The 136,772-nt window shown below is 53.4% G+C and overlaps 5 protein-coding genes and 1 long non-coding RNA gene across 7 annotated transcripts; 4 read left to right on the top strand and 2 right to left on the bottom strand.

The window, feature by feature from the left end:
* Positions 1–27,025: 27,025 nt before the first annotated feature.
* Positions 27,026–40,802, bottom strand: SYT3 (synaptotagmin 3). Its single transcript, XM_004440322.3, has 10 exons — positions 40,737–40,802; positions 39,053–39,218; positions 36,827–37,352; positions 33,933–34,320; positions 33,560–33,778; positions 31,025–31,145; positions 30,469–30,640; positions 30,245–30,377; positions 28,185–28,253; positions 27,026–27,545 (listed from the first exon to the last, which is right to left on the bottom strand). Exons 2-9 carry the CDS (start codon positions 39,201–39,203, stop codon positions 28,188–28,190), a joined length of 1,776 nt encoding a protein of 591 aa, XP_004440379.2. The 5' UTR covers positions 39,204–39,218; positions 40,737–40,802; the 3' UTR covers positions 27,026–27,545; positions 28,185–28,187.
* Positions 40,803–47,252: 6,450 nt separating this feature from the next.
* Positions 47,253–56,597, top strand: C33H19orf81 (chromosome 33 C19orf81 homolog). Of its 2 annotated transcripts, XM_087422275.1 has the most exons (6): positions 47,253–47,358; positions 47,943–48,008; positions 53,551–53,623; positions 53,726–53,846; positions 55,082–55,221; positions 56,227–56,597. In XM_087422275.1, the coding sequence occupies exons 1-6, from the start codon at positions 47,313–47,315 to the stop codon at positions 56,420–56,422; spliced, it is 642 nt and encodes a 213-aa protein (XP_087278401.1). In that variant the 5' UTR covers positions 47,253–47,312; the 3' UTR covers positions 56,423–56,597. The 2 variants fall into 2 exon arrangements, with proteins under 2 accessions (XP_087278401.1, XP_087278400.1); XM_087422274.1 differs by lacking the exon at positions 47,253–47,358 and having other exon boundaries at positions 47,931–48,012.
* Positions 56,598–58,912: 2,315 nt separating this feature from the next.
* Positions 58,913–103,804, bottom strand: SHANK1 (SH3 and multiple ankyrin repeat domains 1). Its single transcript, XM_087421307.1, is given in 25 exon segments — positions 58,913–59,903; positions 61,826–64,403; positions 64,406–64,912; positions 66,524–66,620; positions 75,413–75,531; positions 75,928–75,996; positions 76,183–76,206; positions 76,752–76,832; positions 77,106–77,241; positions 77,738–77,862; positions 78,073–78,155; positions 85,936–86,011; positions 86,190–86,303; positions 89,568–89,761; positions 90,695–91,022; positions 91,307–91,373; positions 91,595–91,672; positions 96,172–96,288; positions 96,723–96,890; positions 98,556–98,707; positions 98,795–98,903; positions 100,009–100,080; positions 100,576–100,779; positions 100,977–101,274; positions 103,735–103,804. Coding segments are annotated over 24 exon segments (6,468 nt in total). The 5' UTR covers positions 101,232–101,274; positions 103,735–103,804; the 3' UTR covers positions 58,913–59,188.
* Positions 83,933–88,850, top strand: LOC147912819 (uncharacterized). Its single transcript, XR_015549459.1, has 3 exons — positions 83,933–83,997; positions 87,311–87,461; positions 88,767–88,850. It is a non-coding gene; the product is annotated as an uncharacterized LOC147912819 (long non-coding RNA).
* A 3,926-nt stretch (positions 103,805–107,730) lies between the features above and the next one.
* Positions 107,731–109,885, top strand: CLEC11A (C-type lectin domain containing 11A). Its single transcript, XM_004440324.3, has 4 exons — positions 107,731–107,929; positions 108,177–108,366; positions 108,646–108,837; positions 109,194–109,885. Exons 1-4 carry the CDS (start codon positions 107,783–107,785, stop codon positions 109,637–109,639), a joined length of 975 nt encoding a protein of 324 aa, XP_004440381.1. The 5' UTR covers positions 107,731–107,782; the 3' UTR covers positions 109,640–109,885.
* A 25,030-nt stretch (positions 109,886–134,915) lies between these two features.
* On the top strand, positions 134,916–135,964 carry GPR32 (G protein-coupled receptor 32). The gene is given in 2 exon segments (XM_004440437.2): positions 134,916–135,225; positions 135,228–135,964. Coding segments are annotated over 2 exon segments (1,047 nt in total).
* Positions 135,965–136,772: the final 808 nt, after the last annotated feature.

The following is a 136,772-nucleotide window of genomic DNA, read 5'->3' as shown; positions in this document are numbered from 1 at the left end:
GGGAAAGCGGGCCAGACAGACGTCTGTAATGAGCCAGAGTGAGAGACAGATGCTGAGTTCACAAGACGAGGGAGGTCACGTTTGGGCGCAGAGAAGCAGCTGTGGGTGGGGCTTGGTTAACGTGGAGACGTGAGAGCTACAGAGAGGGGAAACCAAGGAACAGAGAGGAGGGCCGGAGAGCGACAGGTGGCTTGTGCAGCTTTGGACTCCCACCTGGGCTCTGCTAAGGTCTGGTTTAGGAGGAGTGTGAACACCCGAGCGCAGCACAGCGTAGGCCCAAGGTCAATGGTAACACTGGGGAAACAATAGTAATAGCAGCCAGCGTGGCCTGCGTGCGTGTGTGCGTGCACCGTCAGACTCTGTGCTGAGCACTTCAGAAACGTCTTGATTCTGAACAACCACCCTGAGCTGACTCCTAGGGCTGTGGGCGCTGGTGGGCACAGCAGAGCAGGTCTTGGAGGCCCCTGTTGTGCTCAGAGTTAACCCTTTAGTTACTAGAGGGCCCTGGGGAGACGCCAGAGGCGGGATGTAGGGGAGAATTTCAATGTCTTACCAGCCTGTGATCCTCCCTGGTCCTGGTCTGAAGCCCTGCCCGTAGGGTATGACTGTCCCCGTGTGACGGAGGAGAAATGAGCTGCCATGAGCTGCCGTTAGCTACCGGTGTTCACTGAGTGCCTGCGCTGTTCAGGGCCCTGAGAATCAGCTGGAGAACAGGACAGAGGGGGTCCCTGCTCTCCGGGAGACTACTTTCCAAAAGAGAGCTAACCCGAGGGCCCGTTTCAGAGAAATCAAAGAAGGTGCTAGGGAGGAGGGGGCTGGCGGGGCGGAAGGTGATGGGGGAGGCCTCCTAACTGATGGGGAGGAGGCAGCCCTGTGGGAGCAGGCAAGAGCCCTCAGGCAGAGGGGTCTGGGGAGCAGAGGCCCTGGGAGGGCAGCAAGCTTGGCCTGTTTGGGAGAGGAAGTCAGACAGGTGGCAGAAGCATGGCGAGAGCCAGGGAGAGTGGACGAAGGTGATGACAGAGCCCCAGGGTTAGCTCAAACACAAAAGCAAACCTCAGCATTACCCGCTGGCCCCTAAACTTTGCCCTAAAGCTTAACTCAAGCGGCAGGCCTGAGCAACCTGACCCCTGACCCCCGTTTTTCATTCGTGTTTTTAACACTGATTGGGGCCTGTGATGTAAGATGGGGTGGCAGTGACCTGGGGACCCTCCGTAGTAACGGAGACTCAAGATGTATGTTTACTGTTTCAGAAAACCAAACGTAAATTATACCTTTCCTTTGGCGTGGTGTTTCAGAGGGTAACCCAAACATCAAATTTCTCTGCTTCAGGCTGTAAAAAAAAAATTTTTTTTTATCTATTCAGTGTGTTACCTGCTTGTCTCACCCTGATTAGAAGTTCTGATGGGTAGTTAGGTATATCTTTGATAAATAAGCTATGGGCAGGCAAAGGAAGGAAATTGTCACTTAATGTAATTGGTTTGCTCAGAAAACTGTTTCAAAGTGGGATCCATGGGGGACAAAGGTACCACCCCCACCACACCCCCCAGTGTCCATGTGTTTCGTTCAATACACTTACACTGGGCAACCGTGGGACTTCACCTTTGCTGGTAGGTCATCAAGTTCATCTCTGATGGTGGAGAGTTCTAGAAAGGCGGGAACATCACAGTGGTTGCTAAGCTAGGCCCTAGACCCTACCCCCAATTCTGACCTTCAAGTGCCTCTAACCCAAACCCTAACTCTAACTCTTAGGAGAGATGACAACAGATGAAAAAGGAACATGGAATTGGTTGCTCAACTTTCAAAGCAGAGTAACATCCCTGTTGTCTGCTTGTCCAGGTTCCAAAACATCTGTATTTGTGCTGAGTCAGTGTGGCTGATCATATTTCTCAAAGATGGCGGAGATCCCCACCCCACATGCTCTGACACGCCTCCACGGGCACTTCCCTTGGAAGTGGGAGGGCTTTTGTGCCTTTTTCGACCAATGAGTTGGCAGAAGTGAGGCCATGTGACTTCCAAGGCTGGGTCATAAAAGAGCTGCAGCTTCTGCTTTCCTCCACAGAATATTCGCTCTGAGCCTTCGGTGGCTCTGTAAGCTGACTGACTGCCCTGAGGCTGCCACGCTGGGAGGAAGCTCCTGACACCACCCAAAGGGGGAAAGATGCCTGGCTAGCACGCAGCTGCTTTAGCTGCCCGTCTGGTACAGCTCCAGCCACAGTCTCACTGTGTCCACGTAGAGACCCAGACCCAGCCCTGCCCAGCGGAGTCCTTCCCAAATTCTTGACTCACCGAAACCTTAAGAGATAATACGATGATTTTGTTGTTTTAAGCCACTCAGTATTGGGGGTGATAGATGACTACAGCAATAGGTGACTACAACAGTCAGCGACACAGAACACCAGCACTCTGGTTGTTTCCTAGACAGGATGGTCTCAGACCATCTGCTTCCATCGGTGGTTGAAAGTTTGGCTGAAATAAGCACGTGTACCACCCTGGGCTTGGTTTCTAGATGTTATTCCCCCAAAAAAGAACCAGACTCCTTGGAAAAGTAACTGCTTCTCGATTTCGGGCGGGGCAAGCACAAAGTAAGCCTGGGGTATCTTTTGTGCTCAAAAGGCAAGGAAGTGCTTGAAGACTAATGGGGTCACATTAAAAGGACACAGGAGCCAGCTTGAAGGGGCTCCTACTGGCAAAAGTTGGGACAGTTTCAACATCGAAATGAATGACTGTAATGTTATTTTGTGTGTGTGTATGTGTAACACATACACATATATGTATGTATATATGTGTATGTGTGTGTGTATATATATACACAGATGCATCATATATAGATGTGATATGATGATATGTACATATGATAGAATGATAATCATCTTGTGAACCCCCAAATTCATTCCTGCCAGGATCGTCAGGATATTCACATGTCACTGGAATCTGACCCTACAGGTGACTCATCTCTTTGTAATGGAGAGAGATAGTAGGCACCATCTGAACTTAGCATCACTAATTGTGGGACACTCTGACATACGTGCCTCCTGATGGAACGCAACATGAAGAACGCAGCATCATTTACGATTCTTGTAGCATCATGTATGAAGTTTTCTTGCCAAGAATGTTTAAATTGAATCGAATGAAGCCTCAAGACCCCCGGTTCCCAAACCATATGCCAAGGCACCCTGGGGGAACCACAGCGAATTCACAGTGGGCCACACAGTGCTGCGCTGTAAATGTTTAACAACCAGTTCTCTGGGAAAAAGTTGTCACTGAACACTGTGACCTCAATGTTCAGATGAGAAGAGATGCACGGTTCTTTCTTCTTCCTTCTTGGAAAGCTGGCACTGGCTGGCTCAGCACACACCTGGTTACAGGATATGTAAAATTTTCAAGTGAAATGTGATACTTGGTATCAATTAGACACCATGTGACCCACTAGCTCTGAAGTGGTTCACGGTTTCAACATTAGACTTGTGTCACATTTTTTGGGATGATCTATCTTTGTGAAACTGAATTTTTGGCAGTTCAGTGATTTAAAGCAAGCACTGCCTTGAACATCTTTGTGGAACAAGTAATGAGTGTGGGGGTGTCCAACCTGATCCTCAAGTCTGAGAGGCTGTACAGGGCCTGACAGGTGCACACATCCCATTAGTAAGAAATTAGTGTCGTCTAAGAGTGAAATAAAATATTTTTATTTCAATTTACTTGCATTACTTTTTCAACTAGGGGTAAGTTGTTAGGACATAAATACTCCTTAAGTTGTGTGGACCTAACTACTTAATAAATGGAATGGCTAGGTGTTTCTTTTGGACGTAGGTGTACAATGAAAGAATCGCTGACACACTAAAGGCACTGTGAAGTGACAACATCTGGGAACCCCTACTCCAGACCTAATTTCCATTTTACAGAAAATAGGATAGAGGAACAAGCTAAAAGACACCATGAAGAAACAATCAGACAAATCCGGAATGTGGGGCATACTACAAGATGATCAGCCTGGTCTCTTCACAAAGTCAGTTATCACAGGGGAAAAACAAGGTTGGAGTAGTTGCTCTAGATTAAAAGAGATTCAAGAGATATAACAACCAAATGCAATGAATGAACCTTGCTTGGATCCTGGTTTGAAACATTTTTTATAAGCCTTAAAAGACAATCTCTGGGGGCCAGTCTTGAGGCATAGTGGTTAAGTTCGGCATGTTCCACGTCAGTGGCCTGGGTTCTTGGGTTTGGATCCTGGGTGTGGACCCACACCACTCATTAGCCGTGCTGTGGTGGTGACCCACATACAACATAGAGGAAGATTGGCACAGATGTTAGCTCAGGGCGAATCTTCCTCAGCAAAAAAAAAAAAAAAAAAAAGACAGTCTCTGGGCAATTGGGAAAATGTGAATTTGGACTTGATCTTAAAAACATTAGGGAATTCATCTTGATTTTCTTAGGTGTGATAATGAGATGATATAGTGATTATGTAGGAGAATGTTCTTATTCTCAGGAGATTCATGCTGCAGTATTTACATCTGCAACTTACTTTCAAATAGTTTGGCATTTGAAATGTTAACATTTGTTGAATGTAAATTCTAGGTATATGGATGCTAATTAAATTTTTTTTCCAATTTTCTGTATATTTGACATTTTTCATAGAAAATTGGGGGGGATTTGGCTGAGAGAAGTAACATTTAGGGCAGGTTGTCACTTGCAATCAACCCTCTCCCCTTCCTGCATAAACTATTTCTCTCTCTCTGCATCAGCACTTAAGATTGCACTGGTATCGCTCATCTTAAAAAATAATCGTGAGCCAGCCCTGATGACCTGGTGTTAAAGTTTGGCGTGCTCTACTTTGGTGGCCAGGGTCCAGTTCCTGGTCACAGAGCCACACCACCCATCTGTCAGTCACCATGCTGTGGTGGTGGCTCACATAGAAGAACTAGAAGGACTTACAACCAAAATATACAACTATGTACTGGGGCTTTGGGGAGGGAAAAAAAGAGAGAGAGAGAGGAAGATTGGCAACAGATGTTAGCTCAGGATGAATCTTTCCCAGAAAATCATCATCATCATCATCATCATCATCATCATCATCATCATCATCATCATCATCATCATCGTCATGCCCCAATCCCCTCCTTTGACACCACATCTCCCTGCAGTGTGCTGCATTCTTTGCCCTTTTCTGCAAAACTTCTGAAACAGTCGGGAACACTCCCTATCTCCACTTCCTCATGTCCTAGTCTCTCCTCAAAGACCAGCTGGGCTTCTGCCCCCCACTTGACTCAGCTGCCCTTGTCAAGGTCACTAGTGACCTCCATGGTGCAGATCCCGGGGCTGCTTGTCGCCCCCCATACTGTTCCTCCGCTTTGCAGCCCTTCCCCAGTACCTCCTTGACACCACCTCTTCTCTTGGCTTTAGTGACTCCAAGCTCTCCTCGATTTCCTCCTCCCTCACTGACGTTGTCCGATTCTCCACCTTCCTTCCTTGGCCTCTCAGTGTGGGAGGAGAGCCGCAGGAGCCAGGCCCTCTTCGCACTCTGCTCTCTCTCCCCTAGGTGACCCAACCCAGTTCCCCAGCTGTAAACCCACAGTCAGCGGAGGACCCCCCAGTGCGTGTCTCCAGCCCTGCCCTCTGCAACAGCTCCCCCTGCAAGCACACAGAGGACCACTTGACATCTCCACTTCCCAAATGCAGCACGTCCAAACCAGAGGCCTCCACTCCGCCCCACCCACACACGCCTGCCATGCCTCCCATCTTCCTTATCTCAGCAAATGTACCACCCTCCATTCAGTTGTCCAGGAAAGAAGGTAGAAATTGTCCTCACTGGTGCTCTTCTCCTCATCCCTAAATCCAGTCCTGGGGCTCGCCCTCCAAAATATATTGCACACAGTCCCTTCTTTCCACCCCTTCTGCCACTACAGTAGCAAAAGCCTCCACCCTCTCTCCCATGGCCGGCTGAAGGCCTCCTCAGTGGCCTTATTGCTGCCACTCTTGCCTCCCTACGATCCATTCTCCACACAGCAGCCAGAGCAATCCTGTAAAATGTAACTCAGATCATATTATCCCTCAAGTTAAGATACTCTGAGGACTTCCCACTTTACTTCAAGTTAAATCTGCCGTGCTTATTGTGGACTTAAGGCCCTGCGTGGTCTGGGCCCCCATACCACTCCAACCTCATCTCCTGCCTCTCTCCCCATCACTCACTACACTCCAGCTTCTTCCACTGCAGTGACTTCATGCCTACCTCAGGGCCTTTGCACTGGCTAGTCTATGCCTGGAACACTCTTCTCCCAGATCTTCATGTGGCTGGCTCCTTCTTGTTTTCAGGTCTCAGTTCAAATATCACCTCCTCAAAGAGGCCTTCCTTGTCCAACCGATTTGAAGGCACCCTCCTACCCATTCCTGGCTACTCTCTATAACACTACTTTGTTCTATTTTCTTCATAGCGTTTATCCATAACTGAAATTTTTTTTATTTGTTTGTTTACCTACTACTCACTGCCTTCCCTCACTAGAAGGCAGACTCTTTGAGAACAGAGACGTGGTCTCTTCTCAGTGATCACTACATTTCCAGAGTCTAGAAAGTGTACAGGAAAATTGTGTATTTGCATTAAATTTGCTGAATACAATACGTAATCCATCCAGTCTTCTACGTACTTCAAAAGCTCTTCTTGAAACAAAGTCACCCCTCAGCACAACAAACCATTAACTGTTTTTGCTGGGTCTATTATACATTAGACAGGCGCTTGAGAGATTTCTACCCCTCCCAACAATCCCCCCAGGAAGGTGCTATTATCCTCCCCATTTTACAGAGGAGAAGACCCAAGTTCAAAGAGGCGAGTATGTACACAAGATGACACAGCACTTACAGATTTGGATTCCAGACCAGCTGTATGTGACTCCAAAGCATGTGCTCTTTCTCCTCTGCCACACTGTTGGGGACATAACTGAGTCACAATTTCTTTTCATTATAAATGTAACACGTCGGGAACTCCTGCTTATGGCCCCCGTGGAGTGACTGGTACCAGACGTGCCCTCCTGCGAGGAACAACTATAAAACTGGACAAAATACATGAGGCCACTGTTTACAGGCATTGAACAAAGCGGAAGAAGACTGTGATCCTATAACCTCTGCTATAACCCAGTAATTTCACTCTTAGTTATTTACTCAAGAGAAATGAAAACGTGTATCCTCACTGTCCACACAAAGACTTGGGTGAGACAGTTGGGAGTATCTTTATTAATAATAACACAAAACTAGAAACAACCCTAACTTTCATCAACAATGGAATAGATAAACCAATTGTAGCGTATTCATAAAATGGAATACTATTTAGCAACAAAAAGAATAAACTATTGATACATTTAACAATGTGGATGAATCTCATTGACATTATGTTAAGCAAGAAAAAAACAGGCCCCAAAGAGTACATATTGTATGATTCTACTTATATAAAGTTCAAGATAAGGTAAAATTAATTTTTACTAATAGAAATCAGAGTAGTGGTTGCCTATGGGGTTGGGGATTAATTGGAAAGGGGCACAAGGAAATTTTCTGAGTTTTGTTATCTTGAATGAGGTGTTGGTTACATGTGTGTAGATTTGTCAAACTCCATGAATTGTAACCTTAATATCTATGCATTTCACTCTATGTAAATTGTACCTAAAAGTAATTCATTGGCCTCTACCCCATATAATTTACAAAAATTAATTCTAGATGGATTATATATATAAATCTAAGAGGCAAAACAATACAGCTTTTAAAAGAAAGCATAGGGGAACATTTTCATGTACTTGGAGTAGGACAGATCTCTTAAAAAAGATCGAAGTTAAACAAAGGAAAAAAATTGGTAAATTAGACTCGATTAAGAACCTCTGTTCATCAAAAGACACCAACAAGAAAGTGAAAAGGCAAGCCACAGACAGGGGTAGATTCCTGTCCAGAATATGTAAAGAATTCCTTCTAATCATCAACTTAAAAAGCAAATTCCCCTGTTATTTTATCCCCAGAATGAGTTTATTCAGGAATAGCCAAAAGAATCTCAATTCAGGATGTGCATGCTGTGGCAAATCCAGGAAACAAAGGAAAGGAGCTGCTTTTATAGAGAAAAGGGGGAGTAGGGAGGGGCAGTTCTAAATGAAAGTCCATTGGGGGAAAGTAACAGTTCAGTGCAGCCACAGCTTCTCATTGGCTGAGCTACTGCGTTTCTCATTGGCTGGGCTGTTGCCAGGTGGGGAGAGAAATCTTCCTTCAGTAGTAAAGTACTTTTACTTTCTCTGAAGATGCAGGCGTCTGTCTCTTCCTGTTTAGTGTAATTGATGATGTGTGATAGGGCATGAGAGCTCCCCCTACAGACCTTCCCGACTCCAATTTAGTTGAGGTTCCTCTTATTTATTTCACATAACCAGTAAGGAAACAGACAAACCATCAGAAAACCAGGCAAACTGTCTTACATCGCTGGTGGGAGCACAGATTGGTATAACCACTCTGGAAAACAGCTTGCAGTATCCTCTAATCTGAGCATCTGCCACCCTATGACTCCTGGGTATCTCTTCACCAGAAATGCATACACATGTTCACCCACGTACGAGGACTTTCATGGTAACACTGTTCATAAAAGCCAGAACCTGAAAGCCATCCAAATGTGCGTGGACAATAGAATGGATGAGTAAATTGTGGTATATTTACAAATGGTGTCCCCCACAGCAACGAGACTGAATGGCCCACAACCAGATGCAACAACATGGATGGGTCTCACAACGACCCACCCAGAATGAATGAAAAAAGAAGGCAATCGCAAAAGAGGCAGAACTCATCCAGGGGCTTTGAGGCTAGGATGGTGAGCATCCTTTGAGGGAGGGTGGTGCCTGGAGGGGAACATGAAAGGGCTTCTGGGAGGCTAGGGATGTTCTCTCTCTTGATCTGGCTGCTGACTCCATGGACGTGCTCCCTTTATAGAAATTGACTGAGCTGGACACTTACAACGTGTGTATTTTTCTCTGTGTTTATTTTTTTAAAGGTTTACTTTTTAAAGTAAAGTAATTCACGGGGCCGGCCCAGTGGCGCAAGTGGTTAAGTGCGCACGTTCCGCTGCAGCGGCCCGGGGTTCGCCGGTTCGGATCCCGGGCGCACATTGACGCACTGCTTGGCAAGCCATGCTGTGGTGGCGTCCCATAAAAAGTGGAGGAAGATGGGCATGGATGTTAGCTCAGGGCAGTCTTCCTCAGCAAAAAGAGGAGGATTGGCAGATGTTAGCTCAGGGCTGATCTTCCTCACAAAAAAATAAACAAATAAATAAAGTAGTGCATGATTGGATTAGTTTTCTATTGCTGCTCTAATAAAGTACCACAAATTTTGTGGCTTAAAACAACACAGATTTATTATCTTGCAGCTCTGGAGGTCAGAAGTCCAAAATCAGTCTCACTGGGCTAAAATCAGGGTGTGTTCCTTCTGGAGGCTCCAGGCGAGAATCTGTTCCCCAGCCTTTTCCAGCTTCTGGAGGCCGCCTGCGATCCTTGGCTCGTGGCCTCGCATCACCCTCACCTCTGCTTCCATTGTCCTATTGCCCTCACGACCCTGGTTCTCCTGTCTCCCTCTTGTAAGGACCCTTGTGATTATGTTGGGCCCCCCTGGGTAATCCAGGATCACCTCCCCATCTCAAGATCCTTAACTTAGTCACATCTTCAAAGTGCCTTCTGCCGTGTAAATCAACACATTCACAGGCTCCAGGCAGTAGGACGCGGGCATCTTTATTCTGTCACCACAGTGGTCATGAAAGAACAGGTGGGAAACAGAGAAAAGTGGAAAAAAATTTCCATACTCTCACTTTCCAAATAGAGTTGCTCTTTAACAGTTTGGTGCATTTCCACTCAGTCTTGAAAAGCATAGTTACATTCATACTTCATATAAAATGTGTGCATTCTGCTTTTGCTCACTGAACATTATCTCGCCAACATTTCCATGCTAATATGTATTCTCCCAAATGTCATTTTAAATGGCTGTGTAATATTCTATGGAGTGGATATAGCATAGTTAACTTAACCATTCCCTTCTAGTCAGACACCCTGGTAATTTCATTTAAAAAAACTATTATAAATAATGTCATGATGAACCTCTTGGTATATAAGTCTCTCTTTGACTTGCAGGTGGATTCCAGGCTTTAAGAGCATAAATATTTTTCCTGCACTTGACATCTACTGCCAAATCGCTTTCCAGAAGGGTGGTAGCAATTTACATTCTGACACCGCGTACGGGCACGAATGTCTGCTTTGCTGCACTCTCCCAGCATTCAGTAGAAGCTTAAAACATTTGTTGCTCATTTGATGGCCAGAAAAAAGAATCACTGCGCTGTTTTATGCTATGCCCTTGGGCTTTATTGAAAGGAATGAAAAGAAATGGTTAATGTAAAAATCATTTCAGGTTTTGCTGCCAAGTCTTGTTAATGACCTGGTAATTCGACTCCTAGGAACTTATATTAAGGAAATAATCAGAGAGCCAGCCCTGATGGCCTGGCGGTTAATGTTTGGCGCACTCTGCTTTGGTGGCCCGGAGTGGGTTCCTGGGCGTGGACCTACACCACCCGTCTGTCAGTCACCATGCTGTGGCTGCCGCTCACAGAGAAGAACTAGGAGGACTTACAACTAGAATATGCAACTATGTACTGGGGCTTTCGGAGGAAAAAAAGAGAGAGAGGAAGATTGGCAACAGATGTTAGCTCAGGGTGACTCTTTCCCAGAAAAAAAAAATACCGATTTCTTTATGAAATGAAACACAGGGGCTGGCCCAGTGGTGTAGTGGTTAAGTTCATACGCTCCACTTTGGTGACCCGGGTCTTGTGGGCCCGAATCCTGGGCACAGACCTACACACTGCTCATCAAGCCATGCTGTGGTGGCGTCCCACATACAAAATAGAGGAAGATGGGCACCGATGTTAGCTCAGGGCCAATCTTCCTCAGCAAAAAAAAAAAAAAAAGAAAGAAAGAAAGAATCAGAGAAGTAGACAAAAATATACACACAAAGATGTGTATCATTTGTAATAGCCAAATTTGGAAACAACTGAAACGTTAATAGAGTATGTATGATCTTGGGGATGTCGCTGTACCCGTCCTGTTGCTTTCATTTCTAATCACTCTGGCCCTACCTATTTATTAATAACTCATTCATTCATCTCATATATGGACTAAGCTCTGTGCTGGCGGCTGGGGGTACAGTGACGAACGCAACAGTGGGGACAAAAAAGTTGCCCTCATGAAGCTTACGATGTCGTCTAGTAGACTGATCTCTCACTGAAGGGTCTCTTCACCTCAGTTTTCCCATCTTTAAAATAGGGGAGTTGAATTAGATACCATGTGTGCCCTTCCAGATCCAGCTTCTAAGTCTCTAGTTAATCTCCTTGCTTATTATTCCCCTCACTAGACTGAAAGCTCCTTGAGGGAGTGCACTGCGGATCCGTTTTCTCGTCAGCCCAGCGTGTCTTTCCTCCTCTTTCTGGTAGGGGCTGTCATTTTCCTGTGGGAACATCCCCTGTGCTACTTTCATTCTATGCCACTTCACCAGCTATCCCATCCTAGGCATTAGGAGAAGGTGTGGGACCCGGGCCTGGAGTCTCCTGACCAATGCGAATCAATCCTGGGACCTTTCCTGGTTACCAGGGAGAAGGTGCCGGCTGGATCCTGGGGTTGGTTAGCTCGTAGAAATGTAGCCTGGAGCTGCCAGTGACCATGCTGCTGCACGGAGGGCTGCTGCCCACGTTTGGGCAATCTGTGCTCTGCACAAATTCAGCCTGTGCTCCTCTAGCCAAACCTTGTGTCCTGGATACAAGACCGTGCCAGCCAGATGGGAGGGATGCCTTTTTGAAATTTATCCACCCAGAGTCAGTGGCTTTTTGTAATTTGTCCATCCCAGGGGCATCTTTGTTTGTTTTGTTTTGTAATTTTCCCTGAAGGCACCTGTTGACTGTGCCGTATAGAGAACAGGCTGCCTGAGAATGACGGCAACACGGAGGAAAGCGGAGGGGAGAAACGGAGAGACATGTTCCTGACAGCAATGTTCGGCTGCCTGATCCAGCCATTCCTGATGCCGACCCCAGTCCTGAACTTTTAAGTTACATGAACCAAGAAACATGCACTCTCTCTCCATTTTTTTTTTTGCTTAAACCAGTTTTCCCTGGGGTTCTGTTACTTGCGAGTGTAACACAATTGACCGACGCTGTGAGGGACTGCCAGCTGACTCCATCGTCTCATACTGCCCAGCACACTCTCATTTCCGCTCTATGGGCTGTCACTTGACTTAACTCTAAAATGAAGAGTTGAATCAGCAGTGCTCCCTATTTCAGTGCCGATTGCATATGTGTGATTTTAGAGGAATCTGGTTACAGGAAGTGGGGAAGGCAGAATTTATTGACCCTATTCCGCTGCTGGGATGATGGCAACTGGGAGCAATTAAGTGATTTGTTCAAAGTCACATAAAACAAGTAGGGAGAGCTGCTGGGACTCGGACCTTGGGCCATCTGGCTCCAAGTCCTGGGCTCCGCTGACGGGTGGGGCAGCTGGGATCTGTATGGAGGAAGCGACTTTAAAATCACAGGGAACGGCTAGAGGGGTTATTAGTGAAGCCTCTTCTCGTTTCCACTTGGTGCTTTTCCCTCTGCGTTGTGCTGCCTCATGGCTGATGGTAGCCATGAAAGCATTTGGGAAAAAAAGTCAATATATATTTGCCCCATAGGACTGGCGAGAACGAAGTTGACCAGTGTATTGTGTGATGAGGATGTGGGAAGGCAGGCCCTCTGCCCCATGGCTTGCAGAAGCGAAAACCGGTATGCACTGCGTGCACGCTGTTGTCATGCCTTCATCATACGTGTGGAGTACTTCCCTGCCCCTTAACTCTGTGCCTGGTGACATGAGTTGCTTTGGCCAATGACATGTGGGTGGAAACAACAGTTTGTCAATTCTGAGTCTAGGACTGAGGCGGCCCAGCGCGTTGCTGTTAGTCCTCTGCGTCTCTGCTCTGGCCACGAGAAGCTTTCCGTGGTAGCCGACCCTCCCTTGGCCTGGGCCCCAGAGTGAGACACTTGGAGCAGCCTGAGCCAGCCAGACCTGCAGCCCACAGCAGAGCAGCGTTAGCCAAGCCAGGCTGGATCAGCCGGCACCTAAGCAATAACGCATGATTATTACTTGAAGTTGCTGAGTTTTTGGTATTTGCGACGTAGCAATAGTTGAAAATTATCAGAAATGTTCATTAAAATTAAAATGAATACACCCACATGACCTGATTCTTCTGCCTCTCCTAACTGACCCCAAGGAACCCACACATGCCCAAGGAAACCTGTATAAAGATGTTCACGGCAATGTTGTTTGTAAAAGCAAAGAAACCAAAAACAACCCAAATGTCCAGCCACAGGAGAACGAATAAAGAAACACGAGCGTTCTGGAATGCCTTTGCAGCTCTTGAAAGAAATGGTACAGAGCTATTTAAATAAATCTGGAAAAGTTTCCAAGACATATTGTCAAGCTAAAAAAGCAAGCTGCAGAACAATATGTACGGTAGGATCCCATTTATGTTAAAACACACTCACAGGCTTGCTCAAAACAATACTACTCATTTACTATACAATACTATGCATGCACTACGTTACTAGATGGATATGCACACTTTTAGGCAAAGATCTGGAAGGACCCACATAAACTGATGACAACAGTTAGTTCCAGGGGAAGAGACCTAGGTTGGAGAGAGCTGATCGAAGGGGACTTTAGCTTCATCTGAAACACCGTTTTAAGAAATCAAGGATAATAGGGGCCGGCCCAGTGGCATAGTGGTTAAGTTTGAATGCTCTGCTTCGGCGGCCCAGAGTTCACAGGTTCAGATCCCGGGTGTGGACCTATGCACCGCTCATCAAGCCATGCTGTGGTGGTGTCCCACATACAAAATAGAGGAGGATGGGCACAGATGTTAGCTCAGGGCCATTCTTCCTCAGCAAAAAAAAAAAAAAAAAAAAGTAAGGACAATCTATCCATACATTACTTGTAAAATTGAAAAATAATTTTCTAAAGAGGAAGAAATATATATGATTATATATGCATGCATACTATGCTATAAACCGAAGGTTCTCTTTTAAGCGTCTTTTAGAGCAGACAGGCCTGAATTCAAATCCCGCCTGTGCCCCCAGCTCCCTGTGTGACACAAGTCACTCCATCACTCTGAGCTTCTGTTGTAGTCATTTTTTTTTTTTTTGGTGAGGAAGATTGGCCCTGAGCTAACATCTGTGCCCATCTTCCTCTATTTTGCATGTGGGACGCTGCCACAGCATGGCTTGATGAGTGGTGCATGGGTCGCACCAGGGATCCGAACCTGAGAACACCAGGCCACAGAAGCAGAGCATATGTACTTAACCACTACGTCACCAGGCCGGACCCTGAGCCTCTGTTTTCTCATACATAAAACAGGATGCTCATTTGTATTTAATAGGGTTGTCATAAAAAGTAAATAAGAATGTACATGAAGTTCCAAGAGTAGCGTTTGATAGGTAACGTGTGTTCAGTTTATTCCCTCCCCTTCCATTTCCCTGCCCCTCCTCACCCTGACTTTGCTTCTAACCTCCGAGTCAGACTGTGGTGACCACTCTGTGGGTGCCCCCTCAGCATTTATCCCTCTGTGGTAGGCGGAATAATGGCTCCCCAAAGATGCCTTAATCCCCAGAACCTGTAAATGCATCTGGTTGGATGGTAAAGGGGAATTAAGGCTGTTGATGGAATTAAATCAGCCGACTCCACAATGGGGAGAGCAGCCTGGATTATCAAGGTGGGCCCCGGATAATCGCAAGCTTGTATTTCCTCCGTGGGGGGAGAGCCTGTCTGAGGATGAAGCCAATCAGAGGACATCAGGGCTCAGAAATGCAGAGACGCACATCACGTAAGCCTGGACTCGTGCTTGAAGCTTGGGGCCAGCCACGACTTTTCATTTATATGAGGCAATGAACTCCCCCCGCCTTTTCTTCAGCCAATTTGAATTGGAGTTTTGTCCTGTGCAAGTGAAATAATCCTTTGAGAATCTGGGCTAGAAACACTTTCCCTAGAGAAAAGCACAGGCAGACAAACCTCTGTATACAATTTCAGGGAAACTTCTGACCCCCCTTGAGGTCAGGGCCCAGGTTATGAAGCCCAGCTCTGTTCCAAACCTATCGCCAGCGGGAGTGGGGTTTAAGCTCGGCGCGCTCTGCTGCGGTGGTCCGGGGTTGGCGGGTTTGGATCCCGGGCGCAGACCTGCACCGCTTATCAAGCCATGCTGTGGTGGTGACCCACACATAAAATAGAGAAAGATGGGCACAGATGTTAGCTCAGAGCCAGCCTTCCTCAAGCAAAACGAGGAGGATTGGCAACAGGTATTAGCTCAAGGCCAATCTTCCTCACCAAAAAAGAAAGAGACATCGAAGAGAAAGAGAGAAGAGAGCATGTCTCCTGGGGGTCCAGGATCCCTCCCTCCGTTCCTGGAGGGGAGCTTTGACGTGGGTCATAGACAAATGACTGGACCAAGGAATTAAAGGTGGGAGCTCTCTGTGGAAGGGGCAAAAGGCTCTTTGGGATCACAGCACTCTTAGCTTCTTTGAGGGAAATCTCTCAGCCCCTCTTTTGGGATCTACTGGAGGGAGGATATAAACTGGGGTAGGGGGAGATTCAGTATCTCTAGAATCTCCTTCCCGGGTTGTTTTTCTCTCTCTCTCTCTCTTCACATACTTGGCACAACTAAAGATCAGAGGGGTACAGTGAATTGCCCAAGATACACAGCAAATGTGTGAAGAAGGTTTTGAATTCTGGCCTGGTTAGCTCTTTTTACACAGAAAGAGTCCTTCCGTGGCTTCCCTCTCCGTTTAGAATAAGAAAGAAACATCTCACTATGGCTACAAGGCCCTGTACAACTTGGCCCCTGCCTCTACGCCCCTACTTTGAGCCCCTCTCCCTCTCATTCGTTATGCTCCGTCCAGCTATTCTGGCTTTCTTTCTGCCCCTCAAACATGCTCCCCTCTCTTCTTTCTGCCTGGAAGCAATACTGGACCACCGAAGAGGCAGACCAAATGCACGTTCAAGATCCAGCAAAGTATGTGCTCTCCGAATTTTTTTGGGAACACATTTAATATTGCAGAGAAGCCAGCATGGAGTCCCTTGAATTTGTTTTATTATTTAGCATTTTTTAAATGAACACTGGCCTATAATTTTCTTTCCTCACGCTCTCCGTGTCAGGTTTGGCACCACAGTTAGGCTAGCCTCATAAAATGAGCTGGAGAGTGATCACTCTCACAGCCTCTGGAAGAGTTTGCATGATATTGGAATTATTTCTTCCTTAAATGTTTAGCAGAACTTGGCAGTGACAATGTCCAAACCCAGCATTTTCTTTGTGGTTAATTTTTTTTTCTCAGTCACTGATTCCATTTGTTTAAATGGTTTTAGGGCTAATTAAATGCTATATTTCTTCTTGAGTCATTTTTGGTAGCTTATAGTTTTCTAGGGATTGGTCCATTTCACCTATATTTTCAAATTTTTTGGTATAAAATTGTTTTCAATATCCAATTTTTACCTTGTTAATTTCTGCAACACCTGGACCCTTTTTAATTCCTGATATTGGCTGTTTGTACCTTTTCTCTTTTTGTCTTTGACCAGCATCACTGGAGGTCTGACAATTTTACTAGACTTTTCAAGGAACCAACTTATGGTTTAGCTGGTCGTCCCTACTGTATGTTTGCTTTGTATTTATTTTTTTCCCTCTTTATTGCAACTTTTTCCTTTTGCTTTTTTTGGGCTTATTCTGTTATTCTTTTTCTAACTCCTTGAGATGGATGCATTTAATGCTAAAAATTCCCTCTAAGAACTTCTTTATTGCATCACACAAGTTTTAGTATATAGTAGTTTTGTCATCATACAGATCAAAATGTTTTCTAATTTCCATATGACTTCTTCATTGACCCGGGGGGGCTATTTCAAAGAGCATCTCTTAATTCGTAAGTGAGGATTTTTAAAGTTATATTTTTGTAATGAATTTATAACTTAATTTTCTTGTGGTAAAGAACACAGTCTGTTTGATTTCAAGTATTCAAAATTTGTTGATACTTGCTTTATGGCCCAGAATATGGTAAATTGTTCTAAACATGCTATCTGTGCTTGAGTGGAATGTGTGTTCTGAAGCTAGCAGTTACAGTGTTCTATACATGTCCATGAGGTCAAATTTTTGTTTTTCAAATATTATAATATTTGAAATGATTTTTTTTCTGTTGGTGCTATCATTTATTAGAAAAGTAGGTTCAAATCGTCCACTATGATTGCTGATTTATCTAGTTTTCTTCAAAGTTTTGTCAATTTTTACTTTATGTATTTTGAGGCTATGTTGTTAGGTGCATACAAATTTAAAACTTTCAAAACTTTCTGGTGAATTAAACCTTTTATCATTAAAATACCTCTTTATCTTTAGTAATTTTTTTGCCTTAAATTATATTTCATCTAATACTCATAGCTACACCAGCTGTATTTTGATATTTGTACAATATATCTCCTTCCATTGTTTTACTTTCAGCTTTTCTAGATTCTTATGTCCTAAATGTATTTTGTAAATATCCATAGTTGGATTTTTAAAAAGTCCAGTCTGCCAATATTTTAATAGGAATATTTGGTCCATGTACATGTAATAAAATTACAATGATATCTGCGTTGAAATTTACCATCTTATACTTTTGCACTTTCTATTTGTTCTACCTGCTCTATTTTTCTTCTCCTCTCATTTCTTTCCTTTCAAATTCATTAATTTTTATCATTTCATTATCCTAGGTACTAGTTTTTTTTTTTTTGAGGAAGATCAGCCCTGTGCTAACACCTGCCAATCCTCCTCTCTCTCTCTCTTTTTTTTTTTTTTTGCTGAGGAAGACTGGTCCTGGGCTAACATCTGTGCCCATCTTCCTCCACTTTATATGGGACGCCAGCACAGCATGGCTTGCCAAGCAGTGCATCGGTGCACTCCCAGGATCCGAACCAGCGAACCCCGGGCTGCTGCAGCAGAGCGCACGCACTTAACCACTTAACAGGCCAGCCCCTGTACTAGTTTTTAAATAATAAATTCTATTTATTTTACTGCTCATCCTAGAAACCAAAACTTGCAAACTAACAACTAAGCTTAAAATTAATCAACACCTTTACCTACCTCTTAGACAATACAAGGACTTTAGAATACTCTAACACCATATAACCCCTCCTAACACATGTGTTTTTATTGTTATGTGTTTACATTTTGTCATTCTTCAATATACAAGGTATCATGATTATTGTTGTTACTGTTTTACGCAGCCAAAATTTGTTCGGATTTGTTCACATAGTTATCACTTTCTTTGCTTTTTATTTCATCTTGCATCTCAGATATCCCACCTGTGATCACTTTTTTTTTTCTTGCCTAAATTATATTCTTTAGAATATATTTTGCCAAGGATCTGCTGCTAGTGGTAAACTCTCATTTTTTTAATCAAAAAATGTATTTTGATCTCATTCGTGAAATTTGTTTTTCACTGAGTATAAAATTGGCACTTCTTGGGGCCTGGCGCAGTGGCACAGTGGTTAAGTTTGCTCACTCTGCTTCGGCAGCCCGGGGTTCATGGGTTCTGATCCCGGGCATGGACCTAACGGCTCATCAAGCCACGCTGTGGTGGCGTCCCATATACAAAGTAGAGGAAGATTGCCACAGATGTTAGCTCAGGAACAATCTTCCTTAAGCAAAAAGAGGAAGATTGGCAACAGATGTTAGCTCAGGGCCAATCTTCCTCACCAAAAATAAATAAATAAATAAATAAACAAACAAATAAATAAATAAAATTGGCAGTTATCTTCTATCAGCACACTGATCTTATCCTGGCTTCCACTGATATTGTTGAGAAGTTGGTTGTTATCTAACTATTGATCTTTTGAAGGACATGTTTCCTCTGGCTGCTATTGAGATCTCTTTGCCTTTGGTTTTATTCAAACATAGAATAATGTTCCTAGGTGTGGATTTCTTTATATTTATCCTACTTTTGATTCATTGGGCTTCTTGAATCTTTTGGTTTCTCATCAATTTTGGAAAATTTGAAAAATCCACGATTATTTCTTTAAATATTCCTTTTGCCACATCCTCACTCTCCTCTCTTTTGGAGACTCACAATAAATACAGATAAGACCCTCTCACTCCTTCCATGTCTCTTCACTTCTATATGTTTCCTGCCCTGTCTCTTCATGGTACCTTGTGTATCATTTCTTTTAACCCATGTTCCAGTTCACTATATCTCTATTCAGCTGTTGCTTTTAATTTTAAACCTCTTCACGAAGTTTTAAGTTTCCACTACTTTTGTCATTTTCAAAGCATCTAGATAATTTTTTATAGTTTTTGGCCCCTGCAAAAAAAAATTGCAATCATATTTTATATAAACAAAGCATACGGTTTGTATGTTTGTCTGATAATTCCAATATCACAAGTATTTAGTGAGTCTGTGTCTAGTGTCTCTCATTGCTGCTGATTTTTGCTCCTGCCACTTTGTCTACTTGGTTATATCTCACCGTGTGCTACTCACTTTCCCTGAAAATACATTTACAGGAATGATTTGAGGCCTTTAATAAAGGTTCTTTTCCCCAGAGAAATCTTGTGTATGCTATCGTGAAGAGTTTAGAAACACTCCCAGTCTAAGACTAAACTAAATTCACACCCAAGGTCTTTTGGGCCACGTGTGCAATGGACTGCAAATTCTCAAGTGAGGGTCAATTTGCTTCTGGTTTTCCTTCCCCTGAAGGGATAGCCACTGCTCTCCCATTCCGTGTGGACTCCCCATCTTGCGTGGACCCTCAGCCTTTTTTATTCCCTTCGTGTAAGAAACCGTCAAAGTGAAAGTTCAAATTTGCCAGGATCGTAAAATTCCCTGGGGGCAGAAGTCCTCGGACGACTTGGCTGCGTTCCTGTTTCCGTCTGTGTATGGCCTGATCAATCTTGAGAGACCTTCAACGCTTTTAAGACTTAAAGAAAAAAGTTTCACCCAGCATTTGTAGTCGTTTTGGTGGGAGGGTTGATCTGAGTAACCCAGCCTGCTATCAACAACGCCAATTCCTCTGTCCTCTTAGCTTTGCTCAATCTTCCTTCTCAGCACCTAACACTACTTAACATTACATATTACTTGTCCACCAACTAGGCTGAAATCTTCCCGGGTGCACGGCCTTTGTTTTGTCTGCTGCTGCTTCCCCAGCACCCAGAATAGTGTCCGGCACATAGTGAGTCCTCAGTAGTTGTGGAATGAATGAATGAATGAAAACAGAGCGATTTTGCAGCCTTTTTGTGCTCTGGCTACCATGGGGACGACTGGGGGATTCGGAAACACGGTCACAACTGTAGAAGCTGTGTGGACACCTTTCAAAACGCAATCCCGAATCAAGGTCACAGGTCATCAGAGTGGCATCAGGGGGGAGGCTCGAGCCTCCCTGGTTTCGGGTACTTCCCAGGATCAGCTCATAGGCTGGGTCGTGGGTCTCAGTTGGCATGAGTGGGTTAGTGAGTCCCTTTTACTGTCTCTGCGACTTTGTTCCCTTCTCCACTTTTGTCTGTCATCCTTCCTCTCACCAGGTCCCAGGTGACTCTGACTCTCACTTCCTTCCTCCCGTCTCTCTGTTCATCTCCGTGACTTGGTTTCCCGGTGTTCCTCTCTTCCTCTGTTGTGTCTCGGTCACATCCTCCTTCTGTCTCCACCCTCCTCCACGAGACACAGTTCCAGCTGTTTTGGATCGCCACACCCCTGCTCCCCAGCCTTGTCTCCAGGACGTCTGCCCCGCCAGCCTCCATCTCCGTCACCAGTCCCTCGTCCCTGCCCCATGTCCCTTCTCGTCTCAATGCCTTTTACGTTTCTACATCTGTCTCTGTCACCTGCATCACTGTCCCTCCTATGTCACCATCCCCTCTGCCTCGATTTCTTCCTCCGTCCCTGAGTCACTGGACGTGCTCTGGTCCTGCCACCGCCATCGCCCTCCGTCCTAAGTCTGTGCATCGTTGCTCTTCCCCTGACCCTGTCTCCTCCCTCTCTGTCCCCCACTCTGCTCCTTTCCTCTATTTCTGTCACAGTCTCCTCTCTGCCTCTGAGCCTTCCAGCGCTGTCCCCTCCGTCTCTCTCTTTGTCCCCTCTGTATGCCGGTCCGCTCCATATCTGACACTGTTTCCTGTATCTCTAGTGCTATTACTTTTATCTCCGCCCCTCTGTATGCAGTTGCTCTTTGCCTCTGTCACTGCTGTCCCCAACTTCGTCCCTGGCACCTTCTCCTCTGTTTTTGTCACTGTTCCCTATATCACTCTCCGTTATCTCTGCCTTCTCTCTGTCGCTGCCCTCTGTGTCTCTGTCGCCCCCGAGTCTCTGTCTTCTGTCTCTGTAGTTGTCACCTTCTCTTTATCTGCCACTGTCCCCTTATCTCTTTCCCCTCCATGGCTGTCTCCGTGGTCTTTGTCCCTTCTGTTGCTGTCATCTCTCTTCATGGTTCTCTCTGTGTCTCTATTATTGTCCTCGGGGTCTCTCTCCCTTCTTTCTTAGACCCCTGGTCTCCGTCCAGGACCCCCGGGGTCTTCCTTCTCAGTCCCCTCGGGGTCTGCTCATCTCCATCTCCGTCTCCATCTCCTCTGCAACTTTCCCCCTGTCTGCTTCACTGTCTTGTCTCTGACACTCTCCCTCTGCCTCTGACCATCCTCTTCGTCATGGTTGATTCCACTTATGACACAGCCCCCTCTGTGGGCTTCTCTGTCGCTGTCCTCACTACCTCCGCCCGGGTCCCCTGTGACCACAGGCTCTTCTTCTGTCCCCTCCATCTCTATAACAACCCCCCTCCATCCTTCCTGATCACGGTCGCTGTCTCTCTGGCCTCAGGGCCCTTCCCCTCGCGCCTCTCGCCCTTTCCCGCCCTTTATCGCTCCCTCGCGCTAAAAAAAAAAACAACAAAAAACTGAAACATGAGCGCATGCGCACCGACCGTTGCACTGGAGACAGTGCGCGCGACCCGCCTGCGGGCTCGCGGGAGCTCACGCGAACTCGCGCGCGAGCTCACGCGCTCCCCCGGACCGCTAGGCAACTGGTGACGTCACGGAGACTTTGCCCCGCCTTATTGGCTGCCTTCAACCTGCACGCGCTGGCTGGAGGAGGTGGCCAAGCGTTGCCAAGCGCCAGGTGGCGCTCAGCGCCTGAGCTCGCGCACCCTGCAGACCCTGTGGAGACTCGTGTCGTCATGGCAACCCTGCCCTAGCTAATTGGATACCTGCGCTATTTGGTTGGATCCGCTAATCTGATTGGATGCCTGACGAGTGAATGCCTGTATCTGATTGGATGCCAGGGAATTTTGACCTTCCCTTCTTCTCAGCATTTCTCTCTCCTGGCCAGGTTTCTCCCACAAGCACTGTCAGTGTGGAGATGGAAAGGGACCTGAGTCGCCAGGGGGCGTGAGGGGCGTTACACAGGGCACTGGAACTCTGCCTGAGTCAGCTGACCAGATTGGCTCGCTCTCAGATACCGGCTCCCCACAGCCCGCCAGAGGGCGCCACAGTGCGCTGGGCCCGTGGAGGCCTTGGTGACAGGTGACGTCGCTGGCGAGCCACTCTTGATTGGCTACATCTCTCTGCAATCGCGAAGTCATAAGGGAGGCCTGGAGAATTGTATCTTAGGAGGAAAGAGAGAAACCGTGTGCCCAGGAATGATGAATGACCTTGGTCTCAAATACTTAAATATGCAAAGGGCATTCACCTTTATTATCTCTTCTAATCTCCATAATCACCCCCAGACGTGCAAATTATTATTAGAGTGGATACCAAGTGCAGCTATGGACCCCTGTAATGGACACCTGTTGTTTTTGCCTGACTAACGCGTTATCCACGATTTTTTTTTAAATTAATGGACTTTTTTTTTTAGCAGTTTTAGTTTACAGAAAAAATTGAGCAAAAACTACAGAGTTCCCATACACCCTAAAGGGTATATGTTATAGTGGAACCCCATACCCTAATTCTGTACACCTTAATACACCCACCCAATTCCCCCTATTATTAACATCTTGCATTAGTGTGGTACATTTGTTACAACTGAAGGACAATACTGTATGATTCCACTTATATGAGGTCCCTAGAGCAGTCAAATTCATACAGACAGAAAGCAGAATGGTGGTTGCCAGGGGCTGGAAGGAGGGGGGAATGTAGATTCGTTGTTTAATGGATATAAAGTTTCCATTTTGCAAGATGAAAAGAGTTCAGAAGATTGGTTGCACAACGATGTGAATGTTTTTAACACTACTGAACTGTACACTTAAAAAGGGTTAAGATGATACATTTTGTTACGTGTATTTTACCACAATGAACAAATTTTAAATGCACCAATTTTAAATGTACTCTTCAATGAGTTTTGACAATTGTGTACAGTGTGTGACCACCTCCACGATCAAGATACAGAAGAGTTCCATGATCCCAAAGGTTCATTCATGCCTGTGTGTAATCAATCCCCTATCCCCACTCCCTCGGCCCCAGGCAACCTTGATCTGATCTCTGTCCCTATAGATTAGTGCTCCCTTGTATACAATTTCACATAAATGGACTCATACAGCTTGCCCTCTTTTGTGTCTGGCTTCTTGCACAAAACATACTGTTTTTGAGATTTATCGGTGGTGTTACATATACCAGTAGGTAGTTCTTTTTACTACTGAGTAGTATTCCATCCTGTGGACACACTACACTATCTATTCCTGTTGATGGACATTTCAGTAGTTTCCAATTTTCCAGCTTGGGGCTGTTATGAACAAGGTTGTTGTGAATGTTTGCATGGACATATGTTTTGTGGAAATTAATAGAAGAAACCTTAACTAAATTGGAGTTAGGAAGGCCTGTAGGGGGAGCTCTCACACCCTATGACACATCGTAAATTACACCAACCATGAAGAGACATACTCCTGCATCTTCCACAGGAAGTAAAACTGCTTTACTACTGAAGGAAGATTTCTCTCCCCACCTGGCAACAGTCCAGCCCATGAGAAATGCCACAGCTCAGCCAATGAGAATCGCAGCAGCTCAGCCAATGAAAAACAACACAGCTCAGCCAATGAGAAATGCTGCAGCTCAGCCAATGAGAAATGCCACAGCTCAGCCAATGAGAAGCAGTTGCCACCTTAAACTGTTACTTTCCCCCAATGGAACAGCGCCTCCTTACTCCCCCTTTTCTCTATAAAAGCAGCTCCCTGCCTTTGTTTTCTGAATTTGCCTATGTTTGCCAGAGCATGCACATCCTGAGTTGTAATTCTTTTGGCTAGTCCCGAATAGAATAAACTCATTTTGAGGCTTTTCAAGGTGACACTTTTTATTTCTCATGGGTAAATACTTAGGCGTGGGAGGGCTGAGTCACTTGGTAAATTTCTATTTAACTTTGTAAGACACTGATAAACTGTTTTTCAAGGTGGCTGTAGTGGGTTGAATGGTGGCCCCCAAAAGATATGTGCATGTCCTAACCCCCCAGAACCTGTGAATGTGACCTTATCTGGAAAAAAAGATCTTTGCAGGTGTCATTAAGGATCTCCAGATAAGATCATCTAGGATTTACAGTGGTCCCTAAATCCAATGACAGATGTCCTCATATAAGAAAGGCAGAAAAAAAAAAAAAAGACGTAGAAATGATTGTAACCAACTTATGCCTATTCAAAGCAAACCGGTGATAAAATATTGCCCGGTTTACATTTCCCTGCACTGAAAAATCTTGCTCCCTTCTGGAACAGCTGATACGTATATATTAGGTCGGTTAATATTAAAGTGATTATGAAGATTCCTAATGCATAAATATATTCTAATAATATATGATAATTATTAGCAATTATAATAATTACTATCAATAGCTAACATTTGGGTCGTGTTACTATATACCAAATACTGTGCTAAGTGTCTCATGTACATTATTTCATTTAATCTGCATGACACTCTTACGAAGGAACCATTTTCATTTTCTTTATCTTACGGTTACAGAAGTTGGGGCGTAGAGAGATTATATACTTTGCCCCAAATCACAGAGCTAATCCATGGGGAGGAGGAACTTGAATCTAGGCTGTCTGACTTCAAATCTTGCTTAACAGATAAACTCTCACTGAAGATAGTGGCATCCTCAAAGATTGCAAAGATTGCATAGAGTATGACATTAATTGAAAGGATAAGTTTCTTTGGCATGATAGATTGTCTTCTTATGGGTACTTTCAGAATATTTATTAGGTTAAAATTAACTCACAATTCTTGTGGATGCTAACAGGCTGCCCTGTTTACCTTTAAGCTGAACTTTACAAATGGTCTTGTGCTTTTATAACCTTGATATTTATTAGCTGTTGAAAACAGCTGCTCGCTCCTTGAGATACGAGTTAAATGTACCCCTAGTTAGAGTGAAATTTTTAAAAAAATCAATGTTATATGCACATAAAGAGAGAGAGAAAGGCAGAGGGAGACTTGAGACAGAGATGGGAGTGATACATCTACAAAGCCAAGGATTCAGGCAGCGGCCAGGAGCCAGGAGAGAGGTGTGGGATGGATTCTCTTCCAGCACCTGAGAAGGAATCAACCCTGCTGACACCTTGACTTCAGACTTCCAGCCTCCAGAACTATGAGAGAATAAATTTCCCTTGTTTTCAGCCAGCCAGTTTGTGGTATTTTGTCACAGCAGCCCTCACAAACTAATACGGTGATTGTACCATTTTTCATGGTAGAATTTTTTGAAATGGTGTTTACCGGCAAGTGGGTGTGAATTAACGCCAAGTAGCCAAGAGTGGGATGTAGTGGACATCTACTACTTTGAAGGACTGCCCTCTGCCCACTGCCATGTGACTCTTTTGGGGCTATCAAGGGACCCCTATGTTCTCTACTAAAGAACATTATGATTTCAGGGGATGAATTCACAGCTCGGCAAGAAGGGATGAGGTCCTGAGGGGGTCTGAGCCAATCCTGGGTGAGATGAGTGGGGAGGTGGAGTCAGGGACGGGAGGGGGCAGGCCCAAGAGCAACTTGCCAACTGGACACAACCAGTGGCCTGAGGTGGTCATGCACGGCCAGAGCAGGACCAATCAGAATCCTTTTCCTGAATATTATGGAGGCAGAGAGAGAGAGAGAGAGAAAGAGAATACCCCAATCTTGTTCCTCTGAAATGATCTGCTCTGAAAGCGACTACAGCTTTGTAATTTCTGTTAATTTCTTGCAGTTGCAACGGGTCCTGTTAATTTCCTACCCATCAATCATTCCCCTCTCCGGGATGCATTACTGGCAAAACCCACACCCCACGATGGAGACTAGAAGTGACAGATGCTCACTTTCCCAGACTGCTTTGCAACTCGAGGTGGCCACAGAGCCCAGTTCTGGCAAACAAGAAATAACGAGAACTTTTCTGGGGAGGAACAAGACAAACACATAAGAGGAGGCCCCTGTCCGCATTTCCTGCTTTACATGCCTCCGTGTGAGAACATGACGTATGGTGCTGCTACAGACAGTTTGTATTCTTGAGAGGAAGGCAAAATGAATCTCAGAGACGCCAACCCAGTGCCTGATGTGTCGAGCAGCTGAACCAACCCTGGGACTGTGTGTCTTTGAAAGATTTGTTATATGAGCAAAAGAAATCTCTATTATTTCAGTTCTTTCCATTGGGAATTCTGTTTTATGCATCACAATAGAGGCAGCATTATAAACCTGGAGCTCCAAATGGCCATCTTATCACCATCGCAAAGACCTGCTTGAGGATGAAGCCAGTAAAGAGCCAACTAGAGTCACTTGAACACCGGGATCCAACCATGCCTGAAGTCCTTGTGTATGCTCAGACTCACCATGTAAGAGGTCTTTCAATTCTGCTTGTGGCTTATGGTAGTTTGGGCTGCATTTTGTGTCCTATAATCACAACGGTCTTGGCTCATATAACGTTTAGAAACTAAGGCTCAGAGAGATCAATTAAGTTGCCAAAGGTCACCCAGCCAATCAATGACACATCTGTCTGATACTCAGAGTCAGTATGTTCCAACCCAGATTCCCGGTCCCAGGGAGGACAGGAGCCCCAGGTGGAGTGAGACCCATCGTGTGTATTTATTCTGGCATTGATAGCAGCAGCAGTGGGGGATCGGCCAGACACAGGGTGTGGCGAACAGAAGGGGTGGCCACAGTTGTGTGTGTCTGGGGGAACACGGAGGATTGGTCCATTGACATTCACGGTGAGAACGAGGGTCAGGACACCAAGTCTTGGACAAACAGCAAAGAGACAGACAGACAGATGGAGGGTTTTGGGGGCAGGGGTCCCCCAGACATGCACGGCCCCTCACCTGGAAGGGAGCCCCGGGGAAGGGAAGACAGACACAGTGGAGACTGAATGCCCCCCACCCTGAAACAGGGCGCTGGGCCCGCCTGCCCCCCCCCTCACGCCTCCAGGGCTAGAAGGACGGGCAGGCCCAGGGCGGCCCGCACCACGCAGCGCGGACGTTATGGCTTCGAGGAGATGAATTCACGGTCCGGGCAGGAAGGGATGGGGTCCTGAGGGGGCCTGGTCCCATCCTGGGCTGAGGCCAGACCTGCAGGACCCGGCAGGGAGGAGATGTCAGCGATGGCGGAGCACAGGGCCAGGATCCCGCTGTAGCTGCATCACCGCCCCGGGGACAGGAGTCCTGGTCCCGTGCCCCTCCCCCCTCGGACCCGGGAGTCCATCCCCCAGCCCCTCCTCCCTCGGACCCGGGAGTCCAGACCCCGGCCCCTCCCCCCTCGGACCCGGGAGTCCGGGCCCCCAGCCCCTCCCCCCTCGGACCCGGGAGTCCAGCCGCCGGCCCCTCCCCCCTCGGGCCTGGGAGTCCACCCCCTGGCCCCTCCTCCCCCGGACCCAGGAGTCCAGCCTCCGGCCCCTCCTCCCCCGGACCCGGGAGTCCATCTCCCAGCCCCTCCCTCCTCGGACCCGGGGGTCCATCCCCCAGCCCCTCCTCCCCCGGACCCGGGAGTCCAGCCTCCGGCCCCTCCTCCCCCGGACCCGGGAGTCCGGGCCCCCAGCCCCTCCCTCCTCGGACCCGGGGGTCCATCCCCCAGCCCCTCCTCCCCCGGACCCGGGAGTCCAGCCTCCGGCCCCTCCTCCCCCGGACCCGGGAGTCCGGGCCCCCAGCCCCTCCCTCCTCGGACCCGGGGGTCCATCCCCCAGCCCCTCCCCCGTGGCCTGGGTTCCTTACCCCTCACTCTGAGTTCTCTTTCTCTGACAATCCTTTGCTGCCTTTTGTGAAGCTGGTCAAAGTCTTTTCCTGAAGGGGGAAGTCCAGAAGGTTCAGGAGTGGGGGACAGAAGCAAAACAATGGCTAATAATCACCACAATAAGGCTTCAATTTTGTTTTCACCATTTACGGGGCTCTTTGGCAATCAGCTCTGAAGCGATGGGGCAAGCGGTATTACAGTCCTATTCTACAGATCAGGAAACTGAGGCACAGAGAAGCAGTCACTGGGAATGAGGACAGATGAGGCGGCCAGGGTGAGGGGGGCAGACCCTGCAGGGCCTCAGAGGGGTTGAGACTCTGTCCTGGGGGCGCTGGGGAGCCACAGAAGGGCTGTGAGCAGGGCAGGGGCAGCTCTGGGAGTAGAAAGACCCTCCGGGCCACATAGAACTAGTGGCTGAAAGCCAGGGTCGAGGCCAGGCTCAGCCAGGGTTCAACTCCTCTGCGAGCTCCCAGCATTGCCCAGCACGAGCATGGCACACGGGAAGCTTCCGGAAGCGTTTGCGCAATGAATGAGCGAATGAATTAGGAGGAGAGCGACGGATGGTAGGAGGGAGTAGCTGCCATCTGTCCATCTAAAGTAGAGTCACCGTCTTCAAAACTCAAATCTGAGCTCTATGCTCAGCCGCTTAAATCCTTCCCCACCCCCGGAAAAAAGTCCAAAGCAGGGCGGGACTAGAGGGGGGCGGGGGAGAACTGAACCCTGGGTGCAGAATTCGAGCCCAAACCCAGCAATCAAGATAAAGACTATTGTAATGCAATATTCTAAAAATAAAAATTAATGCAAAAACATCCACGATGGGCAAAATATAAACTTTTAATAAAAGCCAGTCCCCTTGCCATATCAGAGCCTGAGACAAAAGGAAAAAATATGCATCCCGATTTTCCTGTATTTTTTTATGGTTAATTTTTTTCTGGAATGTTAAAATAATTGAAAAAATATTGAAACAAAGGAAGAGTAAGTGTATTGAAATTCACATAATTTTAAGTTTAAGTGTTTTATTTATACCCTGACCAGAATTTAGTATCATTTTATTTTTTTTTGCTTTAATGACAGCAAAGTCATCAATAATATTTTCAAAATCGACTCCTTGGCTTTTCTTGGTTTCAAATGAGAGAATGGCCACGTTTGAAAGTTTCTCTTGATCATGTGATGATCTTAAATGAGTTTTAATTTTAAAAAATTGTCCAGCTGGTTCTCGCGTGACCCACAAGGCCTCGCGTGATCTACCGGCCCGCTTCACTCTGGGCGCCAGCCTCGCCCGCCCGCACGGGCCTCCGCGCTGCATGGGGGAACGCGCAGTGCCCTCTCCTTGCAACCGTCTCCCTCCAACCTTCACTTAAGCCCAGTCCTTCTCAACCTCCAGGCCTCTGCTCAAATGTCACCTCCTCCGAGAGGCCCTCCCCCGGCCCCCTAGGCTAAAGAGCAGCCCCCATCCCCCATCTCGACTTCCAAACCTTTCGGATCACAACCCACAGGACAAAAAAAAAAAAAAAAAAAGGCAGTATGATCCTTACAGTGGGTGCTGTACTGTGAAACTTTGTCCTATTTTGACTTTTTTCCTTTTCATTAAAAAAAATTGTTGATCTGCATCCAGTGAACCACAATTCACTAATTTTTCATAGCCTGCTTTAAAAAAAAAAACATCTGCTCCATCTTATCACTCAGTTTTTCCTCTTATTTTGGACTTGGCATCACAGGAAATAATAACAACAGTAGGTGACCATTTGCTGAGCCCTTACTAAGAGGCAGACCCCCCATCCTGCATTAACTCACTGAATCCTCACATCTATCCGAACGGTAGATGCTATTAATAGGCCCTTTTCCCAGCAGAGGAAAGGGAGGCACAGAGAGGGTAAGTAACTTGCTCTAAGTCACACAGCTAAAGTTGGCAGAGCAGGGATTCGAACCCATCCCGTCTGACTGCGCAGCCCATAAAGACGTGACGCGTTGCGTGAGCGAAGGGGGCGAAGAGGCCAGCGCGCGAATGGCGGGGCCGGTGGCACTGGGTGGCCCCACTCACCTCCACCAGCTGATGCCAGTGCTCCACGGGCTTGCGGGGGTTGGCCAGCATCTCGGCCCAGTGCTCGCGGCCGTGGGGGTCGGCGGCGTCGGGGCCCACGCGGCACACGCCGATCACCTCGTTGTGCCCGATGCTGGGGGTGGGGTGGGGGTGAGCGCCCGGGGAGGGAGGGGCAGGCCCGGCCCCGCCCCCTGCCCTCGCGCCCCCGGGCCGCGCCCCCTCACCAATCGTAGTCCACCACGGCGATGCTGAGCCCCACGTTCTCCACGCTCTCGGGGGCCACGTCGAACACGAGCGCCTCGTTGTACGTGGGGTTCAGCGTGTTCTTCTTGATGGAGGTTTTCCGCTTCTTCAGACGCCGCCCCTCGCTGATCAGAGAGGCCTTCACGTACGGGTCTGGGGGGGGCATGGAGAGCGTGAAGGAGACTTCCTCCCTCAGACCCAGGGGTCCAGGCCCCCAGCCCCTCCTCCTCCCTCAGACCCGGGGGTCCGGGCCCCCAGCCCCTCCTCCTCCCTCAGACCCGGGGGTCCGGGCCCCCAGTCCCCCCTCCTCCCTCAGACCCGGGGGGCCGGGCCCCCAGTCCCCCCTCCTCCCTCAGACCCGGGGGGCCGGGCCCCCAGTCCCCTCTCCTCCCCCAGACCCGGGGGTCCGGGCCCCCAGCCCCCCCTCCTCCCCCAGACCCGGGGGTCCGAGCTCCCAGCCCCTCCTCCTCCCCCAGACCCGGGGGGCTGGGCCCCCAGCCCCTCCTCCCTCAGGTCCCAGCGCCTCCCAGCACCCACCCGAGAAGCCAGTGAGGTCCATCGCTTTGAGGTTGGAGGCTTTGATGATGGTCACGGTGAGGCGCCCGGCCGTGGGGAGGTAGCAGAGTGAGAAGTTGAGCTCCCCAAGATCTGCCTTTTCCTGCGGTTGGGGACAGGGGTTCAGTGATGCCCTGCCACCGTCTCCCCCTGTCTCCCCCTGACTTGCTCTCCCATCTGCAGCCTCCAGCTCTCCTCCCTGGTGCCCAGGGCTCAGGTTTCTTAGGCACTTAACAATCTGACTCTGGGCCAAACCTGGTCACTCCCGGGCCACGGCTGCCCGCCACTGTCACAGCCTATTTGTTCTGCAGGGAAGATGGGAAGAGCATGAGTGGGGGGAGAGAGCGGGAGAGGGACAGAGAGAGAAGGGAGAGACAGAGAGAGGAACACAGTGAGAAAGAGACGGAGACAGAGATCCAGACACTGAGAGACACAGAAAGACAGACCCACAGAGTTCTAAAGTAAGAAAGATTCAGAGGGGGGCACATAGAGACCCAGAGAGAGTGACAGAGGCCCAGGACAAGAGAGAGGGAAGAGACTCCAGAGAGGGGAGGATGAGACCTGGGGGGAGAGGCGTAGACCCAGAGGGAGGGCAGAGACCTGGGAGGGGGCAGATCCCTGGGGGGAAGGGGACAGAGTCCCCAAGGAACAGGATTCAGAGAGGGGGACAGTGACTTGGGGGGGTATGGAGACCCAGAGAGAGTGACAGAGACCCCAAATGAGAGCGGAGGCTCGTAGACCCAGAGAGAGAGAGAAACTTATGCAGAGAGAGGGTCAGAGATCCAGGGAGAGCGAGACAGAGACTGAGAAGAGACACACAGAGAGGCCAGTCTTAGGGCAGGAGACACATCAAGGCCAGGAATGAGGCTACAAGAGGGACAGGCCCTTCCATGCCGACACACAGACAGACCTGACCCATCTCGGTCCCTTGCCTCCCAACCACACTGACTGAGGCCCAGCTCCCTGGACTCCCCACTCACTTGCCTTGGGGCTTTTGTCCAGGCTGTTCCCTCTGCTCAGAATACCCTTCCTCCCCGTCTCCTCCCAGCTGTCAAGCCTCAGCTTAGCTGTCACCTCCTCCCACAAGCTCCCAGATCCCCTGCAGCCTCGAGCAGACACCCCGCCGTGTGTCCCCATAACGCTGGCCCTGACAGCACACTGTGTGGCAACCTAAACCAGGAGCTTCTGAGGACTGTCTGGGGTCCCCGGGTCCTGATCCTGGAAAAAAACACCCAGCTGTTCAAGGAATGAGTGAATAAAAGAATGAGTGAGGACTTGGAGTAATAATGAGGGCAGGGGAAAATGAGAAGTGACGGAAACAAGGAAACAAAGCTGGATGCAGGGAGGGGCCCTCGGTGGGGCTGCTTTGGGCAATGGCAGGGAGCGGGGGTTGGTGGGACAGACGGGGGCCCTGGGGATGGGGACCCTGGAACTAGGCTCTTGGTTCTCAGAGGCTGGGCTTGGGGACTGAGCAAGCAGGCTGGGGAGAGCCCAGGGAGGGGACCGTAGGAAGAGCCCGAGGCACTTGCTTCAATGATGTCATCATACATATGGGGAAACTGAGGCTCAGAGAAGGGAGGGACCTTGAGCATAGCCAACAGGTGTGCAAAGCCGGCCCACTCCTGATACAGGGAGAGGGCTCACCCCCCCCAAAAAACACACACAGCTACCCCAGAGAGTTAGAATGTTGGGAAACCCACAGAGAGGAATTGAGGGGTGGAGGAGTCGGGGGTCTGAGGTTTGGGGGCATAGAAAGAGTCAGGACGCCCAACAAAGACCTAGGAGCTGGGCTCCGGGAGGGACTGGACACACAGGAGAATGAGGTTCCAGAGGGCGGGGGTTGTAAGAAATGAGGAACCGGGCCAGTGGGTGTAGAGTTGTGAACCCTACAATCTGGATGCTGGCGGAATTGAGGGTGTCAGGATACTGGGGATCCCAGAAAGTCTGAGGCCTGGGGAATCAGGCTATGAGGATTCACGTGGAGACCAGGAAGAAACAGAGGCTTAGGTTAAATCAGAGAGTTTGGAGGTCAGGGGTTTGAAACGTACAACGTTCGGAGATCAGAGGGGGTGGGGGTTCCAGAAGTCTGGGAATTGGAAAATCAGGAGATGGGAAGGGGCAGGAAGTCAGAAAAACAAAAGCCGGGAACTCTGGGGTCAAAAGTTGGGGGGCCTGGAATCTGGGGTCAGAGGGCAGAAGTCATGGGGTCACAGCTTGAAGGTTTGATAAAGCTGGTGGGGGGATAGGTGGGCGTCTGTTTTCGCAATTATTACCATCAGATGTCAAGGGGGGTCAGAAGCTGGGAAATCTGAGGCCCAGGCACTGTTAATATTTGACAAAATGGGGGGGTTTGGGGGTCCATTATATCATTCTCGGCATGTATCTTTGTGATATTTCCCAATAAAATAAATTTTAAAAGAAAAGTCTGGGTCAATGAGTTAGGAGGTTATAAAATCCGAGGGCAAGGAGGCTGTGAACTAAGGGGTCCCCGGGAAGGGGGCCGCAGGGGGCACTGACCGAGCCGCCCTCCACGATGTCCCTCCACAGCGGGCGGTCCGGGGGCTGCTCGGCCAGCTCCAGGAGGTTCTCCAGCACCACCTGGCCGATGAGGTCGTGCCGCGAGAAGCGGTCGAAGTCATAGACGCTGAAGTGCAGTTTGCGCTGGGCCAGCTCAGCCAGGGGCACGGAGAACTGGAAGGTCTCATTGAACACGGGGTTCAGAGTCTTCCTGTGCACCTGGAGGGTGGGAGGGGGACAGACACCATGCCCACCCGCCCTCCTCCCCGGACCTAGGAGTCTGGATCCCCTTCCCCTCCTCCCTCAGACCCAGGGGTCCAGACCCCCAGCCCCTCCTCCCTCCGACCCGGGAGTCCAGCGCTCTGCTCCGGACCTTGGTCTGAAACTTCTTCTTGCGGTCAGGCAGCAGGTAGATCTTGACGTAGGGGTCTGAGAAGCCGTTGGAGTCCTTGGCCGGGAGGTCCAGGGCCTGCAGGATCCGCACCACCAGCTGGTCGGAGCCGTAGAGGTACCGCAGGGCGAAGCTGATACGGCCGCAGGGCGCCCCCGCGCCGGCCTCTCCGGAGCCCGGGGCCCCGCCGCCCCGCCGGCCCCCGGGCCCAGTCCCCTGGTACAGCTCCGGCTTGATCTGCCCGATGAGCTTGGCCTTTTCCTCCCCGCCCGGCAGGGGTAAGGGGAGGGCGGGCGGCCTCTCCTCACTGCCCGGGTCCGGCTGGGGGGTCAGGGTCTGCTGGGTGAGGGGCCGGGGCAGGGCCGGGTACCTGTGGGCGGGGGAGACCAAGGGGAGGGGTCAGTGGCTCTGAGCTTTGACTGCATCTGAAGCCCTGGAGACCTCTCCCTGCCCCTTCCCCCAAACCCACAGCCAGGTGGCCACAAATCGCCACCTTTGCTCACCGTGACCTTGAGCCAGCCACCTGCACTCTCCAAGCCTGAGTTTACCCATCTGTACCGGGGGAGGGGGTTATCCCCTTCTCTAAGCTAGCTGCAGCCCAGACCTGCGTATGCACCAGCCTCCAGAAGCCTCCTCCTGGACCTCAAGCTGACAGGGACCCTTGGGGTCCCACACAGCCCAGACCCCCTGAATCTTCACCTGCACTTCTCCAAATCTCCCCAAGCCGTCTTAGCCCCAGGCTCATCCTCTCCCACCTGACCATCGCTCCTTCTGGCCTGTTCTTTCTCTCTCAACTTCCTTCTCTGGCCGTCTGTAAGTGTTTGTGGAACTCTCCGGAAGCCCAAAGCTCCATCCTCGACCATCTTTGCTGTCTTCTCTTCTCACTCACATGCCTTCCCTGGACGAGCTCGTCTGTGCCCGGGTTTCCACAACCATCAACAGCCTGATGTCTGCTAAACGCGTCCCCTGAGCTCCAGCTGGTTCAGGCCCCGGCCTCGGTGGTCCCCCAGACCCCGCACACCCTTCACGTCCCCGCTGGGCTCAGCACCTTCTCCCCAACCCGCTCCTCCTCCCAATTCCCCACGATCCACCCAGATCTGCAGGTCAGACACCAGGGCCACCTCACCTCCTCTCTCCCCTCAAATCCTTTCCCTCTTGTCTCCTGAATTTCCCCATCCTTGTGGCCCCTGCATGGACCATCAAACCTGGGGTGAAGTCCATGTGATGGGGTCCCTAGTGAGGGCGGAGCTTGGCAGCCATGACTGGACAAGGCCGCCCCACATGTGCTGAGAGGCAGGCACAGGGCTGAGGGAAGTAGGGGGGCACCTAGCTGTGGAAAGGGATGCCCTGGGGAGACTCCTTCACCTACGGGTCAGCTGGCCACTCCCTGCTCCCAGAGTGACTTTGAGCAGGTCATTAACACCCTTTGAGCCTCAGTTTCTTCATCTGTGTAATGGGGAAGGGGAGACTCAGACCTGTATATCCATCAGCCTCTGGAAGCCATCCCCGGAGACCTCAAACTACATTTCCCATGAGCCCCTGGGCCCCTAGCCCCTGGATGAGAACTACTTGGGGCCCAAGACAATCCCTCTGGGAGGGAGTTTCCCCCTGGATGCTGCCCTGAGCTCCTCACACTCAACAAGACCTGGATAAGCTCAGAGTCTCCCTCAAAGCCACTCCTCTTCTTAGATCCTCTGACAGCCCCCCATGCACCCAATCACCAGGCCAGACCCCTGGGTGTTGTCCTTACCTCCCCCCATGCCCTCCTACCCACAGCCCTCAGTCCCCAGTCCCATCCCTCCTGCCCCCCGACTCTCTCCACCTCATCTCCCCCTCCCTATCCCCATGACCTCAGCCCAGCCTCATCCTCTCCTGCCTGGACTCGTGGCCTCCAGCCTGTCCTCCCGTCTGTCCCTTATGTGGCCCCAGAGAGGTCTTTCTACACCGAGAGCTGACCCTGCTCCTCTTCTGCTCACAGCCCTCTGTGGCTCCCCAGCGCCCTAGGACAAAGCCCCAGTCCCTCAGGCCGGCATTCAAGGCCCCCTCTGGTCTGGACCCACCCACATCGGCAGCCACATTTCCCAGATACGCTTTCTCACACTTTCTCTCAAACCGTAGTGACTGCTGGCAGTTCCCACAATACACTATGACCTCCTTCCTCTCTTGCCTTTGCACAGCCTGGTCCTTCCTCCTGGAACGCCCAGCTCACACCCCGACCTCTCTGCCTGGCTCATTCTTCCTCACCCTGCAGCCTCGGCTGAGACACCTGACCTCCAGGAAGTCCCCAGCCTCCTCCTAGGCCAGGATCAGCGACTCTCCGGGACCCCTCCAGTCACAGTCCCCTAAGCTGTTTTATAGCAGCACTGGCCTGGCTGGGCCAGGACAGCCGATTTGGGGACCCACTTCCCCTGGATTGTGAGTGACATGAGGGCAGGGTCTGTGTGCCGTGCTCACCTCCATCTTTCCAACACCCAGCTCAGGTCTAGCTCATATTAGCTGCTTAATATACATGTGCAGAATGAGGAATAATGAATGAATGAACTCCAGGTCCCACCACCAATCCTGGCTTAGGGGAAAGAGGACTTGCTTTGTGCCTCAGGGACTCAGGGCCTAATCTTCATTCTCCTTCACTTTCCTTACCCTGGAGTCCTGTCCCTAGCCTCATCCTTCCTCTGGATCCAAGAGTCCAGACCTCTAACTGCCTTCTCCCTCAGACCCAGGAGTCTGGGGTTCCAGCCTCCTCTTTCCCCAGGATCCCGGAGTCCACACTCCAAGTTCCCTCCCACCCCAGCACTCAGGAGAGTCAAAGATGGGAAAGAGACACAGAGGAAGAACAGAAGTTCAGAGTGGACCCCCAGCCCAGCAGCCTGTCTCACCTGGTGGTGGGTGCCAGGCTTGTGACCTGCTGATGCGACTGGGCACTGGGCAAGCCCCCACCACTGGGGGGCAGCAGGAGCAGCCCAGAGCCTGTCCCGCCTTCAGAGGGCAGCTCAGGGGATGTCTGGCTGGGTTTGACCCCAGCGGCTACTGCGGCTGCTGCGGCCTCTGGATACGAGTCCATGTCCAAGTAGGAGGGCTCGGGGGTGTCCGAGCCCCCGAGGCTGCCTGGCTCCAGCAGCTCAGCGAAGGGCGGATGGTGGGTGGTGTGGGCATGATGGTGTGGGCCCCCCAGCAGAGGATGGCCACCCAGGCCAGCCCCCAGGTGGTGCCCACTGCCGCCTACCAGGCCTGCCAGCCCGACCCCAGGGCCTAGGTCTTTGCGGAGGGGGCCACCGCCCACCGCCGAGCCTCCCTTGTCCCGCCAGGGCACCCAGCACAACTTCCAGGACACGAAGAGGGAGACGCCCAGAAGGACAATGCCACAGAACGTCACGATGACCGACAGCAGGCTCACGGAGATGTCTGCAGAGAGAGAGAACAGAGGTCAGGGGTCAGTGTGGGGTCAGAGTTCATCCTCCCACTGCTGTCCCCAAAGAGCTAAACTTCAGTATTTGTCATGCATTGTCATAAGCACCTTACATATAGTACTTAGTTTCAACTCTACGACCCTGCAAGTTCAGTATTTCTATAGAACCATTTTAAAGAAGAGGAAACTGAGGCACAGAGAGGTTGAGTGACTTGTAGAAGGCTGCACAGGTAGGAAATGACAGATCTGGGATTTGAACCGGCACTCTTAGATTTTATTCTCTTAATCGCTAGCCCACACTGCCTCTCTATAAGAGGATACCCCATCTGAAGTAGGACCAAGTTCCCCTAAAAAGTTCAGAGATGATAAGGAAAAAGGAAACTGCACTGCACAGTTCGGCTGGTCAGGGTTCCAATCCCAGCTTGCTGTGTGGCCTTGGGAAGATATCTTAACCACTCTGAGCCTTACATCCCCCATTTGCCAAATAGGAAAAGCCAGTCCTGCCTCTCATAGTGGTTTTAAGGAATGCAGGAGGTAAATAGCATGCATAGCTGCGGAATAGAACAGCAAACATTTATTGAGTGGTTACTATGTTACAGACATCTAAGTGCTTTACAGACATTAGCTCACTTAGGCCTGACAGGCACCCTGGGAGGCTGGCAAGTTATTATGCCTGTTTTCCACAAAAGGAAACTGAGGTCAGTAGACACAAAGTTGCCTGTGCAGAGTCCCACAGCTGGTCCGTGGTGGGGTCTGGATTCCCGTCTGCAGTGCCCGGCTCCAGAGCCCACGATCATCACCATTATGCTACCACATCTCAGTATTTCCCAATACATGGTAGTTCAAACGTGACTTTTATTAGAACTGTAAATCTTATAGCTGCTGCCACATATCCAACACCACAGCAAACACATCAGGAATGCCTACTGTGTGTTGATGTGTCTTTCAGAGAAACACAAGGACACTCCAGTTCTTGGACCGCAGGTTTCTGGCTCATTCTGTAATTGGTACCAGGAGTGGGGATTTTCAAGGAAATGGGAGTTTGTTTTGAGATTGTCTCCTGGGTCTCAGTGAGGGAGAGCACAGAGGGGATTCCTACCCTGTAAAGACCGTGGAGTATGGGGGCAGAGGGGGTGCGGGTCACTGAGCCATTGCAGCAAGGGCAGCAGAGTGGAATGGCTGTGTCCTGTCTCCTTGGGGGATGGTCGGTGGGGAGGGGCGCCCTCCAGTCCTGAAATGCTTGGTCAGTGGTCCATGGTGTTAATCCTCATGGCACTATGGAATCTAAGGATGATTTATCCCATTTTACAGATGAGGAAACTGAGGCCCAGAAGAAGAGTCACTTGCCTAAAGCCATCAGTGAGTAAGGGGGGGAGGTGGGATTTGAACCTAGACAAGTCAGTCTGACTTGAGAACCTGAGTTTTTAAGCACTATGCAAGATGCACAAGGATATCTATAGAGGGTATGTGGCAGCAGTGGTGGGTGACCCCAAAAGGTCAAGGGTCAAATGGACCACATAGCTCCTTCTCTTTAGATCAGCGATTTGGGGAATCAGCAGCAGGCAGGATGGAGGCAAGACTCTAAGAGGGACCGGCCCCACAAGGCACAGAGAGCTGAGCAGGTCTGCTCTGAATCTCCGAAAATCCTGGCTGTCATGGAGGCAGGGGGCTGGCCGAGACGGCTGGGGGTGCTGACCTGCATCTGGGCCCCGGGGATAGCCTCGGATCCGCAGGTCGTTGAACTCCTGGCACCTGTCACTGGTGTCAGCATCTCGGACCCGCGCACAGAGGTCCGAGACCAGGATGAGTGCCCGCCGGCAGAGGTCATCCTCGTAGTCTCCTGACATGGTGGCCGGCGGGTCCTGTGCTCGGGAGGGGCCGGGCAAGGGTGCAGATGGGGAAGGGGATGGGGGGAGATGGGTGCAGAGATAAGAGGAGGGGAGAGAAAGAGAGAAAAGGAAGGATAGGCGAGGGGACAGAGATTGGGGGCAGATGACACGGGTAAGAACAGTAAGGAGGGATGGACGAGGGAAAAGAAGTTAAGGGCAGGTGGGCAGGCAAGAAGAGGGTAATGGGCTGAACAGCCAAGGGGACAGAGATTGGTGTGAATGGACAAGAGGACAGAGAATTGAGACAAATGGACAAGGAGGAAGAGACTGGGAGGGCCTGTCAAGGGGCAGAGATTAAGGATGCACAGACAAAGGGACGGACAGACAAGGAGACAAAAATTAGGGGGATACACAGATGAAGAGACAAAATTTAGGGATGGATAGACAAAGGGACAGCCATTCATCATTCATGCATTCAACAAATATCCAGTGAGCGCCAACTGCACGCTAGGCAGTGTAGACCCAGCGGGGAACGAACCCCACGTGCCCCCTGACTTCCTGGTGTCACAAGGCAATGAGAGGAGACCAAGAGTAAACAAGTCAACAAACACACAAACGAACAAGACACTCTCAGACTGTGAGAAGTGCTCTAAAAGAAATAGTTAGAGGATGTGCCACAAAGGGTTGGGGAGGTGGGCGGTCAGGGGGGGGTCTCTGAGACCTGATGGACCAGACAGAACTGGCCATGGGCAGTGGGGCTGGAGCGGGGAAAAGCATTCAAAGCAGCAGGAACAGCATGAACAGTGGCCCGGGGTGGGAAAGGGCTTGGCTGGTCCAAGGAACAGGAAGGAGGCCAGATGGGAGCAGACAGGGAGTGGACCAGGAGAGAGGGATGGATGGGGGTAGAGAGATAAGAGATGGTTACGTGTGGTGGTGGCTGGGGAGGGATGGAGATGCAGGATGCAGAGACAGGGACCAAATTGAGGGAGAGACAGATGAGGGGAGGGGACACAGAGAGAATGGGGAGGGCAAACTGGGGCCCAGAAGAGAGGAACAGATGAACAGACAGGCAGGGGGAAAGTCAAGGACTGAGACTTGGGATGAACAAGCCAGAAAGAATGGGCTGGTGTGTAATTCATGGGAGTGTGCGAGATGGGCGGACAGAGGGGCAGTGATAAGTGCCAGGCAAGAGTGTGGACAGAAATATCTTTGAGAAAGAAATAGTAGGCAGGAGAATGGATGGCATGCAGAAATAAAGGACAGACAGACAGGAAATGGCCAGAGTTCACAGATGGACAAAAGGATACAGGGGAGGGCTGGGCAGACAGACAGGGGTGCAGAAGGAAGGTTGGATGAGGGGGTATAAAAGAGAGGGGACCAAGAAAAAGAAGTGGATGTGAGGAGAAGGGGAATTAGCGACACACGGTTTGGAGCCAGACATCAGAGATCGACTGGAAGGAGAGTGCAGGGGAAATTAGGGCTCACAGATGGACAGGTGTCGCGGGGTGCCGCAGAAGGCCAGGACTCCGCGACAGGCATGGTCAGACTCACCTGCGCTTATCCTTGCCGAGTCCTGGGTGGCAGCCGAGGCGGCGGCTGGTGGCAGCCCATGGGGGTTGAAGGGCGGACAAGGGGCTGCGGACCGGTCCTCACGCGCCAGGCGATGAGAGGGGGGTGCCGGATCTGGGGGCCGTGGCCGGGAGAAACAGCTCAGTCCGAGCCTCACATCTTGTCCTACTCGGGCCAGCTGCTCGACCCCAGGCGACTCCCGGGAGGTCCAGCCACCCCCTCCCACCTCTGGGCCCCCAGCTCGGGTAGAGCTTACAGACTACAATTCCCGGCAGGTCTTGCGCTCCCGGTGCTGCGGCTTCATAGACCCGGCGGCGCAGAGTCTGCTGGGAGTTGAAGTCCTGAATGCCTCTCCCCGCTGCAGAGAGGATGGGAATTTTTTTTGGGGGGGGGTGATAAGATGCCGGGGTCCCAAGGCGCTGCAGGGGAGAGGAATGATGTCTGGGACCTCGAGAGGCAGCGGAGTCCTAAGTCCTGAGGGGCCATGGAGTGGGTCAACGATCCCCACGCCCAGGGGACCCGTGGACGAGGTTGGGGTACACCCAGGTGTTTCGGGACCCCCCACTTCCAGGGCCAGGCGCCCCTCCCCCGGGGCGGCCGGGAGCGCTGCAGCACTCGCACTCCCGGGCCGGAGATGCGCGTGCCTCTGCCCCTACCCCGCCCCCACGCTCGGGGCCGCCCCCCAGGATCGGGCTGGGGCGGGGGCTGCGGCCGGGGGAGGGGAGGAGCGGACTCACCCCGAGCCGCCGCCGCCGCCGCAGCCCCGCGCGCCCGCCGCGGTGCCCGCTCGGCTCCTCCCCCGCCCCGCGCAGGTCCGCGCTCCTCCCCCCGCACCCCCGCCTTCCTCGCTCCGAACCTGCGGCTGGAGAGGCGAGATCGCGCGGCCGCAGCCACGAAGGAGGACGCTTTCCCGGGACCCAGGCGTCAGAGACCCAGCGCGCTTCCAGTGGAGGATCCAGATATCCGGGGTCACGACCCTCTGCTTCCCCGGGATCCAGGGCCCCCAGCCCCTCCTCTCTCAGACGGAGAAGTCCGGGACCCCAGTCACCTCTTGTCCCAGGACCCAGGGTGCTGAGCTCCCACCCCCCTGCAATCTCAGAGCCAGGAATCCTCCCCTCCCCGCCCCCTCCAACTCCGGGGCCCAGGAGTCCCGCCCCCCAACCCCCTCCTCCGCAGGACCCGGGACTTCGCATCCTTCCATCCGAGGAGCTCTGAGGGCTGGCCGTGGGAGGGGGCGGAGCCTCAGAGTTAGCGGCACGGAGAATCTCAGCCTGGTGGGAGGTATGCAGGGACCCGGGTTTGAATCCCGCCTGGGCCGGCTCTCACGCTCTGTGGTGTGAGCCCCAGCTTCCTCATCAACAAAATATAGACAATAAACCTATCTCCTAAGGGATCCAGAGGTTTGAAAAACCAGTCAATATGGATAAAGCGTTGGCACCGTGTAGGTGCTTAATGAATATGTCTCTAAAGCAGCAAGTAACAGTTACCGGTGTATTAATAGAAGTTAATGATAATTGCCACCGACTCTGATCTGGGCGCTAAGTGCTTTGAAAGCCTTTTCTCATTTAATCTTCACGTTGGCCCTGTGAGGTGCGTGCAATTATGTTATTCCCATTTCACAGAGGAGACAGCTGAGGCCCGTGGAGGTTCATCCCTTGGAGAAGGTCCAGCGCTATATAGCCACAGCAGCTGCCCGCAGGGGTGGCTTGAAGGCCTCCCCCATCTTCCTCAGTGCTGCCCCGTCTTGCCGCGCCAGTGGTGCCCGTGTAAATGTAATCTCTGAGTAAAAAATTGCTTGCTTCTTCTGTAAACACAACTTTAAAACAAGCCCCCTAGGCTCTCCCTTGAACTAGATGATCCGCTCGAGGGCTGCCTATATGTACATTTTGAAGTCACTGTCACACTGTAGAATCCCCCAGAAATGCCTCCCTAGTTCACCCTGAATCCTATCCTCAGCGCTTCTTGCATTCTCCCAGATGGACCTGCATTTGCACCCAGGGAAGTGTGCATAGGAAGCACGCCCACAGATGTTTGCAAGCAGGTTGAGGCATCCCCAAGCCCACTCTCACAGCCAGACCCTCGCACCCAGCGGGGGCCCGCCCAGGGTCCACAGGCAGCCCCGTTCCATAGGGAGAGACACCCAGAGGGAAGTACGCAGCGAGGCACACACTCAGAGATGTGTACACAGATGGGCTCGCCAGACTCCCGTGGCACGTTTCCACAGAGACATTCAGGCATTGAGGAGCAGCTGTAGTGCTCCGGTCCTGTGTGTGTGTGTGTGTGTGTGTGTGTGTGTGTGTGTGACTTTGAAGGCTGAGTGCCAGCGTTCAAACCCCAGCTCTGCTCTCTCATTGTGTGTGACCTTGGCTGAATTACTTATATTCTCAATGCCTCAGTTTCCCCATCTGTAAATGGGGATAATTTTTTAAAAACCCAGATTCCACTTCATTAAGTTATTTTGAGGACTAAATTCATGCGAGGTGCTTAGAAAAAATCGTTCGTGTCTAGTGTTGTCATAATTAGTAATTACATGCATTTGCTTGTGTCCTCTCTGAGTGCATTTTGCAAGTGAGGAAGTTGAGGCTCGGGTGGGGAAGTGCCCTGCCCGAGGTCACACAGCTGGGAAGTGTCAGAGTTGAGATTCAAAGCCATGTGGGTCTGAATCTAGACCCCTTACCTTCAGCCACTACATTGTTTGCATCTGGGAAGTTTGAGGACCACGCCTGTTGTCGCTACTGGGAGTGTAGAAGAGAATGGAGCACAGGACAGGGGACCAGGAGACAGAGAGTCCTCCACATTCATTCAATTCAATCCATGCAGCCATTTCATAGATACTTACCTAGCATCTCCTGTGTGCCAGGCACTGTTCTAGGCACCAGGGATTCAGCTGGGAACAAAGCCAAAAAAAAATCTCAGCATTGGGAGGGCTCTGGGTCTAGTGGAGGAGACAGATAATCAAATAACTGTGCATACGAGGATCAATGCTATGAAGGGAAGTCCAGGGTGCTGTGTGTCTGAGAAGGAGGTCACAGAAGTCTTCCCTAAGCAAGGGATGTTAGAGCTGAGCTGAGAATGGTGAGAAGGCACAAGCCAGGTGAAGATGGGGAGGGGAAGGGAACTGCTCCAGGGGGAAGGAATGGCCTCTGCGAGGCCTGGGGGCAGGAGGGAGTTTGGCACATCGAGGAGGACTGCTGAGCACATAAGCTCCATGTGGGTAGTCCTTTCTTTTATTTACTGCTGTGTTCCCGCTGCCTAACATGGTGCCTGGCGCACAGTAGGCATTCGATAAGTATTGGTTGGTTGGACGAATGAATGAACAAGTGGATGGAGAAACAGAGGAATGCATTGATGGATGGATTGATGGATGGATGGATGGATGGATGGATGGATGATGGATGGATAGGCAGGTGGGTGGGTGGGTGGATGGATGGATGGATAGGTGGGTGGGTGGGTGGGTGGATGGATGGATGGATGGATGGATGGATGGATAGGTGGGTGGGTGGATGGATGGATGGATGGATGGATGGATGGATGAGTGGATGGATGGATGGATGGATGGATGGATGGATGGATGGATGGATAGATGGATTGGTGGATGGTTGGATGAGTGGATGGTTGGATGGATGAATGGATGGATGGATGCATGAGGGAATGGATGAGTTTGCACAAATACCTACAGATTCACACACAAATGTGCCTGGAAATAAATGCAGACACACACTAAGAGATATACACACATGTGTGTAAACATAGATTCACCTCTTCTCCTGGTGCTCCCCCTGGAGAGAACACACACTGAGAAGAGAGGTAGGCCAGGGTGGCAAGGCCTGTGTAGACGAGGATGCAGGGATGTAAACCCTCTGACCAGGGCTACAACTAGCTCCACACCCACTGCAGTGCTGACATAATTTCTGGAATAGGAGGAAAATGCTGATTCAGGGAGTTGTGTCCCAGGCTGCGTGCCAGGCCATGGTGTAGGACAGAGATGGCCCGAGAGAGATGGGGTAGTGGCAGAGGGCGGCAGGTGGGGCTAAGGCAGAGAGAGACAGGAGGCGAGAGAGAGAGAGAGAGAGAGAGAGAGAGAGACAGAGAAACAGAGAGATGGGGAAATAGAGCAAAGAGACACAGGAGACAGACAGACACACCCACAGGAAAGAGAGAGAGACACACAGAAATGTATAGAGACACAGAGAATGAGAGACAAAGAAAGTCAGAGACACATGACATAGAAAGTCAAATTCAGACACAGAGAGAGATAAGGCTGGGTTCCAGAGAGAGACAGGCAGAGGGAGAGGAAGAAAAATAAGACACAGAGAAAAACAGAGACACAGAAAGATGGGAACATAGAGACCAGACTCTGGAGGGAAGAAGAGAGAGAGACAGAGACAGAGGGACAGACAGACACACACACACACAGAGATGCAGAGAGAAACACAGAGACACCCAAAGAGGCAAGAGCTAGATGCAGAGATGGAGACGTGGGGAAGGGAATGACCTTTAACTGAGGGCCACATCTCTGCCAGGCTCGAGTCTGAGGGCTTTGCTGTATCTTGCTTTGTTTAAGCACCAAGGGCCCTCGAAGGCAGCATTATTGGCAAGAGATGAGGAAACCGAGGCTCAGAAAGGGGAAGACATTTGCCCAAGGTTGCACAGCCTGGACATGGCATTCGATGCTGGTCTGCTTGACTCCAGAGTCCGTGTTCTCTTCTTCACCCTATGTTGCCTCAGGAGGACCAAAAGGGACAGGGCAGACAGGGTTGGGGGATGCTGAGTGTGGGTCACAGTGACAGAGGGAAATAGTCACTCGGTTATTCACTCAACAGACACATTCTGCACTTCCCTGAGCAGGGTGATGCTGGAGAGCCAGCGATGAGTCAGGAGCTGCTGGTCTGGCGGGGGAGGCAGACACAGACAGGCCCAAATGCCTGAGCAAGACAGATGGAATGGACCTTGTTCAGAGGTCTGGAAAAGGAGCAGATAAAGAATGTGCAGAGGAAGGAGACAGAAAACACAACTGGTAGGAGGAGGAGTCAGAGAAGGCTTCCTGGAGGAGGGGGAATCTGGGCTTTTTATTAAAGGATGAGGGCACTTGGGCATGGGGAGGCTGGAAGAGCATTCCAGGCAGAAGGCACAGCAAGGAGAGTGGAGACTGGAGTGAGATGGGAGGGATTAATGAAATAAAATAATAAAAGGTGATTGGAGAATGTTTGCAGGGGTGAGGTGGGAGAGGAGGGTGGACCAGATTATGCAGATCTCAAACACCTGGCTGAGGGGCTGAAAGTTGTCCAGGGGTGCTGGGGAGCCATGGGAGGGCTGTGAGCAGGGGAGGGGCAGGGTCAGCTCTGGGTGCAGAAAGACTTCTCTGGAACCCTGTGGGGGGAGGAATGAGGGGTAGAGACTGGAGGATGGGAGGGCAAGAAGGAGGCTGGGGTGTGGGTCCAGCAGGAAAGGACCTTGAAGCTTGAGTGGGTGTTGGGGGTGTGGAAGGATAGAGCCTGGACACTGATGGGCTGTGGGGCTAGGTGTGCCTGTGGTCATGGGAATGGAAGACGTCCCCTGTCCTATAGGGATGGACTGGACAACTGGAAATGGAGGACAGCCTGATGGGGGAGAAGGAGACAGGAGGATGCTGAAAGGGTGTCAGGGCCACAGAAGAACTGAGTCTGGAACTGAGTCTATTTAAGCTTGCACTCTTTTAATTGCCAGTAACAGAAACTCAAATGACCTAAGCATAAGAGGGAATTAATTGGGCAGATGAGGGCTTCAGGCATGGCTGGATCCAGGTGTCCCAATCATCATCAGGAATCTGACTGTCTGTATCTTTGGTCTCTGCTTTCCTCATGTTGTCTTTGCTCTCAGGCAGGTTCTCTCCCCATATGGTGATGTGATGGCCTCCAGCAGCTCCAACCTAGGCTCTGACCAGCCTAGCGACCTCAGTGGAAAAAGAAAGATGCTCTTCCATAACAGGTGCAGCAAAAGTTCAAGGGTTGATTCTGTATCCTAGATTGCTTTTTAAGCTCACCCTTGAACAAATCACTCAGAAAATCAAGGGGCTGCTTCCTAGAAAGCAGGGAACTGATGCTTATAAAGCAGGAATAACAAACAGTCAAGGCAGAGACTCTCTGGAAGTGGAGAGAAGAGGACTAGAGATACAGGGAACAGAGACAGAGACGGGGAGGGCAGACAGAATAACTAAGAAAGTACAGCCTTCTCTCTTACAGTCTGCTGAGAGCTCTGCAGACACAAAGAAAGGGATGTCTAATGGGCAGCCATGTGACTAGACCCCTTTATTCCGGTGCTTGGGCCCCAGGAGCCCCCAGCCCCTCCTCCCTCAGACCCAGGGTCCGGGCCCCCAGCCCCTCCCCCTTCCTCTGGAGGTACCATGGCAACCAAGCCCCCCTGCCCACCTTCCCCTCCCCCACTTAGAATCCAGTTTCTGTTTGAATCTTGCCTGTGTCTAACCAGTTCCTGCGTGACACAGGGATGAGCGGAGGGCAAGTGGGAACAGAAGGGGGATGACAGAGGGGAGGGGAGCCAAGGAGCTGGGCAGAGGCAGCTATGAGAGAAGAGAGATGGGGGGAGATGGAAAAAGGAGACTGGGGGGAGATGGGGGGAGATGGGGGGAGAGGTAGGGAGACAGAGAGAGGCTGATAGGGTTAGAGAGGGGCCAAAAATTATGAAGAGGGGCAGGGCTCGGGGGCTGGGGAGATGTCGGGGAGAGTGATGGAGAAGGAGACTGGGGAGATGGAACGCGAGAGGGGAGAGAAGTGGGGAGGAAGGGGGCAGAGAAACCAAGGGAAAGAGTGGAGGAGAGATGGGGAGAGAGATGGGGAGAAATCAGGGGAAAGAGACGGGGAGAGAGGGAGGGGAGGGGGGGCAGAGAGATGGGGAGAGAGTGAGGAAGAGAGAGGGGGAGATGGGGGTGAGGGGAGAGACTCCAGGAGACAGGGAGAGACGGAGGAGGAGACAGGCCAGTGGAAAGGAAGGCTTTGGGGCATGCAGGGGCTCCCTGAGGTTAGGGGGACCCGGATGACTATGTGGCCTCAGCCTTCCGGTTCTTCCATATTCTTCTCCCGGGGCTTCCAAGAGGAGAACGAGGAGGCAGCTGTGGGGAGAAGGAACTGGGGTGGGTGGCCCAGTCAGAGCCGTTCTCCCCACCCTCCTGAGACATCCCCCACCCGCCTTCCCAGGATGCAGCAAGAGGGGGAGCCCCTGTGCTCCTCGACCAAGGGCACCCTCAGCATGAACAGGGAGGCAGGTACTGAGCTGTGTGCACGTGTGTGTATGTTTGTGTGTGTGTGTGTGTGTGTGTGTGTATTTCCTTCATCCATGCATTGTGCGGGAGCCCTGGCTTGCAGTGTGGCCTGAAGCGAGTCACTGGCCTTCCAAAGAGAGGGCCACCCCAGACTCTTAACGTCGACCAGATTCCCGGACAGTACCCTTTGGACCTCAAAACTACATTTCCCATGAGCCTCTGCAGTTCCCCGGCCAATGTTCCGGACCCAGAACTACATTTCCCATGAACCTCTGGGGCCTTAACTACTGTTCTGAGGCCGTTATCCCCCTAGAACCCCACCCCCTGGTCCCTCACCTTCTCCTTGTCGCCTGCTCTGAGCTCAGCATCTTCCCCCAAAGCCAGTCCTCCTCCCTGCTTCCCATCTTCAAATAAACCCACTGCCAACCCGTCCCAGCCCAATTAGGGGGGCTAGACCTCAGGTGCTGCCCCCCTAATTCCCTCCTCACAGCCATAAGTCTCCAGCCCCGTCTTCCTGCCCCCTGACTCGCTCTGCCCCGTGTCTACTTCTCCATGTGACCCCTGGTCTCCAGTTTCTGCCCTCCAGCCCATCTCCCACAGAGCTCCAAAGGGGTTTTTCTGACACCCGGCGCTGATTCTCTCTCTCCCTTGCTCACAGCTCTCCCTTGTTCCCCATCACTCCCTGGGGAGAGTCCCAGCTCCCAGCCCGGTGTTCAAGGCCCCTGTGGTCTGACACCAGCTGACAACTTCAGGCTCTAATTCCAGAGCTACTTGCACTCTGCTTTAGCACAGTTCATTCATTCATTCATTCATTCAACATTTATCGAGTAATATCTTGGTGGGGATGCATTTGGCCTGCAGGTAATAGAAAATTGGACTTCGTGTAGAGTAAAGAATAGGAAAGTCGTTATCTTACCCAAAAAGAAGCCCAGTGGTGGGGGAAGATTTGGGTTTGGTTGAGTCAGCAGCTCAATGATATCATTGAGAACCTAGTTTCTATTTCCCTGCTTTTTGGTCCAGGATATGTCCCCCTTTGCACACCAGCTTGCTTACCTCATGGTCACAAGAGGGCTGCCACAGTTCCAGGCATCACTTCCGAGGTCTTCATTTTAAGAACCCCCAAATGATCTCTCCTCACATCTCACTGGTCAGCACTCAGCCACTTGCCCACTCCTGTCTCAATCCCTGTCAAAAGAAATGAGATTATCACGATGATTTTAGTCAGTGGTCCTCTACTCTGGCTACACATCAGGTGGGAGGATTTAAAAAACAAAAATACGATGGTACCTAACCCCACCTCAGATCCAATTTAACCAGAATCTCTAGGACGGGGGCCCTAGCATCTATAGTTTTTGAATGCTTGCCTGGTGATTATGATGAACAGTAAATGTTGGAAGACGTTTGTTTAAACTGGATATATCCGAGGGAACTGGAGACTGGTGAGCCCCCCTGAGTTGCACGGGTGAGGAATGGACCCTCCTTAAATGGGGGAAGGAGGATGGGAGTGGCTGAGGGGGGTCTCCTTTCTCGTGTCTGCTCTAAGGACCTCCTCTGTGCCAAATGCTATACCAGGCATAACAAACACCCTGGTGGCAGAACAGACACCATTTCTCTGTCCTCAGTCTCTTTTAGTGTCTTTGAAGCCCTCTTTCTTTTGGGGACCCCACCCCTCACCATCTCCACCCTAGACTGAGGCACCCACCTGATCAATAGAATTTATGTAGAGCTCCAAAAAAAATGGAGTGGAATTGAGTTGACCAGTTGGCCGGTTTTGTAGACCAACATTTGCTCATTTCGGTTTCGCTGTTTTCCTTGTGGTGTTTTGGGACCAATAACATTTGTAGCTTGTCAGGTTGCAACCTTTGGCCCAGGCCATTAGAAAGCCCATGGGTCCCAAGCATTTTGCCCATAGTGCCTAATGAGTGAAATGACCCAGCCTGCTCTCCTGCAGAATGGGCAGACACGAACCACGCCATCTCAGAAATAATTAATAACCTCCGATTGCCATGAGGGCACCTTAGTCTTAGGGGTGAAGAGGATTCTGGGAAGTTTCTGCAGACGACGGTATTCTCCTTTGCTTAAAGGTCTAGCGCATGGTGGTCCCTCTGCAGGAAACATCCTTTTCCCAGCCACTTCTTTATAGGTCTCACTGTAGACATCACCTCCTCTAAGAAGCCTTCCCTGATTGCCCCCAGACAGGGCTTCTCTTCCTGCCTTGTGACACTGCTGTTGTATCCGGTATTACTCTTTCCAGTGACCACCTCCCCCCAAGACTAGGAGACCTCGGAGGGCAGGGCGGGGTCTCACGCATCTCTTGTTCTCCAGCATCCCCCAGGGAACACGGGAGGCCTTGGAGATGCCCGTTTAAGTTTGAAATGGTTGCGTTTACTCAATTATTCAATAAGTGGCTGTTTTTTAGTTTATATTTTTATTAAGTTAGACATAGACATTGAAACGAATATATCAAACTCCCTGTTGTAGTTTAGAAATATTTATTTCTAATGTCACATTTCATGAGAAACCGTTTTCTTCACAGTTTTTCACATGCATCTTTTGAACACACTTTTCGAGGGTATGTAATCTTATTTCCAAGTTATTTTAAATGTAAAGAATTTTTTTCTATGATGGAAAATTTCAAACATACACAAAAATAGAGAGAACGGCATAATGAATCGACATGTCCCAATACCTAACTTCAACAACTATCAATGTTTTGCTAATCTTGTTTCATCTGGGTCCCTCCCCCCCCCCACATTTTTGGGGGGATATTCTATAGGACAAATCTGTTTCAAAGAAAATCCGAGACGTAATTCCTTTTCACACTTAAGTACTTCAGCATGTGTCTAATTGCTAAGGATTTTTAAAAACACACCTACCATGCCATAATTACACCTGGCAAAATTAACAATTATTCTGGAATATCATCTCATACCTGGTACATGTTTAAATTTCCCTAATTATTTCAAAAGTTTGTTTTTTACAGTTGGTTTGTTTGAATTAGGACCCAAAGGCTACACATTGCACTTGGTAGTTATATTCTTTTAGTCTTTATTCAATAAATCCTGAGCATGAACCAGCTATGTGCCTGGTGCTTTGCTAGATGCCGAGGGCAGAAGACAGGTCCCTGCCCTCGTGTTGCTCACGGGATGTTGGGGAGACGTCAGCAAGGTCTGAACAGGTGTGGTCTTGGAGGTCACAGAGAAAACTTTGGACTTAAGGTATCCTAAAGACAATGAGATGTCCTGGGAGGGTTTTGAGGAAGAGGGGAGATATGATCAGATCTATATTTCAAAATGCTATTCTGTTTGGGTGACTAGAGAGAGAGAGGAGTCAGGAGGCTGTTGTCTAAACAAGAGTGGGGCGAGAGGCAGCAGACTGGGGAGACTGAGAACAGACTCTGGATCCAGATGCCTAGATTTTTATCCTGAGTCTATCATTTTGGGCTGTGTGACTTTGGGCAAGTCCCTTAACCTCTCTGTGCTTCCGTTTCATCATTTGTTAAACTACGCTATCTCAGAAGGTTGTCATGAGGATGCAATGGAAAGTCCTTTAAAAAGTGCTTGGCTTTTTAAAAGGGACTGTAAACACGAAGTTATTATTTTTTGGTAAGTGGACAGACTTGAGAAGGAGATCACTGTGTTGGATGGATGGAGGGGAAGCCAGGGCGGCTGCAGAAAAATGAGAGGTCAATGGGGTGACCAGATGCAGGGCAGGCGCTTCTCAGAGGGGGTCTTATTAAAATGCAGATTCTGGTCCTGTAGGTCTGGAATGGACCTTGTTTCAAAGACGGTACTGCTCCCCAGACGGCACATTGAAGAGCAAGTCCAATGCAGGGAGGACTTTATCCTGAAGGCCAGAGGGAGCCTCTGGTGGTCTGTAAGCAGGGGTCACCAAGACGAAAAGAACATCCCAGATGTCCTGCGGAAACATATGGGAGGGCAGAGCCAGGGACCGGAGAGATGTACTTACTATGGTACAAGCAGAGCTGTGTCGTTGTCCTGAAGTCAAAGACCAGGAGCATAGCTGTGATGTGGCTCTGGGCTGGAGACAGCCTGTACTGGCTCGCGAGAGCTGATGGTTGAATTTTGCAAGCTGGTTGTTAACATTGTGTGTAGCGTGAAATTGGCAGTGGTGAGAATATTGACACCGTGGAAACTGGCAAATGCTACACGTGTGTGTGAGAAAGAGCGAGACAGAGAGACAGAGAGGGAGGGAGTTAGACATTTACCAGTACCCCACCGACTTGATTGACTTATAATGAGGGAGACTCACTGTCAAGTCTCCACACGGCATGTCTGAGGAGAGGTTGTTAGTGAGGGCTCACAGGAGCGGGGCTGTGTGAGGTGACCTTGGGAATATTCGGGGAAGCGGGCTGCGCTCTGGACCGGATGCTGGCCGGACGTGGAGGCACGCCCATGAATGGAGCTGACACGATGGTTGAGAGAGCCGCAGCATCAGCTCTCAGCCAAGAGGGGGATGGTTCATGTTTTGTTGTGTTGAGACGCAACTCTGGAGTGGTCCTTTGTTTATCTCGGTCCATCACGGTCACAGAGTGGCCTTGGCCAATGTAGGTTGTTCTGTGAAACTGTTTATGTCCTGGGAGGGCCAGGCCAGCTCCTGTAACAAAGAGACCCCCAAACACAGTGGCATTCAGAAGACAGTTTATTTCCCTCTCCTGTAACGGGAGGCCGGTGGTCTGGATCGGTGGGACATCTCAGCCCCATGAGATGATGGAGGGACCCAGGTCCCCTCCATATTTTTGCTTCACCATCTCTAGCAAGTTGGAAGCTGGTTTCTTGATACCTCTGCATTCCAATCCATGGGAAGGAGCAACGCGTCTAAGACAAACAATCTTCTTTTAAGCAAATGACTCCGAAGTCGCCCCCTCACTCCTGCTAACACTGCTGGGGAGAACTTGATCATGCGGCCTCACCTAGTTGCAAAGGAGGCTGGGAACTGTTGTCTCTAGCTGGGGGGCTGTGTGCTGGGTAAAACTCTGGGGCTGTAGATGGAGGGGAAAATGGATTATATGGGACAACTGGCAGCTGGCTGGCTATAAGAGAGACCAGTTAGCTGAGGGTGGGGTTGTCTAGAAAGGCCCAGATGTGAGAGCTGTTATCAGTCAGGTTCCAATCAGGAAGCTGGTTCTGAGTGTTGGAAAAACCCACCAACTGGATTCAAATGCTGTTGCTGGAGCGAAGGGACACTGCTGTCACGAAGAAGCGAGGCTAGGGTGACTGCGACAGGAAGCAAGAAGGGGCCAGTCCCCTCCTGTTCCTCCTGCCCTGCAGGCTCCCTCTAGCGCCCCCTTTAGGCAGAGCCTAATAGGAACCCAGCTGTCAAAGCTGAAATGGGGTTGATAGCCTCCCCACATCCTGGTATCATAGAGCTGTGTGGAGTTTGGACCCGAGAGACAATAGCTTAATAACTGGCGTAAGAGCTATTCTGGGGGTGGCATGGAAAGCACTTGGTGGTGCCATTTAAGCGGAATAATGTCTGAGGAGTGCTCAGGGCAGCTGACACTCAGTTCTCTGTCCCCAGGAGCCCTCCTTGTGGACCTAGAGACCCCAGAGGAGATGCGGGCTCACACCCTGGGCAGGCCCCTCAAATCCTCGTGAGTGACGCCCGGCCCCGTGACTTCTGACCTCAGATCCCCCGAGTGCCATGGCCGAGCCCCCTGACCTGGGAGGGCCCTGCCCGCTCGCTGTCTCCGCAGGAAGCAGTACTTGCGCCAGGTCATTGCAGAATACGAGGCGCTGGACCGGGAGCTGCCGTGTATCCGGAAGTTCCCCACGCCGCCCGCCGCCCAGCCCCTCTGCCTGTGCATGGAGACCTCGGTGAGTGCCCCCCCGCTGCCCCCTTGGCTTTGGACGGGGTGGTGGAAAGGGCAGAGGCTCAGAATCGAGGTGGAAAGCGTTTGAATCCAGGCTCTGTGGCTCACCAGCTGTGGGCCTGGCACCAGAACAGGTTGCTGGAAATTGATTGCAAATTTATCAAAGGATGAATTGTCAAATTTCTCACTGCTGATCCCAGAGGGGAGACCGAGGGGGAGAGAGAGGGGGAGATTGAAAGGTAGAGAGAGAGGAGACTGAGGGCAAAGAGAATCCTGCTAACCGACCTACTACGAAATTCTGTAAAGTTTGCAAATACAGCAAAAACTCATAAGACAAAGCCCATGTTTTTGACAGATTAGCGAATTGGTCGTTCAGTGTATGAATCCTTTGGCAATCCCTGCTCTCAGTCAGAGGAGGTATCTGTTAGGGTCTCACTCATGTGAGAATTAAATGAGAATTGATGTGGCGCTTACTGTATACCAGGCACAGGCCTCAGAGGTGCTCCCTCAGCTGATCTGTGAATTTACCCCCATACGGGGATTGCTGTCCTGTTTTAGGGATCAATACCTACCCCATTGCTCCTCTTCTTTGTGGCTTTGAACAAGGGACCCCACCTTCCCCCACACCCCCAAGGGTGGCCTTCCTAGAGGTGACCAATTTCACTATTTCATTCTGGTTCCTCAGCAATTTTATATGTTATGACAACTGTATGTCACCTCTGACATGGTCATCTCATGCTGAAAATGTGGCTAGTGATCAATATCTGTTTCTGAATGTTAAACAGATTGACAAGAAGTCAAAAACCCCTATGATCCTTATTTTTTGACAACTGAACATTCCTTAAAAATGCTAATATGAATATAAAAGAAAAAATGTATGACTTAAATCCTCACGGAAGTCCTCAAGAGCTGGCAAAAGCTTGCCGTCCAAGGCAGACTGCTAGAAAAGTTTTCGGTAGCTTGGTGAATCATTCAGCCAACTGTTCATTGACTTTTTGACAAATGGGCTTGGTGGCACTGGTTTTTTGGAGAATGACCTTGAATGACAGTAGATGCTTTTCTATCTGAGAGATGCCTGTTTTCCCTGCTCTGACAAGAGCGACAGGACCCTGGGATCAAGTGTAATCCTTGTCCCTCAAATGCCACCTGGGACTCTGGCGGGTTCTGCAGGTGGGGTCTAGGGTGGAGACTTCTGAACCCGGGTGCTCCGGGCTGAGGCTCTCTCTCCGACTCCCCCAGCCCGAGGAGGACCTCACCCACCTGGAGGTGCTGGAGGCGCTGGAGGCCGAGTTACCCGGGGCCATGGAGAGCGGGCGCGTGAGCAGCATCCGCTTTGAGAACATGAACGTCATCTGTGGGACTGCGGGCCGCCGGGACCGGTGAGCCCGCGGCGGGGGCGGGGCCTGGAGGGACCGGGAGGGGCGGGGCGGCGGGGAGCCAGGGGCGTGGCCTAGAGGAACTGGGAAGGGCGGGTCATCGGCGAGCAGGGGGCGGGGCATGGAGGGACTGATGAGTGGGCGGGGCCTGAAGGGACTGGGAGGGGCGGGGCGGTGGTGAGCCGGGGGCGGGGCCTGGAAGGACCGAAAAGTGGGCGTGGCCTGGAGGGACCGGGAGGGGCGGGGCATCAGTGAGCACGATTAGGAGGCGGGGCCGGGAGTGAAGGCAGTGACGGGTGGGGCCTAGTGAGCGCGGGGGCGGGGGCGGAGTCGCGGCGAAGGAGCTGAGTGGGCGGGGCCGGTATATAAAGGCAGGAGGGGGCGGGGCCTGGGGCGGGGGCGGGGCGATGGGGCTGAACGGGAACCGGGAAGGGGCGGAGCCGAGAGTGGGCGCGGTGAGGGGGGCAGGGCCCGGTGAGATCACAGAGAAGGCAGGACCTGGAGTGGTGACGGGATGGGAAAGACCGAGGTGTGGGGGCGGAGCCCGGGAAGGCAACACGAGGGGGCGGAGCCTGGACTGAGCACATTGTAGGGGCCGGGCCAGAAGTGACGCGGTGGGCAGGGGCTTGGAGTGTCTAGTCGGGGGCGGGGCCGGGAGGGACCTAGACCAGGGGACAGGCCTGAGAGCCACACTGAAGGGCGGGGCCTGGAGCTGCGGGGTGAGAGTCGGGCCCCTGAGCGGCGGTTTGAAAAGATGAAGCCTCGACAAACCTCCATCAGGCGACAGAACCAGGCTGAGAGGGAAGACGGGGCCTCAGAATGACCCATGTGAGGGTCGAAGTCCACGTTGACCTCGGCGCGAGGGCACGGCTGGAGAGCTTAGGGACGCAGTGACGGGTTAAGGGACCAGGCAGGGACTCTTGGACAATCCAAGGCGGGCCCGGGACCACCAGCGATCCCCCCGCCGTCTCGCCCCGCCCCTCTCCTCTTGGCCCCGCCCCCTCGCAGGTGGCTCATCTCGGTCACGGACTTCCAGACTCGCTCGCGCCTGCTGCGCTCGGGGCTCCGCCTCCGCGGGCTCGCGCACCCGCTCGTGCGCCACGACGAGCTGCTGCGGGGCGACTACCGCCTGCACCTGCGCCGCTCCCTGGTCCGACGGCGCATGCTCGAGGCCCTGGGGGCGGAGCCGACCGAGGAAGACTGACGCGTGGGGGCCGGCCCCTGCTGCGCCTGCGCACCGCCCAGCTGGCTCCGGCTCCCCTCCCGGAACCCCGGAGGGAAGGGGGCGTTGCCTCCCCAGGAAGGAGGCGGGGCCGGCTCGAGGGGGTGGATACTGTGAGTTTAATTATAAAGAATGACCTGGTACAAAAGCCATTTCTCTCTGCAAAATCTTGGTGGGGAGACAGGGGGAGGGAGGTGATGGGGGGTAGGGACGAACCCCCATGATATAATCCCGCCTCCCTAATTTTCCCCCAGTTCCTGCAAATGGACGCCTGGGTCCCAATCCCTTGAGGGATGAACTGAGGCCCGCGGGAGGGAAGACCCGGGCTCCGGGGCTTTCAACGCGTGCCGATCCCGGTCTCAGCGAGAACCAGACGTCCTCATCCGCCCCCCTCCTCTTCCTCCTCCCACCCCCCTTGGAAGACAATTCTCGGGCTTTTATTTCAGGTTTTTTTCTGGATTTTTTTTTGTGTGTGTTCTAGGATTCTTTTTTTTTTTTTTGTATTTTCTTTTGTTATTGTTCCTCTTTTTGCTTTGTCTCTCCTCACCGCCCCGCGCTGCCCCCCCATCCTGTCCCTTCCCCTCCCCACCCGACTGCTCCTCCCCCCCCCACCCCCTTCACCCTCCCCAACCCCGCGGCACCCATCCAGAATGAACAAGCCCTTGATAGACAGGCGCCGCGCAGGCCCCCTGCGGACGGGGGGCATCCGACAAGGGAGAGGGGGCGGGTAGGGGCCCAGCGCGACCTCCGCCCCCCTCTTCGCCACCCCTCCCCCCTCCCACACCCTCCCACAAGGTTCCCCGCAGATCCCTGACGTGGTGAGGGGAGAGGGCTGCAAGCACCCTCCCCCCCATGGACGGAGCGCCCCCCCCTCGAGGGTAGGGGGCGGCAGAGGGGGAATGGGCTTGGGAGAAGGAGGGGGAGCTCCCTTCTTTGGCAGCTGAACATGGGGGGACCTGAGGGCGATGCCCTCCCCCCTTTACCCACAGTAGGGGAGGGGGCTTCGCAGGGGAAGGGGTGGCTTACAATTCCCCAGCCCCAGGAATACGGGGGGGGGGGGGGGGGGGGGATACCGTGCGGGAAGGAACAGCCATGCTGGAGGGAGCAGGAATTTCTTGAAGACGCAGAAAGGTTAGGAGCACAGGGGGGATCTTCGTGCAAAACGGATGGACAGATGGCCCAGAAGGATTGGGAAGAGAGAGAGGAGGGAGGATGTGAGCAAGGAAGTGTGGAAGGATGATGAGCAAGAAGGGAGCGTGCATAGGGTCTCCTCTCGCCAGAAAGAGAAAAGAGCGTGAGGGGAGAGAGAACAGGCAGAGTGGAAATCTCTGCAGAGCTGTTCCTTCACAGGACAAAAAATAAAGGTGCGGAAAGAGAAACGATAACGTGGCCCAAGAGCGTGTGGAATGAGACGAGTGTGCAAAAGGGAAGAGGTGGTAACATTCCACCAAGGGAGATGGAGAAGTCACCCGGGAGCTGACAAGAACAAGCAGAAATTCAAGAACGAGTGTGCAGCAAAGCCACGGTGTGCAAGAACATGGTTAAGGGAAAGAAAACGGCTTCAAGAGAGCTGGGGAGGACGTGTGTGCAAGAGAGTGTGCAAGAGGGTTCACAAGAGTCGAGAATGGAGCTGACGAAGATTTGGAAAAGAAGGGTACAAGGGAGTGGGAGCTGGCAAAGGGGAGAGCGGCAGTATTTGAGTGAGAAACGGTTCCTGGGAGGTAGGTGTGCAAGATGTGCGATAAGTGACAGTGCGAGAGGGGGCGGGGCAAGGAGGGGCGTGGGACTGTCACCGAGAGGGAGGGGGGGTAGAGTAAGAATGTGGAGGTCAAGGATAAGAAGGGAAAGTGCTTAAAGACGGAAGCAAGAGTGTGAGAGAGGGGTGCGGGGCAGCAAGTGTGCAAGGGCTGGAGAAAGAGAAGCGTGTTGCAGAGAATAAATACGTGTGCACAGAGTCCGTGAGTGGGTGAGGGAAGGGGTGTCCCAAGTGTGTCTGCACCAAGGGTCCAGAGATTTTCAGAAGTGAGGTGTGTCATGGAAGGCGCCAAGGAATGAGTGTGCAAGCAAGAGTTTGAGACAGCAAGAGCCTGGAGTGTGGGCAGAGAAATGCAATGCGTACGAGAGAAACAGCGTGTCAGAGCTGAGAGGGCCTCCCGACCTGGAAGCGAAGGCCGAGTGTGCAAGACAGCCAGAGGGCAAATTTGTGCAAAATTGTAGCCCGGGGGGGAGAGAGGCGAGCAGGCGTGCAAAGGAGCGTGCAAGAGGCGAGGGGCTGCTGTGTGTGCTGGGGAGAGGGGAAGGCGGGAGAGCGAGGGGCCTGGAGAGGGGGGAAAGGTTGTCGAGGGGCGGCACATGGTGGAATCTGAGGGTACCCCCTTCCCCTGCGGCCTGGGGAACGACCCCCATCCACTCAGGCTCAGGGCTGACCCTCTATGGCTCTGGCTGTCCCCCCTCCCCAGAATCGACCCTTCCCTCCTTCGCCATCCCTCTCTGTGACTTCTTCCATCCCCCCCTCCGCTCCCCGCTTCACACACACACAATCTGGTGTCAGCTGCCCCCTCCTGTGAGGTGCAAATGTCTGGCCGGGATCAGGCCACCTGGTGACCCCCGGCCTTGGGAGACGAGGGCAGGGCGCAGTTTCAGCAGAGTCCCTGGCCCAGGGGAGAGAAGGACAAGGTCAGGGGTCAGAGGTCAAGAGGCCAGCAGGCTCCAGGGTCCTTGGACGGGCTGGTCCGTCCAGGCCAGCCATCACCTCTCCAGGAAAAATTTGAGAGCCCGGTCGATGTTCATGCGGTGGCCCACCCTGGTCACACCCAGATCGACATAATCCTCCTTGGTCAAGGCGGGCAGGTGGGAGCCGTCGATCTCGTGGTCCAGGAAGCGGGCCCGGTGCTCCGCCAAGCCCAGCCACTCGAGCCAATCAGCCACGTCGAACTTGGTCCAGAAGCCCAGAGGTTTAGCGCCGAACGGCTTGTCCGGGGGCAGCGAAAGCAGGCGGGTCGGTGAGAGGGACCGGGAGGCCCCTGACAAGGCTCCACCAAGCCCCCCGGACATCCCGGGGTGCGGCGGCACAAAGACAGGGGCGAAGGGGTCGGCCGAGCCTCCTGCCCCTCCGGTGGGGGAGCCGCGGATGTCAAAGAGGCCCGGATAGAGGGGTCCGGAAGGCAGGATGGGCAGGGACGAGGGCCGGGGCGCAGGGCTGACCTTGTGTTCAGAGGCCGGCAGCAGCGAGGGGCTGGGGGCCCGGCGGAGCAGAGGCGGCCGCATCTCGAACTCCACGCCCTGGAGGTGGCGGGTGGACGTGGAGGAGGCGGCCGAGGGTGAGGTGGCCCCCGGGGCCGCAGCGGCTGACGGGGAGACCCCGGTTCCCGTGGGGAGTGGTGGCAAGGGCGGTTTGGGCCAGTTCTGGAACAGGCTGCTGACGGGTTTGGAGAGGATCGAGGACTGGGAGTCTTCGGAGAGTCTGGAATGTGACAAGGGGGCGGGGTGGGGAGAGGTTTGGGGGCAAGGGCGGGATGACAAAGAGGCAGAGGTCAAGATATAGGGAGAGAGGAAGAGAGACGGGGGTCGGGGGAGAGATGGAGGAGAGAGATGGGAAGAGATAGGAGGAGCGAGGGGGGTCAGATGGATGTGAGGACAGAAATGAAGGGAGAAAAAATGAGAGGACAGGGAGAGGGTGACAGTCAAGAGAGATGAAAGAAAAAGAAACATTAAGTGATAATAATATTAATCGCCACCACTTACTGATGCTCACGTGTGCCAGGCATTGTTCCAAGTGCTTTACATGATCGCATCTCAATTTAATCCCCACGACAGCCCTGATGCAGGTTACTATTATTATCATCAGCAGCAGCACAGAGAGGTTAAGTAACTTGCCTAAGGACACACAGCCAGGAAGTGGCAGAGCCCAGTTAAATAGCACCAAAGTCTGAGCTCTTAACCACTACTCTATACTGCCTGTCGGGTTATGGCCAGTCATAGCAGAGTGGAAGACACGGAGACGGTGAGAGAGGAACAAAAAGAGAGTGAGCATTCCAGGGAGAGAGATGGAAGGGGACAGGGAACAAAGAGAGAGAGAGAGAGATGAGGAGAGGGAGATGAAAAAGAGAAGAAACAAGGGGAGAAAAAGGTTCCCCTCATCCCTTTAGCTCCCTCCAGAACAGTCCTGCCTCAGGGCCTTTGGACTGACTGTTCCCTCTGCCTAGCTGACTCTTCCCCCATGTACCCTCCTCCAGTCTCTGCTCACCTTGCTGGTTATTTGAGAGACCTTCTCTAACCATCCCATTATTGCATTTTCCCCCCTAGGATGACTGCAATTATTTTGTTTCCTGTCTGGCCCTCACCCCTACCTCATTAGACCATGAGATCTCTGAGGGCAGCGTTTTGCCTGCCTCGTCCACTGTGGGGTCCCTCTCACCCAGAAGGGCACGCAGCATATAGCAGGTGATCAATTAATAACTGGTGCATCTGTGGACTAAGTTAAGTCTCCTCTCCTCTCCCCGGAATACTTAGGAATAATCAAGGAGTTGCCTTAAGATCTCAAAGGCCTGATAAAACCGCATTTGAAGATCAACCACAAGAACTTGAGACCCTCAAACAGAATTAGAACGAGCTCTGCAGATGAAGGGGATGAAAAAAGCTCTCCCCACTCTCTGCGTGTCTGAATCAGGAATGTGAGTCTGCTTTCTTTAAGACTAAAAGATCTTGAATGAGCTCGAACTTCGCAGCGATCCCAGCTCGCTGGCTGCTTTGAGAAACTTCTGTGTCTTCCCCTATTTCCCTATCTATACTCCCTGGGCTTTTGTCAGAGGCCTCTCCCCTCCTCCATGTCATACAACGGCCCACATTTAATCCTCTCCAAAACCCTTTCAGGTGGGTCCTATGCTGTCCCCCTTCTACAGAGAGGTGGATTCCTTTGCCTAAGGCCGCCCAGTTAGAAAGTGCAGGGCTGGGACGGGGCCCCAAGAAGCCCGGCTCCAGAACCAGGCTCATAACCTCTGTGCCCTAGAGCATCTCGTCTTCAGCCACAGTGGGTTCAAGGGACTCGGAGATTCCAGGGACTGTCAGAACTGACACCCCACCAAGGAGACAGACATCAGCAAGCTGTGCTTCAGGCTCCTTTGTTAATAACTCTTTTTCTTCATCATGGGGTGTGGGTTGCCATGGTGATGGGAAGACACCACCAAAGCTACTGAGATAACGGGAAGTTTAAAGTATCTTCAAAACCATGCTTCCTGGAGAACAAACTTCTGCAAGCCAGCCTGGTGTCTGTTTTCTTTCTGCCACCTGGCACCCTAAAGGGACACAGCTATGGGGAAGGCGGATGCTGGTACCCACAGCACCCGCGCCTCTGGCCTCCACTGCCAACCGCCAGCCCCTGCTCACCTCTGCCGCTGCAGGGAAGAGGTCCTCTCGGGGACGTAGGTGGGTCCCCCGTGGTGGCTGTCCCCGCTTGCCCCGCTGCCTCCCCGGGCCCATGGCAGAGCGCCCCCAGCTGCCGAGGAACCCCCAAACTGCTGAAGCTTGGAGCTGAGTTCACTGATGATGCTGGCTTTTACTGTGGCCAAGGCTGAGGCCTGAGGCTGGGCCAGGGGCCCGGGCAGGGGTGGTGGCGGTGGGCCTGGGCCTTCCTCCCAGGGCAGCAGCTTCCGAGGCAGGGAGGACGCCGACGGCAAGGGCACCGGTGGGCCTTCTGGCTCGACAGCCACCGGACCCCCGGCCACACCCACCGTCGAGGGTCCCGAGCAACCACTCAGGGCCAGCAACCCATCAGTTCCAGCCCCTGTCACGGAGACGGTGGGACTGGTGGGAGTGACAGGGTCTCGGAGTCCCCCGCTGGGGCTGGGCCGCAGGCCTCCGCTGGCCCCCAGCGCCCGGCCCCGGAGCTTAGAAGGAGTCATGAGCTGCGGGGGATAGGGGGGGCCGGGAGGACCGCTCCCTCCGAAGGCCTGGCCGTCCAGGTAGGCCACATACGTGTCCAGAAGCTCCGGCCCACTGGCCACACCGGCCCCACCGCCGGGGCCACCGCCCCCTGCGGGGCCAGCGCCTTCGGCAGACAGGCTGCTCAGAGTGGACGCGCTGCTGATCGTCTCCAGAGGGTGGTCACTGCTACTCCGACTGTCTACCTCCTCAATACCAGAATCCGTGCCAGGCGGAGGGTCTGGGCCAGGCTGTGGCGCGGGGGGAGCCGGGGCGGCCGGGGCCGGTGGACCTGGCGGAGGGGGGTCCCCAGAAGCGGCGGGGGCGCCCTGGGTTAGCGTGGCCACCTCACTGTCATAGGAAGTCAGGCTGGAGGCGGTGGAGTCCAGGGTGGGCGGGGCGGCGGCGACGGCAGGGGGTGGCACAGGGGGCAACGGGGTGGTCGGGGTCGGTGGGTCCGGCAGCGGGTGGGGGGGCCCCGGCGTGAGGGGTGACTCGGGCTTCTCGAAGCTGTTGGAGAACTCCAGGGGCGGGGGCAGTGGCTCCACGAAGAGGAATTCGCCATCTTCCACATCCACCGAGGGGGCGGGGGGCGGCAGGACTAGGAGGGGCAGCCCGTTCTCTTCACTGCCCCGCGGAGAGGTCGGCGAGGGGGGCACGGACCGGCGTGGGCTGGGCGGCGGGACCCCCGGCCCGTCCTCCGAGGGGGGGCCCCTTCCACCCGCCCCACTGGCCCGGGGCTGGCAGTTCTCGAGGAACCGCACGTGGAGGGGCAGGCGCTCGGGCTCCTCGGGGGCCCCGGCCCTCCAGGCCTTGCTCACCCCGGGGTGCGGGGCGGGGGGCTCGGGCCCCAGCTGCAGCAGGAGGGGCCCGACCCCAGGGGCGGTGGGGGGCAGGCGGTGCAGCAAGGAGCGTCGGGCAGCCGGCGGGCTGGCCGGGAGCGACTTCTCCTGGCTGCCCAGCCCCGCCCGGTACCCCAGCTCCCGGCGGGCGGGGTCGGGTGGGGGAGCCCCCCAGAGGCGCAGCACGGGCTCATGGTGGGCGTGGGGCGAGTGGTGGTGCGGCGTGGGCGGCGGGGCCTCGTAGCGGGGCGACGGGGGCCTTGGAGGGGGCTGGGGGGCGCCACCGCCCTCCGAGGACTCCTTCAGCGCGCGCTCTCGGGCGGCCAGGGCCAGCCCGAGCGGGGAGGCGGGGTCCAGGGCCTTGCCGGTCAGCGGGTGGACCAGGGGGCGCGGCGGCAGGAAGCTGGTGAAGGCGCTGCTGCCCGCGCCGGCCGCGTAGGCGCGGCCCCCGGCTCCGTAGCCCCCGTAGCCGCCAGCACTCGCGGCGGCCGCAGGCTCCAGCCGCAGGTAGGGCTCGGCGGAGAACATGCCCTCGTCGATGGACTTGGAGTGGCGCAGCCGGGGGCCCGGGGGCGCCCCCGCGCCCAGCGCGCCGTCGCCGCCCTCGTCGTCCCCCGCGTCGGTGGAGAGGAAGAGCGTGGAGCGCCGGCGCGCCTCGTTCTGCCAGCCCCCCTCTCTGCGGGCCGCGCCCACCAGGGCCGCCCCGAACTGGCTGGTGAAGTCGAGGGTGGCCGGGCCGCTGGGCGACGCGGGGGTGGGCACGGGCGACGGGGACGGCGGCACGGGCGACAGGGCCGGGGCGGGGCTGGGCGCGGCGGAGCCGCCGGCGGCCTCGGGCTGGCCGGGGGGCTCGGCCTCGGTGCTGCTGCCCTGGCTGCTGCGGCCGCTGCTGCTGGTGGACGGCGCCTTGATGATGATGGTGGGGATGGGGATGGAGCTCTTCTCCGAGGGCGCGGCGGCCGGCGGCGGCTGCGGGGACGCCGGGGGCGCGGGCGAGGGCGCGGGCGGGAGGCCGCCGCCCTTCTGGGGCTCGCCTTCCACTTTGGTCTGCTTGACCAACGGGCCCTTGCGCCCGCGGCCGGAGCGGGCGGGCACGTACATGGCCGCGCTGGCCGCCCGGGGGGGCAGCTGGAAGTAGCGCAGGGCCGGCGCCTGGGGGGGGCCGCCGCCCGCGCCCCCGCCGCCGTGGTGCGCCGGGGACGGGGCCCCGGGGTCGCGCTGGGCCCCCCGCCGCGCCAGCCGCGCAGGCTGGGCTGCGGCCCCAGCGCCAAGCGCGGCGGGGGGTCGTCGGGGGAGCCGCCCGTCTCCATCTCCGGGGGGTGCGGCGGGTGGGCGTGGTGGTGGTGGGGCTGCGGGGGCGGCGCGGGGTGGTGGTGGTGGTGGGGCGGGTGGTGGAGGGCAGGGGGCAGGGGCCCGCCGTGGTACAGGCTCTTCTCTCGGCCCCCCACGCGGGTGTCGGGAGGGGCGGGCCCGTCAAAGGATGAAGGGGAAGAGGCGGGGAGGGGACCACCCGAGCTGGGGTTGAAGTGCCCTCCCCGCGGAGAGGGGGTGAGGCGGCCGGAGGAGGAGGGGGCCGGAGGTGTGCTGTAGGGGGGCTCCGGGGGGGACGTGGTGGGCGGCGGGGGGATGTCCTCCGAACCAGGCACCGACAGGCTGCGGCTGAACTTCATGGCTGGGGGTGCTAGGTAGGGTCTCTCATCTTCTGCAGCCCCTGGGAAGACACAGAGGATGCAGGAGCCGGGCCTGGGGTGAGGGGTGTCTCCCTGCTCCCCATCCCATAGAACTCCAATATCAAAAAGTAATAGTAATAATAATGACACCCAGCATCTGTTAAGAAGAACTTCACATGGCTTAGATTAGAGCTTCCCCAGCTGTGATAAATCCCAGTCCCGCCCGATACCGTCAAACAGGTTTGTGCACTGCACAACAGCGAACAGCAGAGGGAGCAAGAGAGGGGGTGGCGAAATTCAGCTGAACTTCCTCCCCAGGCCAGGAGGGGGCGCCTTTTTGCTAACTTGCACAAACGCCCAGTATATGCTAATGGTGGCTTGGGGTCAGCAAAAGTGCCTTGAGCGGGGAAGAGATACCATGTTAATGTGCACAGTTAGAGATTTCTTTTCACGTTTATGCAGAAGAGAAATGTAATTAGCACATCAAACCTGTGATCTCACCGACAGATGAGGCTAACGTTTAAAAGAGGGAGCCCATTGATAGGCAAGCGATTTCGGTGAATGAAGAGATATGGGTAGAGCCACAGATGGTGGGCAGTGGACGCTGGAAGTGGGGAGAAGCTAGATCTAACGGGCAGAACGACTTGGAGAGGGTTGGAATAGTGAAGTCTTCTGCCTACTTGTGACTATCAGGGCTCAGTCTTTGACCCTCTTCGCCCCCGACCACTGTCTCCCTTGCCGATCACAACCAGCATGGAGGCTCCATTCACCACCCCTCAGCTGAAGACTCCACATTTCCCTGGGGCCCGATCCTCTCCCCTGAGCTCCAGGCTCCTACCTCCAAACGCGGCATCCTCTTGGACATCTCCCTGGCATCTCAAACCCGGCTCCTCATCTCCTCCCCGCCCACGGTCTCCCCCATCTCAGTGAATGGCAGCTCAGTCCTGCCTCAGGACCTTTGCACTGGCCATTCCCGCTGCCTGGAATGCCTTCCCTCCAGATATCCCCATGGCTCCCTGCTTCCTCTCCAAGTTTTTGCTCAAGCGTGCCCCCCATCGTCCCTGATCCCTCTCTTCAACTCTACTTTTTTCTTTTTTTCCACCGCACTTTCCACTGTTAACATAATATAATTTTCTTGTTTTGTCTCCTTATAATCTGTTGCCTGCCTTCCCCTACTAGGAGGAAAGGTCCATGAGGGCAGGACCCTTTAGTCTGTTTTGTTCACGGACGTATCCCCAGGAGTCTAGGACAATGCCTGGCATATGGAAGGTGCACAATAAACATCTGTAGAATGAATGAATGAATGAATGAATGGAGTCAGGTATAAGAGAGAAGGGACCAAGGTCTGTGGTGGGGGCTTCAACTCACTGCATCCAGGCAGGGGCAATCATGTCCCCATTTTCTAGACGCAGAGCCAGAGGCTCAGAGACGGGAAGCCACCTGCCCCAGGTCACACAGCTGGGATGCACAAGAGTCAGGATTCGAACCCAGGTTTGCCCAGCGACCAAGCCTGAGCTCTTTGCCCAACTGGATGGAACTGTGGTCACATACGGAAGTAGGATCCAGGATCCCTTGTCCCCTCCCCGTAAACCGTCACCCTCCCAGCCTCTCCTCCCCCACCAACATCTCTCACACCGCTCCGGGGGACATACCGATAGATTTTTGCCGGAGCATAAGCCCAGGTCCTGGAGGCAGGTAAGAAGGACGTTCGTAACTTGGCTGGGAGCGGTGGTGGGGATCGAAGCTCGACTTTGGGGCGGCCGTCAGGGGAGGAGAGAGAAAAGAGAGCAAAGAAAGATCAGTCAGGGCCCCCACCCTTCTGCAAGCCTCGGCAGGAAGGGAGAGGGGCGTGGAGGAGGTGGAAGGGAATTCTGGGGGAGGGAAAGGTTTCTGAGTCCAGGCGGCGGGGTGAGAGAAAGGAAAAGAAAGCAGGTTATCAATCAACCCTGTTTGCTCTGCTTCCCACACTGATCACTCATCTGGTCCCTTTTCTCATCGATTGCTTGGATGGCTGCAGTAGCCTCTTGTCTCCCAGCTGCCCACCTTGTCCCCTCACCCCTTTCTGGTCTGCTCTCCACACAAGAGTCAGAGGGATCTTTCAAAAAGAAATTCAGATCCCGTTCTTGCCCTGCTTAAAATCCTACAGTCACATCCCCCATCAGTTAGGAGGGGATCCGAATTCTCAACTCTGGTCTACAATGTCCCCTGCAGTAGACACTGCCGGCGCCCGCCCGGATGCCCTTGGCCGGGATGCTGTGCCCATCCCCAGCTGCTGTGGGTGTCACCTGTCTGCGGCTCTCGGCTGCACCTCGCTCTGAAGAATCACCCTTCCCCAAAGGAGCCGACGTGCCCAAGCAGTTACGTGCCCCCACTTCTGGGAGCAGCTCGCGGCCACAAACTGACGACACGGAGGTCCAAGGCAGGATTAACCCCCCGTCGTGCAATTCACACTCCAGAGCTCCCGGGGGGAGTCATGCTGAGGGACAGACTCTAGCGGCGACCAGGTTAGCTGACCCCCGCGGCCCACCCTGCCTTCCCCCTTAGCAAACCGCTGGCACAGGAACCCCTATCTCAGGCTCCGATTGTAGGAAACCCAGACTGAGACCCGCTGCAGGATCAAGCCGCGCCTGCATCTCCCACTGGCTCACGCGGGTCCCACCACGGACACCTTCTCCTGCTCCTCCGGGGCCCCAAGGTCCGTCCCTGCTTTAGAACACTTGCAAGACCTGGCCTTCCCTCTGCAGTGGTTTTCCTCCTGATGCTCACAGGTTCTTCCCATCTGTACGTCCTCCACTCGACTGTCCCCTCCCATCTCCGTCTACTGTTTCCCCGTCCTGCTTTCTTCCTGGCCCTTCTCTCCGTCTGAAATGCTCTGGCTTACCTGCTCACTGTCTGTCTCCCTCCCTCTCTGAACACACCATATATCATCCCAGGCTCCCTGGGTACAGTGTCTAGGGCCTGCCGTACTTTTAGGGGAAATGTTTTAATTGATGCTAAAATCAGAAGGAAAAAAAGGATATCATCCAACCTGGATAATATTCCTCTTTGCACCCACACAGTCATAAAATATAGATTTTTAAGCTTTTTTTTTTAGGAGGGAGGGGCTCACAAAGGCCAAAGGGTAGCGACTTTGTCGGTCTTGTTCAAGCTGGGTCCCCAGTCCCCAAATGGGGCCTGATGTTCTACAAGCTCATGTCAAATGAATGAGGAACTGAATGAAAACGAGTCAGCAGCAGGCACCACACGGCCCTGACTCCCTGCTTCCGCCAGGTGACCCCATATGTCTCCCTTCTCCATATTTTTTTTTTCCTGAGGAAGATTGGCCCTGAGCTAACATCTGTGCCCATCTTCCTCCACTTTATATGGGACGCCCCCACAGCATGGCTTGCCAAGCGGTGTGTCGGTGCATGCCCGGGATCCGAACCTGCGAACCCCAGGCTGCTGAAGCAGAGAATGCGCACTTGACCGCTGCACCACCAGGCTGGTCCCTCCATCTCTGAGACCAGACGTGCAGTGAAAGGAAAGCCTCTCCGGGTGAAGTCCCACCTTTGGGATGTGGCCCTCGAGGCCCTCACTTCCCACCATGCCCCCTCCTACCGCCTAGCTCTAACCACTCCCCAGTCTCTGAATTCCCTGTGCTGTTTCTCAGTATATGCTGTTCCCTCTGCATGGAACATCCTTTCCTCGTGCTCTGCTTTGGAAAACTCCTGGTCATCCCAGCCCCTCACCCTAGCCTGGCCGTCCCCTCCGCTAGGCCTGCACTGCCCAACACAGTAGCCACTAGCCATTCAGGTGTAAATTTCAATTACTTAAAATCAATCAAAATTTAAAATTGCCTCCCTCCATTGCATTGGCCACATTTCAAGCATTCGGTCGTCACATGCGGCTGGTGGCTCCCCGTGTTGGACAGCGCAGATGTAGAACATTTCCATCATCTAGAAAGTTCTATTGGACAGCGCTGTTCTAGACTTTCATAGAACACTTTTCATTCCACAAATATGTACTGAGCACCTGATCCAGGCCAAAGACTGTTCCAGATGCTGCAAATGCAGCTGGAAACAAAACAGACAAAAGTCCCTGCCCACGTGAAGGGCAGGCAGACCATAAACAAAATAAATTAGTAAAATACACCATGGGTCAGATGGAGGTAAGGGACGAGAGAGAGGGAGAGCGTAATTAAAATAAGGCAGGCAAAGGAGGCCTCACTGAGAAGGTATCATTTGAGCCAACTCCTGGAGGAGAGAGCCATGCATATGTCCAGCGGAAGAGCATGCCAGGCAGAGGGAACAGCAAGTGCAAAGGTCCTGAGGTAGAAGTGAGCCTGGTGTGCTCCAGGAATAGTCAGGAGGCCAGTGCGACTGGAGTGGGTGAGCGAGGGGCTGGGGGTGGGGGAGGAGGTCAGACAGGCGGTAGAAGGGTGATGTTGGATGGGATCTGGTAGTTTCAGATGGCTCTTCCCTGGAGAGGCTTCCTTCTGTTACTCTGCATTATAACTCCCTCCACTTACCCAGTTTAGAGTCATTATAATTATTTCTTGGCTTGTTTATTGTCTGTCTCCATGGACATGTAGCCTACCCAATACCCATTCTACTCTTCTTCCTTCGTAAGAAAACCCCAATCTTATTTGGCACCTATTCAGAGACTGCATTTCCCAGCCTCCCTTGCAGCTAGGTGTGGCCACAGGACAAAGGCCGGCCGAGATGCATAAGTGGAAGTGTTGTGTGTTACTTCTGAGAGGCCTCATTAGTAACCCAAGAAGCAGCAATGCACCCTCTTTTGCCTTTCTGCCTTTCCACTCTTCCTTGTTCCCACTACCTGGAATGCTGGTGTAATAGCTAGAGCTCCAGCAGCCATCTTGGACTATGAGGTGACTTTGTGGTTGGAAGCAAGTCCAGACTGGTGGGGCAGAAAGCAAGAAGGATCCTAGGTCTTCCTGACCACAGAGGCTGCCACACTTGCCTGGGACTCCCTACTCTAGATTTCTTTAACATGAAAGAGATATAAACTTTATCTTGTTCAAGCCACTGCTATTTGGAGATTTCTCTTACCTACAGAAGAACCTAATTCTGCAAAATCCCCTCCCTCCAAAATGTAAATTCTCTAAGGGAACGACTTTGTGGGACTGGTTCATTCCTACATCCCCAGGGCCGAAAAGCAGTCCAGGGCAGAGCAGATGCTCAATAAATTCTGGCAGAATGAAGAACTATTGGAGGTGATACAAGACGCTCTGACAAGATGAGGGGAGCACCCTGAAGGCAAAACTCCAGTCCTGTTCCTCTAACATCTCCATGAAACAGCAGTGGGGCGGCCCCGAGAAGGCGTCAGGCAGGGTCTCCTGAAAGCCTGCCCGCTCTGACGGCCTTCCCCTCCTGCTCTCCTCCGAGAGTCATGCTCAGCCTGCCCGATTCCTCTTGACTTTGCTGAACGTTTTCCTCCCACATTCTCCCTAAGCCCCAAACACCCTGTGGGCTTCCCGTCCCGTCCTGCAGCTGGTGAAGATCTGTGTGGCATCAGCGAGCCGAACCCCTCAGAAGACGGAGAGACTGTGTTTGGTGCAGAGAGAGGGGAGTGGGCAGTGAAGGGAGACACTTTTGTGCCAGCCTCTTTGCGGGCTGCTTCGCGTGTAAGTCCTCACTGACCCTCGAGCAGTCGCGTGCGTGAGGGGTGGTTACACCCACTCTGATGACAGTGACAGAGGCTGTGATCAGAGGGGAAGGGTCGTGTCCCAGGTCAGCCGGTGAGTAAGAGGAGGTTACGGGGCCGTTGGAGGAAACAGATGGGAGCGGCTGGAAAATCCTAAGGTCCACTAGGAGAGGAGAAGAAAGAGCCAAGAGGAGGGCGTGTGTGCAGTCAGGAGGGACGGGGCCAGCAAGGGGCGGAGCAGGCTGGAGGGGGCGGCGAGTACAGAGTCCAGGCTGGGGAGGGCGGGCGAGGAAACTGGGGGGAGGAGGGAAGGTGCCAGAGCATCCTGCATGAGGCCTGGGGGCGGGGGGGGGGGATCAGAGTGACAGGAGCAGGGTCAGAGTGACAGGAGGGGTGTCAGAGTGACAGGAGTGGGGTGAGAGTGACAGGAGGGGTCAGAGTGACAGGAGTGGGGTGAGAGTGACAGGAGCAGGGTCAGAGTGACAGGAGTGGGGTGAGAGTGACAGGAGGGGGGGCAGAGTGACTGGAGGGGAATGAGAGTGACAGAAGCAGGGTCAGAGTGACAGGGCAGGGGTCAGAGTGACAGGAGCAGGGTCAGAGTGACAGGAGGGGGGACAGAGTGACAGGAGCGGGGTCAGAGTGACAGGGCAGGGGTCAGAGTGACTGGAGGGGGGTCAGAGTGACAGGGCAGGGGTCAGAGTGACTGGAGTGGGGTCAGAGTGACAGGAGGGGGGTCAGAGTGACTGGAGGGGGGTCAGAGTGACAGGGCAGGGGTCAGAGTGACTGGAGGGGGGTCAGAGTGACTGGAGGGGGGTCAGAGTGACAGGGCAGGGGTCAGAGTGACTGGAGGGGATCAGAGTGACTGGAGGGGGTCAGAGTGACAGGGTAGGGGTCAGAGTGACAGGAGGGGGTCAGAGTGACAGAGGAGGGGTCAGAGTGACTGGGGAGAGGTCAGAGAGATAAGAGAGGGGTCAGAGTGACTGGGGAGGGTCAGAGAGACAGGAGAGGGGTCAAAGTGACAGAGGAGGGGTCACAGTGATGGGGGAGGGGTCAGAGTGACAGGGCAGGGGTCAAAGTGACAGGGTGGGGGTCAGAGTGATGGGGAGGGGTTAGAGTGAGTGGAGAGGAGTCAGAGTGATGGGGGAGGGGTCAGAGGGACAAAAGAGGGGTCAGAGGGACAAAAAAGGGGTCAGAGAGGATGGGGGTCAGAGGGACAGAGGAAGGGTGTCCCCGACTGAACAGGGGGCACAGTGAAGGGGTGGCGTCAGGCTGGCACACTGACAGAAGACACTTCGAAGTGGAAGAGGAGGGCTCAAATAACGGGTTAGCGTGACGTAAGCGGGGTCAGAGTGGCCGAGGGGCTATCAGACTGACGGAGGAGCCATAACAGCGTCTGAGGAGGCGTCGGCCTGGCCGCCGGGGGGGGGGGGACTGACTCAAGGTGGGACAGGCTGACCTCCAGCCACAAAGGGCGAGCATCCTCTCCCGCGCGGAGGAGCAGCCAATCAGAGCGCGCCAGGTGAAAGTGACGTCACCGGCTGCCGGGCAGACTCCTCCCCAGCCCGTCGGCCCGAGGTCCAGCCTCCCGTGCCACCTCTCGGGTCGGCTGTGGGTCTGGTGCCTCAACGCTGAGGGTGTGCCCTCATGCTGTGCACACGCTGGAGGCTGACAGTGGGCTGGGAAATTTGCACCAGGGAGACAGCCCCAGAAAGGGGGTAGGGGGGAGAGAGTGGAGGGGGAGACAGACGGAGAGACAGAGAAAGAGATGGGGAGAAAGAGAGATGCGGGAGACAGAGATGGGTAGGCAGAGACAGAGATGGAGGTCCAGAGGGGAGAGAGGCAAAGACTGAGAGACAGGAGAGGGAACGAGACAGCAACGGGGAGAAAGAGGGACCAACCAGGCAGGAGAGAAAGGCCATCCCGGGCGGCTCTGAAATGAGAGGGCCAGGGCTGGCCCCAGAGGGAGAGACAGAGGCAGAGAATGCGACCAAGAGGGTGTGGTACAAATAATCAGAGGGAGAAAGTGAGTCTAGAGAAAGGCTGAAACCAGCACCCATACAGAGATGGGGGGGCGGGACAGGGGACCCCCGGGGGTCAGTGACCAGGTAGCAGAGACAGTAGCCACCCAGAGGGGAGGACAGATGGATGGACGGATGACAGACCCCTAGGAGGAGACAGAGCCAGGAGGTGCCTCCTCAGTGGAGCTGCCCAGGGTCTGTGCCCCCAATGTTGGCATCAGAGGGTCTCCCCACCCCCTTAGGGTTTATGCAGGGGTGTGTCTTTCAGGGATGGTTGAAATCTCCCAATTCTTAAGTTTTTAAACAGTGGCGCCTTCTACAATATTTTGCTCTGGTTGACTATTGCACAGGCCTGAGAAAAGATGCCTCGGGGCGGCCCCCATACTGCCTGCTTGCCCTCCTGGTCTAGGTGCAGAGGGGTCCAAGGGGGAGAGGGAAGAGAGGAGAGAAGCTGAGATGGATGGGAGATGGAGACACAGAGAAAAACAAGACCACACAGCGAGAGAGGCCATGGAGGCGCAGAAACGTCTGGTAGGGCCCTCTGCATTGACTCAGTGTGAGAAAGATCAGAATAGCTGGTGGGAAGGTGGGAGAAGACAGTACCCCCAACATGCAAGGGATGGATGGGGAAGGCCCAGGGACAGACTCCAGAATGGAGAGAAGAAAAGAAGAGGCCCTCCAGGACCAGGAGGGAAGGGTGGCCCCTCGGAAGACCTCAGGTGAGTGCCTACGGGTCCTATCTAGGAGCTGGGGATGGGCGGGCAGCTGGTGTTATTATTGGCCTGTGCCGGGTCCATCTAGGGGTGTCTTTGGAGCTCAGATGGTCAGTTCTGTGACAGCCAGGATCTTGTCTGTCCTGTGACCGCGGTTCACGCAGGGAGGGCCTGGTACCCCGGCTGCCTGGCACCTGGTGGGTACTCCACGCATTTGCTGAATAAATAAAAACAGGGCTTGCCCTAATCTGTTATCGGAGACTCCTCCCTGAGCCTGATACTCTGTGGTGGGGTCTCCGAGGCACCTGTTGGCCTCACTGGTGAGTCACGGTGGGGTCTCCAGTTTGTTATTTTATGCCTGGGGGGGCCCACCCTTTGGCGAGAGCCTGCTGGGCTAGGAGTTGATCTCACTCAATCCTCATAAGAACCAGCAAGATTGGCGTTAGCCCCGTTGTACAAAGCAGCAAACTGAGATGCAGAAAAATTAACCAGCGTGGTCCAGGTGACAGAGTTAAGTTAGAGGAAGTCGGGATTTGCAGGCAGGCCTGGCCGGCCCTACAGCCCATGCACTTTTGATTCTAGAGCCCAGAGAGGTGGCCGTGGGCCCTTTGCCTCTAAATCTGAAAGAAATTCTAGGAGTTCAGGTACAAAACTTGCCACCTGCATCTAGTTCTTGTAAAAGTACCAGACTCTCTCGTGTAGGTGGTCTGACCCTTAGGCGGCTGTGGATAGACTTCAGGGGCCACCATGCTTGGCTGGGGAGGGTGGGGAACACTACATTTTTATTTTCATTATTTTCCAACCAAAATGCAACATTTCCTCAATTAGGGATGTAGGCAACAAGCCAAGGTAGTCTTAGCAAGACCTGTGATTGTGTCCCCAGTGGAAATCACAGACACGTCCGTGTGCCATCACAGGGGTTGTAGATTTCTCAAAATAGTGCATATGCTCCTCGTGACTTTGAAGCTGGAGTAGCGAAATCCACCTCTAGATCCTCTGGCTGATGTGTTGACCGAAAGGCCCCAATGTTACCATATCACAAATTTTGCTCTTAAAAAATATTTTGGTAATTTCAGTGTAATATTTTGGTATTTCAGTGTAACTGGCTTCTTTTGTTATCTGATGTATTTTATTTTATGCCTTGATAAGCATTATTCTGAGGACCATGCCAACCTGATAAAGGGGTCCATGGCCCCCCAAAAGCCAAGAACCCAGTCTTTTAGAGTAAATGGCTCCTTGGCCACCAGGTGGTGGGTATGACCTGTGAGAAGAGGGGTTTGGAGGGTGGTTAGAGGGCAGGGCCTGGGCAGAGAAGGAAGTACTAAGAGAGGTAGGGCAGTGTGTGACCTCTGTGTGACCTCTGGAGGAGAGGGCTGGAGGGGAGGGGGAGGGGGGAGGCACTGGCAGGCCTGGTGGCGGATGTGTTCCCATGAAGGGGCACAGCCCAGTGGGGAGGACAGCCAGGGAGGGACCAGCAGGGCCCCACCAGAAGAGCCAGGGCCGTGGCTGGACCACAGATCCAGTCACCTGACTGCCTGGGTTGAAATCCTGACTTCCTCTCTGAGCCTCAGTTTCCCCTCTGTAAATGGGCTAACAACTGTGCTACCTCACAGGATGATCCTAAGGCAGGAATGAGATAACCCATGTAAAACGTAGTGTCCAAAATATGCCCAACACCCGCTCCAGGTCAACCTCTGTCGTAGGGAACAGCAGGCAGAGCGGAGACAGAGAATAATTAATATTTTACCAGCTGCCACTTGTTGAGGACCTGTTACTAGGCGCTGGGCCTGTGCCAGGGATCTCCATCCATGACATCGTCTTACCTTCCCTGAGACCCTTGTGGTAGGACAGAGAGAGGTGGGCCAAGAGAGGGAGCAGGCATGAAGAGCAAGGATGGAGAGAGACTGGATTTGGCGGGAGAATGAAGAGGAAGAGAGTGAGCAGAGGGGACAGGAGGCCTCCAGAGTGGGGAGAAAGGAGTGGACCCCAGGAAGTGTGGTGCCCCTCCAGAACCGGAATGGGACACATGGGGGTCGGGAAGGGTTTGCAGGAAGAGCCATCGAGGTTTCAGGTCGGCGCGTGCACCCCTGTGCACCCCCAAGCTTCTCCCACTAGCCCGCCCCCCCACCCCCGGCAACGCCCCCATTCCCCAGACCAGGCCGCCTACCTCAGTGGCAAAGAAGCCTTTGGGCCGGTGTTTGCCCAGGGACGCAAGGCCACCAGGCGCAGGACTCTCACTTGCACTGATGGTCTGCTGAGCTGCCGCCAAAATTTCATCCAGTTTGTCTAGGGGGAGGCGGAAGAGGGGTGGGGAGACAGGGAAATGAAGTTTGCTTTGGCTTTGCACACAGACAGAGCTGCCCGGAGCCCACACAGCGTCTTGCATGAACCAGAACTGGGCCCCTCTGTCTCCATCCCGGTGGACCACTGCCCTCGGTGGGGACACCATCTCCAGCCCAGCAGGCGGGACCCAGCGATGGGAAGGGGTGAGGGCGGCGAATAGGCCAGGCTCCCTGGGAGGGAAGGTGGAGGGGAGGCAGAGGGAGGGGAGAGAGGCTGAGGACAGAGGTGGGAGCTCAGACTGGGGCAAGGCTGGGGGATGAAGACGACGGGGAGGGGGATGGAAGGGGCGTGGGGCCGGGGGCCCTGGGCAGCCCGGGTAGCAGGGCTGGGGCATCTTACTGAGAGCCATCTGATACACGGTCCGCTTTTTCTCCATGCTGGGCACCGGCGCCGGCTGCTGGTCGTACTCTGTGGGCAAAGGATGCGGATGAAGCCCAGGGGCGCCCTGGGGGCGTGGCGGAGCGGGCTCGGCCAGTGGGCGTGGCCAGCGGGCTGCGCAAGCGCGAGTGGGGCCGTGAGGGGCGGGGGCGCGGAGGGGCGAGTCCGCCGGCGGGGTCGGGACGGGGCCCTCCCGCCAGTCCTGTGCCCACTCACCACTCTTCTTCTTCCAGGGGGAGACTAGCCCGGGGGAGAGGCAGTAGAGGAGCCAAGAGTTAGGACTTCAGGGGGAGGCGAGGGGCCCCCTCTCTGGAACGCCCCCCTCCCCCAGGGCCCCGGGGTGGGCGGAGCCAGCTGCCCGCCCCGCCCCCTGCCTGGGGCAACCGGATCCCCCAGGTCCACGGGGCCTGTCTGGAGGGAGGGGCTCGCCTTCCTTTCTGTGAGTGGGGTGCGGGGAGCTGGTGGAGGGCGAGATGGAGAATGGGAGTGGGCGTGAAGGGGGACAGATGCAGAGGGGCTAGAAGGGAAACAGGGACCGGCAGAGAGGGACGTACAGACCCGGAGGAAGACCCCCGACAGAGAAACAGATACAAGAGGACAGAGGAAAGTCGACTCTCAGACGCCCCTTCCCAGCGACACACGCAGGCCACAGAGAGTCTGACCCATGGACTGGGGGACGAGGACGAGGACCCCTGGTCACTAACAACACTAACGAACTCAAGGGACGGTCCAGCCCCCCTCTGCCCCTCTCCCGCCCAGGCACCCCAGCAGCCCCAGAGGCTCACCCATCTCCTCCAGCTCTGAGGTCATAGACTTGGAACGCAGGGAGATGGTTGGGGGCGGGAGCCGCTTAGCTTGCTGGGGTGCTGAAAAGGTGATGGTGGGGGTCAGGCATCAATACCACGGGGAGAAGCCCTGCGACGCCCCCATCACCAGCACAGTGGTCCCAGAGCTCAGAGAACGGCGGCCACCAGCATGCTAAGCCCACCCTGCCTCAGTGTCTCCCCAGAAGGGTCATGAACAAGCAGACTCGGGGAAGGGAAGGCTGGTGGTGGGCACCGGCCATCAGGGCTCCTGGGGGTCTTGGTCTGGCGGCAGTCGGGCGCCCAAGCCTGGCCACACAAGTAGGGGAGGAGCACCTTTCTTGTGGACAGCCTCATCCATGTCCGGGTGCCTGGTAACCATCACCACCTTGACCATCAGTGTGTTGCCCCCTTGGCGGATCATGTTCACCACCTGTCGGTGGCCGACCTTCACCACATTCTGCCCGTTCACCTGTGGCACAGAGACCCCAACCACACCGAGCAGGTGAGGGGAGGGTGCTTTCAGCTTCAGAGTCCCCAGTGAAGGGGCCCCCTGCATTGCCCCGTCTGTGGCACTGTTGGTCACTCTTCTTTCCCTCTGACCCTCCCTACCACCCCCTCCTCTTGCAAGGACCTCACCATTCCTATAACTCTCCTGGCCCCAGGGATGGGGAAGGGGCTGAGGCCACCCTATTCACCTCTCTCTCTCTCCTTGTACTCCAGCACTGTGTGTATGTGTGTGTGCATGCTGGGGGACACCTCTGTCATCTTTTGAGATTGCTGAAGAAAGCAGAGGCTGGCTTGGGGGTGGGCTGGGGGCTGAGAAGCCTGGTGCCCAAGGAGAATCTGGACTTGGGCAGCCAGATCCTGGTGTGGATCACAAGGGGCCTGGGGATTTGTTGCCAGGGTCCCAGGGGAGACAGGGGCGTCTGTGGAAGGTGAACCCAGGGCTGGGGGCCAGGACTCACCTCGATAAGGAAGTCTCCCATTCGCAGTCCTGCTCGCCATGCCACACCACCCTCGTCCACCGACTCCAGGTACTGCAATGCCGGGAAGGCTGGGGTGGGGGTGAACTCCTCGATGGGGGTCTGCGCTGCAGATGAGGAGGAGCCGGCGGGGTCGGAGGGGAGGGGGTGGAGAGGCAGAGCAGGGGATGGGGCTCAGACCCAAGTCAGGAGGCCTCACGGGAGCTGAGGGACCAGCACCCCCGGGGTGGGGTGGTGGGTGGGGTGGTGGGTGGGCTGGGGTCCCTCCCCCTGGGTCAGAGAGCCCTTCTCCCATCCCCTCCCCGGCCGGCACTCACCCTTGGCCCCCCGGAGCACGAACCCGAACCCCTCGCTGTCTTTCTTCTGCAGCAAGACTGTCTTCTCCTTAATGATGTAATCGCTGGCGGGGAGGGTGGGAGGGGCGGGGGGCGGGGGTGGGTGGAGAAGGGATCATGAGACACGGAGCCCGTGCCCCACCGGCAACCCGGTGCCCCAGGCCCCTGCTCCAGAACCATTCATGCCACCCCCTAGGATCTTCCTCACCCACTCTGTGCGTATGCTTGCAGCAGCCCTGACAGGCCTCCCCCTCAGAGCCCAGAGTGCCTGGTCTCCCACTCACTCTTTCCTCATTCATCCGTCCGCGCATCCATCCACCCATCCATTCAGCAAGCCGTTACCAAGCCCACTGTGCGCCAGGCACGGCGCGAGGGATGGCGAGATAAGCCGCCAGCTCCCCAGACAGCCGGGCTTGAGTCTCTGCTAGCCACTTCCTGTCTGTGACCTTGAGCCCACGACTTGAACCTTTTGGGGCTCAGTTTTCTCATCTATGATGAGGGACCATAACAGGCCCTACCCGACGGGGACGCTCTGGGAGTTCAGTATGTGTACCATTCAGCACTGTTCTGGGCACATAGTTTGTGCTCAATAGGATCTCTTCACTGTCTCTGGTCAACTTATTCAGTGGAGACCATACATGTGTCTCCAGGATACCTCTCCAGCTCCTCGACTATATATATACTACAGTAACTGCTCCCCAGGCCCCCGAGCATCTTGTAACATTGCTAACTCGGCACTGTCCAAAATAGTGGCCACTAGCTGGCTGTGCCTATTTATATGCCAATTAATTAAAAATTAAACTGAAAAATCCTATTCCTCCATCCCACTAGCCACATTTCAAAGTGCCCAGTAGCCACACGCAGCTAGTGGCTACCATGCCGGACAGCACAGAGACAGAACATTTCCACAGCCACAGAAAATTCTAGCGGACAGCACTGACTTATGTATTCCCCGGTATATCTCAAATGTTTCGTGCAGTCGTAGATTCTAGTAAAATGCAGACTAGCCGTGAATGTGTGGATGGTCCCCAGTAAGGCCACCAGAGCCTGCCAGCACATGTAGGTGATGCTTACATGCCCAGTAAAAAGTTCAGCTAAACTCAAACGCATTCTGTGTATCTCGACACAGCTCCAAGCCCTTGACGTCACCACTGTGTGCCTCAGGATCACACATCCATTCCGTTCCAGTTTGCAACAGGAACACCCAACACCCTGGCTCCAAACCCACTCCCCTCAGAATACCCGAGAAGCCCCTGGAGCCACCCAGAATGCATCCTGCTACGCCCCCAGCATCCGAAACCCGTCCGGAGCACACGCAGACCCCCTCAGCACATCCCAATAATATCTGCTGGCCCCAACACACTCCAATAATAGCCAAGCCTGCTCCCGCGCACTCCAATTACCTACCCCCACAGATTCGGCACAACAGCCCTCCATGAATACTCCAGTATATTTCAGTAACACCCCCCCCACATCCCAGTATGCTCCAATAATAACTCCTCCTCACTCTGATCTCGGTCTATTCCCATAACACGCCCCCTGAGCACATCCCAGCACACGCCAATAATACCTAATGTGCTCCCACTGGGTTTCAGTACCACCCCCCACCCCGGGGGCACCCCGTATACTCCCATGACCCCCATGACTTCCACTGTCAAAGCTGTACATTTGCACCACAGCCACGGCATTCTGCACATGCGCGTGCACGCCAGCCTCGCCCCCATCCCCTCCCAGCGAGTCGGTGCGCTCCACAGCATGCGTGTACATGCAGACACACCCCGGCAACCGCACCTGCTCAGAGGTCACCCTGGTCCGGTAAACACGCCACACCAGGCCCACCATGTCCTCCTGATCTTACATGCAACCCTGGGATTGCCACCTCGGCAGAGGGGGTGCGGGAGGAGAAGGAGGGACGGGGTTGGACGGGGTGGGGGGGAGGGCAAGGAAGGAGGTCGAGAGGCTTGAACAGTGAGTGGACAGACCAACAGAAATGGGTTCAGAGGTCAGAGCTGCCTGTTCTTGACCATGCACTCTGTGACACCCTTGTCCCCCGCTTTGTCCCCATCACATACCCTGACACCCTCCTCCGAGCATTCATGCCCTTGCTGCCCCCATTCCCTTCCAGATCTCCAGGGCCCCGCGGCCAGCAGTGCCCTCCAGCTCCCCTCTGTTCCTGCTCTGCAGCATCTCCCGTTCCTCCATTCATCCCACAAACTCCTACCTTTCCCCATCTTTCCCATGCCCCTGGAATCTCTTTTACCCCCACCTTATCCTCTCACTCCATACACAAGCCTCCCCCAAATACCCCGCCCCCCAATATAATTCAATAAAACGTCGAGATCTATAATATGCCAAGAGGCAGCACTTTGAAACCCTTCAGAGGGAAATAACTCAACTGTCTCTCACAGCCAGCCTCTGAAGTAGATCTGAGTACTATTTCTACTTTACAGGTGAGGAACGAGGCACAGAAAGGTCAAGCAACTTGCCTAAGGTGACACAGTAATATTCTTAAACAATACCCAAGAAAATACCTGGGTAAAAACAGTAGTAATCTCCTCCACTCACTCCACAGCACTGACATACTTTGAGCACGTACACACCTGCCCCCAATTCACCATGAGCATGCCCCTTCAGTGCCTGAAATTTACCCCAGGCTACACCAACAGCATAACAACGGCAAGGAACATTTATCGAACCATTGCTGGATGCCAGATGCCTTGCAAGCACTTTACATTTATTTATTCATTTAGTCTTCACAACACCCCTGGGAGCGGTGGACTGTTATTGTTCCCATTTTATAGATGAGGAAACTGAGGCACGGAGAAATAACTTGCTCAAGATCACACCAGCTAGAAAAGTGTCAAAGCCAAGATTTGAATCCCCACAGGTAACCCATACACCCCAATAACTTCCAAACACCCCCCGATCATCGCAGCACCTCCTCAGTCCCTCCCTCTCGAGCATCCCCATCCTGGACATGCTCCTGTCTCTCCCCACTCCCGTGACTGTCCCCTGGCTAGATGTGGAGCCTCCCTCAGCCCACCACATTCTCCTCAAACTTCCCAACTGCCCTCTTGCCCCCACAGCTTCTTACAACTCTATACTCCCTCTCCCCGGCCCCTGTGGGTGCCCCTGCCCTCCCTGCACCTTGCTCCCTGCTCATCTGAAAGCTCCACATCGCCCTAACCCACCCCCTCCAGCCCTCTGTCCATCTGCAAGCTCTCATCGCACCCCATGGGGCTGTCCTTCCACCTCCCACTTTGCTTGCAGGGCCCTCATCCCCTTTCGCAAAGTGCCCTCCTCAGACTTCCGTGACTTCTCCCCCGTCCCTTGGCCTCATCCCTTGCACATCCTCGTGCACCTCTGTAACCCCACTGCATCCCCTACAGCACACTAGATTCCCTTCAGACTCCCCGGTCCCCTCCCTGTTCACCCGTGGAAGCCTCTTCCTACTTTGCATCCTCCACTCACTCCACCACACACCCTCCTGCCTTCTTTTACTTGCAGCTGCATTTCATTTACATTCCCTGCACCCTCTCCTGTTCTCTCTGTGCAGCCTGAATCCCCACCCGCAAATCCTCTCCCGTTTCCTGCATTCCCTCCTTACCCCATTGCTCCGCACACTCCACGCACCCTCTGTGCTCCGTTTCCCCCTACTTCAGTGTCCCCCACTCTCCCTTGTTCCATTCTCATCCGGCCACCCTCCTCCCAGACCGTCTAACCCCACCCCCTGCCCCGGTATTCGCTACCCACGCGGCACCCCATTCACGCTCCGTATTGCTGACTAGCTGCCCTGCAGGTGCACGCACAATGCTCTCCCCCAGGCCATCCCTCGGCGACCCTGAGCGGCCTCGGGAGCTCAGCGGCCAGCTCTTGTTCACCGGATCCCACACACGGAGACTGCAGCAGCGTCCACTCCCCCCACCCCCACCCCGAAGGTCCCTCTCACACACCCAGGATCCCACAGCCCAGGGCCTGCTACAGTACATGGCGCCCCCTCCGGGACTCAGCCCCTCCCCGTGTACCGATCTCCGTGGGCCTCTCCACGGACTGCACAGAGGCCCCCATGCAGGGAAGCCGGCCCCCTCCCATGCTGAGAAGTGGCACACACAAGCAGATGCAGCTCCCCGTGCAGAAGCTCCACCGTAGCTCAGCACACGTGCCCCAGACAGGCACAGACCCCCCCGGGGGCAGGGAGAGGGGCACATGGGGCCAGAGACACACACAGGGGACTGGTGACGGGGGTCTGTGGGGGAGGGGACAGGCCTGGCATGGGAGTGTGGGTGTTGGGAAACACAGCCGCAGTCTCTGGGACAGACCCACTCCATACACGCGCACACACACACACACAGTCCCCAGACAGCCTCTCTGTTGCTCCAAGTCACACACAGAGACAGACGCCGTCAAACAGGGACACACAGATGGACACAGCTGGGGGGTGGGCTGAGAGCCCACCATCTCTCTCTCCTTCTTTCTGTCTCACACACACACGCACTCGGCTGCAGGCAGTCACACACACACGCACGCACATCCACACAGCCACACTGACACACACACAGTCGCACAGTGACACGCAGCGGAAAAAGAGGAGGGGAGGCGAGGCCGGGGGCGGGATGCGTGTGTGATGGAGGGGGGGATGACTGTGAATGGGAGAGAGGGGTATGAATGGGGGCACTCCCCAACTCGCGGAGGGGTGTGGGGATACGGGATCAGAGGAACAGGGGCCTGGGGTGTCTGCGCCTGAGGGGAAGCCACTGTGGTCCCCACCAGGAGGGCTCCACGTGGGGGGGGAGCTAAGGGCGGCAGGAAGGGCCACTGGGGGCCGTTTGGAGGGCCTGACTGGGGGAAGGTCTCGGAGGAAGAGCTGAGGGGGGCCTGGAAGGGCCTGAGGAGTGCGTGTGTGCGTTGTGGGGGGGGCTCAGGGACAGAGGCCCAGGGAGGGAATGAGAGGAGAAGGGTTGAGAAGAGGGGTCCCAAAGGGTTTAGCGCAGAGAGGTTAGGGAGAGGGGCGGAGGGGGCGGCTTGGGGAGGGGAGGAGTCCCTGGGGTGGGGGGTCAGCGGCGGGGGAGGGTCGTCACAGCGGGCCGGGGCCTCCCGGCCGGGCCGCGGAGGAGAGGGGCGGCGCGCTCCGTTACCTGTAGATGTACCAGACGCTGCGCCGCCGGGGCCCCAGGGCCGGCCAGCTGGAGGAGAGCGCGGGGGGCGGCTGCGGCAGGGAGCCCCCCCCGGGGCCGGCCCCGAGACCCCCGCCGCCGCCGACCGCAGACAAAGCCATCGCCGCCACGGCCCCGGCCCCGGCCCCGGCCCCGGTCCCGGTGCCGGCCGCCCCCGCCGCCGCCGCCGCCGCCGCGTCCCCGTCCCCGTCCCCGCTCGGCCGAACCCCCGTGTCCGGGCCCCCAGGCCCCGCCTCATGCTGACCCGCGCCGGGAGGGGGGAGGGGGAGGGGGAGGGGGCGCGCACCCTCCCGCGGGAGGGAGGGCAGGGCCGGGGGCTCACATGCCGGGGGGCGCGGGGGCGCGGGGCGCGGGGTCGGGCCGCGGCGGGAGCGCGAGGGCCGCGGACGGCGCCGGCTTCAGCACCGCGGACAGCTCCGGAGGCGGCGGCGGGCGGGAGGCTTAACCCTTGGCGTCCTGCGCCGGGCGGGGGGGCGGGGGCCGGGAGGGGAACGCGGGACCCCCTTGGCGGGAGAAGGGGGAGGGGCGAGGCGCGGAGGGGGGAGGAGAAGGGGAGGCACTTCCGGTCTGGCCCCCCCCAACCCCCCTCCCCCCTTCCAGAGCCCTCCCGCGCAGGTGCAGAGCGAGGGAGAGCGGGGAGCGGGACGCACACCATCGCACAAGATGCCTCGCCACCGCGTGCAGGGACGCGCGCGGACCGACTGAGCCCCACTTCCCGGGCAGGGACACCACGGTGAGAGAGGCCCCAGGAGGGGACGCGCAGCCCCCCACTGCAAACCGACACACAACGCACCCCAACGCAGTCTGGAAGGGAAGGCCAGACGTTCAGGCTGGGCCCCAGAGCAGTGAGAGACACCCCTCCCCGCAAAGAAGCCGAGGCAGAGGGACATACACACGCCACAGCTCACAGGAGAGCCACAGACCCCCAGGGAGAGGGGAGAGAGGGCGGCACAGGCCAGGAGGGGACCGCACAGCTCCAGCGGGATGCAGGGTGCATGAGGCAGGCCACCGCAGACAGGCTCAAGGAGAGCAGGGGGGAGGCAGGAGGAGGAGAGGAGACACCACTCACAGAGCAGCACATGGCAGCAGACACAAGGAGTGGAGAGGGGAAGGGGAGGAGATGCGCTTGATAGGACAGAGGGAGAAGGAAGAAGCTGAAGGCGAGAGGGACCACCCCCATCCAGCTGGTACAGCAAGGGACCCCCAGACCAAAGCCAAGGAGAGACACAGAGAGACAGTGACAAGAGACAAGAAGCCGAGGCTGGTGGGGAGATTCGGGGTGGGGGGGACCTCGATACTCACCCGCTACCCAGAGCCGGAGACGTGCCAGGTGAACACGCACAGTGGTCAAGCGCCTCGGACACTCGGGGTGCAGGGGGGCACCCCAGTCCCACCCTCTCTCCCCACATTGTCATTCCTCCCCCCACCCCCACCCCCACCCCATCCCCACTGGCCAGAACACAGACACATAGATTTGGACACATTTAATGGAAGGATGCTACGAACAAGGAGACCCTTCCCTGGATGGGGGGAGCGTCAGGGGAGGGGGTCATCTTTCAGATGCCCGGTTATGGCCATCCTCCCCCACAGCCTTGCCCTTCCAGAAGGCCAAGCCCTGGAGTCATCCCCTCTTCTGCCCTCCCCTCCCCTGACACCCCAGGTCCTGAATTCCAGATCAATCAGATGGATGCAAAGGCATGCACACAATTTTATGTGCGAATGGGCACGCACAGTGACATGCACAGAGAGGGACAGACGTGCGCAGAGAGCCGCCTGTCCCTACGTGGTACACACTGACATCTCTGGATCCCTTGCCCTCATTCTCAGACACACATTCACGGAAACATAGATGGGCAGAGCCAGCCGCACGATCAGCCACAATCGTGCGCCATAAATGACGGCCACAAATGCACCCGTCTCTGCAGAGCAGGACAGACCCTCTCGCCACCACGGGCGTATGCACCGGGCTATCCATCTAGGGGCCTCCAGCCACACATGCACACAGACACGTGTCATGCACACCGACAGAGACACATGGGCAAGAGCACACAGGGAGATCTGTACCAGCACGCTCGCCTGTGTAAGACGTTCACGCACGGGGAAACTTCAGTGCTGGTTGTGCACACGCGCACATCCATACACCCCCAGGCACCCCCTTCCTTCCCATTCCTGACCCCTCCCTTCCCCTCCCCTCTCACCTCCCTGGGCCAATCCCATCCATCAAGCTTCCGAAGCAAGTGAGCCAGCAGCCAGGGAGGGGAAAGGTGTCAGTGCGCCCCTCTCCCCACCCCCACCCTGCCTGCCTGGCTATGCCCACTCCCCGCCCCATGCCCAGGCACAGGATGCACACACTTCCGTTGCACATGACTGCACAGAGATGGGGCACATGAAGGAGACAAGAGCCTCCAGCCAGCCATACACACAGCCCGGACCCCCAGGCACCCCCACCCTGCCCCATCCACCCCCTGGGTCTCAGGCTGCCCCAAAGCCAGGCCATCTCAATGGCTCCCAGGGCTAGTTTGGGATTGGGCTGTGTGGTTTGAAGCTAACTCTGCCTTTCCCAACCCCTGGATCAAACTTCAGAGGGAGCAGACGAGAAAGGGGCATACAGGTGGTGGAAATATTTAAGGAGGTTGGGGTGGGGGACGCCCGAGGATGTAAGGACATTTACCTTGGGGTATCAAAGCTGTCATAGGAGCCCACGGTATAATGCCGGAAGAGTCTCTTTGCCTTGTCACTGCGGCTTTCTGTGGGGGGACAAGGGACCACTTGGACCTTCATTCTGGAAACCAAGAGCCCACCCCCAGGGCTCCTGGTCCCAGGCTTCCCACCTACCTCCCAGCACCCCACCCGCCTTGGGAGGGGGAAAGGAAGGGACATGAGAACCCCAGGGTAAATCGGGGACAACTGGGGAGTCCTCATTACCTTGCTTTGCCTCCTGGGAACGGTTTGCCACCTCTTCCAGACAGTCAGAAGGAAACCAGCCGATGCGACCTTTGACCTGGCCTTCCCAGTAGCCGCCTTCCCCGATGCTAAGCACTGGGTGGGGAGCAGGGACAGAGAACTTCTACGTTTCCATGCTGTGCCCCCTCCTCCCGCCCGCAACACACTCTATGCATGGTCCTTCTACAGCTCCCTGCCCCGAACACAGGGCCTGGCCCAAGGGCATCCTTCATAAATGTCCAAGGAAGGGGCGAGGGTGTGGCAGGAGAATACATCCTGTCACTCCTGCCTTCTAGCTTTCTGGATCCCATGGGGACATCAAGAGGCGCTGGGGAAAAGGGCTGTGTCCCGTGACGTGGGCCACACAGGTTAGGGCCTGGTCCACAACGGGTCCTCATCTCCCCTGGTGACCAGTCACCTTTCAGTTGTTCTGTAATTGCCCTAAACCCTCCTAGGCTCCTGGGTCAAGTTCTACACCCCATTACCGCCCCTGCCACCTCCCACGGTCTCCTTGCCGCTTAACCTTTTGTCATTTGCTCTCAGACCCCTCCCTCTGCCTCTCTTGGCTCTCCTGGCTCTAGAAGGGAGAAGAGTTCAGAATCGCTCATCTGGAGGCCCCTTCCCGCCTCCCCACCCCTTAGCCATCCAGCACTCATTTACTGACGGCCTGCATGTGCCCAGTCAGCTGTGTAGCCGCTGAAGGACAGCGATGCACGGCAGGGACAGCTAAGTTTGTCCAGCTCTCACTGTGGGCCAGAACCCTTAGAGGGGGCGCTTTTATTGTCCCCATTTTACTGGTGGGGAAACAGGCTCTGAGAGCCGAGGTCATTTGCTCAAGGTTATGCGGCTTGTAACTGACAGAGGCTGGATGTGAACACAGCTCTGTCTGTTTCCAGAGCGAATGCCTTTAGTCACTAATGTCTTGCTCCCTCTCTGTTTGTTGCTGCTGCTTCTGAGAAGGGCCACAGGAGCAGCAACAAACACACAGTCAGCCATCTCTCCAGCATGTTCCATGGCTCTGTCCCCACTCGGCCCTTCACATCTTCCCTTGCTCCATCCTCACACCTACCCGGATAGGTAACAACCGTTTTCCCTTTTTACAGATGAAAAGCTGAAGCTAAAGAAGAGAAATCCCTTTCTCTGAGATGACTCAAGCCATGCTAGGATGCGAGTTGGGGCCATCTGATGCTTTTCCCTGCTCAAACCAGCTGCCCGGAGAGGACCCGGGGAAACCACATCGAGGAGACGCTCAAGGTCAGGGAAGAGGAGGAGAGGGGGTGTCGGGGGTCTGGGCTCTTGGCTGCTCTACCGTGCCTGGCCCGGTGGTCTTGGAATCAATCATTCATTCACTGAACAAATATTTACTGAGTCGGACACCAGGCTAGACAGCGGGCAGAGCTGTCGGACAGAACAAGTGCGGTTCCTGCCCTCAGGGAGCTTCCAGGCTGGTGGCGGTTAGAGGCGGAACTCTACGGGTGACCACAGGATGGGAGACTGAGGTCATGACTCAAAGGGAAAAGCACAGGGTGTTTGGAGAGAGGCCAGATGGGAGTATATAAAGTCGATGGCAAAGGGGGACCAGGAAGGCGTACCAGAGGACGTGACATATAGGCTGAGACTTAAAGGAGCCGAGGAGCCGAGGAGGCAAAGAGAGGGAGGAAAGTCTTCCAGGCAGAAGGAACAGCATGTGCAAAGAGCCTGGTGTAGAAAGAGGCTCGGGGCATGTGAGGAGTGGAGAGAAGGACGAGGCCCCTGGAACACGGTGGGCGAAGGAAAGAGTGGCAGGAGATGAGGATGAGGGGGTGGGGGCAGGGGAGGGGGTGGCAGGCCCCGCAAAGGCACTGGGCTCTGATGCCGAGAGCAGAGGGAGCCTGCCACCTCACCGGGCTGTGGTGACAGTGACATCGTGGAGGTGGTGTGCCTTGAGGCAATTAAGTGTCTTTTAATGAAAGAGAAGGATGTGAAAACTGGGCTTGAAGTTCAGAAAGACACGTGGAAGATCCCGTAGCCCAGGGTCCCTGTGCCTGCACGGAAGGTCCCTCACCCCGGCCTTAGCCTCCTTTTCTTCTTTCTCACCCTCCAAAGCACAGACCCGACACCACCCCCATGCACGCACATGCACGCACACACACACACATACTCTTTTTCCAGGCACACTGCCCCCAGCCCCCACAGTTAGCTCCTGCATTTGGTCATTCATTCATTCATTCACCCACTCAGCAGATGTGCATTGGGGCCTTCTGTGTGCTGGGTCGTTCAACTGGCCCTGGTGACCCAGAGACCAATACCTTCAGGAACCCAGGCTATGGGGAGACAGACTACAAGACGAATGCGGTTACACAACCCTCCTGGTGCTCCAATCCCTCACTCCCTTCAAGGCCCCTCTCAGACTCTGTCTCCTGTGGGAGGCCCCGGGAAGCCGGGGTCTGTCTCCTCTAAGTGCCCATCGTGGGGGCCGCTCACGATAATGATGGCTGGCGCTTATTCTGTGTGAAGCACTGTTCTAAGCGCTTCGTGTGAGCTGATTCCTTTAATCCTCACAAGGGTCCCATTTTATAGATGAGGAAACTGAGGCCCAGAGAAGTCACATGCCTGAGGTCGCCCAGTTAGGAAGTGGTGGAGCCAGGATTTGAACCCGGACAGCCTGGCTCTCAACCTACACGACTCGGCTACACCACTCGACTCCTCCGCAGCCTAGAGTGGGGAGAGAGTTGCTCCCCCACCTTGTATTAACGACAACACTGGTGGCAGGCTTCCCGTCTCCAAAGCACCATTCTCTCCAAGAACACACGTCCACAGCCCTGCGGTGTCTGCACACGGGGGCTACTGGCACCGTTTTCCAGATGAAGACGGGAAAAATGAAGAGAGGCGAACCCCAGTAACAGCGGCTGCCGTCTGGGGAGCCCTCGGCACGGACCCTGCTTTCCCCACCCACCATCTCATCCGAGTAGGCACCACCACCCCATTTCTCAGATGAGAACACCTGGCCGAGGCAGGAGGGGAGGTCAAGGCCCTTGGCCTCATGCTCCATAAAGACCGTGAGCTGGGACTGGGGACCTCGAGCAAGTCGCTGCCCCTGTGTGAGGCTCTGCTCCTTCAACTGTGTGATGGGCTCATGACACCCTCCTGGAAGGGCATCTGAGGCCACGTGGGGGAGCGCGCCAATGGTGCCCGGCCTGGTGTCAGAGTCCCACTAATGCTCATTTCCCCTCAACACTGTCTCTTGAGCATCATCGCAGCTACACTTTATGCTGCTTGAAGGCAGAAGGGGCAGAGCGCATTGTCACTGATGGTCCCCTCCCTGTGTGTTTAGCTCACCTGTCTGACCCTCGCCCACAGCCCCCTGGCCTTGCCCGTTACCTTTGATCTTCTCGCCCTTGCTCAGAGAGATCTCCCCCTCGGCTTGGGCCTGGTATGACTTCACGGCCATGAAGGAGCGTCCGGGTACCGCTGAGTACAGCTTCCTGCGCCTCCCTCGGCTGCCCAGGGAGCCCCCAGGGCCCCCCGAGCCCCCGGTGCCCCCGGCCGGCCCGTCCCGGGGCGTCCCACTGGAGCTGCATATACAGAGGGTGTGAGAGGCAGGGGAGAGCAGAGGGAGGGGGCACCTCTGGTAGAACAGGGGTCCTTGGAGGAGGGGAGATGGCGCATCAGGATGGGGGAGGGGGGTTGAGTATGTTTCCCAGCTCTGATGTCCTGGTGGGGAGAAGAGGGCATCTGGGGGCTCCCTATGTCTGCCCGCTGCTGCCCCCCCAGCCCCCGCCTCTGCCTCCTGGCTTCCGGCTCTGCCCCCTCCCACGGTCCTGCACGCTCAGCCTGATTCAGCTTCCTGAAGCTGAGCTCCGACTGTGTCATCCCTCAACTCACGAGCCTTCAGCGACTCCCAGCTTTCTCCTGGGTCGGGTCCAACTCCCCTGCCCGCCATTCCCAGCCCGCCACCATCTTCCTCCCTCCCACGTCCTCAGGGCACGCTGGCTGGCCACAGCCTGCCTTCTCGCCTTCCTCTAGCCAGCCTGGCCTCTTTTGGACAGGAGGATGCCCCCTGTCCATCCCTCCCTCTGCTCTGAGTGACCTCTCTTCTCCCCCTCCCACCCTCCCCTCCTCCAGCCTCATCTCCAAGCTTGGACACCCCACCCCAAGTCCCTCGCCTGCCCCCACCCTGTCAGCTTCCTCTCACCTCACCCTGTCTTTCTGTTTGTCCTCAGGGGCTGGAACTGACATTTTGGGGGGGTACTCCCCAGGCCCCTGGCATGGAACAGGTGCTCAGCTAAACTTAGGCGCATTTGGGGGTGGGTGTGAGACTGTGATTCACGATGCCCTCCCTTCCTCAGGGGTCGGGAGAGAGATGTGGAGGCCCAAGGGTGGGACAAAGAACTTGGATGGATGGGGGACCAGAGGAATGGCTGGGCTGACCTAGGGTGGAGCTGTGCTCTGAGGAGGGGACTCGGGTGGGTTGGGGTCTACGGGACCAGGGCTGAGCCCTCCCCTACCTGGGCCGTCCACGCGGCTGCCTCTTGGCCTCCTCGGGGTGCCTCCCACGGGACGGGGAGCGGGCCCGGGCGCCACGGGGGCTGCTGGCACTGCGGAGGGTCCCACTGCTGAGCTTTGGGGGGGCCGAGGGCTGTGACTGGCCCTGAGGCCCTGAGGTAGGGCCGGGGGCCCCGGCGGACGAGGTCCCCGGGGCGGCGAACACCATCCAGTCGGGCAGGGCCATGCTTGTGTCACTGTTGGCCCGCAGCAGTGCAGGGGGCACTGTCAGCCCTGCGCCCGGGGGTCCCCGTCGCCGGGCCGCGTACTTGGGGGACTCCTGAAAGGGCACTGAGAGGACACAGTGGCGGGGGGGCAGAGGGAGCGGAGGAGACAGAGACGAGAGTAGGGGGGAAGAGATGGTGGGGGAGAAGCGTGAGGGGAAAAAGACAGAGATGAGAAAAAGTGGGGGGCCTGGAGTCACGCCCCTCCCACTCCTCAGATGCTCACAGTCCGGCAGGGTTTTTTTTTTGATCCCATCTTGGCCCCCAAATCAGGTCTGCCAATTCCCCATGCCACCATGCACCCCCAAGCACCCCAGGTTCTTCCCTTGGCCCCAGCCCCCACTGGCTCACCCACGTCCTGTTCTCGATGGTTTCGGATCAGCTCTCCCAGTTCAAAATTCCCAGCGATCACTGCCACCTGGAGGGAGGGGTACAGGGAGGTGGGGTGGCCCAGGCAGCCGAGAGAGAAGGGGGTAGAAGCACGGTACCGTCCTGGCTGGCTGCTCCCCCGCCTCCAACCCCCCAAACCTTCACCCCAGCATCCCCGCCCTCCCTCCTCTCCCCGACCATCCGCCTGTCCCCAGCACTCCCGAATGTCCCATTCCCTTATCCCCTCTGTGTTCTTCATCTCCCCCAGACCTGGAAGGGGGTCTGTCCGTTGTTATTCTTCACATCTTTATTGGCCCCTCGATAGAGGAGGATCCTAGCGCAGGTCTCCTGAGGGCGACGGTCGGTGGCACAGGGTGAATGAAAGGAAACACACAATTAAGGTGACGAGTGGACACAGGCACAGTGCTAAGAACTTCGGGAACAATCTGGTCCCAACCTGGACGGCAGCCACGCACCACGTGTGGCTTGTGAGCCCTTTAAACGTGGCCAGTCCAAACTGAGAAGGGCTGTGCGTGTAAGGTACACACCGATTTCACGGACTGAGCATGAAAAAAATAATTTAAATATCGCTAATCATTTTTAGATTGATTATATACTTAAATGATAATATTTTTCGATACAACAGGTTAAGTAAAATATGCTACTAAATTAGTATCACCGATTTCTTTTCTCCTTTTTGTTTAATGTGGCTCCTGGGACATTTAAAATCACATGTGTGACTCGTGTTATACTCTATTGGCTGGCGCTAATCTAAGCCCGGCTTTCTCTGCACTACTGACTTTTGGGGCCGGATGATTCTTTGTCGTGGGGGCCGTCCTGTGCATCGTGGGAGGCTGAGCAGCCTCTCTGGGCTCTAGCACTACATGCCAGTAGCACCCCCCTCCCCAGTCGTGACAACCAAGAATGTCTGCAGACACTGCCAAGTGTCCCCCGGGGGGTGGAAGCATCCTAGTTGACAGCCACCCATCTAAACCTCATGGAGGGCTTATTATGCTGCGTGCCAGCACGTTAGAGGCGGAAGCTCGCTGAGTCGCCCAACAATTCCGTAAGATGAAAACTGCTGCCCCCATTTTACAGATGAGCAAACTAAGGCTTCAGGGAACTCAGGGTCATGTGGCTGGTGACTGTCGGTGCTCGGATTCGAACCAGGTCTGTGTGACTCCAGAATCTACTCTTCATCATACCCTCTGCTAGACCCAGAAGGAAGGGGGCAGAGGGGATTCAGACACTATCCACATCCAGATCAATTCCTTACCAGTGTCAATCACAGCATGTCACACCCTCTCACTCTTTGGATCAAACCGAATGTCCTTGCCATGGCCCAGGAGGCTCCCCCTGATCTGCCTGCCCTGCCACCCCCAGCCTTACTCACTTCATCTTCTACCACCTTCCCTCGCTCTGCATACTCCAGCCACACTGGCCTCCCGCTTCCTCTGACAGGCACGCTCCTGCCCCAGGGCCTTTGCACCTGCTGCCCCCTCTGCGTGGAATTCTCTGCCCCTAGATCTCTGCATGGCTCGCTTTCTCCCATCATTCAGGTGTTTGCTCAAATGCCACCTCTTTGGAGAGTGCTTCTCTGACCACCCTGTCGAAAATAACCCTCTGTCCTGTTCCCTGCTTAATTTTTATTTATTCATTTTTATTTATCTGATGCCTGCCATGTGCCAGGCATTCTTCTAAGCCAGTATCAGCTCATTTCCTTCAAAACGCTGTCTCCCTGAAATTGCATTTCTATTTTACTCGTCTCTTTTGCATCTCTCCCCCGCTACATTGTCAGTTTCACAGGGCCCTGGCTTTGTCTGGGCCACCACCACCTGGAAGGGTGCCAAGCGCCATTCAATACACAGTTGCTGGATGAGGAAACGTCCTCCCCCATTGTCTCGGCCTGGCCAAACCCAACCGGCCCCCAGCTCGACTCACTCCAGCTCCCCTAGATGCTAATTTTTTTTTTTTGTGAGGAAGATCAGCCCTGAGCTAACATCCACGCTAATCCTCCTCTTTTTGCTGAGGAAGACCGGCTCTGAACTAACATCTATTGCCAATCCTCCTCCTTTTTTTTTTCTCCCCTAAAGCCCCAGTAGATAGTTGTATGTCATAGTTGCACATCCTTCTAGTTGCTGTATGTGGGACGCGGCCTCAGCATGGCCGGAGAAGCAGTGCATTGGTGCTCGCCCAGGATCCGAACCCAGGCCGCCAGTAGCGGAGCGTGCGCACTTAACGGCTAAGCCATGGGACCAGCCCCCTAGATGCTAATTTAACCAGCCTTCCCAAGCACCTCCTTGGTCTCACGCTCTCCACATGACGAACCCACCAAGGATGCTTGTATGGGTCCATCCGACAGAACAGGCTCAGAGAGGGCAAATCCATGCCCGAGGTCACACAGCGAGTGGGGCAGGTAGGATTCAAACCCAGCCTTCTAACCCTAGTGCTCATCCATCTCTCGTGAATGCACAACTTGGATTGCTCATGCCAGTCACTGGAACGGCAAAGAGAGCTCAAGTTTTCTGGGTGTGTTTGTGAGTGTGTGTGTGTGTGTGTGTGTGCACATGCTGTCTCCTCAACTAGACTGTTAACTACCGCCGTGTGTGTCTTTGCATATCTGCATGCCCCCACCGCCGCCCTGCCTAGCACAGAACCACAGCATCTCCACCAGCGCAACCAGCTCCTCACCCGACTCCTCGAGAACCGCGTATTTACTGATGTCTCAGCACTTATCTCACGCAATTGCAATTATTTGTTTACACGTCTGCCTCTCCGCCAGACTGCGAACTCCCCCCCACCCTCCCGAGGGCAGGCGCCTGCCGTGTCTGATTCATCTCCCATCCAGGCGCACAGTAGGTGCTCAAGAAACATGAATGGAAAGGATGAGCATGGAGGGTGTGGAGTAGAATCCTTCAAAACTCATGTGCTCAAGTCATTCATTCATGTGTCAGGCCGTTCAATCTGTCTTGAAGCAAACACCTGTTGAATGTTCTGAGCCGGGCGCTGTGCAATCTTGGGGAAAATTCTAGGTGGCCGACCCATCATTCATTCACTCACTCACTCGTTCAACAAAGATGCATCTAGGCCTGCTATGTGCTGAGGCCCCGGGACAGAGCCATGGATCAGACTTAGCCAGCACCCTCGAGGAGCTCACAGCCTAGACATGGACCTGACCTTCCCCACCAGGGGCTACACGGGCAGGCCAGGAGACGGGGGGAGCAGAGATGGAGGAAATCTCTCAGACCCAGTTCTGGCCCTTGGGAAGCTCCAAGTCTGGGAGGGAAGACAAGGAGAGAGAAGTAGAAAAAGAACTCTCATTTGTCAAGCATCTCTTCATGAAGCAGCATGCCAGGAGCAAGCAAAACATTCACCCCCTGGATCCTTTGCAGGGCAGGTGTTATTGACCCATTTCACAGATGAGAAAGGGCAAGTTCAAGGAGGAGAAATGACTGGCTCATCTAAGAGTAATTGTTCCCGCTATGTAATTCTTTATACTATAATTTCCCTGTTCAAATTAATGGCATGGCTTCTGTCTCCTGACCAATAATGATAATGATAATAATTATTATAGCTGCCTTCTAGGTATGAGCACTTAATACGTATGATCTTTCATCTCCTTCCATCAGCTGACATTGTTCTCATTTCGGGAAGAGGACAGAGCCTTGGAGAGGAGACGGGGCTTGTTTGGGGGGGCCCTGGTCTGCCCACAGGCCATGCACACAGGCCGTGGAGTCAGGGGACCCGGGCATGAGGCCCGTGTCAGGGAACAGGCAAGACAGAAGCACCGGGGAGGGAAGTGACAGCATCGTGGTGGTTGGATCTGACAAACACCGAGTTCTCCCTCGGCAGAACAGACTGCGTGCTGCCACAAGGCGGCACGTGGCTACCTGCCACGTCCCCGGCACGGCAAGTTCTGATGAGGCAGAAGGGGCTGCGGCTGTCTTGGAAGACTTCCTGGAGGAGGGGAGAAGGGGCAGTGGGACCAGCAGCAGCGTGCCAGGCCCTGTCCTCCTAAGTCTGCGAGGCAACCCTCCAAGCACAGGGAGCCTTGGGAAACAGACGGGGAGACTGAAGCTCCGAGGGGCTGACCTGCCCAGGACTGCCTGGTGCATGGGTGACAAAGGGACCGGGGTCATCAGGCTGAAAGCCACAACCAGCCACCACAGCACGGTGGAGCGGGTACATGAGACCCCCTCCCAGCTCTTTCCTGCTCAGCTCTACTCAGAACCCCCAAAGTGGGGACCATCACCCAGCCCTGAATTGCTAAAACTTGCCACACACTCTTGTTGCCTTCGGGGCTGCGGTTTGGCCTTCCCTCTGTACCCATGCGCCCGGGCACACAGTAGGTACTCCACTGGGCACTGAATGGGAAATAGGACCCCCGGGGCTCCTTTCCCTTCCCATAACAGTCCTAACTGTCTCCCCTCTGGTTTTTTTGCACAGGCTGTGCCCTCTGCCTGGAACATCTTTCTCCGCTCTTCTACTTGGCTGACTCCTGCTCACCTTTGCACAGGTGGCATGTCCTCTAGAGAGCCACTTCCACCCCAGGCCCAAGCCCAAGCCCAGATCTGGGGTCCCACTGGGACCTAAATTCTCTGTGACTTCACTCTGAACACTGGATTCTAACGGCATGGGTGTCTGTCCCCTGAGGGAGGGACTGGACATCTTGCTCACTACTTGATCCTCAGCACACAGCTCTGGGCCTGACACAGGGAACATTCTCAGTAAATATTTGATGAGTGAATGAATGAATGAATGAATGAAACAGTGAAGGAGCAGAGGGCGCAGGGAGGCTGGGAGGCCGGAGCCCGGAGGCGGGCCTGGGCGGGCGCTGTGGGGCAGACCTTATTATAGAGGGCGCAGATGTGCAAGGCCGTGTTCCCTGAGGCGTTCTGGGCTCCGGGCTCAGCCCCGTAGAAGAGCAGATGTTCCAGATGTTGAGAGTGGCCCCGCTGGCAGGCCTGGGGGGACAGGGAGCCGAGGAGGCCAGATCAGACCCTCCCGACCACAGCGTCTGTCTATACCCTCCACCTCGAGTCCAGGAAGCCCCGCATCCTCCTCCCTTCTCCTTCCAGTCCCCGATCCTGCATGGGGGCCCAGGTTGTCATTCCAAAGCCCGGATATCTGGCCTGGCCCCTTGAGAGGCTCAAGAGGCCATCCCCACCCATCTCAGGGATCAAGATGTCCAGTCTCCACCCCACGCCCCCTTAGGGTCCCATGTCTGCACCCTCACCTGTTCCTCTTTGGGGACCATGCTACTCCCACCCCTACCCTCTGTGTGGACCCCAGCGTCTGGACCCCCAGCCCCTCGGAAAGGGTCCCTGATTCCTGCCCCCTCAAGGCCCAGACACCCCCACTCCCCACCCGCAGCCCCTCCTGGCCGAGTCGAGAGCACCTGGTGGATCTCCTGCCAGCCGTTCTCGTCGGCTATGCCCAGCTGGGCCCTGTTGTACAGGAGCAGCTCACAGCAGCGGGGGTCGCCCCCCACCATAGCCGTATGGAACAGAGGGGTCAGGCCCCGGCGGTCCTTGTAGTTGGGGGAGCCCCCAAGGTCCAGGAGTGCCTAGGAAGGGAGAAAAGACAGATGACAGTCACAGGAGTGCCGGCTCATCCTGAAGGGTCGGTCCTGGGTGACCCACACTGGCCGATCCCAGTCCCCGTTCTGCCATAATGCCCTTGTGCGACCTTGAGGCTGGCTCTTCTCCTCTGGGGCCTCTCCCATCCCTGTGAACAATGAGGGGATTGGGAAGATGCCTCCAGAGGATGCTCCCACTCTGACATCCTGCCCATCCCTCCCCTATGGTTGACTTTGGAGGAGCCATTGAAAGAACCCAGTGCCCCCCCTACTCAGCAGGATGGTTGGGGGGCACAAATAAGACAATGGCATCTGGATGCAGGGGGGGCCCTGGCCAAGTGGGAGGTGTTATTAAGACCAGGATCCCAAGGATGGGGCACAGAAGGAGGCCTGGGTAGGGCAAGATGGGTGAAAGCGAGTTGGGCCACTGGGGCCCGAGGTTCGGTTGCAGGGAGTGGTCTCACTCAAGGAACAGCTCTGGGCACGAAGGCTGGTGGCTTCGAGCATTATTAGGAGAGAGTGTTGGAGGTGACCCTGTGTGAGGACGGCCTACAGCAGCGCTGTCCGACAGAACATTTGCCATGATGGAAACAGTCTTCAACTGTGCCATCCACTATGGCAGCATAGGTGGGCTACCAAGAGCTTGAATGTGGCTAGTGAGCCCAAGGAACAGGATTTTTAATTTTAGTTCATTTTAATTAATTTAAATCTAAACAGTGCCATGTAGCTAGTGGCTACTGGATTACAGCGCAGGTCTGGAGGCTGGGGTTTGGGGGTGACAGGACCCAGGTCTGGGAGAGGGGAGTGCATTGGGGGGATATAGGGAGGCTGTTGATTCCAGGGGCATGAGGCAGATCTCCAGTGTTGGTGTTTGTCTGCATTTAGGGTTCTTCAAGAAAGAGCTGGAGAAGCGGAGGGAGGCTCTGTTAAGCTGGAGCATCTGTGAGTTGGGATGTTTATCAACAACTACGTATCTTTGGGGGCAATCTATCCTGACCTGTGAATGAAGAGGGATCAAGTGCCCTTGCTCAGGGGGAGAGGAAGAGTGTTTTAAAATAAGACTGTGCGAGCCGACTCTGTGGATGTATTTTGTGGGTCTATGGGGTTTGTCTCTTGGGGAAGGCGCATTTTAGACATTGTACAGGGGAGAGGGCTGTATTTGCCTGTGAGAGAAGAGGGAGTGTACTTGGGGGAGATAATTGCTAGGTTAGGAAGGGTACTTGGATGGGCTGTGTTTTCAGGGTGTGTATGGAGGAGGATCTTTATCTGGGGGCATAGCAAGGAGCTCACTCTGTATTTTAAGGGACACGAGGAGGTTCTACACCACAAGGAGACAGAGGTAGGGTTGGTGTCCACTGGGTCAGAGGGAATGGAGAAGTTCTGGGTATGGAGAGAGTAACATGATCTACCTGGGTGTAGGGGAAGGGTCCCTGTGACCATCAGCTGTAGCTGATGTGAGCCAGGGAGGGTGGGGGCACCTGGGGGTCTGAGGAGGGTCTTGAGTTCGATGGAAGGAGTGACAATGGAGGGGAGGAGGAGGGAGGGTCTGGGGCAATTTGCCCAGTGTAGTCTGTGCAGGAAACACAACAATTTGGGGGTGTCTCTAAGCTCACGTCTCTGGGAGAGGGTCCCAGGGCGGGGCTGGCACCTCACCGTGAGAGCCAGGCAGTGACGGGCACACGCGGCCTTGTGCAGCGCTGTCATGCCATCCCGGGCCCGGAAGTCGATGTGGGCCCCGCCCAGGCACAGGGTTCGAATCACCTCTACGGAGCCTTCTGTCTGGGCAGCCAGCGTCAGGGGGGTCTCTGAGGGGCGCGAAAGGCCGGTCACACACAGCACCCCCCATGCCCGAGGCTCCCCAGCTCTCCCAAAGCCCCCGATGCCCTCCCTACCTCCTGAATCCGAGTCATGATAATTGGGGTCCAGCCCCTTGTCCAGCAGCCGTGCCACCTTGTCGGACGTCCCGAGCTGCACGTATTCCAGAAACTTCTTCAACCCCGTCTGAGCCACGGACAAGAGAGAGAAGACAGGCCGGTCAGGAACCAAGGGAGAAAAGCCGGGATCCGGAGCAGCACTGTCCAGCGGAAATACACAGCGAGCCACACACACGGGAAAGTCTCTAGCAACCACCTTTACATAAAAAGGAACAGGAAGTGTTGATTGTATTGAAATTCACTTTAACGACACGTCTCTTTAACCTAACGTATCCACAATATTACCGTATCAGCAGGTAATTCGTATGAAATTTATTAATAAGATAATTTACTTTTTGGAGGGTACCGAGTCTTCGAAGTCCGGTGTACATTTCACACTCACAGCGTGGCTCAGTTCGGACCGGCCACGCTGCAAGGGCGCAGGGGCCCCGTGTGGCCGGTGGCTCCTGCAGTGGACGGCGCAGGTCTGGAGGGACGGAATATTTGGGGGAGGACAAAGACAAATGCACGGCGGGGCGGGGGGCTGGGCGTGAGGAGGGACTAGGGGGCTTTTTGGCAAGTGTCAAGAATCCTTCACGTCACCTCTGACCAAAGCAGCCCCCTGGCTTCCACCCAGCTCTTAGGGGACCAGAGGAGACACAGGGGACACAGGGTCCGAGGGTCGGAGGGCAAGGCACCAGGAGGAAAGATATGGCTGCGGAGGGGTACATCCTTGGATCCAGTAGAGATTTAGGCTATGGGACAGGGGACTGTGCAGTGTCTAGGAAACAGCCCCTGGGCAGAGGGACACTGGATGTCAGAGTCCAGGCCCAGCAGGGGAGGGGAAAGGGGCCTGAGCGGATACTGGACCCAGGAGATGAGACGGGAGAGTCTAAGGAGAAAGAAAGGGGATCCAGGTGGAAGTTGTGTGGGCCTGGGCAGAGCAACGAGGGGCAAAGAGGGAAGTTAAGAAGCGGTTATGATGGGGACACTGGGGGAGCACTGGGGGCTGTTCCAAATGCGACATGGCATCTCGAGTTAAGTGGGAGACCCCGGCAGCGAAATAGAAGAGTTGTGCAATGATGTGGAGGGCTGTCGGGAAGAGGTGGGGAGAGGAAGCGGTTGGGGAGGGGGCTCCGGGTCTCAGGGTGTGGCGGGTGCTCTAGGGGGTAATTGCCAGCAGGGTCTCTCACCTTCGTGTGTAACTTGGCCAGCTGCTTCTCATCCAGGTTGGTCTGTTTGTAAACTCGGGTCTTGTATCGGAACTGAGTCCAGGGGCGAGGTGAGAGGAGAGACAGAGACTCCAAGTCAGGGGCCTGGGGAGCTGGTTGGACCCTCTTCTGAGCCAGGGGTCAGCTCAGGGTCAGGGTGTGAACAGCTCTGGAGCCTCGGCTGGGTGGGCAGAGGGATGCCGGGCCGCTGTGGGGTGTGCAGACTGCAACCTCTCACACGAAGGAGTCGGAGTCTGGACCCCTCAGGGAATGTTCTAGAACACCTACAGTAATCGGGACTCCGAGAAGCTTGGGGCAGGGAAGTGACTTGCCCAAGGCCACTCCACTGGTCAGAGGCAGAACAGACTGGAATTTGAACTCAGGCCTCTCTGACTCTTTCTGATTCTGAGATGCCCCGAGATCTCGAAGAGCCCACGGGTTTTCCCTCCTGCTAAGGTCTTGGCTGGGAGAGAAACAGGGAGAGGGCAGAGGTGTCGTGGGACATGCCTTCTCTCCCCCGGGAAGGCGCTGGGAAGGCCCTGGCCTCACCTCCAGGTAGGGCACCCCCTTCTCGAAGGACTGGGGGTACTCCCGCAGCAGCCGCTCTTCCTCCAGGAAGTTGGCGTCGCGGCCCGAGGTGGCCGGCTGGAACAGGCCATAGTTGAGCACGTCCTGCAGGCTCTCGCTCAGGGCACAGAGCACCTGCTGCTTGGCCGTCCAGATGGTGGCATCCGGGTTGAAGCGCAGGCATTTCTGGTGGGGGAGGCGACAGTGAGGAGCCTGAGGTGGTTTGGGAAGTGGGTGCGGGTGATTCTGGGGACAGGAGGGCGACTTGGGGAAGCAAGTGGGGGCCTGGCAATGGGGGCCCAGCGAGAGGACACTCAGCACCAGAGGCCTCCTCGAGCCGGCTCGGGCCCCTGTCCCCCATCAGCCCGCAGGCGGTCACTCACTGTCTGGTGCAGGTCCGGGATGCCAATCCTGAAGACCATCATGCTGAAGTGGGCGTCGTCCGGCACAGACATGGAGCGGCCCTGGGGGCCTCGGATGGAGGCCAGGCTACCAGGTGCCCTGCTGCCCCGGCCCCGGGTCCCCTGGGGGCCTCTCCCGGGCCCGTCTGGGGAGCTGTCGGACTCTGAGCCCCCCTCGGGACACTCGCTGGCACTGTGGCGTTCTTCGTCCTCGCTTGACGCGGGGCTGTGGGTCATCGTGGGGCCACGGGGCGATGGGGGACGGCAGCATCACAGGCGGCTGCGGGGGGCCGAGGGCGGCTGTCAGACTAGGAGCCCGGGACCCCTCGGAGGCCACAGGCACCACTCAGCGGACAAGGGCAGCCGTCCGACACACCCGTGGTAGGCAGGAAGGAGGCTTGACACACCCCCAGACACTCCTGCCGCCTCTGCACGTGCACACACACCCCCATCCCTGCCATGCTGCCAGCACATGTCTCCTTCCCTGCCCTTGGCCCTGCTCGTCACCCCCCACCCCTCCTGCGCCCCACTTTGCCGCTGACCCAGCGAGGCGGTGTCCCAGAAACCACGGAATCACCGCGGGAGCTACTGGCCCACTTTGCCAGGCCACGGAAGATGCAGCTAAAATTAGCCGAGGACACACAGGTGGACGACCCACCAGCATCCTGCCCTCCTGCCCCAGCCTGGCCCCTCACCGGAGGCCCTCCCTTCCTCCCCTTGGATGGCTGGGGGTGAGAGGCTGAGATGTAGTAAGGGGGGGACGGAGGTGCCATGTGCGAGCCTGGGGCGGCAGGAGCCAGAGGCGGCGTGGTGCCTGGGAGCGGGTGGAGCCAGTGACTTCACCGAAGTGTGGCTGACAATGTGTGCAGAGGGCTGCTGGGGAATCGGTGTCCCAGGGGCACCGAGATGGGGGTGTCATGGGGCAGAGCATCATGCACGGGGTGCCCCTGAGGGAACTACAAGAGGTGGCCTCTGCAGGTTGCTCGGGGCATCTTGAGAGGGTGTGTGGCTGGGTGGGGAGGCCGGCCTGGGAGGGCTGTCCGGTGGCAGTGGTGTGGTGGCCTGGGCCAGTGTGGGGTGGCTGCTGATGACCTGTGGCCACTGCAGGGTGGGTGGAGCCCATTGCCTGGTACTGAGGGAGACTGGGGGTCTGGGAGGGAGGCTAAGAAGTGGGGTGAGGGTCTGGGGGACTGGGGTGGGAGATCATATCCAGACCCCCACTATTCTCACCCCTGGGGTGGCCTTACAAGAGTGGGTCCCAAAAGGGGTCGGCCTCCCTCATCTTCTCCCCCATTCCCACCCCAGCACCAGAAACCAGAATGTCTGGTCTGGTCCCTCCCCCCCCACACCAGGCCCGGCTCCTGCACCGTTGCCATGGAGATGGGAAGCAGTGGAGGGTACTGCTGACTTTGGGGGAGTGGGGATGGGCTGGGGGGTGGGGGGAGGGAAAACAAAATGTGTGTGTGGGGAGGAGAGTTCCAAGAGCTGTGGGCGAGCCGGCATCTAAGCACGGGCCGGCCAGCCCCTCCCCCACGAGTGACCCGGGCTTCGAAGCCCCCTCCCCCTCCAGTACCCAGCAGCGCCGCCCCACCTTGCCCGGGCGGAGACCCCGGCCTCTACCCACGCGACTCGACATCCCACCTCCGGAGCCGGGACCCGGGGGTCACTCCCCCTCGGCTGACCCTGGCTGACCCCCAGTCTCAACCGGGCACTAATGGGGTGGCCAGTGGGGATAAAAGCGAAGCTGGCCCGGGTCCCCCCGCGCGTGCGGCTGCCCCCAACCCCCAGGACCGGCTCTGACCCCTCCCCCTCAGGCCCCGAGGGAGGGAGCGGGCACACTCCGCCGGGGCGGCATGAATCAAACGCTCCACGGCTAAGAATAGCCGGCACGCAGCTGGTACCGAGACGGGCTGAGGAGTCGGCGGGGGGGGGGGGGAGAAGGGGAGAGAGGGGGTGCCCTGGGAGGCAGCGGGGGGACGAGGGGCGGCTGGCGTGGCCGCGAGCGGGGCCCGGGAGAATGAATGGAGGCGGAGAGAGGCGGGGAGGGGCGGGGAGAGGGAGCCCCGCTGGGGCCGGGGAACTGGTGGGGGAGAGCCCCGGGCCGGGGAGAGGGGGCGGGGGCACCCGGGAGCGCACTCGGGGGCGGGAACCGAGGGGGCGCGCCGGCCGGCGGGGAAGGGAGAGCAGACCGGTGCGGAGGGGGGGAGCTTGTGAAGGGGGCGGGAAGCGGCTGGAGGCGCCTGGAAGGAGAAGCAGGAGCTAGAGGGGGTCGAAGGGGGCGAAGGAGGCCAAAGCCCAGAGCCCCCTGGAGGGGGGTGGGCACCAGGGTGACCTGGGGGAGGGGCCTCGAGCGGCGGGGCCGCAGAAGGGGTCGAGGGGCCCAGGTGGGCCAGGGCGGGCGAGGCGGGGGAGTGGCCGGGCAGGGCCAGGAGGCGGGGACAGCGACCGAGCCCTTGGCCCAGGAGCGCGGGGAGGCGGGTTGGGGCTGGGGTCTCTGCTGGCGGGGGATGGGGGGCGCATCCTCGCATCCGGTCCGCGATCTGGGACGGGGCACCGGGGACCGGGGCGTAACCCAATTTGGCGTCGCCCAGGGCAACGCTCCCCACCTCACCCCCAACCCCCACCGCACGCCCGGCCCGGGAGCCCGGCGCGCGGCCAAGGACGTCCGGGGCGCCCCCGCCCCCTCCCCCCGCCCCGGCCCCGCGGCGACCCCAAACCCCCCGGTTCTCGGCCCCCTTACCTGCCAGGCGGGGCTGCTGAGTCCCGGTCGGCGGCGCCCGCGGCCCCTCCCCCCTCCCCCCACCCCCCACCCCCCCGGAGACGGGGGACCCTCAGGCCATGCCCCACCGCCCCGGAGGGCGAGCGGGCCCGGGGAGGCGGCGGGCGGGGGCCGGGGGGAGGGCGGGGGGGCCGAGGACCTCACCCCCCCCGCGGGCCGGGCCTGGCCATCCGCAGAGCGCCCCCCCGTCCGCCGCGCCCCTCCTGGCTAGCCCGCCCCCGGCTCGGTCCGGCCGGCTCCGGGCGCCGCGTCTCCGCCCGCTCTTCCTCCTCCTCTTCCTCAGGCCGCGGCCGCCGCCCGCTCCGCGCCTCCTCTGCCTCCCTTCTCGCTCCCTCGCTCTCGCCGTCTCTCCCTCACCCTGTCTCTCTCTCCCTCCCTCCCTCTCTCCCTCCCTCCCCTCCCTCCGCCCTCTCCCTCCCTCCGGGAGCCGGCGGAGGAGACAGAGCCCCTCCCGCGCCCCCAAACCTCGCCCATCCCCCGACTCCGGCTCCGCCCCTCCCCTGCCCTCCCCACTCCTCTCCGCCGCCAGCTCGCCGAACCCTGACTCCACCCCTGCTTGCCCCCAAACCCCGACGATGGGGCCCCGCCCCCCTGAGGGTACCCCTCCACTGCACACCCCAGGACCGCCCCTTCCCAGAGGGCTCCGCAGCCCCTCTGCACACAGCGGGGCGCAATAAATATTCGTTGCGAGACTCCACACCCCCAAATTGGATTGTGAGAGCTATAGATTCCTGTCCTGTCCCCCAGACACACACACACACACCTTCCCCCAAGGCACAGGTGCATAATCTAGCTGGTCCTGCACGTGCAGACATGCCCACACAGACACAGTCTGCAGGGCGTGACCGCCCAGACCCAGCCTACCTGAGTGTACATTACCACAAACACACTCAGCTACAACACGGACATAGCACACCCCTGTGCCGGAGCATCCACGCAGCGCGGCACACGCGTTTACCCACCACACACACGGGCGTGAACCAGAGTGTGCATGCTCGGATCTTCAGCTCACACGCAAGCCTGAAACAGAGACACGCAACTATAGGGAGATGTATGCATGCGTCCCCCTCTCACGCACCCCCCTCGCCATCCATCGCACAGGTGTGCACGCGCCTATTTAGATGCACGACACGGCGCCATAGCTCCCCTCCATGATAATCACAGCTGACATTTCTTGAACACTTCCTGTGTGCCAGGCTATGTTCTGGATTAACTCATCCACGTCTCACGCCAACCCTACGAGCTAGGGACTTTCACCATCCCCTTTTTCCAGAGAGGGAAACCGAGGCACAGAGAGGCTAAGTAACTTGCCCAAGGTCACCCAGCTCTAAAGACGTGGTACCAAGGATCAGGGACAAGTCGGCTGGCTCAAAGTCTTCACACTACTCTTGTTCACTCCTGGGTACACCATAGTTGCATATTCTCATTCATCACATGCAGACATGCCCAACCTTCTCCTCACAGCTCAGCTCCCTGGTGCCCGGGACACACCCACAGAGACAGGGCAAATCCCATGGGGCAGCAGGGAGAGCGTCCCTATGGCCCAGGCCCCTACCCTTCTTCCAGCTACACCAGTGCCTGTGGGGCCGCCAGCCAGAGCACGGGCACCCGCAGAGGGCAGTTCTAGGCAGCCTCTGGGTGCATCTCCAGCTGTGGGCTCTCTGGGCTTGCACAGTGTGAGCTGGAGCAGGTGCTGGCCCAGCCTCGGGAGGCCCCCCTCTGGATGCACACCCACCAGCCCAGGTGGTGAACAGCTGGGCCCGGGGGGAGCACAGCTGCCCGTGTGGGTGCCAGCAGCGAGAGAGGCTGTGCACCTCTCTACAGTTTACAAGGCCTTTCCCGGCCTGTGCATTATCTCTCGGGGCCTCTACCCACTAGAGAGCGGTCTCTAGGCCCCTAAAGGGCACCTGAGGGGCCAGGGCTCTGAGGTGGCAGGCAGCCCGCCCAAGGTCACACTGCCCTCTGCTTTCTTGGAAAACGGAAGGCTGGATGCGTTGATTTCCAAGGCCCCCCCTGGGGCTCCCAGCGGCTGAGGGCAGATGCTCTGCTCTTCCTTAGAGCCAGAAGCTGGCGCCATGCTGGCGACGTCCAGCAGGCTGCACTGTCCCCTCTCTGAGCCCTGATTTCCCCCCTTGAAGAGTGGGCCCTGCAATCGCGGCCTGGTGAGCTTCATACTTGTTGGCACAACTGGCCAGACAGAGGCTGGGGAAGCCCTGCGTGACTCACCGGTCTGTCATAGAGCGAGCATGGCCTGGCCTCCCGCTTCCCTTGCCTCTGCAGCCTCTCTCCCACTGCCCTCACCACCTCTACCTTTGCCCCTACGCCCCTGCCTCAGGGAACTCAGGGTACCACCTAAACACAGCGGTCAAGCCTTCAGTCTTTGGGCGAAGCCGTTACCCCTCCAGGAATGGCTACTTCTTCCCTCACACAACAGATTGACTGAGCACCTACTGTGTGCTGGGTCGGCCCCATTCTAGCTCTGGGGATACCACCGTGAACAAGAATCCTTGCCTTCCTTGGCAGGAGACAGACGACAAACAAGTATAGAAATGAACAAGACAATGCCAGTCTTGATTATACCAAAAAGATACAATGCGGTGTTTTAATAAAGAAACTTGGAAGGACACTTTCTTCAGATAAGACCGTCATGGAAGGCCTCTCTGAGCTGAGACCTCAAGGATGAGAAGGAGCTGGGGGAAGAGTCTTCTAGAAGGAGGGAAAGGCTAGTGCAAAATGAGGTGGGAAGGAGCTTAGCATCCAGGAAAGAGTGAAGAGACCAGTGTGGCTGGAGCTGGGGGTGAGGGGATGGGGCGACGAGCTTGCAGAGGTGCAGAGGGCCCACCCTGCCCACCCCCCGCTGCCAGGCCAGGCCCGGCTGAGGACAGAGCTTGGCTTCTCTCCTGCATATGATGGGAAACAGGGTAGTGGGAGTGACAAGACTTGATTTATGGTTTGGAAGCGTGGCTCTGGCTGCGGCAAGCCACGGGATTGGAGGGGCTTGGGGGAAAAGAGGGGGAGAGCCAGGAGGAGGTGACTACAGGGGTCCAGGCACCTCGATGGATGCTCAGAGCTCTCTAGGCACCCAGCTTGGTGTCTGTCTACTCCTCCTTCTGGAGAAAGCTTCCCTGACCCCCCACCTACCCATCCTCCCCCCTCCCCTCTGGCCCAGCCCCTCACCCTGTGAGACTGTCTGTCTGCTTGTCTGTGAGCAGCTGCAATCCCCAGCTTTGCCCCGCCCAGAGCCTGGCCTGCAGGAGGCTTCCAGGAAAGTAGGCAAATGAATCTTAGAGCCCCACCTCCCAGGGCTGCACACACAGCCACACACATGCGCTTCATACGTGTCCCCATAGACAGACACGCATGTCGAGGCAAGGGCTTGGAGGGAGGGATGGGACCTCTGGGGGCAGGAGACGCCCTTAGAGCCTGAGACTGGTGGGAGGGACTCCTCCAGCAGGGTGTGTGGGCGATGGTGGCCACAGGGTAATAACAATCTGAGAGAGACACTGTGGTCACCTCCCTCCCGAGGAGTGGCCAGTGGGAGGAGAGTGGAATAGGGCCAAGCCCCAACAACCCCCCGAGGGGGTTCCTGGGCAAAGGCTGTGTCCCCAGGATCCCTTGGAGAGCTGGCTCCATCCTCTTCCCCACCATTGGAGCTTTTGGCCACCACAGAAGGAAAGAGCAGGGCGGAAGTGAGTTCTGGAACGTGGGAAGAGGGGGGTGTGTGGGGAGACCCAAGGCGGGATCCAGGCTTTGGAACGTTGGAGGTTTCCGGCCACAGAGGCAGGGCCTCCGGGGAGCCAAGAGAGGCGGAGAGAGACACACAGGGGAGCAGAGACCAACGAAGAGAGACCAGAGTCGGGAGGAGAGGAACCAGAGAGAAGCTGCGAGAGGCAGGGACCAGGGGGCTAGTGATCCGCACTCGGGGTGGGGGGCACACGCCAGTCCCTAGAGACACCCCCCTCCCCAGAGACATCCTGTCTGCAGCCTTGGGTGCTGTGAGCCCAGCCTGATGCAAGCAGCCTGGCTCCTGGGGGCCCTGGTGGTCCCCCAGCTCCTGGGCTTCAGCCATGGTGCCCGGGGAGCCGACAGGGAGTGGGAGGGGGGCTGGGGCGGCGCCCAGGAGGAGGAGCGGGAGAGGGAGGCCCTGATGCTGAAGGTGAGTTGGGGCCTGCTGGGACGCTGAGGGGAAACTGTGGGCTTGGGAGGGGGTATTCCAGGGTCAGGAAAATGGGCGAGGGGGGCGGTGATGGGATACACTCAGAGGATGAGGGTGATGGGTTCAAAGAAGGGATTCAGGGGCAGAGAGCCAGCTCACAGCTGGAGAGGGGTTGGCTGAGCGTCTGGGGAGTCAGAATGGGGCCGACAGGCTGGCTCTGACCATCCCTTCTCTGCCTCTGCCTCAGCATATACAGGAGGCCCTGAGACTGCCTGCTGGGAGGGGGGACGAAAATCCTGAGAGAACCCCTGAAGGCGAAGGGGTCTGGGGGGCTGATGAGGATGGTCTGGAGGAGGCAGAGGAGGAGGAAGCAACGCCAACCCCCTCCTACAGCCCCAGCCCCTCTCCCACCCCTGAGGACGCGGTCACTTACATCCGTGAGTAATCCTGAGCTCCGCTCTGCCCCCAGGCCTCCGCAGTCATTTTCACAATTGCCCACTGCCCAGCCCGGAGGCTCCATACCCCCAAGAGCCCCGAGTCCCGGCCTTGCCTCCTAAAAGCCCCGGGGCCACCGGCTCCTACCTTCCAGGAGTCCCGAGTCCCCCCCACCCCAACTCCGCCCCCAGAAGCCCTAGGTCCCCGTCTCCCCCAGGTTCTCGGGTCTCCCGGCTCCGCCCCCAGGGTCCCGGTCCAACGCGCGCCCTGTCCGTCCGCAGTGGGCCGCCTGGCCGGCCTGGACGCGGGCCTGCACCAGCTGCACGTCCGTCTGCATGTGCTGGACACCCGCGTGGTCGAGCTGACCCGGGGGCTGCGGCAGCTGCGGGAGGCGGCGGGCGACACCCGCGACGCGGTGCAAGCCCTGCAGGAGGCGCAGAGCCGCGCCGAGCGCGAGCACGGCCGCTTGGAGGGTGAGTCCGCACCGCGCCGGGCGGGCGGGGAGAGCGGGACGACCCGGGTGTGGGGGACGGTGGGAGGAGGCGCCCGGAGAGGTGAGGATCCTGGGTGTCAGGGGCGAGGGGGATCCTGGAGATTCGGGACGTGTTGGCTGACAGGGAAGGTGGATACCGGGAGCAGGAGGGCAGTGGGGGAGGCACGATCCCCTCCCCGCGGTGGAGCGGACCCCACTCTGGCCGCGCCACGCCCCCTACAGTCCGGTCCCGACAGTCTGGCCCCGCCCCCGGCGGCCCTGACGCCCCGCCTCTTGGCTCCCTGTGGTTCTGACCACGCCCCCGAGGCTCTGACCACGCCCCCTCCCCGCCCACAGGCTGCCTGAAGGGAGTGCGCCTGGGCCACAAGTGCTTCCTGCTCTCGCGCGACTTCGAGGCGCAGGCGGCGGCGCAGGCGCGGTGCGCGGCGCGGGGCGGGAGCCTGGCGCAGCCGGCCGACCGCCAGCAGATGGAGACGCTCACCCGGTACCTGCGCGCGGCGCTGGCTCCCTACAACTGGCCCGTGTGGCTGGGCGTGCACGACCGGCGCTCCGAAGGCCTGTACCTCTTCGAGAACGGCCAGCGCGTGTCCTTCTTCGCCTGGCACCGCACGCCCCGCCCCGAGCCCGGCGCCGGGCCCAGCGCCGCGCCGCATCCGCTCAGCCCCAACCAGCCCAACGGGGGCGCGCTCGAAAACTGCGTGGCGCAGGCCTCGGACGACGGCTCCTGGTGGGACCACGACTGCGAGCGGCGCCTCTACTACGTCTGCGAGTTCCCTTTCTAGCGGGGCCGGTTCCCGCCTCTCCATCCCGCCACCTGCCCTTTGCCTGCGCCGTGCGCCCTGCGAGAACGCCCTTCCCTTCCCTCCCTCCCTGCGCGTGCATGGAAGTGTGTCCCCCTGGCTGGGCGATCCCGGGGGTGAGGGGGGCTCCTGCGGGGCCGGGACTCCTTCCTTGCTTGTGTCTTTTCTGGAAGCGGCGGGCACCAGGCTAGGTCCGGCGCCAATAAAGCCTTGTGGGTTGTGACTTGAGCAGGCAATGGGGGCACTTTTGGCCTTTCTCTCCGCGGGAAGAGCAGACCGTGGCTTTTGGATGCCTGTCCTGCCCCGCTTTTACAGTTATGATTTGAACTCCAGAATCAAGAGTGATGGAGAACACGCGCATATGTACACACGGTCTTCCGCTCCTGCGCACGGGTGCCCGGAGTACATGCGTGCACACGCTGCTGACGCCCCCATCGTGCCCGCCTCACAGCCTTTGGGACCCAGGAGCTGTCAGTCATTGTCCCAGGCCTTGGTCCTGCTCAGAGAGATCTGGGAAACCAAAGGAGCTAAAGACCCTGACAAGTTCTGAAGGAAAGACCCCATTTAATTTTGTTTAGTGTGTTTCAAACTTGTTTCACCAAATGGTACCATAACGTCAGGCCCTGCCCCACTCCCTTCCCCTTCCCCCACCCCTGGGGCATGTGTGGAGACACAAACTTGAGGACCTACCCAGCCTGGAAGCGTAGACCCCCTCCCAATGTTCCCTCCTCTACTGCCTGCCTGTGAGGCCATGAGACAGTCCCTTACCCGCTCTGAGCCTCAGTTTCCTCATCTGAACATGGGCACAATCAGCCCTACCTTGCATGGCTCTTGGGATGTTCAGGTGAGCCCAGAGAAGTAAGCGTTTAGGAAACGGTGGAACATGAGCCACACGATACCTTTCCTTCCCCACCATTTTTCGTGCCTTTATTCCCTGGGGCAGTGAGGACGCCCAGGAGATGGCCAGCCCAGGCCTCAGCATTGTGGACAGCACTCTTTGCGGGAGGTCCTCTTTTGGAATCACTCCGGTGTCCCCCAATACTGGCCACATGGTCCTGACCCTGACACCCTCATGAAGCCCAGGAACCGGAGTGTCACCCCATCTGTCCTTACATCCCTGCCCCTCCCCCTCCCCCAGCCACTGCACATCTGCCTAAAGTGTCACCGATGGATCCACCAGTGGGAGGAAGGAGCCACCCTGTCGTCTCCAGGAGGGGAGAGCACGATGCGCCCGTTCCCTTCAGGAGTCGGTTCTCAGCCCCATACCCTCCCTCGGAGGTACAGAATGGGAGGCTGGGGGGTGGGGGGCTGCCTTAGTTTAGGGGGGCTTCAAAGACGGGACTGAAGATCTTAAAATTCTTACTCCTCTGAGCTTGTTCCCAGGGTGGGGGCGGGGCAGCAGGACGGCAGAGGGCAGATTTGGCAGACATTGATGGGTATCTGTTAATGCCGGAGGGGTCCACCGCCACAGACCTCACATTCTGGAAAGTAAGTGGGCGGGGCAGTTCAATGGTTACACCCGCCTCGATTCTGGAGCCAGAGGGCCTGAGTTCTAGCTCTACCTCGGCCACTTACCTACTGGGCAAACTTGAGCCAGACTTCTCTTCTGACCCGGTCCTGATCAGCCTGAGGGAGGGACCCTTGCAGGGCAGGGCTGGGGCTGGCCAGCTCCGCATCCCCAGCATCCCCTGGCACATGGGAGCCCTTTGAATGAATGAAGGTGCTTGCGTGGGGCCGTGCTGGGGACCCTGAGATGAGTCGGATCTCTAACTGCTGCTTTTCCTCCCTGGCCTCCCCCAGGCCTGGGTCAGTTGCCTCCCTGGGCTCCCACAGGGTTGGGGGCTTTCCTCATCAGCCCAGGGACAAAGCGTTGTGGGCGCACAGAGAGGTCGACTTGGGGAGTGGATGGCATTTGCAATGACTGTTTATGCATCGTATCAGTTAGCCTGTGCACTGCATTCGGGGCTGACTCGTGACTCAGTTCTGTCTTTGGGAACCGTGTCCCCTCCTCCAAGAAGCCCTCCCAGGTCTCCCCATTGGGTGTTTGCCAATGCCTCCCCTCCCTGGCTCTCTGCGGAGCACCTGCGGTTTGAGAGTTCAGAGCCGCGGACCAGAGAAGGCCTGAGCAACTGGTTGGGATCGAGGCATTAAGGGATCCCAGGGAAGTGGTGGAGGAAGGGCGCGAGGCCTGAGATAACCCAGCTGGAGGAGGAATCAGAGGCCGCAGGGCTTGCCAGAACTACAAATCCCAGGAGGCCGAGCGGCAGGCCCACTGCTGCCTTCCCAGAACCACGTTTCCCAGCAGCCATCGGGTGCCTTACGTAGGTTCCCTTGCAAACCCCGCCCCTTCCTTTCATGTGGGGCTCGCCTACACTTCCCAGCAAGCCTTAGGACGCGCCCCCTGAGGTGATCAGAGCTCGGCAATGTCCAATCAGAGTTCAGACCCCTCCTCCCCCGAGGCACTTTGGGAAATGTAGTCTGGTCACGCGTGTACGGATAGGAAACCCTGAGTCGAACGTTCGCTTAGGCTGTGACAGGCGCTCAGATCTTTCCGACAAGTTTTTCAAAACACGGATGAATTCCACGGTGGATCATAACCATTTTTTAAAAAGTGAAACAAATTCATAGAAAATATCAGAACGCATAGAAAATGGTAAGACATAGTTCTGAAAATTTGAGTGTCTTGAGTAGGTACTGAATTACAATATAAAATACAACATAAAAATTCTTCATTTGCCTGCAGAAAGTTTGCTAAACGCTGGTCCAGATCAACTTAGCTTCTTAAAACAAAAACAGCAGAACTTTTTATTTGGAAGTAATTTCAAACTTATAGATAACCTGCACAAATACAAATATTGTATTTGTGTGTACACTTTACCCAGATGTATCTTTTTTTTTTATAATTTTATTTATTTATTTATTTTTCCCCTAAAGCCCCAGTAGATAGTTGTATGTCACAGTTGCACATCCTTCTAGTTGCTGTATGTGGGACGCGGCCTCAGCATGCCCGGAGAAGCGGTGCGTCGGTGCGCGCCCGGGATCCGAACCCAGGCCGCCAGCAGCGGAGCGCGCGCACTTAACCGCTAAGCCACGGGGCGGCCCCAGATGTATCTATTGTTAATAGTTTACCCCACTGGTTTAGCTTCATCGTGATGTATCTGTCCATCCTTTCATCACCCACCTGTCCATCCTAATCCAATCACCAGGGACAAGCTGAAGTCAGGTTTACTGACCCATTGCAATGAAGGAGACCACATCCCAGAGGAGGAACTGTGATCGAGTTATAGGATTTGGGGGAAGAGAGTAATTTGGGTGAAATTTAAGTGAAACTGTGTTTCGGTGGCTTCAGAGCAAAGCATGGATGCATCAATGAGTCAACAGCAGGTCTGGACCGCAAAGCGGACTCAGCTCCTGTTTCCTTGGAAACTACAAAGTTAAGATGAGTGTGGCAACTTCTGCCCAGAAACCCTATCTGAGGCTCTGCGTCAGGGCTGGAAATTGAGGCTACTTGTCTTTGTCAAAGTGACTTAGATCTTCTGCGCAAGAGTAGGGTGTTTCATTTTTGTGGATATACTTTCAAACAGCAAAGTTGCCAAAAGCATAGGCTTTTAGAGAACAAAGTTTCTCAGTGAGATAGCAGTTGTTGTTCACAACAGAGGGTGGTTAGAACACTTGACAGCTGCAGCGTATCCCTGGGAGAAATGTTTCTGTTAACTTTGCAGCTGGCTTTATCTGTGTCCATAGATAGATGGCGAGGCAGATTTTTATAGTCACAGCTAGTTTTTGTTTCTCAATATATCCATATATTTTCTGAAGCGTTTAAGGGCTAGTTACACACATTTACCCCTAAATGCTTCGGTGTGTATTTCTTTAGAAATCCTCTCTTATGTAACCACAGTAATCAACCTTCGTAAATGTAACATTTACATAATACTTTAATTTATTGGTGATATTCCAATTTTGTCAGTTGACCCAAATAATGTCCTTCTTAGCACTTTCCTCCTCCAGTTCAGGATTCAGTCAGGGGTCAGGTACTGCATATAGATGTCATGTCCCCTTGAATCTGGAATATTTCCATATTTATGATACTGACATTTTGGAAGAACACCCCCTATCCCTTTATTAAAATAGAAATTCCTCACTTGAGTTTGCCTGATGTCTCCTCATGATGATTTGATTCCCCACCAGAACACATGAGGTGAGGTGTGTCCTTCCTTTTTAGGGTCAGTTGAGAGAAGTGTGCAAAGCATGGAATGGCTTATTTTGTTTTCCTTTTTCCGTTGTCGGTGGTTCACCTTAAACATGACTTCTGCAGGTTTTTCCCGTGCCAGCCCCATGTTCTTCATTCATTCATTTGCACAACTTGTCCTCTGCTCCAGCCCCAAGTCCCTACCTCCTCTAAAACGCCAGCCTCATTTCCAGCAGCAAGTACCTTCTTTTCAAAGCACAGGTGGTTTGCGTGAGCCAGGCCAGATGGCAGTGTGAGCATGGGTTTTGGAAATTCCTCTGGGGAGGTAGTTCCCCTCTCAATCTCTCTTTCCACCTGTTCCAAACACAGCTGGACGCGAGGTTCTGACCCTGAGCAGTGACAGCTCCTGGCAGCCTTTCGGGCAGGAAGCCACAGCTGGGGTGGAGTTGGGTGACAGAGGTGGCGGGAAGTGGAATACCACTTCTGCCTTAAAAACAATCTTTCTGGCAATTTTGTAATATCTGATACATGTAAAATAATTTATGTGTAAATACTGAGGCATAAAAGACCCCCAATTAACCCCCCACTCTGTTTAATAATAGGACGTTATTGTTAAGTTATTCTTTCTTTCCCCCATCGCTCATCCCCTCACCTGTAACCACTATCCTGAATTGTGTTAATCCCTCACTTGATTTCTATTATTACTTTAGCACGTTTGTGTGTGCCCTTAAACAACATGTTATTTAGTTTTGCTTGTTTTTCAGCTTTACAGCAATGATATCTGTATTCGTTTGCTAGGGCTGCTATAACCAAGTACCACAGACTGGGGGGTGTAAACAACAGAAATTTATTTCTCGCAGTTCTGGAGGCTGGAAGTCTAACATGAAGGTGTTGGCAGGGCTGGTTCCTTCTGAGGCCTCTCTCCTTGGCGTGCAGACGGCTGCCTTCTCTCTGTGTCCTCACATGGTCTGGCTTCTGTGCTTGGGCAGTCCTGGTGTCTTTCTGTGTCTCAATGTCCCCTTCTTGTAAGGACACCAATCAGCTTGGATTAGGGCCCACCGTAAGGGCCTCATTTTAACTTAATCACCTCTTTAAAGGCCCTGTTTCCAAATATGGTCACATTCTAAGCTACTGGGGGTTAGGGCTTCAACATGTAAATAGGAGTGGCACAATTCAGCCCATAACCATTTCTTACTGTATGTATCTGCAGCTGGCAGTTTATTATTATTATTATTATTATTAAAGTCTTTATCTTTTTAGAGCAATTTTAGGTTCACAACAAAGTTAAGAGGAAGGTCCAGAGATTTCCTATAGCCCCCTGCCCCCACACATTCACAGCCTCCCCCACTGTCAACGTCCCCCACAGAGTGATACATTTGCTACAGTTGATGAACCTACATTGACACATCGTTATCACCTAAAGTTTACACTAGGGTTCACTCTTGGTGTTGTGGAGATTAACAAAAGAAACCTCAACTAAGTTGGAGTTGGGAAGGCCTGTGGGGGAGCTCTCACATGTGATCATATACTGTCAATTAGACCAAATAGGAAGAGAAAGATGCTGGCATCTTGGACAGGAAGCAAAAATACTTTACTACTGGAGGAAGATTTCTCTCCCCACCTGCAACAGCCCAGCCAATGAGAAAGGCCACAGCTCAGCCAATCAGAAACGCCACAGCTCAACCAATGAGAAATGCTGCAGCTAGCCAATGAGAAAAGCCACAGCTCAGCCAATCAGAAACGCCACAGCTCAGCCAATGAGAAATGCCACAGCTCAGCCAATGAGAAGCTGTTTCCACCCTGAACTGTCACTTTCCCCCAATGGACTTTCCTTTAGAACAGCCTCTCCCCACTCCCCCTTTTTCTCTATAAAAGAAGCTCCCTGCCTTTGTTCTCTGGATTCGCCTTTGATTCGCCATAGCATGCACATCCTGAATTGCAATTCTTTTGGCTATTCCCCAATAAACTCGTTTTGAGGGTAAAATAACAAGCAAATTTGCTTTTTAAGTTGACAGTGTTGTACACTGTATGGATTTGAACAAATGCATAATGACATGTATCCGTAATTATAGCATCATACAGAGTATTTTTACCGCCCTAAACATCCCCTGTGCTCCACCTGTTCATCCCTCCCTCCCCCAGCCCCTGGCAACCACTAATCTTTTTAATGTCTGCATAGTTTTGCTTTTTCCAGAATGTCATAAAGTTGGAATCATACAATAGGGAGCCTTTGCAGGTTGGCTTCTTTCACTTAATAATACACATTTATAGTTCCTCCATGTCTTTTCTTTCTTTTTTTTTTTTTTGAGGAAAGTTAGCCCTGAGCTAACATCTGTTGCCAGTCCTCCTCTTTTTGCTGAGGAAGACTGGCCCTGGGCTAACATCCGTGCCCATCTTCATCTACTTTATATGGGACGCCACCACAGTATGGCTGGATAAGCAGTGCATTGGTCCGTGCCCAGGATCCAAACCCACGAACCCCAGGCCACCAAAGTGAAGTGCACACACTTAACCATTATGCCACCGGTCTGGCCTCTCTCCAAGTCTTTTCATGGCTTGATAGTTCATTTCTTTTTAGCACTGAATAAAATTCCATCGTCTGGATGTACCACAGTTTATCCATTCACCTGCCAAAGGACATCTTGGTTGCTTTCAAGTTTTGGCAATTATGAATAAAGTTGTTATAAACATCCATGTGCAGGTTGCAACTTGCTTTTTAAAGGCAAACTTACGTTACCTAGATTTGTTTATGTTGGTGCCCACAGCTATAGTTCATGCATTTTCACTGTGGTATGGTATTCTCTGGGAGAGATACCACAATGCATTCACTCTGTTCTGGCTGAAATTTGTGCATTTTACAAGTGGGCACTTGTGTTCCATTTTCTGCTATTGTGAACAAAGCTACCATGAAGGTGTTTGTACTTTCCCCATTGCCACACATGTGCAAAAGTTTTTCTAGGATCTGTACCCAGGCGTTCAACTGCATAGCCAGGGAGAATGGGATAAAATGTTTTCCAACGTGGTTCTACCCATTATGATACCACCGGTCTATGCTTGTCTTCCAATTCTCCACATCCTCATCAACACTCAATACCATCAGGTATAAAATTTTTGCCGGTCTGGTAGGTGGAACATGTTATCTCACTGTGGTCTTAAGTTGCATATCTTCAGTTACTAATGAGGCTGGGCATCTTTTCATCTGCTTATTTGGTGTTCTCATGCCCCTCTCCGTAAAATACCTGTTGTAAGCTTTTACATATATTTTATATATAAAATTTTAAATACATTAAAAAAATTTATTTGGGGTGTCTCTCTCTTACTAATTGGTAGTCTTTATATATTCTGCATACTAATCCTTTGTCGGTTATGCATTGCAAATCTGTGGCTTGTTCTTTTATTTTCTTGATATTGTCTGTTGATCAGAAGTTGTTAATTTTAATGTAGTCAAATTTCTCAATGATTATGCTTGGTACTTTGGGGGACTCATTTAAGAAATTATTCCCTGCCCCAAGGTGATAAGGACATTCTCCTTCATTATCTTCTAAAAGTTTTGCATTCCCTTTAATCCATCTGAGGTTGATTTTTGTGAAGTGTAATGTAGAAATCCAATTTCGTTTTTCCTTATAAGGATGATCAATTATTTCAACAGCATTTGTTGAATATTTATTATTTTCCAAGTTCTCTGTGGTCCCTGTTCTGTCATATTTTAGGATTTGTGGGTCTTTTTCAGAGCTCTCTATTCTGCACATTAGTTAATTTGTCTAAGCCTGCACCAAGACCATACTGTCTCAATAACCATTGCTTTATACAAAATTTCACAAACATATGTAGTTTTGTATAAACTATCCCAGAGATTAGAAAAGAAGTAACACTCCCTAACTCATTCTATGAGGTTGCTACAATGTTAATACAAAAATTAGTCAAGAACAGAATAAGCAAGCAAAATCACATTCTATTTCTCTCATGAATCAAAAACTCTTAAGCAAAATATTACCATCTGGCTTAAACAATACATAAAAATATAATTCCTGATGAGGTTACACCAGATATGTAAGGTTGTTTAGCCTTAGAAGAATCTGTTAGTTAATTCACCACATTAACGGATCAATGGAGGAAAACCAGATGACAATCTTCACAGATGGAGAAAAAGCAGTTGATAAAAACTTTATCCAAAAAATATATTTTGTTTTTTGTGAGGAAGACCAGCACTGAGCTAACATCCGATGCCAATCCTCCTCTTTTTTTTTTTTTGCTGAGGAAGACTGGCCCTGGGCTAACATCCGTGCCCATCTTCCTCCACTTTATATGGGACGCCACCACAGCATGGCTTGACAACTGGTGCGTCGGTGCGCGCCCGGGATCCAAACCAGTGAACCCCGGGCCACCGCAGCAAAGCGTGCGCACTTAACAGCTTGTGCCGCTGGGCCGGCCCCCCAAAACTATTTTTTTCTAGAATGAGCTAAGCATCTAACTCAAATGGTTGGAAAATAGCAATAAAGCAAATCCACAGAAACAAGAGCAAAATAAATGATAAAAAATATGGGCAGAAATCAAAGAAATGAATGGGAGGAGAAAGAAGATGAAGAAAACCAAAAGCTATCTTAATTTTTGAAAAAGCTCCTAAGATGGACGGACTTTTGACAAAACTGAATAAGAAAAAGGAGTTAGACTGCAAATGAAATACAAGGTGTAAAAGTGAGTACTTACAGCCAGGGAAGAATTATAACCAGTGATGAAATAATACTGTGACTAACTAGGGGCTAACATTTAAAAACCTAGACGAAGTGGTCAAAATACTAAAAAAATATAAAATGCTAAAAATTAGACAAAAATAGAGAACTTGAAGAAATCAATAAGTACTAAAGTGTTTGATGTCATAGTCAAAGATCTCCCCTCTCTTTCTCTCTCAAAAACAAACAAACAAAAAACAAACAAAAACAACAATAAAACAACCCACAGGCACAGATCTTTTTTTAGGTGAGTGATGCCAAACATTCAAGAATGCTTAATTCTTATCTTATGCACATTATTCCAGAAAATAGACATCATGTACAATATGTCTAGCTCAGTTTTGGAAGCTAATGCAATGTTGATTCCAACACCAGAAAAGGAACATAGACAAGAAAAGAAAATTTTACCTCCATTTCACTTGTGAATGCGGGTGTCAAAATCCTAACTCAAATAACAGCCTATGAAATCCAATATTGTATCATAATTCATCACGATTAAGTAGGATTTATTCTACTAATGCAAAGATGGTTCAAAATTAAAAAGAAAAAAGAATCTTTCAATATAATTCACTGTATTAATAGACCAAGGAAGAAAATGTAACGATTTCCATGTGGAAAAATAATTTGATAAAGTTTTATATTTATTTATGATTAAAAATTAAAACACTTAGTAAACTGGGGGGTGGGGGAAGGGACTTTTCTTAGCCTCTTAAAGCTTCCAGCAAACACTATAGAAATTTTGGATGTTTTCCTATTAATATTAAGAACATTAGGATATCCTCATCATGGCTGTTGCTTAACATAGTACTGTACATAAGTCCTGACTAATGCTGTATGAAAAAAAGAAAAAAAAAGAAGAGGTGAGAAGACTAGGAGAGAATAGAGAAAGCTGTCATTATTTGAATATGATATAATTATATACCCAGTAAAACCAACAGAATTAACAAACTCTGAGAACAAATAATAAAAGATATCAGCAAGGCCCCCAGTTACAAGATTAACCTGCAAAAACCAATTCCATTTCTCTACACCAACAATAAACAAACAAAATGTAATTAAAAATACCACTCGCAATCCCAACAAAAATCTAGCAATTAACTCAGAACTAGCAAATACGAAAACATAAGAGTCTGTGGAGAAAACTTAAAGCCTAATAAAAGACCCTAAAGATGTTCTGAATAAAAGCAAAGACACAGGGGCCAGCCCTGTGGTGTAGCGGTTAAGTGTGTGCACTCCGCTGCCGGCGGCCCGGGTTCGGATCCCGGGTGCGCACCGACGCATCACTTGTCAGGCCATGCTGTGGTGGCGTCCCATATAAAGTGGAGGAAGATAGGCACAGATGTTAGCTCAGGGCCAGTCTTCCTCAGCAAAAAGAGGAGGATTGGCATGGTTGTTAGCTCAGGGCTGATCTTCCTCACACACACACACACACACACACACAAATAAATAAATAAAATAAAAGCAAAGACACACTATGCTCTTGGTTAGGGTGATTAAATGTTATACAGATGTCAAAAACTCCAAATAATTTATAGATTTAATACAATTTCAAGCAAATTTCTACTTTGATTATTTTAACAGCTTTCTTGAGATCCACATACCATACAGTTCACACAAAATGTACAATTCAGTGGTTCTTAGTATATTTAGATACGTGCAACCATTGCCACAGTCAATTTTAGAACATTTTCATCATCTCAAAAAAAAAACCCTGTACATTTTAGCTATCACCTCCCTATCTCCCCATCTGCTCCCAGCCCTAAAAAATCACTAATCTATTTTCTGTCTGTATAGATTTGCCTATTATGGACACTTCATATGAATGGAATCATATAAATATGTAGTCTTTTGCGACTGACTTGGTTTAGCACAATGTTTTCAAGGTTCATTCAAGTTGTGGTGTGTATTAGTCCTCATTCCTTTTTGTGGCTGAATAACATTTCATTGTATGGATATACTACATTTTGTTTATCATTCGTCAGTTGACGGACATTTGGGTTGCTCCTACCTTTTGGCTTTTATGAATAATGCTGCTATGAACAAGTCTATGAGTCTCACTGTGTACGTTTGTATTCTTGTCTCTTGGATATATACCTAGGAGTGGAATTGTTGGATCATATGGTGCCTCTATGCTTAACTGTCTGAGGAACTGCCAGGCTGTTTTCTAATGTGGCTGCACCATTTTACATTCCCGCCAGCAGTGTATGAGGGTTCTGATTTCTCCAGATCCTCGCCAACACTTGTTACTATCTGACTCGTTTTATTCTAGCCATCCTAGTGGACGTGAAGCGGTGCTCCGTTGTGGTTTTGAATGGCATATCTCTGATGACTAATGATGTTAATATTTTCAGGTGCTTTTTGGCCATTTGTGTATCTTCTTTGGGAAATGTCTATTCAGATCCTTTGCCCATTTAAAAATTGGGTTATTTGTCTTTTTATTATTGAGTTGTGTTCTCTACATATTCTATTTTTTTTAGTTGTTACTTTGGGGCTTACCATATACATTTTAATTGATCAGATTAAGCTTCAGATTTATAGTAGCTTAATTCCAGTGAGATATAGAATGGTTACTCCTACATAGCTTTATTCCCATTTCTCTCTCTTTTTAGTATTATTGTTATATATATATTAATGTTACAGACCAACAGTACATTGTTACCATTAATGCTTTACCATCTGTAGTCATTTCCTTAGCCCAATGTAGTTTTCCTCCCACCCACCTCCTGTGTGTTGTTATGGGCAACTATACTACAAATATTACATTTTTATATGTTATAGGCCCAACAATACATTATATACATATTATTTTATACAGTTGCTTTTAAAATCAGTTAAGAGAAAACAGGAGAAAAACTATGCATTTATACTTCTTTTATAGTTACATAATTACCTTTACTATTTTTTTCCATTACCGTCTGGAATCAATTTGCTTTCAGCCTGAAGAACTTTTGGTGTTTCTTGTAAAGCAGGTCTGCTAGCAACAAATTCTCCCAGTTTTCGCTTATGTGGGAATGTCTTTATTTTGCCTTCACTTTTGAAAGATAGCTTTGCTGTGTATAGGATTTTTGGTTGACAGTTTTATTCTTTGAGTACATACTTTGAATGTGCTGTACCACCACCTTCTGGCCTCCATCATTTCTGCTGAGAAGTCAGCTATTAATCTTATTGGAGTTTCTTTGTATGTGACAAGTCATTTTTCTCTTTCTGTTTTCAAGATTTTCTCCTCATCTTTGACTTTCAACATTTTTACTAGGATGTATCTGATGGTGGGTCTCCTTACATTTATCCGATTTGAGTTTATTGAGCTTCCTAGATGTGTAGGTTAGTGTAATAAACTTGGGAAGTTTTCAGCCATTATTTACTCAATTTTTTTTCCTGTTCCTTTCTGTCTCTCCTCTCCTGCTGGTACTCCTGTTATGCATATGTTGGTCTGCTTAATAGTGTCAATAACAGCATAGTTTTTACCACATCTACTAGAGACCATCTACATTTGGGTTCAGTATTTAAAAATGTGGAAATTAATAAAAGAAACCTTAACTAAATTGGGGTCGGGAAGGCCTGTAGGGGGAGCTCTCACAAAGTATCATACACCGTCAATTACACCAAACGGGAACAGGCGTACTCGCATCTTGGACGGGAAGTAAGACTAGTTACAACTGAAGGAAGATTTCTCTCCCTACCTGGCAACAGCCCAGCCAATGAGAAATGCCACAGCTCAGCCAATGAGAAATGCTGCAGTTCAGCCAATGAGAAACACTACAGCTCAGCCAATAAGAAACACCACAGCTCAGCCAATGAGAAACGCCACAGCTCAGCCACTGAGAAATGCCACAGCTCAGCCAATGAGAAACACCACAGCTCAGCCAATGAGAAGCCATTGCCGCCCTGAACTGTTACTGTCCCCCAATGGACTTTCCTTTAGAACAGCCCCTCCCCACTCCCCCTTTTCCTCTATAAAAGCAGCTCCCTTTCTTTGTTTGTGGGATTTGCCTATGGTTTTCCACAGCATGCACATCTGGAATTGCAATTCTTTTGGCTATTCCTGAGTAAACTTGTTTTGAGGCTTTTCAAGTCAACAAAAACACAGAATGGCTAGGAGAAAAGAATTTCCTATTCATCATGTTATTCTTTTAGCTTTCCTGTGTTTTAAAATACTTAAAGTATGAAGGGGTGCAAGAGCACTTTGGGGTGTTGGAACCTTTCTGTGTCTTGGCTGGGGTGGTTGTTACACCACGTATGCGTTTGTCAAAACCCTAGAACTGTACCTATGAGGGTGAATTGCGCTGTATGCAAATAATGCCTTAATTTAAAAAATACTTAGAGTCGATTTTTTCCGTTTTTCTTATATTAAGGATACAGATTTGACAACCTTAAATTTAAAAGCTCTGTGTATAAAAAACAACTCATACTAAAATTAACAGGGAAGAAATAGACTTGAAAAAAAAGTTGTACCTCATGTGACAGAAATAGCGTTAATAATCTTATCATGTCAAGTGACAGAAAAGGGAACAAAACCCTTGGATTTCAGGAGGCAAGTGGGCAAAAGACACGAAGAGACAGCTCATGAAAGATGGAATATAGTGAGTCACCAACCATTCCAGGAGGATATCCCATCGCACAAGAAATCAAAATCACTCCAATCAGTCAATAACCAGGGGGAAAATTTTAACGAGGAGACCCAGAGCTGGTGGGTGAGGCTGGAGCAGATTCTCTCCTGCCCTGTTGTATTCCTTACATCCTTTTGGATAACAAAGTCAAGATCTTTTCTTCTTTGGGGGCCATTTCTGGAAATCCAAAGAAATAATCCTAAACATAGAAAAAAGCTTTATCCCCAAAGGTGTTATTTGCAGCGGTATTTATAACAGCAAAACACGTAGTGGGGAGGGGGGTGACAACTTAAATTGGTGCCAAGAAGGAATTGCGTAAAAAAATGTCACAGTCTCGGCATGAGTACTACAATTTTTAGAAGGTGGAAGAATATACAGCAGCAGGGGGAAATACTTCTCAAAACCAATTGTACAAAGCAAGCCTACCCACTTGAATATAGTATTTAGGATTTCACCATGGCACGAAGCAACCCCAGTATCCAGCCAGAACACAGCCTGGTGAGAACAATTATCATCTTACCAGCTGCCCCCAGTGTGCCCCCTAAACAAAGGAACTGGCTCTGATAAAGGAGGGCATCAAAAAGGTAACACGTTCTATCAATTCTTAGAAGCACATTTTCCCACATTTTGATCTCTCTGAAACTGGAGGGCATCTTCCAAGGGCTGGCACCCCACAGTTGCTGCTGGCGAGCGATGAATATCTGCAGAAGGGGTGTCGCAGCCTAGAATAAAACTCTGCAGACAGAGTGGGGCACTCTGAGCCCCTGAGGACCAACTGGGTGTGTGTAGGGGGTGGGGGGATTGGTGGTGAATAAGCTGTGTTCAGAAATGCTCTAGAATCAGAAATCAATAATACACCAGTGCGTGAATTGCAAAGCTGGCTCAAGAGGCCAGTGGTAATGATTTTTAATTCTCACATGTCGTCTTTAAAGAAACACCACCTCACCAAAGCTAGAAGAGGGTCTAGTCTAAGGGTTGGAAAACCATAGCCCACTGCCTGTTTTTGTACAGCCTGTGTGTTAAGAGTGGTTTTGAAGTTTTTACATGATTGAAAAAAATCAAAAGAATAATGTTCATGGTGCATGAAAATTACATGAAATTCAAAACTCTGTGTCCATAAATAAAGTTTTATTGGCACACGGCCCTCGGCAATCATTCACCTGTTGTCTATGGAACTGATCTTCACAGCGCAGAGTCGCGCCCTTGCCACACAACTCGAGTGGCCCACGAAGCCAGAAATATTTGCTTTCCAGCACTTTACAGGAAAAGTTTGCCCACCTCTGTCTAGGTGGCCCGGGAGATGGTATTGTATAGAAGTATATGGACGTGAATGATTCCGAGTCAAAAAGTGATTCAGAGGAGTTGAGTCTCCCCCCAAATCATTATAATATTTGTAAGACAATTGGAAATGTAAACACTGACAGAATTTATTTTGTATGTGTTGAAGAATTATTGTTATTTTTTAGGTGTGACGATGCTATTATAAATTTTTAAAGGAGTCCTTTCTTTTAGAGATAAAAGCTGAAATCTTTGCAATAAAATGATATATCTGGAATTTGCTTCCAAATAATCTGGTTAGGGGAGAATGGGTGGGAATATGGATGTAGCAAGATCATTGAAGTTGAGTGATGGTTCCATGCTAGGGTCATTACACTATTTTGACTACTTTTTTATGTGTTTGAAATTTTCCATAATAAAAATTTTTCAAACACTCAAGGCACTCAACCGCAAAAAAATGTTACAAATACTTTAATCTATTCCTTCTTGTGCATGCACAAAATTCATCTGTAAGGGATCTTTCAATAAATATAAAGTAAAATTCTGAATGGTAAGAAGCATTGTGCTGTATTTTATGAGCTCTGTCTTTTCTTTATTTGTGGTACCTATAAAAATGGTACATCTTAGGGGCCGGCCCATGGCCTAGTGGTTAAGTTCGGTGCGCTCCACTTTGGCGGCCTGGGTTTGCGGGTTCGGATCCCAAGCATGGCTGACCTACACCACTCATCAGCCATGCTGTGGCGGTGACCCACATATAAAGTAGAGGAAGAATGGCACAGATGTTAGCTTAGGGTGAATCTTCCTCAGCAAAAAAAAAGAAAATAAAAGGTATGTCTTAGAGTCCATGAAATGCAGCAGCTGAAACATTCTGTAGAAGAAACAGTCATACTAATCATGAGAGCTGACGATTTTTGAGCACCTACTGTGTGCCACGCTCCGTTCTAGTTCTTTGCATGTATTAACTAATATCGCCATCCTGACAGCCCTGGGAGGCAGAGAGAAGAGAAGGGAGGGGAGTGGGGAGATGGAGGATTGAGGGCCCTGCGAGCCAGAGATCAGCATGGGGCTTATTAGGAGCAGTCACATGTCCATCTCCCGCAGACTGTCTTTGCAGTTTCCCGGGTCCTGGTGACAAGAATCTTCTGGACCACAATTTCAAGGGCACCAGCATTGTCTGCAGGGAAAGGGAGACGTTAAAGCTTGGACGTTCAGAGCTTAATTCATTCCTCCCCCGTCTCAGTCCTTTTGGGTTGCCACAGCAGAATACCATAGACTGGGGGCTTATACAATATTTCTCTTATACAATAGAAATGTATTTCTCACAGTTCTGGAGACTGGGAGGTCTAGGATCAAGGGGCTGGCAGGTTAAGTGTCTGGTGAGGACCCACTTCCTTGGTGAGGGAACTTTGGGAGATAAAAGTGTTCATATCTTGATTGTAGTGCTGGTTACATGGGTGTATACATTTAGAAGAAACTAAATGAGTATATGCTAAAAATGGGAAAGTCTTTTTTTTTGTTTGTGTGTGGGGAAGATCAGCCCTGAGCTAACATCCGTTGCCAATCTTCCTCTTTTTGCTGAGGAAGATTGGCCCTGGGCTAACATCCATGCCCATCTTCCTCCACTTTATACGGGACGCTGCCACAGCATGGCCTGACAAACGGTGCGTTGGTCTGTGCCCAGGATCTGAACCCGTGAACCCTGGGCCACTGAAGCAGAGCACGCGCACTTAACCGCTATGCCACTGGGCCAGCCCCCGGGAAAGTTTTATTGTATGTAAATTATATCTCAGTGAAATTGATTTTTTAAACTATTGGACCTTCTCAAAGCTGGCTTCTTGGCTTTCTTCTGTGTAGATAAAAACATTGCATGCTTCATGTTCTATTTGCGAATAAACCCTTACTAAAAATTTCCTTCTCGTGTTCATGATTTGAGCCTTACTGGCCTGCTGTTTTCTCTTAATTTCAACTAAACAGTTTTGGTGCTTGGCTTCGGAAATTCCAGCCATTCCAAACTGCCAGTGAAAGAAATCTCAGCACGATAAGAAGGAGAAAAGGCTCTGTCATCCATCTGACAGCTGTAGAAAAGCACATACAATCCTCAGGGCCTTTGCACATGCTGTTCCCTCTATCTGGAACACCCTTCCCTTCCTCTTTGCCTAGTGAACTCTTATCATCCTTCAGATCTCACCTCCAGTGTCGCTTCCTCAGCAAACCTCTGACTCTGACATCATTTCCTTTGTTGCAACTCTCATCAGACTACGTTCCCTTCCCTCAGAACACTTAGCCCTATTTGTAAACAAATACACTTGTTTCTGAGCGTGTTTGTTCCATGTCGGTCTCTCTCAGTACTCAGAGTCTCCTGTAGGCAGGGCCCGGGCCTGTGTGTGTCCACCCTGTTCTCCCCAACATCCAACCCAGCGCCCAGCACGCCACTGGTGCTTGACACATATTTGATGAAGGTTGAATGAAAGGGGCTGTTTGCCCGTGTACCAGTCAGCCTTTGCTGCGAGACAACCCACCCCAAAACCTAGAGGCTGAAAACAACAACCACATACTATGCTCGTGATTCTATGGGCGGTTCTGGTGGTCTGGGTTGGGCTTTTCCACACATCCCTACTGACTCCGGGCATCTGAAGGACCCCTCTAGAGCTTGAGGTTTTATGGGCCACCAAGCCCACACACACACACACGTACCTTGGGAGAACGAGTGGAGAGCACACGCATCTTTTATTTTGGCTTTTAAAAAGGAAAAACCCAACCCACCATTACACCGACCATGATTTCCTAAGAAAAGGACAGCTGAATCGCGCCAAAGTAGGGAGGAGCAGGAATGAGTTACAGAGAAAAAAAGACACTTCTCTATTGCACACACACAGCCAATGGATATGAGAATCTTTGCTGTATTGTGGAAGGACTGACATGGAATTCTATAGATAGAGCTCTAAGAGCTCTGAGAACTGGAAAAGAGAGAGAGAAAGGAAGGGAGGAAGGAAGGAAGGAAGGAAGGAAGGAAGGAAGAAAGACTTTAACCAGAAAATCCTCCCAGGGCTCGCTATTTCCCCCAGACCAAAAGCCAAAGTCATTACAAAAACTCAAGGCCCGATGATCTGCCCCATTAACTTTCTGACCTTGATTCCTATTACTTCCTTCTTTGCTCACTGGTTTCCAGTCACACGGGCCTCAGGGCCTTTGCATGGGCTGTTGCTTCTTCCTGAAATGCTCTTCCCCCATATATCTGCAGGTTGCACAACTTCACCTCCTTTCAATCTTTCCCCAGGTCACCAGCTCTATTCACCAGCTCTGGTGGGAACCAGCCCACCACCCAGTACTCCAGATCCCTCTACCGTCTTTGTTTATTATGTCTGTTGTTTATTTCTGTTCCCCTCTAGAAAATGTGTCTGTTTGTTCATCTGTGTTATCCCAAGTACCTAGAACAGTGCCTGGCACATAGTAGGTCTTCAACACATGTTTGTTGATTGAGTACAGTCTTGAATCATTGGAAATTGGGCAAAGTGTATATTTACACCATTCACACAAGAGCAAATTGAAAAGCCTTTCAAACTTAAGAGGCCCAAATTCCCTAATAGTTTGGGAATGTGACTTGAAGTAACAAAAAATAGTGCTTCTCACCCATCAGCCTGGAAAAGATTTGTAAATTTGAATATCTGCTCGTGCTGTGTCTGGGTAAGAAACTGGAATCCCTCTAGATACATCTTGGACTTCCCAGACTCCAGAACCATGGGAAATAAATGTTTGCTGTTTAAACCACCCAGTATTTGGTATTTTTGTCACAGCAGCCCAGACAGACTAAGATAGCCATCTTGTAATCTTCAAATCTCATATTAGTACCTTCCAATGGAAAAGTGGCATTGGAAGATGCTGACAGAGGAATCTGAGATATGTAGTTTCCAGGCTTCCAGCCCCAGAAGAACATGGAATAAAAAAAGAAAAAATAGAAAGTCTCTAGCAGATGCAGGAACAGCTATTGCCGATGGAGATGTGGGAGAAAGGATGCTTACATGTTAATGAATACTCCAGTCTTTTTGGAAAGCAATCTCACAACATCAATTACAAACACACAGCCTAAGCCACTATGGAAAACTACTCAGCCATAAGAAACGATGAAATCCAGCCACTTGTGACAACATGGATGGACATTGAGGGTATGACGGCAAGCGAATTAAGTCAGAGGGAGAAGGTCAAATACCATACAATCTCGCTCATAAGTAGAAGACACAAACAACAACAAACAATCACATAGAGACAGAGACTGGATTGGTGGTTACCAGAGGGGACGCGGGAAGGGATGGGGAGCGAAAGGGGTGATTAGGCACATATGTGTGGTGATGGGTTTGTCTTTGGATGGTGAACGTGATGTAATCTTTTTATTTTTTTATTTTTTTATTTACTTTTCCCCCAAAGCTATGTATGTCATAGCTGCACATCCTTCTAGTTGCTGTATGTGGGACACGGCCTCAGCACGGCGGGAGAAGCGGTGCATCGGTGCGAGCCCGGGATCCGAACCCAGGCCGCCAGCAGCGGAGCACGAGCGCTTAACCGCTAAGCCACGGGGCCAGCCCGAACGTGATGTAATCTATACAGAAATCGAAAGATGATGTACACCTGAAATTTATATAATGTTATAGACTAATGTTACGGCAATAAAAAATGATAATGAAAACAAGCAAACAAACAAGCACGAGCCTATTAACCTAGTAATTCTAATCTGAGAATCTAGCCCATACAACTTCAAAAAAAAAGATTGTCCCTGTATCAAGGAAAGCGAGCAGTTCCCGAAACTCTCAGCTGCCCCTGGTCGTCCAGAACAGCTGCAGGGTCACTGGGGCAGCAGGTCATTCTATCTGGGCCCATCGCAGCCCTGAACAAACTTGGGCTTTTGATGGCAAGAAGGGGAAATGGATACTGGGTAGGAGGCCAGTAGCGTCTGCCACAAAAAAGAAGGAAAACCCCAAAATGGAGGAAAACGGCTACATTCAGCTTAGTAAACACTCACTACACGGTCCCCGTTTACCCAAGAGCTGGGGAAGATTTCCCCCTTAGTCTGCAAACTCCTACTTCAGGACTGTTTGCTTACTTACTCATTTAACAGACACAAAACACCAGTTCTGTGTTGGGCGCAGTGCAGATACGAACTCACGTTATCCGTAAAAGTCACGTGTGTGTGCTTCAGTTTCTGTGGCCAAAACTGTGTCCACAACCTAGACACCCACAGCCATGACCACATACATAAGTCCACGCCCTGCATTAAGCATAACTAACATTCACCGAGCCGAGCACAACAAGACATTATCCCTATTTTACAGATGCAGAGACTCAGGCACAGAGTGGTTAAGTAACCTGTCCAAGATCACACAGCTCAAAAGAGGTGGAGCCAGGGGCCGGCCCCGTGGCGTAGCGGCTAAGTGCGCGCGCTCTGCTGCTGGCGGCCCAGGTTCGGTCCCCGGGCGCACCCGGATGCACCGCTCGTCAGGCCATGCTGTGGCGGCGTCCCATATAAAGTGGAAGAAGATGGGCACAGATGTTAGCTCAGGGCCAGTCTTCCTCAGCAAAAAGAGGAGGATTGGCATGGATGTTAGCTCAGGGCTGATCTTCCTCACAGAAAAAAAAAAAAGAGAGAGACGGAGCCAGGATTTGAACTCAAGTCGCCTGCCTCTAACCTCTCTTCTGTGCAGTAATACGTGGAAAACACAGAGTAGGTGCTTCATGAAGCTGAGTTCCCTTCCTGAGGTGGCCAGCGGGCTGGGACACGAGAAAGGACAGAGGAAGAGAATTGGAAAGGTGCAGTGAAAGAATCTCTCTGGAGCTCCTTTCCTTTTAGCCCCCCAAGCTCCCAGAGCCTATGAGGACCCACATCTAGTGACCCATCACGGGCTCTGATACTGATCTCTGCGGCCACCACGACTCTTGCTCAAGATTCTTTCCTGGACTCTTAGCTGCTCCAAAACTCACTGGCCAGCCTACTGCCGTCTGCCCCACCCTGCCCCGGGCTCAAGGCTGGCCGCTGCCCGGGACAGACAACAGAGACAGACAGAACTCCCTTGTCCTGATCTGTGCCCTGGGACACAGGGCACGGTGACACGGGACTGGGATTTGGAGGGGGGGCATCAGGGAGCTCAGAGGGTGGGGGCTTAGGAGCAACGACAGTTGAGGTGTGGCTGGGATATACGAGAAGGAGGTGACAGAGATGGAAAGTTCTGGAAAACCTCCTCTGGGTGAAGAACTCTCTCATGCCACTCATGTGAGTTCCACCAGGGAAGAGATGTTTGACTATCTTCATCGCTGTATCCCCAATGCTCAGGAGAGTGTCTGGTGTACAGCATGGGCTCAATGCCTATTTTTAGACTAAACGAATGAATTCACCCTCCAGGGCACAAAGGAGAGATTGTCCTCTTTAACCAACTATTTGTCAATTATTTATTGAGTGCTTACTATGTGCTAAGGTCTGGTGAACGAGCCACACACCATCCTCGCCTCTATGGAGCTCAGAGTCTCGTGGGGGACATGGATGTGAATCAAATAAACAACAAACTGAGGCCGAATTGCTACCTGTCATGATCCCTTAGCAGGTGAGAAGCTTCTGTAAGAAGATCTGCTTTAGTCAAGGTGATCAGGGAAGGCTTTGGGGGAGGAAGGAGAATTTTCACTGAGATCTCAAAAATGAGTGAAAAAAAAAGCAGAGGGAAAGGAAGGGTGTTCCACACAGAACACAAGGTGTAGCAGCATGTGCAAAGGCCCTGAGGTGGAAGGGAACACAATGAGTTGCACCAAGGGAGACAAGAGCAGGGAAACGGGAATGCGGTGAGTGAGGGAGAGCAAGGTGCCAGCGGAGTCTGGAAGGGTTGGCAGGGGCCCCACCATGCATGCCTTGCGAGCTGTGTCAAAAAGATGTGTATTTATCCCGAAAGCGATGAGGACCCACAGGAAAATTAGGGTTCGAACTTTTGAAGGATCGTTCTGGCTGTGGTGTGACAAAGGGCTTGAAGCGGGGGCAAGTGTAGGAGCAGAAAGACCAGTGAGTAGGTGGGAGTTGCTGGGGGATTGGACGGAGGGGCTGAGGAGGCAGGGAGAGTGGGCAGATGCAAGAGACTTTTTGGAGGCAAAATTGACCAGGTTTTGTGATCAACTGGATGTGGGAGGAGAAGGAGAAAGGTGTTTAAGGATTCTATACTCCTCTCTTGGCTCAGAGAGCCAGCATCTCAACTAGAATTTCAGCCTATGAGTGTCTGAAGTCTAAGCCCCCACTCTTTCTCCAGCACCACATGTCTCTCCTCTGTCTACACTCACCCTGGGTGCTCACATCAGACTCAAGGCTGTAAGGAACATCTAAATTCTAATGACTCCCACCTGTCCGTCTCCAGCTGAGATTCTCTCTATAATCTCACTGCCCAGTCTAGCTGCCGGCTCTGGTTTCCCTCTGGACGTCTAACAGGCAACCTCAAACCCAGCGTGTCCACCACTGAGCTCCTGGGCTGACCCCAAACCTGCTCCCCAAACTGTCTTCCCATCACAGTCGATGGAGCTCCAACTTCCAGATGCTCGACCATCTTGCGGTCACCCCTGACTCTGCTCTTCCTCTCCCTCCGCACATCCAGCCCATCAGCAAATCTGGTCAGCTCCGCCTTCAAGGTGCACCCAGAGTCTGCTTCTCACTGCTTCCGCTGACACCTGTCGCCCTGGCCCCAGCCACCATCCTGGCTCACCTGGCTTATTGCAGCAGCCTCCTCACCTGCCTCCTGCTTCGGTCCTAGCCCCATTGAGTCTAGTCTCCACCCAGAAGCCACAGTGATGGTTAAAACCTAAGTCACAGCCTGTCCTTCCTTTGGTCGAGAGTTTCCTGTGGCTCCTACTTCATTCAGAGTAAAAGCTGGGGGAGTCCTCTCCGTGGCCCACAAGATCCTGCACGATCTGCTCCATCCCTGTCTCACCTCACCTCCAACTCCTCTCCTTATTGCTCACTCTGCTCTAGGCACACTGTTCTCCTCATTGTTCCTTGGACAAACTAGGCACCATCCTACCTCAGGACCTTTGCACAAGCTGTTACTGCTGCCTGCAATCCTCTTCCTGCAGATATTCATATGGCTCACTTCCTCACCTCCTTTGAATCTTCGCTTACCTTTTTTTGTGTGTGTGTGAGGAAGATCAGCCCTGAGCTAACATCCGTGCTAATCCTCCTCTTTTTGCTGAGGAAGACTGGTTCTGAGCTAACATCTATTGGCAATCCTCCTTTTTTCTCCCCCAAAGCCCCAGTAGATAGTTGTATGTCATAGTTGCACATCCTTCTAGTTGCTGTATGTGGGACGTGGCCTCAGCATGGCCAGAGAAGCGGTGCGTTGGTGTGCGCCCGGGTTCCGAACCTGGGCTGCCAGTAGGGAGCGCATGCACTTAACCGCTAAGCCATGGGGCCGGCCCTTTGCTTACCTTTTTAATGTCTTCCCTGGCCACCATTTTTAATACTACAAGCAGCCCCTTTCTGCCTCATCCCCCACATTTCCAATTCCCTTAGCTTGATTAAAAAAAATTCTTTTTCTGATGATCCTCATTCTTTCTTGTATATATGAGTTACCGTTTGATGTCATTTCCTTTCACCCTAAAGAATCTTCTCTAGCATTTCTCGTGGTCTTCAGGCAATAAATCATCTCAGATTTAGCTTATCTAAAAATATCCTTATTTTATCTTCCTTTATTGGAAGGATATTTTCACAGGTTACTGAATTCTGGATTGACAGATTCTTTTTCTTTTTTTGGTACCTTAAAGATACTGTTCCATTGCTGTATGGTCTCCCCTGCAGTATAGTGAGAAGTCAGCTGATATTAACATCATTGTTCTCTTGTATGTAATGTGTTTTTTTCTCTGACTGCTTTCAAGATTGCCTCATTTTTGGACTTCAGCAGTTTGATAATAATGTGCCTGGGTGTGCTTTTCTTATATTTATCCTGCTTTGAGTTTACCGAAATTCTTGGATCTGTAAGTTAATGTCTTTCACTAAATTTGGTAAATTTTGGGTCATTATTTCTGCAAATATTTTTCTGTCCCATTCTCTTTTCCTTTCCTTCTGAAACTCCAATTACTGGTAAGGTAGATTGACTGAAATTATTTCACAGGTCTCTGAGGTTCTGTTCACTTTTCCTTAATATTTTTTCTCTCTGTTCTTCAGGTCAGATGATTTGTATTGATCTATTTTCAAGTTCACTGATTTTATTTCCAGTATTCTGTGAAGTCCAGCCAGTGAAATTTTCATTTCAATTGTTATATTTTTCAGCTCTGGAATTTCCATTTGACTCTTTTTTTATGGCTCCTCTTTCCTACCAGTATTCCCCAACTGTTCTTTAATTATGTATATCTTTTCCTTTAAGTCTTTGAACATACTTGTATTAGATGCTTTAACATCTTTGCATATTGCAATACTCATGTTATCTTGCAGTTGGTTTCTATTGACTTCTTTCTTTGTTGACTATGGCTCATACTTTCCTGTTACTTCCCATGTGTAGTGGTTTTTCATTGGATACTGGCCATTAAGCCTGATACATTGTAGAGACTCTGCATTGTGTTACGTTCCTCTGAAGAGTGAGTCTTGTTCTAGGAGGCAGTTGAGTTGGCTGGACTCAAACTCCAAACTCTGTTTTCTCTTGTGTGGACAGCAGCTGAAATCTCTGCTCAGTTCTTTCAAATTCCAACTTTTGCTTTTTCACCAGGCATCCTGGGGGCCCCTCTGAACATGAATAATTCAGTCAGCCAACAACTTGGATGGATTTTATATGCAGATTTTGGAGTTTACCTTCTCTGGGGCTCCCTTCTTTCCACAATTCCCTCCTTTCTCACTGTCTTTCTGGCTGATGCCAGCTCATAACTCTGTCCTCTCACACCTCAAGCCAGTGAGGATGCAGAAATTGCATAATGCCCACACCCCAAAGATGCAAACTCACTACCCTGCCCTTGTGCAGTTCCCTCATCAAGGGTAAATTCTCCTTCAGTTTTTGCTTGATTTTGATCACTCTCCAATGTCTCTGAACAGTGGATTGATTTTTAATACTTCGTCCAGATTTTATAATTTTTTATCTGCTGGACTATCTGTCTGACTAAGCTACTCTGACATAACCAAAAGTCAGAGGCCCCTCCTTTTTATTTTGTATCATTTTTATTTTTTTCCACATCACTTGTAACCTTGTAAAGTAGCGTGTCATAGATTTATTTATTTTATGTATTATGTTTCCCATCTGACATCCCCCACTAGGATGTGAGTCCCATGAGGGCCTGTTTTGTTACATGACTCACTACCCGTACCTAGAGCAATATCAGAGTGACATAATAAGCACTCAATAAAAAGGTATTGAATAGGGAAATGAATGAAGGGGTCTTAGAGGGGACCATGGGCTCTGAAAGATGGTGAAAGGTAACCAGTGGCTCTGACATGTGGTCATTCCTATTCTAGAAGGATGAAATTTACCTCTGCTTCCAAATGCCCACCTGAGGAGGTGGGCTGCCTCCACCAGCTGACCATGGCTGTCCAGTCTGTGTCCTTCATGGTTGGCATAGTGGTCAATGGGCTGGCGCTCTGGATGACCACTTTCCACATGGCCTGCTCTGTCACCACCGTCTGGTTCTTCAACCTGGCCCTTGCCAACTTCACTGTCTTCCTGTCTCTGCCCATTGCCATATATAGCACAGCCGCCGGCCAGTGGCCCTTCAACGACTCGGCCTGGAAGCTCTACCTGCCCTTCCCAGCCCTCATTTTCTTAACCAGCATCTCCTCCTGGTCCTCCTCTCTGTGGACCGTTGCATCTCTGTCCTCTACCCCATCTGGGCTCTAAATCACCACAGTGTGCAGCACACCTCCTGGCTGGCCGTCGGCGTGTGGCTCCTGGCTGCCATCACGTGCTCTCTGTACCTGAAATTTCTGACCATTGGAAAGTGGGAAGGATGTGTCTGCTGCTCCTTCAAGTTTGACATAGAGAATGAGGGGAGGGAGAACTCCCAGGATTGGAGGCGAGTGGCTGTGGAGAGGCACTTGGCAGTGACCATCATTCACTTCCTGCTGGGCTTCTTGGTGCCCCTGGTGATCATCAGCACCTGTGCCCACCTCATCTGCACCAAGCTCCGGCAGGAGGGCTGGGTCCAGGCCGGCCAGCTGAAGAGGTTGCTGCTGCTGGTGTTGGTTAGTGCCTTCTTCATCTTCTGGTTTCCGTTTAACATGCCGCTTTTGGTCCAATTGGGGTGATTTTTGATGCTAAGGAAATCTCATCACCCCACGATGCTGCTCATCCTCTGGGCTACCTTCTCCTTGGGCTGTTTCAACAGCTGCCTCAACCCTTTCCTCTAAGTCTTCATTGGCAGAGATTTCCAAGAGAAGTTTTTCCAGTCTTTGCCTTCTGCCCTGGCCAGGGCATTTGGTGAGGAAGGGTTTCTCAGCCAGCCTGTCCCCGAGGTGAAGCCCCCAGGGGGTGACGGAAACCTTCAGATGGAAGCTGGAAAACCTCCTGCTTAATCTGCAGACTCTTCTCTAGGCTGGCTTCCAAGACCCTGACAAATCCTGTGTCTTCTTTCAGGAAGTCTTCCTGGCAACACTTCATCTAAATCTCTGCATACGAGACATCTAGTTATTCCCCAGTATCCATCTTACCTTTCCTTTATAGTAAGACTCCTATTTGTTTTAAACTGTGTGCATAGTTAGCCAAAATAAAAAAAAGACTACATTTCCCAGTGTCCTTTGCAACAAGGTATGGCCATGTGACTACTTTCTGGCCAATAGGATGTGAGTGGAAGTAATGAATGTAACTTCCTTGAAGTGCCCTTAAAGGGAAAGGGGCCTGCCCTCTAGTCCTCCATTTCCCCTTTTCCATTGTCTAGAATGCAGGTATATCAGTTAGCTTCTGCTGTGTAACAAACACCCCAAAACTTAGAGGCTTAAAACCATAACTTTTTATGATTTCTTGGATCAGCAATTTGGGCTGGTCTTGGCTGGTCTTCTTCATGAAGCTGTGGTCAGCTATGAGTCAGCTAATGACTCTGCCTCTGGGAGAGGTGGCTGGCTTTCAACTGGGATGATGGGATTCATTGAGCCATGCAGCTCTCATCATCCTGCAGGCTGACTGGGGCTTTTTCACATGGTGTCTGGGGACGGTTCCAAGTGCAAGAGGGGATGTATGAGACCTAGACTTGACACTTTGTACAATGTGACTAGTTTCAAAGGGTGGGGAAATAGATTCCACCTCTTAATGGCAAAATCTTCCAGTGACGTTGCAAAGCGACGTAGACACAGGAAGGTGTGCAGAACTGGGGCCAGTTTTATAATC

The sequence above is a fragment of the Ceratotherium simum genome, chromosome 33, assembly GCF_057802395.1.
Source record: "Ceratotherium simum simum isolate JZ-2026a chromosome 33, ASM5780239v1, whole genome shotgun sequence".
NCBI lineage: Eukaryota > Metazoa > Chordata > Mammalia > Perissodactyla > Rhinocerotidae > Ceratotherium > Ceratotherium simum.
Note: the sequence above shows the minus strand (reverse complement) of the source record. Positions and strands in the feature narration are given on the sequence as shown.

What these genes read in the sequence shown, in the direction of transcription:
- SYT3 (XM_004440322.3), bottom strand. Translation starts at nt 39,203, where the DNA reads ATGTCAGGAGACTACGAGGATGACCTCTGCCGGCGGGCACTCATCCTG. An exon ending in GGACCTCACTGGCTTCTCGG is followed by an intron (nt 30,641 to 31,024) that starts GTGGGTGCTGGG and finishes TGCCCCCCCCAG; the next exon opens with ACCCGTACGTGAAGGCCTCT. An exon ending in ACTGGCATCAGCTGGTGGAG is followed by an intron (nt 28,254 to 30,244) that starts GTGAGTGGGGCC and finishes TTCCCCCTTCAG; the next exon opens with GAAAAGACTTTGACCAGCTT.
- C33H19orf81 (XM_087422275.1), top strand. Translation starts at nt 47,313, where the DNA reads ATGAGAGAAGAGAGATGGGGGGAGATGGAAAAAGGAGACTGGGGGG. An exon ending in GGAAAAAGGAGACTGGGGGG is followed by an intron (nt 47,359 to 47,942) that starts AGATGGGGGGAG and finishes ACCCGCCTTCCC; the next exon opens with AGGATGCAGCAAGAGGGGGA. An exon ending in CCCTCAGCATGAACAGGGAG is followed by an intron (nt 48,009 to 53,550) that starts GCAGGTACTGAG and finishes CTCTGTCCCCAG; the next exon opens with GAGCCCTCCTTGTGGACCTA.
- CLEC11A (XM_004440324.3), top strand. Translation starts at nt 107,783, where the DNA reads ATGCAAGCAGCCTGGCTCCTGGGGGCCCTGGTGGTCCCCCAGCTCCTG. An exon ending in GGGAGGCCCTGATGCTGAAG is followed by an intron (nt 107,930 to 108,176) that starts GTGAGTTGGGGC and finishes CCTCTGCCTCAG; the next exon opens with CATATACAGGAGGCCCTGAG. An exon ending in GGACGCGGTCACTTACATCC is followed by an intron (nt 108,367 to 108,645) that starts GTGAGTAATCCT and finishes GTCCGTCCGCAG; the next exon opens with TGGGCCGCCTGGCCGGCCTG.